The sequence below is a fragment of the Haliotis rufescens genome, unplaced genomic scaffold (genome assembly GCF_023055435.1).
Source record: "Haliotis rufescens isolate VD_foot unplaced genomic scaffold, xgHalRufe1.0.p SCAF_6, whole genome shotgun sequence".
In the NCBI taxonomy this organism is placed as follows: Eukaryota; Metazoa; Mollusca; class Gastropoda; order Lepetellida; family Haliotidae; genus Haliotis; species Haliotis rufescens.
The window spans coordinates 21,349,255-21,469,358 of record NW_025964334.1 but is presented as its reverse complement, the minus strand read 5'-3'; the positions used below and the strand labels follow the sequence as shown (position 1 = coordinate 21,469,358).

The 120,104-nt window shown below is 42.0% G+C and overlaps 6 protein-coding genes and 1 long non-coding RNA gene across 45 annotated transcripts; 4 read left to right on the top strand and 3 right to left on the bottom strand.

Annotated features, from left to right (window-relative positions):
* Positions 1 to 2,994: 2,994 nt before the first annotated feature.
* Positions 2,995 to 28,921, bottom strand: LOC124150770 (troponin T, skeletal muscle-like). 37 transcript variants are annotated; one of them, XM_046522804.2, is made up of 17 exons: positions 28,802 to 28,901; positions 21,270 to 21,325; positions 20,533 to 20,550; positions 20,124 to 20,144; positions 18,507 to 18,545; positions 17,658 to 17,684; positions 14,643 to 14,682; positions 13,712 to 13,828; positions 12,947 to 13,033; positions 11,793 to 11,945; positions 10,253 to 10,267; positions 7,720 to 7,935; positions 6,715 to 6,755; positions 6,224 to 6,265; positions 5,737 to 5,773; positions 4,449 to 4,646; positions 2,995 to 3,720 (listed from the first exon to the last, which is right to left on the bottom strand). In XM_046522804.2, exons 2-16 carry the CDS (start codon positions 21,287 to 21,289, stop codon positions 4,488 to 4,490), a joined length of 1,032 nt encoding a protein of 343 aa, XP_046378760.1. In that variant the 5' UTR covers positions 21,290 to 21,325; positions 28,802 to 28,901; the 3' UTR covers positions 2,995 to 3,720; positions 4,449 to 4,487. The 37 variants fall into 37 exon arrangements, with proteins under 37 accessions (XP_046378760.1, XP_046378763.1, XP_048241563.1 ...); XM_046522807.2 differs by lacking the exon at positions 10,253 to 10,267 and having other exon boundaries at positions 28,802 to 28,902; XM_048385606.1 differs by lacking the exon at positions 2,995 to 3,720 and having other exon boundaries at positions 4,572 to 5,626; positions 5,678 to 5,773; positions 28,802 to 28,921.
* Positions 28,922 to 36,493: 7,572 nt separating this feature from the next.
* On the top strand, positions 36,494 to 63,415 carry LOC124150768 (palmitoyltransferase ZDHHC17-like). 2 transcript variants are annotated; one of them, XM_046522801.2, is made up of 15 exons: positions 36,494 to 36,606; positions 39,719 to 39,948; positions 42,793 to 42,870; positions 44,212 to 44,282; positions 44,603 to 44,741; positions 46,323 to 46,488; positions 48,044 to 48,169; positions 49,072 to 49,211; positions 51,117 to 51,217; positions 53,372 to 53,496; positions 54,623 to 54,779; positions 55,481 to 55,564; positions 56,646 to 56,803; positions 58,099 to 58,307; positions 61,892 to 63,415. In XM_046522801.2, exons 1-15 carry the CDS (start codon positions 36,556 to 36,558, stop codon positions 62,055 to 62,057), a joined length of 2,001 nt encoding a protein of 666 aa, XP_046378757.1. In that variant the 5' UTR covers positions 36,494 to 36,555; the 3' UTR covers positions 62,058 to 63,415. The 2 variants fall into 2 exon arrangements, with proteins under 2 accessions (XP_046378757.1, XP_046378758.1); XM_046522802.2 differs by having other exon boundaries at positions 36,515 to 36,606; positions 46,326 to 46,488.
* A 6,191-nt stretch (positions 63,416 to 69,606) lies between these two features.
* LOC124117988 lies at positions 69,607 to 71,142 on the bottom strand. Its single transcript, XM_048386467.1, has 3 exons — positions 70,802 to 71,142; positions 70,285 to 70,769; positions 69,607 to 69,939 (listed from the first exon to the last, which is right to left on the bottom strand). The coding sequence occupies exons 1-3, from the start codon at positions 71,140 to 71,142 to the stop codon at positions 69,929 to 69,931; spliced, it is 837 nt and encodes a 278-aa protein (XP_048242424.1). The 3' UTR covers positions 69,607 to 69,928.
* An 11,031-nt stretch (positions 71,143 to 82,173) lies between these two features.
* Positions 82,174 to 90,633, top strand: LOC124150769. The gene is made up of 4 exons (XM_046522803.2): positions 82,174 to 82,331; positions 85,933 to 86,109; positions 88,177 to 88,317; positions 88,765 to 90,633. The coding sequence occupies exons 1-4, from the start codon at positions 82,262 to 82,264 to the stop codon at positions 88,983 to 88,985; spliced, it is 609 nt and encodes a 202-aa protein (XP_046378759.1). The 5' UTR covers positions 82,174 to 82,261; the 3' UTR covers positions 88,986 to 90,633.
* A 3,035-nt stretch (positions 90,634 to 93,668) lies between these two features.
* On the top strand, positions 93,669 to 98,681 carry LOC124150760. Of its 2 annotated transcripts, none has more exons than XM_046522791.2 (4): positions 93,669 to 93,780; positions 95,617 to 95,793; positions 97,248 to 97,388; positions 97,892 to 98,681. In XM_046522791.2, the coding sequence occupies exons 1-4, from the start codon at positions 93,714 to 93,716 to the stop codon at positions 98,098 to 98,100; spliced, it is 594 nt and encodes a 197-aa protein (XP_046378747.2). In that variant the 5' UTR covers positions 93,669 to 93,713; the 3' UTR covers positions 98,101 to 98,681. The 2 variants fall into 2 exon arrangements, with proteins under 2 accessions (XP_046378747.2, XP_048242215.1); XM_048386258.1 differs by lacking the exon at positions 93,669 to 93,780 and adding an exon at positions 94,652 to 94,768.
* Positions 98,682 to 101,761: 3,080 nt separating this feature from the next.
* LOC124150759 lies at positions 101,762 to 106,012 on the top strand. Its single transcript, XR_006863279.2, has 2 exons — positions 101,762 to 101,865; positions 105,121 to 106,012. It is a non-coding gene; the product is annotated as an uncharacterized LOC124150759 (long non-coding RNA).
* A 2,339-nt stretch (positions 106,013 to 108,351) lies between these two features.
* LOC124150758 (amine sulfotransferase-like) lies at positions 108,352 to 115,970 on the bottom strand. Its single transcript, XM_048386176.1, has 6 exons — positions 115,760 to 115,970; positions 113,985 to 114,165; positions 111,011 to 111,334; positions 110,600 to 110,703; positions 110,007 to 110,169; positions 108,352 to 109,047 (listed from the first exon to the last, which is right to left on the bottom strand). Exons 1-6 carry the CDS (start codon positions 115,793 to 115,795, stop codon positions 108,920 to 108,922), a joined length of 936 nt encoding a protein of 311 aa, XP_048242133.1. The 5' UTR covers positions 115,796 to 115,970; the 3' UTR covers positions 108,352 to 108,919.
* Between the last annotated feature and the right edge of the window lie 4,134 nt (positions 115,971 to 120,104).

Here is a 120,104-nt window from a genome sequence, read left to right as displayed (position 1 = left end):
TGTGGGTGAGAGAAAGACCATATGCAGCATGCAGACAACTGAAGTCATGACATTTAAGATTGAACATATTTTCATCACCTGCCCTGGTGGCTTAGAGGGAAAACAGGGGTTTACATTACTAAACACGACATGTGAGTTTGCAGATTCGATCATGTCATTTAAGTTTCATGTAAAACAACATTGGATGCATATTAAAAGAATGTTTATGCATCATGATGTAACACTGTCCGAAAGAAAGTTGCAGGCACGCTCTCAGAATACCCTGGACAGCGTGTCAGCTTAATGTGGGAGGAAAGCACGAGGTGATGCAGGTCTCAGACATTTAACACTTTGGTGAAACCCTCGAGCACGGGTATGGTGTTGACAAACCTAGAAACAATCGAGGCGAACCGGGATTTGAACCCACAATCATTGGTTTCTGGCATACCCAAAGGACGCAACTCTGCACAGCGAATCGCGGCAACTTAGACGACTGGGCCACCCGTGCTGCCTTCTACCATTTGAAGAACCCTTAAACAATAGGATGACAACAATATAGATCTCTATATGTGTTCCAATCACGTGGTACAGAGCCCTCAAGTACTGTGAAGCCACAGGCATCTGGAACTAGGATAAACTCATAAAAAAAGAAGATAAAAAGGTAGTTATATATCATAATATACTCATATGTTACCTGATGATATATGCTACTTATACATGTCATATGTACATTTTATAACCAACATACATGCTTAAAGCATCAACCTTGTTAGGTTATTACCACTGTTTCTTTTAGTTAGATGGAGTTTGAGTTGCATTTCATTGTGTATACAAATCTATGTATTGTATATATCATGTATATGCTTGTAATAACTGTGGATAATTTCTGTTATGTGTCCATGTTGGAATCTCAAAATGATCAGTAATATATTGCTCAAATAGGTTTTATCAATAAAGCAACAATGTGAGTAATTATGTAAATTATTCACAACACATGGTTAATTATGTAAATTGTTCACAAGAAATGAGTAATTAGGTAAATTGTTCACAACTAATGATTAATTATGTAAATTGTTCACAACAAATGATTAATTATGTAAATTGTTCACAAGAAAGGAGTAATTATGTCATTTTGTGGTTAAAGTTACAATCCAAAATGATTTTCAAAAAATGCTGAAATATTTTTGTTCTGAAGTTCTGAACTTCTTTACTTTTCTATAAAATGTTGGACCACAGGTATTTTAAAATATGGTTTATATATCTTAGTGATTCTAAATAGAGCCTGTTCAATATAAACCACATGTATACATAGTGTAAATATATTAACATTTTATACATGTAACATAGGGGAATATTCTACGTGTAGAGTGGCTGGACTCTGCCATCTTTCCCTTCCACTTCAGTGCAGTCAGACATGTTGTATATGTGATATATATACTGTATTTATCATCGTTGCCAGGAGATATGTTTCTTCTGACTGCATTATTGGCAAGCCTTGATACATTTGTGTTGTGCCATGCTGTACTTTGCCAAAGTAGAGTAGACACCATTGGTCCTGTCATACAGTCGTGTTTCATATCCAAGACTTTAAGAGTTTCGCTCAAGGCAGGATGGACTTATATTCAGATTACAATGTCAAATTCAAGAAATGCCTTTCAAACCAAACTTTCATCTTTACTGAGGAAAGAAACCAGAATTTTGCAAATTGTTTTATATCACATACAATGTACCTGTTATTTAATCTGGTGAAGTATGAATATTTGCACAAGTCTTTGAGTGCCATGTGGTCCCTAGTGTACATTTGACAAGACAGTCTGATGAATATTAGTATATATTTTAATAACAAATTTATGATTGATGTTATGTATAGTGTCACTTGTAATCAAAGTCCTTATTTCGAATCATTAGTAATTCCTCGTTCCATATGTCTTAAAATACATAAGGATGCAAAGGTAAAAAAATGTTTTTTGGATGAAGTTGGATGTTTAACAACCTTTGACTTCAGTTCAGTTGCAAAATATTGATGTAAAAGAAACGTATTAAAATACCATGATGTTGGTTCTTTTTTTTTAATGGTGAGCTTCAGTACCTCAGCTAATGTTATGAAACATGTGGCGGCCACTCTGTCAATGGACTTTGGGTAAGACCTGGTTCGTCTCTCAACGATCTGCAACACTTTTGTATTTTGTAGTCAGTTTGGTGGCTGCTGTGCTTTCTTTAAGTTGATATTATCAATATCGGTCTTCTGTGTAATCTTTAGTCCATGTCAGAATGTTCAACCCAGTGTATAGTATATTGTATGCATCTGTATATTCTCCCCAAGCTCTGTTAAAATGTTTGTGTGGTCTATATTTTTGTCATGGTTATTTTGTACTGTTAATGTTTCTATTTGACAAATATATTTAATCAAATAAATTATTTCACTATAATTCTTATTTTCCGTATTATTTTTGAATCTCAATTCGATGATCATGACAGTAATACATTGTTTTGAGGGTGGGTTTATAGCACAGTCCTCCATGGGATGGTTGTTCATGATATCAACCACTGGTTTGATTGGCCCTGCTGTATAACGGTTGATGAGATAATACTGCTGAAGTACCATCCACTCACTGATACTAGTAAAGATCCTGGTTGGAATTGGTCTTCAGCAACCCATGCTTGTCCTGAGGGGGGACCAATGGTATGGGGTGGCCAGGCTGGCTGACTTGGTTGATGCAGCTCATCGTATCCCAATTGCGTGGATTGATGATCATGATGCCAGTATCTGGATTGTTTGATCCAGATTACTGTCACATAGCTTGAATATTGCTGAGTGAATCAACCAACCAACCAACCAACCAACCAACCAATCAATCAATGAATCAATCTAGACTTGCCAAATCATTCTAGACTTGAGTTGACTCCTATTTAATTTTCGTCTCTAGGGTCTGCGAGAGAGACTAACACCCGGATTAACGGTGAATGTACTTTTCAGGATTCCATACATTAAAAAACCCAACTGAACACAGAGCATGTGCTAAATCAACCATCAAGTTTATTCAACTGAAGTCTTTTCAGCGTTTAGGGCGTCTATGAGGTCATCACTCAATAAATTAAATATGATTCTTGAACCTTGTCTGGGTGTACGGGTTTCCCTGGCTGTAAGGTCGAGTTGAATAATACAACTACCCATGCCACGCTGTGCAAGACTCAATAGTTTCCATATTCCAGCTGACACACTGGTGTTGGGGGCCATGGATCATACTGCAGTTCCGAGGTGCTTTCACAGCGAGCAGGTTACGGCCAGGGAACCCGTTGCCCATGTTTGACCAAGGAAGACACACAGAAATCATAATAAATACACAAAATTCCAATGTACAGATTGATACCCAAATTTAATCCCTTAGTGAAGTGTTCTATTAACTAGTATTGATCACAGAGTTGTAAAGTCGGCACAAAGCTAAGGGTAAATTATTCAAGTTGAACCAGGAAGACAACTGAAATCCTTTCCAAGAGAGTATTCCGCCAAGGAACATTACACGTGCCCATGGAAACGTATTGCACATGATATTGTCGCGAAAAAAAAGGCATTGAAGTACAGCTTTTTACAAAGTCTAGGGCGAATATTGAATATGTACATGATGCAGTTTTTGGTCTTTCAATTTTATCTGATGTTTTTGAGTCAGCACTAGAAAGATATGACTTGCATCCACAGACAGGCGAAGAGGCAAAGCAGGACTCGCTATTGCGGCTTTTATACTGTAAAAAAAGAAAGAAATTTTTTTTTAAACAAACGAATAAAGCATTGAACTGATAAAATGTAAATCAACTGAGAAACTGACATCAGCGATAATCAAAGGTGAAATGAAACATGAAAGGTTCCTGCAAATTGAAGTGGGAGTAAGTGTACAAATGTACAGAATCAAACTGGATATACTACCAGACAAGGAAACACACTACCCACTTGCCTATCCTTGCGCTGGATGAAAATTGAGTAAGGGTTTTTTTCAATGACGTTAGTCAAGAGAAGGAGGAAATACCAAAGTAACCCTACTTATTTACCACGTTCTTAAAATCTAGTGGTAAGCCGATACCGAACAGGACGGATCTGGAATTCGAACCACAACCAGCGGACCTTAATGGTCGTAGCCGCCGCTGTCGTATGCCTGTTACTTCTGACATCACCCAACGTGCTCGCCAGACGGGGGCCATTATCTGTGGGGTTCCACGTCTTTGCGATTCGACTCACGCGATACAAGTGCTTGTGTTTCATGTATGTGAGATGTTCTCATTGTATAGGCGGGGCGGTCGGGTAGCCCAGTGGTTAAAGGGTTCGCTCGTCACGCTGAAGACCCAGGTTCGATTCCCGACATTGGTACAATATGTGAAGCCCATTTCTGGTGTCCTCCGCCGTGATATTGCTGGAATATTGCTAAAAGCGGCGTAAAACCATACTCGCTCACTCAGTGTATAGGCAGTGTACCTACCAGTACCCTAGACTTGAGGATATTCGCAGACAAGTGGATCTACTCATCACCCTCTCCTTCCTCATCTCCTCCTTTCTGGACATGCTGGATCTCTGGGGGTGGGGGTTCCACGGCCAATTCTTCGAACAGCTTGGCTCTTTCGTTGTATGTTCTGTGGTCGGTGTGGCGTTCATATTTACTGCACAGTTGGATTTTGGGCTGTGGAAAGAAAGGCGAGTTGCAGAATACATTTTACTATCTTTTAAATATTGGTCTCCGAAGCAATTGTTATGATTCTTTAATTTAAAGCAAAGATGTGGCTTTTGGAGCATGCGAGTGTTGTTTAACGCCGCAATATCAGCAATATTTCAGCTATTCCACGGCTACCTGTCATATATCGAGTCAGGGCCGTGCAAACCAGGGTTGTTTAGGCTTGACCAGCATCCTCGCTGGGTAGGATGAAGCACATCATGAAGGTCACATAACGCAACCTCCCAGTCATCTATTGCGTCGGCTCACAAGAAATACATCGGTGTTGGGGACGTAGTCTGTCCCGGAATATCCCCACAGTGAGACAAGCATGGAGTACTGGGGAGCTAGTCTGTCCTGGAATCCCCACAGTGACACAAGCATGGAGTACTGGGGAGCTAGTCTGTTCCGAATCCCCACAGTGAGACAAGCATGGGGTACTGGGGGCCAAGTCTGTCCCGGAATCCCCACAGTGAGAAAAGTATCGGGTATTGGGAACCTTGTCTGTCCCGGAATCCCCACAGTGAGACAAACATCGGGTACTGGGTACCTAGTCTGTTCCGAATCCTCACAGTGAGACAAACATCGGGTACTGGGTACCTAGTCTGTCCCGGAATCCCCACAGTGAGACAAGCATGGAGTACTGTGGATCTAGTCTGTTCCGATGCCCACAGTGAGACAAACATCAGGTAAGGGTACCTAGTCTGTTCCGAATCCTCACAGTGAGACAAACATCGGGTACTGGGTACCTAGTCTGTTCCGAATCCTCACAGTGAGACAAACATCGGGTACTGGGTACCTAGTCTGTTCCGAATCCTCACAGTGAGACAAACATCGGGTACTGGGTACCTAGTCTGTTCCGAATCTCCACAGTGTGACAAGCATAGGGGACTAATGGCCAGGTCTGTCCCGGAATCCCCACAGTGATACAAACATCGGGTACTGGGTACCTAGTCTGTCCCGGAAACCCCACAGTGAGACAAACATCGGGTACTGGGTACCTAGTCTGTCCCGGAATCCCCGGTGAAACAACAGCGTCATTATAGTGAGGAATACTTACGGGAGCACTGGTGAATTTATCAGCAAGACGATCAAACCTGTACAAAGAAACAAACCAACTTCGTTAAATACAGAACAAGGAGTGAGTGAGTGAGTTGATGTAACGTTGCATTGTATTCTGCTTCAGACATTGCACGACATATCTGCTTCATGTGAAAAAGCCTACAATGTGGTCACACAGCGAGCATGAATTTGTTTGTTTGTTTGTTTATTGTGTAACGCCGCATATTCCAATCATATGACTGCGGTCAGTAAATAATAGAGTCTTGACCAGACAATTCAGTGATTGACATCATTAGCATCGATCTACGAAATGGGATACGATGACATGCTTTAACCAAGTCATCGAGACTGACCACCCGATCCCGTTAGTCGCCTTTTACGACAAGCATAGCGTTTCAAGGGTAGTACTTGTCTCTTTATTTGGTTTTGCTTGTTTTCTTTGGATTTCAATTATCATCTAGGAATGTTGTGAAATGTTAACTTACGATTCGTCAACCTGTACTGAGGAAACTCCTCGTTTGCCTTTTCTGAAAAAATACAAACATTGAAGTTAAAATACATATATTTTAAACAATAATCTTTTGGACCCCTTGGAGTTTGATTTGCTCTAATTTGCCTGACAGAGAACATCAAGCGTTTTTTTCTCCACAAATGACACCAACGGACACTCCAACTAACGGTATCCCCATGTGACACTCAAGTGACAAGACATAGATAACGCTGTGTATAAACGGGTAACACCATATTTAAAATCAGTGCTAAAGCAAAGAGTGAATCTACACCAGACCAGCGAGACGTGGGAACAGCACCTGCTCCATATGTAGTTGTTATAGTAACTTGCATCAGTTTTAAACTTCAACCAAAAACTAAAACAGCCAGTCGTTAACATGGTCCCTAAATTATCTGTTGTATCTGCTGATTACTCCAAACCACTAGTACTACCAACTGAACAGTGGAAACAGAGTGTGTCTCTTACCCTTTGTTCATCTGTCTGGCTCTCTCGGCCAACTCGATCATCTGTTGAATAGAACAAAGAAATCGCTATGATAATGCTCTTGTGATTGTTTGATTGATTGTTTGTTTGTTGTTTAACGCCGCACTCAGCAATATTCCAGCTAAATGACGGCAGTCTGTAAAAAATCGAGTCTGAACCAGACAGTCCAGTGATTGACATGATGAGCATCGATCTACGCTATTGGGATACGATGACATGCATCAAGCAAGTCAGTGAGCCTGACCACCCGATCCCGTAAATCGCCTCTTACGACCAGCATAGTCGCCTTTTACGGCAAGCATGGGTTGCTGAAGACCTATTCTACCCCGGATTTTCCCGGGTCGCCACTACCATACAAACTGTTATTTGTATATGGGGCTACATTCATACAGAATATTGATTCATTAAGTGATTGATATGTTCAGCGTTCGTGTTAAATGCTGTTATAAATTGAAATCTCGCCCGAGTGTTTTTTGCTATCAAATATATCAACGCGAGTTGGTAAACTTTTATCGACGGGTCTTGATATATTTGATATCATAAGACACGATGGTGAGTTTCTATTTGTGATCCAACATCATCCTTGGACCAGCTTTTCCTGCTTGTAGACAGTAATAAGAAGTGGCCTGTGTGTAAAACGTACAGCTAAGCAGCTTCAATGGCAGCGAGATCGGCAATGTCATTTGTTTGTGACGTCGCGGTAACCGATGAGGTCACAATAATATGCAAATATGACGTCATTGCAAATCTCGTTATCTCCGGTGAGGCGAAGCTGCAGGCACAGCTACCAATATATACCGGACGTGTTTACAAATCTCGTAAACTCCAACGAGACGAGACTGCGAGCACAGCTACCAATATGCCAGATGTATGTTTACAAATCTCGTTATCTCCATCGAGACGAGACTACAGACACAACTACCAATATGGCGGACGTTGTACACCGTCAGCTACCTACACGGTAAATACGTTTGGATATCCACTCACGTCATATTGTTGTCTCTTGAATCTCTGTTCAAGATCATACTTGTCCCCTTCCAAGCGACGGATAGTCTCCACGAGCTCCTTGGCGCGTCCAAGGAGCTTGTCACTGGTGAATCCTTCGATCGAAAGAGGGTTGATTCTCTGGGCCAAAATAGCGCGTTTCTCTTCTTCCAGCTGTTCCTTCGATTTCTGCATGTCGTCCGCGTTCAGTGGCTCGAGCTGGAAGTAACATCACAAGGCTATTTTATTTTATGTTCAATACTCTTGCATACATGTGTTACTTGTTGATAACAATGGCCATGTTATATTCAGAATGTATTTAGTTGCATTGTAAATATAACGGTATTTGCTTCACCGAGTCTAATATATTTCACACATCTCATCATTCGATTAAAAGCTGAAAATGTTTGGATTGTCATTGATCATAGAGTGCCTACCTTGTCCAGTCCATTTTCTTGTCATTAATCAATGAAACCATTAAAAAGCAGTTAACTTTATTTAACTCATTTCTAAACGTATTTACACTAAAAATAATCTGTCAACTTCCAGTATTAGGTCTCGTTGAGTATGAGACATATGCCTTTGGATGGCAATATTTATTTTGATAAATGACAAAGTTATCTACCATTAAACCTTCCTCTAATAGAATTACTTTACTACTGAAAACTGTTATTCTATCAGGTATTAGTTGTGAAACAACTCAAGTCGAAGTGCCTGTACTAACACATAAAGCACACAAGAACTATCTCTGTAGAAATTTGTAACTATTCATACTAGCATTAATATTTATTTTCACAAATTGAACGTGTTGTATAAACAGATGCTATAGCATCACAAAATAACAATGGTGTGTGACGTCATGAACTACAAAGTACGGCTGAACAAACTTGTGATACCAGGAATAAATGTCGTTGTTTTCATTAAATTATATTCCGAAGACGTTTGGTGAGCGAAGTCTGCATTGCTGGAAGCGGACGTGAAATCTCCAACATGCTCTTTTGATGGGTAGTCTCACACATAAACAGTGATTCAGTTGATTTCGTAATCGTTCCAGGTATCACAGTTTTGAATTACCGACAAGATACTGCAAAATTGTATAATCTGTGACAAATCGTTATATAAAATTTATTGTTAGACAAATTTAAAAAATGTTTCACCAAACTGTGAATATTGAACAAGTGTCACAGTTTACGCGGATTTTGCAATAAAGGGACGAACACGCTTTCAACCCAGTTAGAACAGAGATTTGCTACCAAAAACTGTATGTGAGTAGACGGTAACTGGTGGACAATGGTCACTCATAACACAACAGTGCACATCTGTAATAAATACAATGGACATACACACGAGGGCATTACTAATCGCCCACAGCTGGTCCTGCATCCGCAGCTAGAGGCCCTTGTAAACTACAGGATGGTCGTTAGAACTAGGACAGCCACACACATGGCTTGTGATGGAGTGAGTTAAGTGAATGGACGCTATTCACGTCACAGTGTCCTGCAAAGTGACCGAGCCTGAACCCAAGACAGCCGTGGTTGATAGCGTGAGCAACAATTAACTCTTTCGTGGTACAGTGACACTCAAACCAGACTGGCTGTGAGATGGTCTTGCTTGGTGTTTATGCAACCACATACTAGCCATACACATCACCCATTTTGATCATCCGATTCTCATCCTAGTCGCCCCTTGCGATAATGATGACTACTTACTCGGCTTGTCAATATTACAGAGTCCTGTTCATGACTCAAGTTCTCAATGTTAATTTCGCAAATGTGTATCAAATGACTATGCATTCTAGTTCTTATGATACATGAGGGCGTTATGCAATGAAACTAAAATGAAACTAAAATGAAACTAAAATGAAACTAAAGTGAAACTTTTTTTATCAATAGTTCTCATTCGTTGCAGTCCTACAGTATGTTTAACACTTTCGGGTCGGCTTTATCACTATCACATTATGCGAAACATGACTAAAACAAGACATAAATGGTTAATAACAGTTATTCAATTATCAAGTTCAATTTACCTGTGCAGCAGAAATACGTATACATTCTGTGAGGTTAGATTCGTGAATTAGTAGTCCGTTGATTAGTAACACTGTCGTTAGTACACTTGTTTACGTGTTGTGTCATTAGTTATGCAGTTGTAAATACACGTCAAGACCAGCATTCTTATAGACGCATTCATTAGTCGTCCCTGGTTATACCGAATTCCTGCCCATTGTGTTATGAAACATAAATATTAAAACCGTCAACCAAGGCATTCCACAATGAAAATATCTGAATGTCATGGAGTAAACTGTTTGATAGCCATTACTTAGAAGTTGATGGATGACAAAGTTGATAATTCATGGATACAGAAATTAAAGAAGATGTTATCCATAAATTGTGTCCGCTTTGTCCTGAAGTACAATTATAATATTTATATCTGTCAGTTATAGTTAGACGAAAAATACGATAGCTCTCTGGACAGAATAACCTGGATGACAGTTTGTTAAGATTAATACATTAACAAGAACTTATTCTTAACTACTTACTACACCACGTTCGGGCTGAAAGTTATAAAAGCCAGAAGCTAGACCAGGTCTACTCATTCGTCGTCCAGTTGTATAAATACATTGACATCAACACATGGAAGTCATTGTTAATTTGTAAATATCAACATATGACGAATTGCAAGGATACGTCAGTAATATATTTCTGGTTTTATGTTTAGAAAGATACAAATTTGATAGACAAGAATGACGCTAGTCAATGATCCTGTGGAAACATTCCGTTTCATAGAAAAATCACCGGATATATAAATATTAATATATACCTCGGTTCTTTTTGGTTTGTATTCAGGAAATATAAATCGACATATCCTTGAAAAAAATATATATGGATGTAATTGTTTTACAGATCGATGTTATTCGTAATTAACAAATGATATTGTTGGCAAAGCATGGCGATTGAGCTGTAATACGCGCTGTTACATACAATATGCAGTGTTTGGTGTGAGATGCATAAGGATTGGTATAGACCATTACAAGTTGTCTAAGGGTAAAACAACTCAACAGTCGTTGCAATGCATGAACTATGTCGATTATGGTAAATATGTCTTGAATTTTTCGAAAGAGGAAAAACTAAAATATACTGAAATATATTAGCCCCTTTATTGTTTTAGTGGACTCGACGAACTCCGATTTTCAAATACCAAAATGCAATCTATAACAAGCGTAAAAATATTGTTTCATTTGAATTACGTTCTATAGTTTGTCGGATTTTTTATGCATTTGATGCAACTGACTGATGATTGTTGAGAAAATATGTTGTATTAAGACAAAAATAATTCAGAAAATAAAAATACGATATCAAGAGTAATTAAGTCTAGTAATATTCGGCAGTTTGAGAACAAGCAATGAAGGATGAAAGCACATTATATGCAGTAACAACACGGATTCTCTCACAAATATCATCGCATTGAAGTTTTTTTTTACAGAATTTAAAAATGTGTTCTATTTTCAATCCATATGTGACAACGATGCTCTCTCTTCCTGCCTCGAACACATCACCATGGTGAAACGAGAGATCCTAGTGCCAAAGCTCCACTGAAATCTTTATCTGTTTTAACATTCCGTAATAAACGAGACTTTAAATGATCACGAACACAACTAATTGATAACATTAAAAAAATGTTTCACGAGTTGTTTCTTTTGGTTGCTCATTGTAAAATTTGTGTGTGAACACATATATTTTTCAAAACTAAATTTACCAAAAAACAGAATCCGTGTCATTTTTAATGATGATGCCGTTATATGTTAATGATTGCTTATTACAATCCCCATATTATATGTTTATGTATCCAATATATACAAACTGCACAATTCGCATATATGTCATCCAAGTAAATAATATCAGTCAGATCATTCCGAACATGTATGCATATATCTTAAATCATAAAGTGTTAAAAATAGTCTTCAAATCTACGTCCATATGAAATCCAAACTACATATGCATTGTACATGTGTGTGATGTAAACCTGAAAAAAAATCTCGTTAGAGCAAATGCGCTTGTTATTTCAGTGTTAACACGTACCCCTCCAGAACCCTTCTCAGAGTCGCTACGTTTTGTGATAACAAAGTTGGGCTTCTTGGATTTCTTCAGTCTTTCCTCGGCTTCTCTCTTCTTCCTCTCCTTTTCCTCCTTGATTCTTATCTCTTCCTCGGCCTTCTTCCTCTTTCTCACTTCCTGAGGAGACATTCAGGGTTAATAATGAAAGGTCATGTATAGAGTCAAAGGCGCCATTCTATAGCTATTCAACTAAAATACCGGGCAAAGGAAATATACCCTTGAAAATTGGATTTGATAAAAAATGACAAACGTTATCAGAACATTACTGGGCTGAAACTGTCGCCTAATCACTGCAAACTTGGGGGCACGGGTGGCCCAGTCGTCTAAGGCGCTGCGATTCGCTGTGCAGAGTTGCGTCCCTTGGGCACGCCAGAAACCTATGATTGTGGGTTCGAATCCCGGTTCGCCCCGATTATGTTTCTAGGTTTGTCAGCACCATACCCGTGCTCGTGGGTTTCACCGAAGTGGTAAACGTCTGAGACCTGCATCACTTCGGGCTTTCCTCCCACATTAAGCTGACACGCCGCGATATAACTGGAATATTGTTAAAAGTGGCGTAAAACCCAACTCACTCACTCACTCACTCACTCACTCACTCACTGCAAACTTAAGGTCCAAAACGCATCTATGATACCCGTACCAAATACATAACCATCGAATAACCATTTCGTGTTTATTTCATGTTTAACCACCATAAAACATGGCTGCATACTTCTGCCTGGCATTTTATTTGGGCCCTTTTTATGAATTAAATCACATGAGCAAATATTTTTTAGTTTTAAGTTGGTTACAAGTGAATTCTAACACGTGACCTACCTAGAAATACCGCTTTTGCAAATTGCAAAATATATTTTTCTCCTTTATAATTATCATATTAGTTTGTGGACAATTGTGATACTCTGACAAGGGATAACACCGGTTGATTAAATATCCAACATCAATCACAACATGTGTCTATCATGCTACGGGCATTATTCCCGGGCAACGGATACATACACTTAAATGATCAGCACCTTTGCGAGTATACGTTACATCATCCGTTAAATATGTATATGCCACATACATATTTAAATGTGAACTAAGAATTAGGTCATTGAGTTTAGTTTTACGACACTCACCTCTTCTGCCTTCCTACGTGCTTCCTCCTGAGCTCTCAACTCTGTCAGGCGAACCTCCTCGGCCTCACGCTCAGCCTTGCGTCTCTCCTGTAGCCAAAGGTACATATTATTACAGAATCTTGCAAGGATAGAATGTTAGTCCCCATTTCTATATTGGTATAACATTTCTTACATGTTTGGTCCTTGTTTAACGCCGCAACCTGTAAATGACATGGACCAGACAAACCAGTGACTGAAACCAGGAGCAGGATCCACGCCGTCGGGAACGATGTCACCACTCAGCCAGTCGACAGAGCTTGATCACTGACCCTCTTAAGTCGGCTCTTACGACAAGCATGGGGTACTGGGGAGTTGTCTTCCACAGAATCTTCTTGGGCATTGTGTGGGATAAATTAGGCTTTGTATTAGTCGACCCGTGAAGATCCGGGGTAGAATATGTCTTCGGCAACCCTTGCGTGCCGTGAAAGGCGGCTATGCTTGTCGTAGGAGGTGACTAACGGGATCGGGTGGTCAGGCTCGCCGACTTGGTTGATGCATGTCATCGATTCCAATCATGTGGATCGATGCTCATGATGTCAATCACTGGATTGTCTGGTCCAGTCTCGATTATTTACAGACCGCCATCATATAGCTGGAATATTGCTGAGTGCGGCGTTAAACAAAAAACAACAAACAAACTTTGTATTTATCATATATGGAAAGTGTCCTGCCTGCCCTTGTCGGGGCCGCGGAGAGAGCAATGAGACAACGCAAGTTGACACTAACCCTCCTCTCTCGCAGCTCTTGGATCTCCTGCGCCTCCTTCTCACGAGCTTCGCGCCTCATCTCCTCATATTCCTCCATCTCCTGCTGCTGCTTCTCAATACGCTGCTTCTTGGCGTCCTGGAACACACACATGAGCATACTGAGGTTGACGTGGCAAGTTGGGCATTTTTGACAATTGAGGAAAGATGCACATTGCACAAGTTAACAAAACGCATGTGATAAAGGGACTGCCAAAAGGGGCGGTAAGACTATATGCATTCTTGTTTTTGTTTTGTTGATTTTAAAAAGGAATTAATCCAAATATGCATTCTGTGTACAGGAATAAGGCAGCGAGGTTTTCCAAGCACAACTTGTGGTCCTTGTTTACATTGTTTACAAGATGATAAAATATACCGCCCAATAAGACCCAATAACAGTGAAAATACGTCAAAAAAGTTACATTCACATACACACGGGTCAAAATTGAGAACGCATGATTGTACATTTCGTAATATAAATGTAAAACCGAAAATTTGATTGGTATCTTTATGACGGGATAATATACTATTACGTGTTATCTGTCTGATGTGTAACGCGAATATAATATTACATTTTGCACGTGCAGTGCACTGTCCCTTGAAATGGGGATATGCGGTATATTTTTCCACGTGATCAAATGACGATCTCTGAGTGGGCAAGGGCATTTAGGTGAGCTATAACAATGATCTCGGGTGTTTTGAATACAGTAAACTACGGTTATAACGAACACGCTTATAATGAACTGACGTATATAACGAACTTACTTTTTGGTCCCGACTATTTGCTGTAGTTATGCTGTATATATGCTTATAACGAACTACGGTTATAACGAACTAAAATTAGTAGTCCCTTTGAGTTCGTTATAACCGTAGTTTACTGTATACGAAGACTTGTACACTTCAGAATTACGTACCTCCATGGCCTTTCTTGCCTCGTTGTCATCCCCATGTTGTCTGTAAAGCAGAAAACACATACATGTACATGCAAGTAGATAAAAGTGAATGGTGTGGAACAGTCATCTCTCAACGCGGAGTAGATTCTACCAAGTCCCTATCTCACGTCGATACGTTTAGGAATGATAACTGAAGACGACCCTCAAGGTATAGCATTCAGTGAGAATAGGTCGTATCTACGTCACCCGTGAATACATACGGCTGCTTCGTGGTGTAGTTGCTATTGTAAATATGAAACTCCGCCAGGAAATAATTAGTCTCCCATCCATCGAAACAGATTCCTTTGGGTGTAAAAGGTAAAACTGCGGTGAAAACCATACGAATGGATAACGGGAAGTCGGTGACGACACCAGGCCCCGGGATCATGAAAGTGGTCTTAGCTCAAATTTTGCTAAGCATGAATTTTGTCTTAAGTTTTTAAGATTTTGCTAAGCTAAGATTCGGTCTAAGGTATCGCAGCTGATTTTGAAATATACGTGATGGTATTTGCGTCTCATTACCGGTGTACGTTTAACGTGATTTTGTACACTATCCAACATGGCTGACACAACACAACTGAGCAAATAAAGGTTAAAAGCCCCAGTGGCAACAAACTGAAGGAATATCAAAACTTGAATAATAAGTGGGAGACTGTGGGAACGCTGAGTGGGGTAGAATCTATGCCAGTTCATCACCGGTTAGGACCAACGATGAAAAAAATGGTAGAACGACGAAATCTATATCTCTCAAAGAGCTCTTCGTCCTTGTACAGATCAAGAGGGTTAAACGGTCTCGAAATGTCCGATGAATTGCTATTTTGTCCTTTTTAGCCCTTATGCGACGCATGAGGCGAACAACCTCCGCCATCTTTCTTGTTACAAATTTTGTCTTAAGTCTTCTCAGAGGCAGTCTTAGGACTTAAGAACAAATTTTGTCTCAGACTTAAGATATTCTCATAGATTGAGCTTCGTGATCCCCGATTTCAGACAAAATTTGGTCTTAAGTCTAAATCTTAAGAGTTAAGACAAAATATGGTCTTAAGTTAGTTTCATGATCCCGGGGTTTGCGAACAGGGTAAGACAAAGGAGCCAAACCACAGCCTGGTTCCAGCGAGCTCTCTGGCCAATGAACGCTCAGAATACATCACATAAACGGCAATACTACTCGTCCTCTTTACCTTATTTCAATACCAGGCAATGGTGGGTTCGCACGGAGTTTATACAAGGAGTTAAGTTATTAACGGACTTAACGGATTTGGTTTGTTGACTTTAAAAGCCTGTCGTCAGTCTGTCTGTCAGTCCCTACACCATGTTATTTTCCCTTCCGCCAACTCTTTCTGTAATGAGTGTAAGTGAGTATGGTTTTACGCCGCTTTGAGCAATATTCCAGCAATATCACGGCGCGGGACACCAGAAATGGGCTTCACACATTGTACCCATGTCAGGAATCGAACCCGGGTCTTCGGCGTGACGAGCGAACGCTTTAACCACTAGTCTACCCGACCGCCCCCTTTCTGTAATGCAAAAGCCCTAAATGAAGTCTAGATTTTCCTCTGCCCATCTCACTGGGGCTTCCTTTCAATCTAAATGGAGCTATTTGTTTCTATAAAAATTATATATTTTTAGAGACGAAGCGTTAGTCTGCGCGGCCGTGTGTATTCACGGGTGATGTGGGAACGTAATTGTTAAAAAATGAATAAAGAGCTAGTCTACCATAAAGTTTCCTGATTCAGATTTTCAGGAATGTCATCACCATCGACAATGCAAAGTTGGGCGGATCAAAATTTAAAATCCAAAATTTCAAAATCCCCTCTTAAGATACTTTTACTGCCTACAACATGCCACATTTTGGTTTTCTATGGGAGGGGACCCCCCGATGACAAATGACAGCGTAATGAACGGGTTACTGATGCCATTGACCCAATGTCCGGCACCGAGAGGTTTCTGTACTGTTTTCGTTATAACACGCAAGCATGCCATACTGCTAAACACCGTATTATTACTGTGGATAGTGAACAATTAGAAATGAAGCAATAATGGTGTTAATTGGTTATATTTGTGTTATTAGCATAATTATTGAGGGACAAGCACAGTTATGTTCAATGTTTTGTATAAGTATTCAGAATAGAAGCTATCAGCTTTTGTCCTGTCAACACTTTGTACATCTCAAGGAAAACTTGTTTTCCATTTCAATTGTGTTACTAGTTCCACTGCTATGGGAGTATAACGATAAGAATTAAACTACTACAATGAAGAGTGTTTATAACTTAACACGATAACAACTTGTCCTCGCCGAGAAAAGACGACATTGTTGAGACAGCGTTAAGTAATATTCACTCTCACTCACGAAATGTCAAAGAAGGTGATAGGATTTGATGTATACTTAAGTTGAAATACACTATCATAAATATGAATAAATCGTATTAAAATAGCATTAAATGTTAAAATGTTGATCAAAACTGAACAAAAGATGGTGATATATATAATTATTTTTGGAAAGCATTGCGAGTATGTGGTGTTCCATTGCAAAGTCTAATTTGTGTTACGGTACAGTATTGAAACTCCAATACATTAACATAGGCTTACGACAATAGTGACGCTTTTAATTTTGTTTGTTTGTTGTTTAACGCCGCACTCAGCAATATTCCAGCTATATGACGGCGGTCTATAAATAATCGGATCTGGACCAGACAATCCAGTGATTGACATGATGAGCATCGATCCATGCAATTGGGATACGATGACATACTAACCACTTCAGCGAGCCTGACCACCCGATCCCGTTAGCCACCTCTTACGGCAAGCATACTGGCCTTTTACGGCAAGCATGGGTTGCTGAAGATCTATTCTACCCTGGATCTTCACTGGTCCATAACGCTATAAGGATAGCTTTGTTGAACGAGCCATGATTGACAAACTAGGTGATTGTGTGTGTGTGTGTGTGTGTGTGTGTGTGTGTGTGTGTGTGTGTGTGTGGTGTTGTTCCCGTGGACTTACCTTGCAGGACGCACAACTTCCTCGACTCTGAGTGGGTTAAAAGCAGGAGATGGTTAGATCATTGGTTATGTAAACGAATCACAACATGAGAGATTAGTGGATTATCCCTGGCTACTCAAAACATAAAAGAGATTAAATCAAATCAGACAGAGGTCGGGCTTGCACGATCACAGCAATACAATATAGTTTAAGGTATACACTTGAAAATTAGACACGACCAAAAATTACTCTATCTAAACGTTACAAGGTTGAAAACATTCGCCGAAACACTCCAAACTTAAGGTCCCCAAAACACTTTGATACCAATATCAAATACATTACCACCGAATAACTATTAATGGTTTTTTTCACTTTAAGCCAACATCAAACATGGGTGTATACTTTCTTTTGCCCGGCAGTTTATGTATGATAGAGAAAATATATATATTTTTTAATGAAATTAAACATTTTACCACATATTTTACAGGACTGACATGAGTCGTACAAACCCGCCCTCCTTAGTAAATAACGTTAAATTTGCAAATAAAATACATGTATGTCTTACATGAATAGTATTTAATAATTATTAAGAATTGTTAATGATAGTAAAGACAAGCACGTATATGTGAGTTGTTGACAATTAGTAAAACAGTAGATAACAAAAAAAGTATTCACATTCGAATCTATTTTACGTAAAGTCATATTGCACCATTCTATATAGAAATTGCGAGATAAAACACAGACAATGATTTGTTTCAAGACATAAGCCCAAAACAGACGAGCCATCTGAAAATATCAGTCAAAAAACTCAAGTCGTGATTCACACGTGCGGACAAACGCCCGCAAACACGCACGAACACACGCACTTACTGACTGGCTGGTTCTTCTCGAGCAGAAGTTTCCTCTGGTCTGAGCAGAGCCGAGCAGATTTAAAAGCAAGAGTGAGCACAGAAAAGCGAATGGTAAGCATTAACGAAGGAGCAAAGCAGTGGCACTTTCTGGCTGTGATTGTAACGTCAGAAACAGTCGTAAGACACAACTCTGAAAGCTATTTTCTTTGATCCCATTTGAAATCAAGTAATTGTGCCAAAGGAACAATGAGTTGCACCACTGCTTTGATCAAAGAGCAAACGTCATTATGAACAAAGTTACAGACACGTTGCGAACAAGCATGCTTTACTGAACATTTACAAAATTATCTGAACATACAACTTGCAGATATATTTATTAAATTAATAATAAATACAATAAAGCAGACATTTAATACTGCACCAATTTGCGATTAAACGTGCCATATTCAAGCCAAATATTTATGAATGCCGATACGTATACCAAATGAAAGATCGTGTTTATTGACATCATAACACATGCTTTTACTGACGACCGAGATGGATCGATAACCCAACAACTGATGTGCAGACCCTTAAGTAATTTGCGAATTGATCATCTGTCGATTTCAAAATGAAAATATTTCAAAATTTAACTTTTTCAATTGAGTTTCATCGAATGCCAATATTTAACATTACTAAACATGAATGCGGGAATGACCGTTAAGGTCAACTGCCTTCTCTGTTGAGGAGAGAATGGTGGTTTTTAGATGCCATATAGTATAGAATAAATAATGGAGAAACGTATACACAAGCAGTTACGAATTATGATTTAGTACGTGGTGGTTTTGCATTGTATATGCATACACATATTCTCCACCAAGTCAAAGGATAAAACATTATTTGGTCATATTGAATTACCATCCATAACTCGACCTTGACAGTCGTGAACTATTCGTGAAGAATCTGCACATATTGTTGGATTCTAGAATGAGGGGACTGTACTGGTTAAAGACAATTCTTATGTTCACTACATGGAGCTAAATGACTAAAAGGGAGATTCGTTTAAGTCGTGAACAGCTATAAAAGGGTAGGACTTCAACTGTTATTTTCCTAAAGGACATTGGTTAAACGATGTAAAGGAATATTTCAACCAATGAACGATGAAGGATGTATATTCTGAGGAGAAGGCTATCTGCGGTCTACTCTACAAGCGTGTTGAATCAAGGCAGCGTGAGAGGGTGGAACGCCATTGTGCAGGGCAACCCTTGAACAGACTAGTTCACTTACTGAGGCGGGGCAGACGACCCTCTGTGTGGAAATAAGTAGTTTGTGACAAGAACATTTATAAAATAAAAATACAAGAGAGAGAGAGAGAGAGAGAGACAGAGAGTGAGGGGAGAAAATCAGAGAGAGAAAGAGAGAGAGAGAGAGAGAGAGAGAGAGAGAGAGATAGAGAGTACTGAGGCGGGGCAGACGACCCTCTGTGTGGAAATAAGTAGTTTGTGACAAGAACATTTATAAAATAATAAAAATACAAGAGAGAGAGACAGAGACAGAGAGAGAGGGACACAGAGAGAGGGGGGGGGGGGGGGAGAATCAGAGAGAAAGAGAGAGACAGGATCAGAGAGCGAGAGAAAGAGAGAGAGACAGAGAGTACTGAGGCGGGGCAGACGACCCTCTGTGTGGAAATAAGTAGGTTGTGACAAGAACATTTACAAATTAATGAAAATACAAGAGAGAGAGAGAGAGAGAGAGAGAGACAGAGAGAGAGGGAAGAGAATCAGAGAGAGACAGAATCAGACAGCGAGAGAAAGAGAGAGAGACACAGAGAGAAAATCAGAGAGAGAGAGAGGAGGGGGATCAGACAGACTACATCATTCATAAGGTTAAGTTACATAAACTATTTTCTATTTTAGCTCGAAATGGCTCGGGGTTAGATATTAGTGGACATTACAGTTAATACACTGTCCAGTGTGCGGTCCTTGACCTCTGGTCATGCTGGTGTGAGCTATCCAGTGAAGGTGATATATTGTTACTGTGTTACAGTGTGAATTCTTTGTACTTACTCCTCTTGTCCGGCTTCGCTGGAAAGTGAAACATTCTCATGCAATACACATTGAGAAATGATCAAACTTTGTCCATTTTGATTATGAAAAACTCTAGGGTTCTATCTTCTGAATTTAAAACATGTTTCGACAAGAATCAACAGGCGATCAAAGAATATTTACTTAATTCCCTTAGATTTTGTTGTTTGCTGTTTAACGCCGCACTCAGCAATATTCCAGCTATATGATCTTAAAATAATCGAGTCAGGACCAGACAATCCAGAGATGGACATCAAGAGCATCGATGCACGCAATTGGGATACGATGACATGCATCAACCAAGTCAGCGAGCCTGACCATCCGATTCCGTAAGTCGCCTCTTACAACAAGTAAAGTCGCCTTTTATGGCAAGAATGGGTTGCTGAAGACTTATTCTACCCCGGATCTTCACGGGTCCAATCCCCTGAGACTAGTCTGAGTCCTTTACGTGTAGGAAAACTCATTGATTATGTCATGTTCTGCCATTGTAGCCCAATCAACTGATTGTAATGAGTGTGAGCAAGTTATTGTACGAAGAAGTCAGCAATGTTCCAGCTATGGCACACTCTAATATAATCGAGTCTCGTCGGGTATACCAGTGATTGATAGCATGAACAACCGGCCACTCCATCGGGGCACGATGACATACAATCAGCCAGGTCACCTCCCGAACACCCGGGTAATGGGAATCAAGGGGAATTACTTCCAGTTATACGTACAATGATTCCTCGTCCGCCATTATGAAGGAGGAAACGCTGTTAGGTACTTAGCAGATCTGAAACAGAAGAAAGAGATCTTTATACATGCATCGGGGGCACGGTTGGCCCAGTCGTCTAAGGCGCCGCGATTCGCTGTGCAGAGTTGCGTCCCTTGGGCACGCCAGAAACCTATGTTTGTGGGTTCGAATCCCGGTTCGCCCCGATTATGTTTCTAGGTTTGTCAGCACCATACCCGTGCTCGTGGGTTTTACCGAAGTGGTAAACGTCTGAGACCTGCATCACTTCGGGCTTTCCTCCCACATTAAGCTGACACGCCGCGATATAACTGGAATACTGTTAAAAGCGGCGTTAAACCCAACTCACTCACTCACTAATACACGCATCAGATATCCGTTACTTATACCACAGAAGGATAGCCTAGTGGTTATAGCGTTCTCTCGTCACGCCGATACCTTGGTTCAATTCCCGACGTGGGTACTATTTGTGAAAGCCACTTCTAGTGCCCCCTGCCTTGATACAGCTGGCATACCCATAAAAGCGGCGTAAAGCCATATTCATTCACAATCGATTTAAGATATTACGAAGTCGGATGTAGCGAATATTTGAATGTACCGAATTGAGTGGTTATTTCCCAGAGAGGCCATTTGTAATGTTTTTCAGATTAGAAATTGGATTTATGATAGCTTTGTTATCAATCGTCTTCGGATAGTACGAACTGATTTAAAAGGTCACTAGTAATTAGTCACATCCGGATTAGAAACGTGCATTTGTATTGCGTAATATCTATTGCAAGTTTATATTGACACTTTTTACTTGCCAATCGAAAATCTTTGGAAACGATTTCAAGATTCAACTTGAATAACGTGTGATTATGTAACATTTCGAAAGAGCCGAGTCGGAAATGGTCAACATTAAAACACACTGCACTACACGTTCGGCCAGTCACTAATGATAATTATTTGAAACTAAATTCTTAAAGACATTTAAGAATTATTTTTTAGTGTTTAATTTGTTTCATCGCTATAGCAAATATAGGTATTTTTGGTCACCGACGTTCCCATCACTATATCATATCAATACAAGGCCACTTATTGGAAATTAGCAACTACCCTGCTGTTCATTTGAGGAGGTTGAACAGTTGTATAGTCTGTCTCCCGGCCCCTAGAGAAGAAAAAAAATAAAAAGGAGTCCAACTCAATTCTAGATTGCCTCAACCCTGAAATTAAGGATTGTTCTGGGCGTCATTTGGATTTTTTGTCGATATAATTTTATAGATAAGATAACATTATTTCTGGGATTAAATTTTCAGTCTAGGTCTTGTACTGTAACTGAAGCTGGATCGCTAAGCATGTTTCCGAAAGAAATATATTAGGTAGAATGAATACTATGATGTAAGGTTGCTTTACAATGGCAAAATGATGCTGACAACTCCGAGCAAACGAAATAAAAGAAGTGCCAAACTGTTACTAGTATCCGACTTCTCCCCTTTCGAAATTCCAAGATCGCCTTTGTCAATGTGATCAGAGTAAGGATCTAAATTGCCTCCAATAGACACAGGATGCAGAGCGCTGATGGCGTGTAACTAATCTCTTCTTAAAAACTGTCTTGTCAGCAGAAAATGCAACAAGGTTAATGGACATACCAGGCTTATATTGATACTGATGCCATATTGGTCAACTGCAATTGATTATATTTCCCTTCATCATCAGTCTACAATCTTTGTGTCCAAGGCACATGGTATTATACGGGAACTGGACAGAGAAATGCCAGGTCCGCCATCTGGGAGCAGTACACTGTCTATCCAGGAATTCCATGCCAAGACCAAAATAGGAAGAGAGCTGGTGCAGGGTGTGTGGGTGTTATGTGGGGATATCATTCAGAGATCCTGCGTTATCTCAACTTGTGCGTCCTAAGATTAAGATACATGGCATCACAGTTCAGTGAATGAAACTTATTTTTGGAATATCGTTTAGTTGTTAGCGGACTGAGCAACCTGAAAAAAAAAGCCAAAACGCGGAGGAATTATTTTTTTACCCCAGATATGTGACTGATAAACGGGAACACACTTAATCTGTCTCATTGTACACCTTTTTTTTCATTTTCCAACAACAATGTACTAATGGAATAGAGTTTTGAATACGGTTTTTAAGGTAAAAGTAAAATTTTCAAAAATATGATTAAGTACAAAATGTTTTCTCAAGCTGAAAGTGAAAGTAACCGATAAACAAATGAAGTGATTATAGTTCCAGGAATAGCCAGGGAGTTGTGTTTAAACCACACAAAAAACGCCCGAGATGAAGTGAAGTTATTTTGAGCAAGCCATTTACCTTTGAAATTCCAAACGGTAACGAACAGCCTGTCCGTACGTCCGACTAAATCTCCAAAGAAAGAGATGCGTAAATCCTATGTGAAATGAAAGGAAGCCGGACACAAGGGATGTTGTCTGTACACAAACTGAGGCCTCTAAAATGTCGGCTACATATATCCAAGCCAACAGAAACCCCCTGACGTCTGCCACTGGTGTCGGGTTTCCTCGCCCGTAGCAGACGATAGTGGCTAAATATGCAGCAGACGATCGCGGCACGTGGTGAGTGCACTACATAAGGTCTTTCTGCGCGGAAAGGGGATATCACCAGGTGGGCGCTGTCAGGAGGGGGATGTCTGTTGCGAAGGCAGGGATTAATTAATGGCGTAATCAAGGAATTGATATGTCTGTGGCTTAATTATTTCCTACATGGAAGTTTTGGTCATGAGGAATGTTTCTTTCGCAGAATAAATATATTGACTTGAAACATTAACAGAAAGGTTGAAACACTCCTACTTTGCTTTTTTTTGCTTATGATAAAAATAACATGCGTCATGCGTCTTGCGTCTTGCGTCATGTGGGGACATGTTTACTGTCCCCACTACAGCTAATACTGACCATTACAAGTACTTACACTGGTTTTATGGCTTCTATGCGATTGTATTTTAAGCTATAAAATAATTTTGTCACAATACTTTTAGTGTGTCTAATAAATGTTGACGTCGTATCTTCTCCTTCTAGTTTAATTCATGGTTATGCTCACAGTTAAGTATTTAATGTTTATGCACACATAACTTTTATCAGGCCGTCAACCAACTGCCTGCCAAGGCCATTCATTCAATAAATTGTCATCCGTAGGCCTTTACAGCCTTGAGGAACTATCCGTGAACGTTACTGTAATTTGCACCTTGATAGGAACAGGGGTGTCTTATCCTTAACAACAAAGGTATGTGTTTCCTATTCATGTGTGGTTGCCATAGTGATGCAGAACTCGAGTCGATTCCTCACATGTGATGGCGCCATAACGATATTGCGTTACGAGGCCCTGCCAAACGGAGTATCAATGCAGACTTGAATATCTGCCAACATGTTGAACTACACAACACAGCTCAATTCTGTCTGTATTTTTACTGATTAAATGGTTTCATTGCATTTTGTTTGCCCTGCCTTGTGAACTGCGGTATGTGCTGCAAATGTCGCTACCTTCATCGCGTTCGTCCAAACCAGGGTAAGGCGAAGATAGAGCTAATGTTGTTTATGCTGAATAGGAAGGATATGTAATGGTCTTAATTATGTAGAGGGAGGCTAGAACTAATGTTGTTAATTACGTAAAGGGGGGCTAGAACTAATGTTGTTCATTATGTAAAGGGAGGCTAGAACTAATGTTGTTAGTTATGAAGAGGGAGGCTAGAACTAATGATGTTAATTATGTAGAGGGAGGCTAGAAATAATGTTGTTACTTATGCAGACGAAGGCTAGAACTAATGTAGTTAATTATGTAAAGGGAGGCTAGAACTAATGTTGTTAATTATGTAGAGGGAGGCTAGAACTAATGTTGTTACTTATGCAGACGGAGGCTAGAACTAATGTAGTTAATTATGTAAAGGGAGGCTAGAACTAATGTAGTTAATTATGTAAAGGGAGGCTAGAACTAATGTTGTTCATTATGTAAAGGGAGGCTAGAACTAATGTAGTTAATTATGTAAAGGGAGGCTAGAACTAATGTTGTTAATTATGTAAAGGGAGGCTAGAACTAATGTAGTTAATTATGTAAAGGGAGGCTAGAACTAATGTTGTTAATTATGTAAAGGGAGGCTAGAACTAATGTCGTTTATTATGTAAAGGGGGGCTAGAACTAATGCTGTTACTTATGCAGACGGAGGCTAGAACTAATGTCGTTTATTATGTAAAGGGAGGCAAGAACTAATGTAGTTAATTATGTAAAGGGAGGCTAGAACTAATGTAGTTATTTACGTAAAGGGAGGCTAGAACTAATGTTGTTACTTATGCAGACGGAGGCTAGAACTAATGTTGTTACTTATGTAAAGGAAGGCTAGAACTAATGTTGTTACTTATGCAGACGGAGGCTAGAACTAATGTAGTTATTTACGTAAAGGGAGGCTAGAACTAATGTGGTTAATTATGTAAAGGGAGGCTAGAACTAATGTTGATAATTGCTTTAAAGGGAGGCTAGAACTAATGTGGTTAATTAAGTAGAGGGAGGCTAGAACTACTGTGGTTAATTCTGAATAGAGAAAATAAAATTGATGTTGTTAATTCTGAAGATGGATGAGTGACCTGTCTCCACGTACCTGTATACACAATGTACTGCACCTCCTGTTTATGAAGTTGTAAGTATAGGTGAACTGACTAGGTAGTGCTTGAAAAGCGCCCTGTGATTCAGTTATTGTTGCATCAGGCGAGTATCCAAGTATCGGTGTGAGTGTATGTGAGGTGACCATAGCGTTATGTGAACTATAAACATTACCACCCTTATTCCTAACGATGCCTATATCTATTCACACCCATTCCGATCTAGCGGTTGGGTTGTAGTTGGTGGTTAAAGCTTCGTTCGTCAAGCCTCTGGGTCCATTCTCCAAATGGATAACACTTTTGAAGCTCATATATTTTTTATTCTAACCTCAATTTCATTTTATTTCACCTCAATCCCCGACGCCACTGAACACTTTAGATTTTAACAAAAAGTGTAAATGTCGTCATAACCGCCGGTGTAGAAACAAACGAAACGGTTGATTCCTTGATGCCAGCATTCCAAGTGAGTATGTGTACTACAGATGGAGGCAATCAATTATAATACTCATGTAATTTAATCTAATGTAATTATGCAATGAAATCTTGTAGTTAACCTAGTCCTCAGCCTAAGTTCAAGGTCACCGCGACCTTGAGTCCTAGTTTGTGGTAGCTCTTACAGCAACCAGTAGCTGTTCACATTTCATGTGACAGCCTTGGGATACCTGATACAATTAGATAACCCAGGGTCTCACAGAGCCTGCACCCCCGGGGAGGAATGAGCACCCGTGCGAGGGAGCTACGTATGGGGTCGGGACATTGGAGCAGGTTGGTAAACGATGGATACGTCTGTGATTACACATTACACAAGGTCCGTGCAACTACGTGAACACACTTACATAGTCGTCATGGGGGGTGGAGAGAGTGCGTGTGGGATTGGGCGGGGAGGGGGGCGGTGTATTCGTGAGGGTTCGTCATGTTGCATCGCATATGACAAATGCACCTGTGGCTCATGAGGAAGTAAATGCGTATATGCTTAGTACAGATGGTTAACTCAAAGGGGCAACATCCTCGGGTTAATTAGAAGACCCAACACTCGGCATAGACGGATCCAGGGCGGTGGGGTGGGGGGTGGGGTGGTGGTGGTGGTGGGGGGGGGGGGGGGGGGGGGTGTCCAGGGGGTCCGGACCCCCCACCCTATTTTGAAAACTAAATGTATGATGTAGGCAGTAAAATTATCTGAGAGAGGAAATTGATATTTTGGACCCCTCCCTTTCAAAATTGCTAGATCCACCCTTGTTCGAGTTCAAGTACCTCAAAGAACACTTTGTTTGTCTGCTAGTTCAAACGGCATGATGTATATCAGTTAATGATCCCAAAATCGGACAGACACAATGGTTTCCTATGTGGTATTAATTACAATGTCTAGACCTAGGCAGATAATGGGGGCCATGGATCCTAATGACATAATTTGTTAGTTCTCTTTAATTGGGTTCATGGTGCGAGGTTGATTTGTTATGGAGTGGGAAGTACTTATAAATAACGCCCCACCCTGTATTCCTCTGTAATATACAAGGCGACGTCTCCGAGTGGGTGAGTGAGTTTTACGCCGCTTTTAGCAATATTCCAGCAATATCACGGCGGGGGACACCAGAAATGGGCTTCACACATTGTACCCATGTCGGGGATTAAACCCGGATCTTCGGCGTGACGAGCGAACGCTTTAATCACTAGGCTACCCGACCGCCCCGTGACGTCTCTGAAGTCATGGTACAATATGTAGGTCCATTTCTGGTGCCCCCATTGGTATTGATGTAATATTGCTGAGGCGTAAACGATCGACATATACATGTGTCGAGAAAGACGTATGCATATTCGACTTTTCAGCTTCGCAGTATAAAGTGAACGACAGAGACAAAACACTGTATTACCTCAGTCAGTCAATACAATTACAAAGGCCTGTCAATATTTGTATCTGAGCCAGATTAATAAGTGGCTACGCCAAACAGAATACACAGGGGACCTATTCTGTCCCGGTTTCCCATGGGGTGAATATTGCTTTGTGATAATAATGCTAAATGATGTGCCATTATTATAGATCGGATCCCGCTTCGAGTTTCCAAACAAATTGCACGCACATGCATCCCACTCAGTGAAATTGGGGAATGTTAATATGCATCGCATGAATGTATAATCTCACACATAGATCAACCAATCAACGATTAAACCAAATCTTGCATCTTGACATAACAACACATTATCCTATTCGGGTTGAGATAGAGATCCAAGATGGCGGCCACACTGACGAAACAGGTAAGTCATCAAGGTCATATGATTGTGTTGTGATGGAACAATCTTCTACATATGACTTAAACATGTTGTGTAAAAAGATGCTACTTTTGTGAATTTCAGTCCGAATATGCAACGATCAATAACACCTCTAGCTGATTATGACGTCAATACATATCCATATATTTGAATACTTGTCCCCACATATCAACGCAATCTGCAGGTGAGTGATGTACACCATGGACGAAGCTGATATCACATGAACGCATTTATCTAAAAAAGTCTTCGTTCTTGAAAATAGATTTAACAAACCGGCATGACTCATCAGGAACATACTTCGGGCAAACCCACACGATGATCCAAACGTCAACTTGCGAGAAGACAATATGCACTTTAAATCGTTCTTACAAAAATAAACGTACACATTAATACTTCACATAACGAGATGACAATTCCAGTATTTTACGTTAACGGTACGACTGTGCTTACAAACGGCAATAACGGAACATAGTCACAGGCTGCAACAGGTGAAGATATATAGCTCGCACAATTCATCCCTAAAACGCATAGAAAATTGAAAATGATATTTTTGCATTACGTGCGCAGAAGACTTACGTTTGTACAAAGAACCCGGTGGTTAGTTTTGCAAGAAAAGGTGACCAAACCTCGGAGAGAGAAAATCACCTACCTAAAGGTATCGAAACAAAATGGCGGCCTGAACACTGCTCCTGGAATGTTTCTAAGAGGCCCACTAGATGTGAGGGGAAATACGAAGATAGATGCCAACAGGCAGACGTCGAAGAAATATATTTATATACCTAGTGCATATAGGGAGGTCAGTTCATAATACTCATACATTTTATACAAAGCTCGGGATAATTTCAGCCAGTTTGAAGTAGCAGACGACAATCAAGCACAGGGTGCATGTATACTAAGTAGTTTGTACATTTTTGAATTAGTTACTGAAAACGTGTCTAATTTGTTTGAATTTAGTTCAGTCCCATCCCTTCGGTCTGAAATGGACTCTTCCAAGAATGCAAAGATGATCAACCTGTCCCGCTCACTGCAGAAGCCGGGGATTGCTCTACGAGACCCAATTCCTTTTATAGGCAAGGCGAAACACGATCTTCGGTACCGACGCCGAGTTTGTACCAAGAAGTATATAGCCCCAACTCCCTGCTACACCAAGGCAGGGATTGTGTGTAATAGCTTGCTTTACAAGCCGGGCTTCCCTCTGTTGGTATCTGCAGTGAGGAATTAGCTGATCTGCCGAGGAACTGGACCATGTTGAGACGTACACCTGGTCACAAGCTCTATCGACAATTATCTCCTACTGTGCGTCAGTGATATGAATATTTGCGAGAGAGAAGTATTTATGCACAATTTGCCCGCTTGATTTATGATAACGTTTAAAACCATGGCAAGCCAAAACAAACACATCCATTCAACAGGTACTGAATGAGAGTTTAATCAGATTTGTACTCAAACGGAGCGTTAGTTAAACACACACACGGCAACGTGAAATCATAAAAGCCAAATAAAATAAAAAAAATTATAAAACAACAAAATATGTACAGAATTCGAATGGTCCTTGAATATAAAACGTCACAAGAAGAGGTTAATCGGTCTCGATTTTCCGACGAAGCAGTTTACATTGGGCGTAAAACGCGAAATAGCGCTACAAATTATATGAATGGATCACTGAAAATCAGTGATGACACCGGGTGTTCCTGAAAAGGGTATACATGACCTGCCCTACCTGGTACAAATGTGATGGGTTCTTTTTGCCTCATAACAATTATTATTTATAATATTTAAAAATATACGCATTGTCAACATGAAAACTAGAAGACAGATATTTGTGTGTGTGTCTGAGTGTACTAGTCTGGACGTATGCCGATTTTATAGTGCAAGACCACTGCGATACCATGCCACAGTTTAACATGAATACCCACTCAGTCACAGTATACTGACTCCGAGCCGACCAGTCCTTGTTTTGGCCCCTTAATGCCGAGCGACAGACAGGGTAACAACAAGTACCATCTTTTAACGTTTTGGAATGACGCGGCCGGGGATCGAACCCCGTACCTTCCCTACGCCGGGCGGACGCTCTACCACTAGATCACGGAAGCGGTCAGGCAGTAATTGCTTTAAGGCATAGTCAGTTCTGTGCCATGGCACCAAAGCATATAAGAGCCTATATGGAACCTATCATCAACATCCTCCGGTCACCACGTGAAGAGCAAGCACGGGGTGCTAGATGGCCGTGTTAGTGGTTGGTTTGTTGTTTAAAACCGCACTCAGCAATATTCCAGCTATATGACGATTGTCTGTAAATAATCGAATCTGGACCAGACAATCCAGTGAATGATATCATGAGCAGCGATCCACGCAATTGGGATCGATGACATGCATCAACCAAGTCAGCGAGCCTGACCACCCGATCCCGTTATTCGCCTCTTACGACAAGAGGTCGCTGAAGACCTATTCTACCCCGGATCTTCACGGGTCCCGTGTTAGTGAAAACATATCACCAAATAAGTGAGTTAGGTCGTAATACTTTACATTTTGTTTACCAGAACACCTTTAAAACATATTTGGTGTAATACGGTGCACTTAGTCTACCAAATCACATAAAACATATGCGTTAGTTATGGAGTAATAATACTCCACACTTAATCTACCAGATCACCGATATAACATGCAACCAAATGAGTTCCAAAGACTCCTGGGTCCACTTGCACAAAGCGATCTTAGCGCTAAGACTATTGGAAGCCTATGTTAAAGTATGGGAGTTACGATCATCTTAGCGCTAAGATCGCTTTGTGCAAGTGGGCCCAAAGCTCCAAGGCTCCATAATACCTGAACAAAGAGAGAGATATTGCTGTGTCTAGCAAATGTACCACCAAATCCATGTCTCAAGGATGAACCATAATCCTTAAAGGTCAAGTTCACACGGAAATGAACCTATTTTTCTTGTACTTTTTCCACATTAAAAGTGTTAACCTAGAAGTGTCATAGACAAAAATATAAAAATATCATAATTAATCAACATATTTTTCGCATTAAAGCTATTTATATTTTTCACATTTACCAAGTGTTCTATTTCCATAACAAAAAAAACATGGCTTATGCCCCTTGCAATATGACGTCATTGGTGCCAATTGATAAACATTATGACGTCATCATGCTTTGTTAGAGCCGCTTCACGTGGTGTAGGTACAGGTGTGTGGTTCTTGCGTCTCAGATGCCAGCCAGCATAGTGTTATGCTGAGTCACCATTGCGCCGGAGTGTGTCGTAGGCCATGTTGTTTTACCGCAAACTGGTACTTGATATCTTTTGCGTTGAAAATAGACAGGGACCCAGTTGAATTGGCACCAATTACGTCATAATCTAAGGGGGATAACTCAGGCCTGTTTAGCTCGAAAAACGAAGGCCTCATAACGGCATATCATTTTCACACTATTGTGAGCTTCCTACTTTCATTGTGAAACAATGAGTGCATATTTTCAAACACAGATACTAACTAATTCTAAAATTGCGTTTTGTTTAGAAAAAGAAAGAAAGTAACTTTTGCGTGTACACTTCCCCTTTAATACAATCAAGGAATGTTTCTCTTTATTTTCACAGACAATATTTGACACAAGTGGAATTATAACCATGTGGATTCTCAACGGATCACAGGTCCAATAATGTCAAAACATAAGAAAACACTATGTGAAATGCTGGACTTCCTCGCCGATAACATCGACAACGTATGTGAAACTTGGGGGTAAGACATTTAGTAGATATCTCCATGGCAACAACGCTGTCTTACAGAGAGTTGTTTGCGACTCTCAATCTTTATGCATAGATTTAAATATGGCACAGGTGAGACTGTTTCAGTGGTCTCTTTCATTTCCTGTTCAGGTGGGTAAATCAGTGGAAGGGAATTAGCTTTGGCCTTTATTGAATGATCATCAATATTTCTGAAGCTTAGGTTAAACGCCTTGGCCAAAATTCCTTTAGTTATAGAGTTGTAACACCTTGACAGTCTACCATATAACCAATAAAAGTTCCAAATGTATAAATAATTGTCAAATACATGTATGCTTCAAAATGTGTGTGCGTGCGTGCGTGTGTGCGTGTGTGCGTGTGTGTGTGTGTGTGCGTGTGCGCGCGTGTATGTGTGTGTTCCAACCCTAAACAACCCAGTCCTGGTTAGAAAATCATGCATTCTAAATTAGAATAAATAAGGAGACGGGGAACAAATAATTGATTGGCGAATTATTCAATCAATTTGTCTTGTCCGATTGTGCATTATAGACGTGAATAGGCTTCTACCTTTGTCACAAGGTGGCTCTTATTAAGTAGATAGAATTCTACCACAGACAGAAGGTCGTTGTTATAGAAGTAGATAGAGTTTTTATATATGAGACAGAAGGTCGCTGTTATGAAGTACCTAGAATTCGTCCAGGGACAGAAGGTCGCTGTTATAGAAGTAGATAGAGTTCTTCTATGAGACAGATGGTCGCTGTTACATTAGTAGATAGAGTTCTTCTATGAGACAGATGGTCGCTGTTACAGAAGTGGATAGAGTTCTTCTATGAGACAGATGATCGCTGTTACATTAGTAGATAGAGTTCTTCTATGAGACGGATGGTCGCTGTTACATTAGTAGATAGAGTTCTTCTAGGAGACGGATGGTCGCTGTTACATTAGTAGATAGAGTTCTTCTATGAGACGGATGGTCGCTGTTACAGAAGTGGATAGAATTCGTCCAGGGACAGAAGGTCATAGTTACAGAAGTAGATAGAATTCTTCTATGAGACAGATGGTCGCTGTTACAGAAGTAGATAGAATTCTTCTATGAGACAGATGGTCGCTGTTACAGAAGTGGATAGAGTTCTTCTATGAGACAGATGATCGCTGTTACAGAAGTAGATAGAGTTCTTCTATGAGACAGATGGTCGCTGTTACATAAGTAGATAGAGTTCTTCTATGAGACAGAAGGTCGCTGTTATAGAAGTAAATAGAATTCTTCCAGAGATAGAAAGTCGCTGTTACAGAAGTAGATAGAATTCTTCTATGAGGCAGAAGGTCGCTGTTAAAAAAAAGTACATAGAATTTTTCCAGGGACAGAAAGTCGCTGTTACAAAAGTAGATATAATTCTTCTATGAGACAGAAGGTCGCTGCTATAGAAGTAGATAGAGTTCTTACAGGGACAGAAGGTCGCTGTTACAGAAGTGGATAGAGTTCTTCTATGAGACAGATGGTCGCTGTTACATAAGTAGATAGAGTTCTTCTATGAGACAGATGGTCGCTGTTACATAAGTAGATAGAGTTCTTCTATGAGACAGATGGTCGCTGTTACATAAGTAGATAGAGTTCTTCTATGAGACAGATGGTCGCTGTTACATAAGTAGATAGAGTTCTTCTATGAGACAGATGGTCGCTGTTACATAAGTAGATAGAGTTCTTCTATGAGACAGATGGTCGCTGTTACAGAAGTAGATAGAATTCGTCCAGAGACAGAAGGTCGCTGTTTCAGAAGTAGATAGAGTTCGTCCAGGGACAGAAGGTCGCTGTTACAGAAGTAGATAGAGTTCTTCCAGGGACAGAAGGTCGCTGTTACAGAAGTAGATAGAGTTCTTCCAGAGACAGAAGGTCGCTGTTACAGAAGTAGATAGAGTTCTTACAGGGACAGAAGGTCGCTGTTACAGAAGTAGATATAGTTCTTCTATGAGACAAAAGGTCGCTGTTACAGAAGTAGATAGAATTCTACCACAGACAGAAGGTCGTTTTTATAGAAGTAGATAGAGTTCTTCCAGTGACAGAAGTTCGCTGTTACAGAAGTAGACAGAAATATACCACAGACAGAATTGTGTTTACACTGACGCGAACACATGCGTCTTGTCTGCTGTATAGGCTGGTACATACGGCTGAAAGCGTAATGCGAGACGTAACGGTTCCTGACAGCTGCTGCCATGTATACCTCGAAAATGTCCTCTCGCAATGATTCTGCATATTATATTCAGCTGACTACCACTGTCTGATACGTTATCTGTTTTGTTAACATATTGTTACGATATCATGAGTCAAGCGATTTATAGCTAATAGTATGTGAATATCAAGACCCATAAAGTATGTTGTTGCTAGATAGCAAAATGATATTTATGACTGATAGTTTCATATAATATGACCATGATTAAACAATGATTAAAAAATAATATACGATTTGACCACCTAGGTGGCTTATTAATACGGCTTATGGGGGGCGGTCGGGTAGCCTAGTGGTAAAGCGTTCACTCATCACGCTGAAGACCCGGGTTCGATTCCCGACATGGGTACAATGTGTGAAGCCCATTTCTGGTGTCCCCCGCCGTGATATTGCTGGAATATTGCTAAAAGCGGCGTAAAACCATACACACTCACTACACCAAACCGGTTGAATGTATTATTTTTCACTCAGTTTGTTCGATCCCCGGCCGCGTCATACCAAAAGACGTTAAAAGATGGTACTTGTTGTAACCTTGTATGGCGCTCGGCATTAAGGGGCTAAAACAAGGACTGGTCGGCTCGGAGTCAGAATACTGGGTCTGACTGGGGTATCCATGTTTCAACTGCGGCATGGAATACCGGTGGGCTAGCACTATAAACCGGCATTAGCCCGGACTAGTACAAGCACGCACGCACGCAGGCACGCAGGCACGCAGGCACGCCAGTTCTTGATTTTAGATCCTCAATGCCGAGCGCCAGGCAGGATAACAACAAGTACCATCTTTTAACGGTATGACGCGGCCGGGGATCGAACTACTGACCTTCCGTTCTTCAAACAGTAACCCTTCAATAATGGCGGCTTAGAATCGCAGTATTGGTCGACAGAGATGCCTGGATGCCTAGAAGTGAGTTTCTAATCAATTTGCTCATCAATTTTGGCAATGAAATCATCGTTTATCTAATTTTTATAATATGGGTTTGTATTATTATTTGGTATACGATATGTCACTATTCTCGTGTGTTTACACATGATATCCCAATAAGTGATAGTGTTTACGGTGGATTCGTCATGCATAATTTAAATCTGAAAAGTCCCTTGTCATGTTGCACTGACATAAAATAAACAGATGGTATTTTAGTAAGCGTTTTTAACGCCGCTGTTTAACAATATTGTACATATGTGACGGCGGCGTTAGATTAATAGAATTTGAGTCGCACAAACTAGGGTCTTGGGGCAGGATGACATGCAGTCAGACAGGTCACGGAGCCTGCCTAGTCTATCTATTTTATCCTACGTTTACGACAAGCTTAGGGCTACTTATAGAATAGGTCTTCAGCAACCAATGTTTGCCGTAAAAGGTGACTTTGCATGTCGTAAAAGGCGACTAACGGGATCGGCTGGTCAGGCCCGCTGACTTGGTTGATGCATGTCATCGTTCCCAATTGCGTGGATCGATGCCCATGATGTCAATCACTGGATTGTCTGGTCCAGACTCGATTATTTACAGACCGCCGTCATATAGCTGGAATATTGTTGAGTGCGGCGTTAAACAACAAACCAAACCAAACCAAAACTCCTGGAGCTAGTTCTACCACGGAATTACCAGGTAAAATACTATAATTACATACTATGATTTATTGCAGTAATGTTGAAATGATATTCTGAGTATTCTGGTCGGCTTGTCTATACGGATATCATATAGATCTATTCATAGCGTAAAAGTGGTTGAAGTGGCGGTCAAAATATGGAACTAATTTCCACACACACATATATTTCTCTGTAACTAGTGAACTTGTAATTATAGATTTTACGTACGTACAACTTTGGGGTCAACTTTGTACAAGTTTATTCAGCTCGTAAAATTCCGCAAAGAACACTGTGTAACTCGTATTATCATTACACCCTGGAAGTTCAGGGTTGGAACAGGCCTACAGCAACCCATGCTTGCTGTAAGGGGTGGGGGGGGGGGGGGGGGGGGGGGGGGGGGGGGGGGGTACAAGTCTTAGAATGACATTTAGAAGTGATAGACATACGAGAAAGAATATCAATTTCTTTTTTGTGCGGAACACAATGTTTCGGTGTATATGCTTATCCTGAAACGTTGTGTACCTCATAATAAAGAAGTCGACATCCATATTATATTCTCTGGATAACGATTTACGCATACACAGTTTAGGATGTCATGTTTTTTCGATAGTATCTTTGTTTTAGTTTATTTAAAAATAGATGTCAGCCCATCTTCAAAATAAATATAGATTTAGAGTCTGATATCATGCATTGGTCTGATAATTTTTCACACGTATCAAACTTTTTAAAGTAGAAATATGCTGCATACAAGCGAAGATCTACGCCCATCTGTGCATTCATGTGATAAAGTTCTCCGAGTTGCCAAGACCAGTTTTCAACCAATCAAAAGTGCCGGAAGTCAAGCAGTGCGTACCTGCCGGTAACAAATGCAAAATGGCGGAGAAAGATCCTACTTGTAATCCTATACAGCCTTTGCTGGAGAAGGTTAGCAAATTATAGTGATGATAACATGTATCGTTTCTGGAGCTTGAAATATCAAACACACGTATTATACAGTTAGCATGACAAGCATAAATATGTCGTTAGTTAAAAGAACGAACAGAATGTAGATTTTGAAACTGGTTTCGGAGAGTGACAGTCGCTCGTACAGATCATCATTTCGCACTGCGCTATCAGATATTCTTATAACTGTTTTAAAGACTATTATTATTTAAGGATTATTTCCATATTTCTTTCCATGTTATTGGACGTAACTTCAACCCGCCACTCCCGTATTCCACAAATCAATATTTAATCATTCTGCAGTGGATGTGTCCAGTGTGATGTGGGTTAGAGAGGATTGCGAAATCAGTTTTAATTCATGTTACGGCGAGGAGAGTTTCGCAATTAACCCTGTGTGACAGCAGACTTATTGTCAATTTTGTATGATTTCCTGATGAAAGTAGTACAGTTGTAGAGGCAACCATGATTGAAAATGCACTATTCTTTTCATTACAATTAATTTTCACATAAGAAAACCCATTCTTGTACATGTGGTGCATTGAGAGAGAGACATGATAAATATACAGGAGTCTGTTTCAATACATTACTTAATCCTTTGTTGGTCATGCAATACTACAATATGGCAAAATGTCAGACTTGTATTTTACATTGAAATATAATCATGATAATTTGTAATGGCTAGCAACCAGATGATCCTGAGAACCAGTTATCATCAACACCTTGTTATAACATGCAGTGATGCACATTGTCGCAAATCATTGAATTTTTACTAGACCTCTAGATTAAATCCCACAACAAGCCATTAAGTGGAGTCTGTACTTATTCTGTCTGTCATATTATCTTCTAAATAAAGAGTTAACAACCAACTATTGTGCTTATTTTCAGTCAATAGTGTTATGGATGAGCATGTGATAATTATTTTGAGGGAATCTTGGTTTGTGACCGTGGCAGTCGACAAATTGCAAAACATTGCGATACTTTTCGTTATGACATGTTTTTATCAACAATAAATATGTATGAATGAAATACCATAATATTTTTAGAATGTAATTTGTATTATCATGATTATGGAAGAAGTATGCTCGATCACATGGCATATGTTTGGTCATGTTGGTTATTTGGATGTTAAAATCGTATCTCTACAGTTTTGCTTCCTTCTCATCCATATATCATGATATATTACAGAAACTGACAGAAACCTTTTTCCCCAAGCTCACAATTTCGGAATAACCATGATAACTAAAGTTAATACTGCAGTAAATTTTTTAATATGTCAGAAATGTGAAATAATGGTTGTAACTTGCAGGGGGCCAATACCAATCAATACACAATGTAATACAGCATCTGAGTTTGAAATTTGAAACATTCATGAACAATGCATAAATGAAAACATGTGATTTGAATCTTCATTCTGTACACCTCATGTTTGTTAATCTTTAGGCTTTGAAACAAACTCCACTTCCATTGCAGCTATAGACCTACCCAAAAATGGTTATGTTATGAGGGAAAACAGCTGTTGGTGCCGCCCCTTCATAACTAGCCTTGGTATCTGGCATTATGATACACTTCCTACACCAGTAAACAAAGCTCCTGTACAACATCTTCATTAAGTAATTAGTTCATTAATCATGTTAATTGCAAAATATTCATCCTTCCATCTTCAAAGCATGCTGTATCCTTATATCGGTAGCATTGGCATAATTAGGGAGCTTTATCCATGTACAATGTATGTGATCAGCATAGTGAGTGTGAGTTGGGTGAAACGCCATTTTTAACAGTATTCAAGTTATATCACGGCGTGTCAGCTTAATTTTGGAGGGGGGAGCACTAAGTGATGCAGGTCTCAGACGTTTCCCCCTTAAGTGAAACCCGCGAGCATGGGTATGGTACTGACAAACCTAGAAACATAATCGGGGCAAACCCTGAATAGAACCCACAATCATAGGTTTCTGGTGTGCCCAAAACGCAACTCTGCACAGCTAATTGTGGCGCCCAAGACGACTGGGCCACCCGTCCCCCCTGATCAGCATAGGGATCAATGACTAAGTACTGTGAGATGAGTTTATACCATGTCTACTAACCCTGATATTTGTAAGGACTGCAGTGTTATGCTGAGGCAGCGGTTTCGCAGCATTCTCGCAATATTTTATCCACTGGCGAATGATATATACTCTCATTGGGACAAGGGACGTATTCATGTAAATGGGTTTATTTCATGATTTTGGGAGTCACTTACCATGCTTACTGTCTCAAATACAGTTTACGTCACAGGACAGCGGCTTCTATTATTGAAAGTAAATGTTATGTTTTTCATTGCCTTATGCATCTCAATTTACTATCAGTGCCTTTCATTGGCTGAAAGTCACAGATGGTCCAATCCAAATCAAGTTTACACATTTTTGCAAATATAGTAGTCTGGTAATGCCAAAAATGTTTCTGCTTCAAATGACCTTGGTATCGCGGAATCGCCGACCACAAGTTATGTTTTACGGCAGTGATCACAAACAAACTATTGAGGCTGATTATATATGACTCGGACGTGTTTGTTGCAATACGTAATAGTTGTGAAAGATGCCATGTTAAAATTTTGTATATCGCTACTGTTACTTTTGGACGACGATTTTGCATCAATAACCTGCATACCATGGGGTTTTCAGTTTTACATCTTCTCTCAGAGTGTGTCCCCAGAAGTTTTTAAAATGACCCCATGTATTTATGCTGAAGTGGTCCCTGTCCCCACTTGTTCAGTTTCTTGGCAGAATAGGGGGCACGGGTGGCCCAGTCGTCTAAGGCGCCACGATTCACTGTGCAGAGTTGCGTCCCTTGGGCACGCCAGAAACCTATGATTTTGGGTTTGAATCGCGGTTCGCCCCGATTATGTTTCTAGGTTTGTCAGCACCATACCCATGCTCGTGGGTTTCACCGAAGTGGTAAACATCTGAGACCTGCATCACTTCGGGCTTTCCTACCACATTAAGCTGACACGCCGTGATATACCGGTAACTGGAATACTGTTAAAAATGGCGTTAAACCCAACTCACTCACTCACTCACTCACTCTTGGCAGAATATTGGGACTAATTAATTTGTTGCAGACTGAGCATGGAGCAGATCTTCCCAGTGATGCAGAAGTCGCATCAGCCCCACAGGCTGTGCCAGGTCCAGAGGACTTTAAAAACTTTGACATCGTCAGGGCGACGCAGTATGGTGCTTTTGACCGTGTCAGGGAGCTGATAGAGGCCGGGTATGATGTCAACCAGATGGATAAAGAGAACGTCAGCCTCCTCCACTGGGCAGCTATAAACAACAGGGCCCAGATAGTCAAGTAAGTGTGTGATGGTTCAGGTTAGGGGTGTTGCTATGTAGTAATACAATGTACTAGTAATACTGGTAATACTGGTGGACTATCAGCAATGATAAATGCCGAGTTCTGCCAAGACAGTGGCCTTTTAGGATTCATGCTATAATTTATTGATCGGCACATCAGAGCTCCAGATAACTTTTTGAGCAATTGAGTTTTTACTCAAGGGTTTCTATTTTAATTGGGTTATTACATTTTTCATTGGGTAACCAATATTTTTTCACTCATCTATTCATCACTCTATCAGGTTTTTCCCCAAAAGAGTGAACAGATTAAGTTTTAAAAAAAATGAAATAATGTTTCTGATGTATATAACCATATAACTGTTCTAAATGTATGGGTTTGACTCGGAAAGTAAATTAGTTCGTAATTGGGCTTCGGAAATTAGCTCCTTTTAGCATGCTGAAAAATCTTCATTCAGAGTTTTTCATTTAAAGCATGTGTTTCTGTACGCAAGTTAATTGAAAGTAATTGGGTTTTGAATATTCTTTGGGGGGTACTTTACGCAAATCCGCTGCTGTCTGTATCTCTGGCGCATGATATTTACGCTCAGTGGGACATTGTGCTCATTCATATAGGAGGGTTTATGTTATATGATTATTGGAGTCACTAACTGCCTCAAAAACACTTTACATCACTCGGACAACTGATTCTATGATTGAATGTAAGCGTCTGACCACAACAGAATCGAGTTTACCCAATTTTACAAATACAGTTGTCATAGTTCTGATAATGCCATAGATGTCTCTGCTTCCAATGACCCTGGTATTGCAGAATCGCCGGCCACAAGTTATGTAATAATGTTAGTGATACACAGAATGTTTTGAATGGCTCACCTGACATCGACCATGGTGTCGGACTGTGGATAGGTAGAAAAACTGAAAAAGGTAGAAATATTTTAGCGAACATGGCTTCGTTATTTCACATAGTTGCAGCATAAGAAATACAACAATGAAGAAATCTAATTCAATGACAAGGCTACATTCTAATTTTAGAACGAGTACCTTGAAGAGACATGCTGATGGCAGTGATCACAAACAGACTGTTGGAGATAAATACATGATATTGAACATTGTTCATGCAATACGTAACATCTGAGAAAGATGCCATGTGGGAACATTCTGTGTATTGCTAATGTTACTTGTGGACAGCGATTCTGCATCATTAACCTCTAACCGTGGGGTTTATGTTATCCCCAACCCTACCCGGGTACCCGCTGTTGGTGTCAAGAGATAGGTACAAAATATCCGATTGGGAATAGTTTGACAGTAGCCCTGGCAAAATGTATTTATATACAGGTATTAAACGATGTGGCCATGCAGTCACTGAAGTTGACTGAAGTTTAAGCTTTGTTTAAACAAATAAAAGTCAGAAGGAACGTGTGTTGTGCCCTTAAACCTACAATTGTCTTAAGTCTACAATATTCATGAGTGGGTGTGACTTATGTATGCACATGTTCATAGTCATAAAGAAATGCGAACAGTAGAGACTCAAAATTGCTATGTAACCATGTAGTTATATAGTGAATTTTTGTCATGAAACAATATATCACGTGACTAACCATGGGTCTGGGTAGTCCTGTGGGTACCCGGGGCCTACGCAGGACCCACCCGACCCGAGTACCCGAGCTACCCATTCCAGCTCTAGTAGGGTCCCTGACCCGACTTGTTCAGTTTCTTGGCAGAACACTTATTAATGACTACAGAATTATGGCTTGTTCTCAATACTGTGAAAACATTGAGAAAAACAAAGTTTAAGGCGTCCATAGATTAAAGTTCTGTATCATTACTCTCCAACATGCTCAACAAGCTCAAGGATTTATCTGTTGTGTAGTGTCTGACACACAAACATTGACTATGATAAAGAGGTTATTACTCCCGCATGTTTCCATAGTGTAAATATCATATATTATTGATAGACATTGAATTATGCAAGATCTATGCAGAAACACACTCTGCTAATAATCTCCTGGGGCGGTCCTAGTGGTTAAAGCGTTCGCTCGTCACGCCGAAGACCCGGGTTCAATTCCCGACATGGGTACAATGTGTGAAGCCCATTTCTGGTGCCCCCCCCCCCCCCCCCCCTGCCGTGATATTGCTGGAATATTGCTAAAAGCGGCGTAAAACCATACTCACTCACTAATAATCTCCTATTATTAAAGTTATAAACTTATTAAAAATCATGGAATCAGAATTATATTATGTTTACCAGTGGACTAATTTGGTGTCAATTTGTTAGGCCTGGCTAAAAAGATCGATTATCGAAATTATTGTCGATTGGAAGGAAACTTAATGATTATCAGTATGAAATTGTTGTCATCGATAATAACTTACAATAGTAACTAAACTATTGTGATGAAATAAGAGTTTAGATTTACCAAAACAGGTGTATTATTGGCAGTAATGTTGGAAAACAACTGTTTTGTTACATCTCAAATGTCCACAGGGGCGGTCGGGTAGCCTAGTGGTTAAAGCGTTCGCTCGTCACGCCGAAGACCCGGGTTCGAATCCCGACATGGGCATAATGTGTGAAGCCCATTTCTGGTGTGATATTGCTGGAATATTGCTAAATGTCAAATGTCCACAAACTAATCCATGTATAAATGTGTCACTGCTCACCGGTGGCTTGAAATACAAGTATCTATGATCTATGTCGATAGCTAACCCTAAGATTTGTCCTTTTGTCATTTGAAGAGTGAATATTTACCATATTTACGATTTGTTTTTTATCATGTTTACTTGTGGGTCACTTTGTGACCACTTGTATTTGGAATTGTAAGCTGACATGTTTGTATGTTTGTTTTATCAGGTATTTCACATCCAAGGGTGCAGTTGTGGACAAGTTTGGCGGGGACCTCAATTCCACCCCTCTGCACTGGGCAACAAGGTAACAGTGAGGATGTACTAATGATAATAATCATTGTTTGAATATACAGTCAAGCCTCGTAAATCCGACACTCATTAATCCGACAATCAGCTTTATCTAACACTAATGATGGGAACTGATTAAATCAGTGCTATTTAGACCCGTTAATCCGACAGTCTCACACTGCGACTCTGACGCACCTTAATTGCAACGAATTGCAGAAATCACTCATTAGTCTCATTAATCCGAGACAGTGATCAGTGTACTCCCTTGTCATCTTCCTGTGAGTACACAGCCTGTGTTTCAGTGCGAGGCGAGTTGGCTGGGAGCTGCATATTACAACGGCTGCAAAGAAAAACTTGCTGGACAATAAACAATTTATGCTTTAAATGAACAAAACAGAATTAATTACATGCTTACATTACTCTAATCTCATTAAAATCAGATGCAAGTTCTGGCCACCGCTGAGGACATCCCTTTACAGGTCACGCCAGAACGACCTTTCGCGAACTATGACCGACCAATGAAATGGCTAATAGGTAGTCGACATTAGCCACTAAGAAGAGCAACTTTCTTGAGCTTTGCGGTACCAGTTTCAAACTGGCGACTTTCATCATGTTCATTCAAGACTATGCTTTTTCAAGTATTTTGAATCAGCCATACAGTCTGTTACAGTTGTTTTGTGTTATGCTTTAGAGGTTGCATGACTAGAAAACATATTCCGCTAACAATGTAACATGACAGTATAAATATTTCATTTTTCATTTTTATTTATTACAACGTGTTTGTATTGTTATTTGTCGTGTAGTTGTCTGATTTTTGGTTTACGAACGTTGATACTACTTAATTTCGTTTATCCGACACACTTGTTAATCCGACATGGTCATATGCAACCAACCATGTCGGATTAACAGAACTTGACTGTGCTTCTTAATGAAGACCTCTTTATCATCATGGTAGTACTATTAGCATGATTAGTAGGTGACTATGTTTTGATCAATGTTTTTGTGTTTTACACAAGAGTAATGACTATGTGTTGCAATAGATGACAAAAATTGGAAATGATAGGCTAACATATGTCCGTCCCCAGAGGGATTTTCGACCTACATGTTTGCAGCAATAGCTGACTAAAATGGGATACTATAGGCTAACGTGGTCATACGCCTGGGGACTTTTGTGGAGATGCATGAAGTGTGTGAGTGTCATCTCAAGTCAATGTGCTTCATGTACATGTTCAAATTCGTCTGGCTCAGTCGAGTATGTCCCGATCGTGATGTTATAGCTGCAATATTGCTGACTTTGCATGAAAAAACATTCACTCTCTCTCACTGCAGATGCTATGATGGTTGATGACTATTTCAGACAAGGCCACCTGTCTATGGTTGTACAGCTGATGGCGTATGGTGCTGATCCCTCACTGAGAGACGGAGAAGGTGGGATGTTGCCGCTTATGGTGCTTAGGCACCCTCAAAGAAATCAGATTTTTTAGTTAGTTAAAATAGATTTAGAGCTCCACAAGTCTACAAGTGCTGGCGCTAGAAGATGGTAAAGCATTCGACTGTGTATTTTGTTTTTAAAAATGGTTGATTGTAATTGTGAGTGTAAGAATTATTAAATGGCAGCATCCATTCCTAAACAGGCATAATTGCTTTCTGCATCACAGTGGATGCAGTTTTAATTTTAATGTCAACAGGTTGCTGAATTTTGTGTCTGGTAAATCTCTGTGTGGCTTATTCCTGAACTCTGCTTACAGGCTGCAGCTGTGTCCATCTTGCCGCCCAGTTCGGTCACACAGCCATTGTGGCCTACTTTATTGCTAAGGGTCAAGATGTGGACATGGTGGACAGAAACGGCATGACAGCTCTAATGTGGGCCTCGTACAGGGTGTTTGGGTCAGTATTTGCTTGCAGCAGCCTTTCAGTAATTTCCCTGTTTGGATGCTGGGTTAGAAATGGTCCCTAGCAGCCGATACTGGTCATAGGAGGTGACATAATGGATCAGGGATTTAGGCTCTTTGACTTGGTTAATTGCGTGATTGTTGCTCATAATATCAATCTCTGGATTGTCTGGCTGAAACTTGTTTATTCACTGTCATATAGCTGGGATATTTTTGGGTTTGATGTTTAACAACAAACAAACTTTCTGTAGGTCCAGTTTGTCCTGTTTGAGAGTTCTGATTGGTCCTAATGCTTTTAAAACAATTAATATCTGAGAACAGGCCAGTCTATCATGATAAAAAAATTGAATTACCCTCTACTTATCCCAGAAGTCTGTATGTAGTAGGGAAACTCATGCATCTTGTTTTGGAGGATGGGGGTAAAATGTAAAACAAGTTGGCCCTGGGATATATAGCAGTACTATTTGATAGCTATTTTAAACATGCCAGGATGTTATCTTTTGAATCTTAGTATAAAGTAAGTAAGTGAAATGAGCGAGTGAGGAGTCTCCTGGCTGGGAAATGGGGATGAGACAAGCAATTAGTCAGGTTAAGTAAAAGTGATATTTTTTACTTTAAAACATACATTTTTGTTCTCTTTTTTTTAAAATTCAGAGGTATATTTACATTGTATATTGAGATTGAATTCAATGCAATAATATAAACCTCATCTTCCCGAGGTCAAGGGATTTAACCTACTAATAAAGTTCATTTTCCACCTAGCCCAACTAGGCTGGAATTTCGTGGCTCAATCGTAGTGCCACTAGTGGCTATTAGGAGTTAACTGACTATAAGAGTCCAGTTTCCACCCTTGCCGAACTTGGCTGGAATTTCGTGGCTAGATTGTAGTGCCGCCAGTGACCTTTACCAGTTTTGTCCCTTCTATGTCCCTCCTTTTGACCAATCAGATTCCACCTATCCTTTCACTTGCATTTTCTTCAAACAAAATGATAGTAAATCAAGATCTTAATTGTACTAAAATGTGTCTTACCTCGCAAAGTACATCAAATCACTTGAGCTCTTAGGTTAAAACCATGAAAACTTTTGAAACACATCTGTCAACGCCCAGCTGACAGTACATATGCTCTGCAAATCCTGATATCGATCGAAATCTGCACGGCAGTTGCCATGTTGCCAATGTCTATTTCGATTTTGATTGGACTATGCATAGACTTGTTAGTCCAGCCAAAATGTAACTCCATAATTTCTGCCTAGTTTGGCAAGAGTGGAAACTGGACTTGTAAAGTCAGTTAACTCCCTTGTCTTGGGAAGATGCTATTAGGAGTTCTGTCCCTTCTATGTCCCTCCTGTTGACCAATCATATTCAACCTCTCATGTTGAGTCAGGAAGATCTGGTTGATAATCAGGAGCTATATTGTAATAAAACAGGTCCTTTTGATTCAATTTGGGAAAAAATAATAATATTTGCTGCAGACTTGGGGTCGAATATTGGCCTGGTCTAGATAATCCCTGCTTTTGTGATGATGTGTCTGAAATACTGTTCAAAACAGTGTTAATCTTCATCTGGGTATGTCAGTAGGTATGATCCTGTGCGACTGCTGCTGACATTCGGAGCATCTGTGAACAAGGCTGACAAATACCAGGGCAACACCCCCATACACTGGGCATCACAGACAGGCAACCACCTCGTCATCAAGATGCTGCTCAATGCAGGAGCTGATCTCAATATTGAAAACGCCAAGGTATTTGCATGTTTAGGAACAGTGTATTGCTACTCATTACTACAATAGTGTGATGCATGACACTGGCATTTGTTACACTCGGTGGGGCCATGGGTTGTCCAGCTTAAGGCTTCGCAATTCGCTGTGCAGAGTTGCATCCCTTGGGCACGCCAGAGATCTGTGATTGTGGGTTTGAATCCTGGTTGGTCACGAATAAGGGGGCACGGGTGGCCCAGTCGTCTAAGGTGCTGCGATTCGCTGTGCAGAGTTGCGTCCCTTGGGCACGCCAGAAACCTATCATTGTGGGTTCGAATCCCGGTTCACCCCGATTATGTTTCTAGGTTTGTCAGCACCATCCCCTTTGCTCAAAGTGGTAAACGTCTCAGACCTGCATCACTTCAGGCTTTGCTCCCATATTAAGCAGACATGCCGCGATATAACTGGAATACTGTTAAAAGCGGCATTAAACCCAACTCGCTCGCTCGCTCGCTCACTCACTCACTCACTCACTCACTCACTCACTCACTCACTAACCCACCCACCCACCCACCCACTCACTCACTCACTCACTCACTCACTCACTCACTCACTCACTCACTCACTCACTCACTCACCCACCCACCCACCCACCCACCCACCCACCTCAAGTGGTCTTGTACACCCAATGGCATACACACACAGACACAAAGAGACACACACAGACACAAAGAGACACACGCAGACACAAAGAGACACACACAGACAGACACACACAGACACAGAGACACACACAGACAGACACACACAGACACACACATACAGACACAGACACGCATACAGACACACACAGACAAACACATACACACACATAGACACACACAGACACACATACAGACACACATACAGACACAGACACACATTCAGACACACACAGACAAACACATACACACATAGACACACACAGACACACATACAGACACACACATACAGACACACATACAGACACACACATACAGACACACATACAGACACACACAGACAATCAAAAACATACAGACACACACATACAGACACATTCAGAGACATTTCACCTCACATTCAAGAATTTGGAAGAACAGATGACATTTCAGCATAGATCCTTATACCACTCTCAAGCTAGGCTGCCAGCTTGACAACGGTATAAGGATCTATGCTGAAACATCGCCTATACAGTAAATAAGGAAGTTGTTATCCATAAATTGTGTCTTCTCTATTATTTTATCATGTTAATAGATGAGGATTTTCATGAAAATCAACCGCAGATTGTTGTGTTTGAATGTATTTTTTACCCGAAAAGAAATATCATTTACGTGCAAACAACAATTTTGATGCTGTTTATCTATTCAAACCACCAAAATATTTTTACGCTCCCCAGGATTTGCAATGTAATATATTTGCATCCAGTCACGATTGGTCAGTAAATAGAAATCAATATCTTGCATCTGGCAACCCTCGGTTATTTGTTCCATGTTGGAAAACACACCCCTGTTCTTTAGCCATGTTGATGAGGATGTGTGATACGGCGGTGGTGTCTACATACTGGCTCATGGTGTTCTAGGCCCAGACGCCCGCTGAGGTTGCTGTGGCAACCAAGAACATAGGTCTGGTAAAAAGGCTGCGTCAAGCTAGGTATGAGAAGGGCCTGGATCGGTCCCACGTTTTCCAGTCCTACACCACGGACAAGGTAAATACAAATTAGCGTCAGACAAGGAATTATCGTTGATTTTAACCCCCTGGTATACAAATTAGGAAAAAGCTGAATGTTATGTGCAAAATTTACGTCCATATTTGTATGTAAATTTCAGAGGTTAATAATATGTTTCACATTGCATTTTTGCATTAATGTAATGCTAATTATTAAATATTTTTCTCTTTATTTGTTGTGTTTCAGTGAAATACATGCATCCTTTGTCATTGGTAATGCTAAAATATTAGCAAAACGGAATTGGATGTTATAATTTTAATTCAGGAATTTTTGTAGACATATTGCTGTAGTCCTACGGTCAAATAATCCTGAGAACGTTGTGATAAATCCTTCTGGCACAGCAGGGAGCAGACCCGTGAAGATCTAGGGTAGAATAGGTCTTCAGCTACCCATGCTTGCCGTAAAAAGCTCACTGACTTGGTTGATGCATGTCATTGTATCCCAATTGTGTTGATTGATGCTCATGATGTCAACCACTGGGTAGTGTGGTCCAGACGCGAATATTTACATGATCTTCTATGCTTGTCGTAAGAGGCGACTAACAGGATCAGGTGGTCAGGCTCGCTGACTTGGTTGATGCATGACATCGATCCCAATTGGCTGGATCGATGCTCATGATGTCAATCACTGGATTGTCTGGTCTAGACTCGATTATTTACAGACCGCCGTCATATAGCTGGAATATTGCTGAGTGCGGCGTTAAACAACAAACAAACAAACATGATCTGAAACTGTATTATTAACTCTATATTTGCCAGTTACTGTTGTGTCCTTGTCATTGTGACCTTGGTTACCATGGTTAAGTGACTTAGCCAAAATATGGTCACACACTGACTTGTTTATGTGATCATTACAAAGTGTATGTTTGGTTTTGTTTTCAGACAGTACGGAAGTATTTTGCGTATTGCTTCCCCTTCATTGCCCTGTTTGTGATTGGCTACATCCCGGAAACGCCCTTGACCTGGGTCGAGAAACTGGGTTTCTACCTCATCACGTTCGGAGTGTGGAAACTGTCAACAATGTAAGAAAGCAGTCTGATTGATCATCCCACGTGATTGACTTGACAAGTGAAGATCCAGGGTAGAATAGGTCTTCAGCAACCCATGCTTGCCGTAAACGGCGACTATGCTTATCGTAACAGGCGACAAACAGGATCAGGTGGTCAGGCTTGCTGACTTGTCATCATATCCCAATTGTGTGGATCGATTCTCATAATTTCAATCACTGGATTGTCTGGTCCAGACTCGATTATTTACAGAACGCCATCATATAGCTGGAATATTGCTGAGTGCGGCGTTAAACAACAAACAACAAACAAACATACATGATTGACTTGAGGTTTGATTGATATTTTCCAGATGTTCAATCATGCACCTTTCAATGAATTCTCTTCTAAACTGCCAAAACACTCAGCTTGGTCACTAATTGGTCTAACAATGGTCTTAATCATGTTTGAGGGTCCTCAATTCGCTATGTAGAGGTGCATTCATTAGCTGCCAGGATCTGCTGGTTCTGGCTTATGTTCCATAGCTCACCTGATAATGATGCATGGACTATCAGCACCATACTCTCCACTGTATGTTTTACCTAAGTGGTAAGACCGCCTCCGTGGTCTAGTGGTAGAGCGTCCTCCCGGAGAGCGGAAGGTCCAGGGTTGGATCCCCGACCGCGTCATACCAAAAGACGTTAAAAGATGGTACTTGTTGTTACCCTGTCTTGCGCTCGGCATTAAGGGGCTAAAACAAGAACTGGTCGGCTCGGAGTCAGTATACAGTGTCTGAGTGGGGTATTCATGTTAAACTGCGGCATGGTATCTCAGTGAGCTAGCACTATAAATCGGCATCAGTCCGGACTAGTACAAGCAGCCACACACACACACACACACACACACACACACACACACACACACACACACACACACACACACACACACACACACACACACACACACACACACACACACACACACACACACACACACACACACTCGCGTGCATGCACGTCGCTATATAAGTGAAATAATCTTGGACGCGACGTTAAACCCCGTTTCACCTCACCTAAGTGGTAAACATCTACAACCTACGTAACTTTGTGTTTTCCTTCCACATTGAAGCGACTACGCTTGTCGTAAGAGGCGACAAACTTGATCAGGTGGTCTGGCTCGCTGACTTGGTTGATACATGTCATCGTATCCCAATTGTGAAGATCGATGCTCATGATGTCAATCACTGGATTGTCTGGTCCTTGCCCGATTTATTCTCAGACCGCCATCATATAGCTGGAATATTGCTGAGTGCGGCATTAAATAAACACAAAAAAAACAAAACAAAACTGATATGGCACGATATGAATGAAACACTTTTAAAAGCAGTGTTTAAAGTCAATTAAAATAGACTCTCATCCATTTGCTGGACATATCATTAACATGATTACCGTCTTTGATGTAATAAGCCCCCCGCTCTAATAAGCGCCCACGACGATATTTGTTAACATATTGGCTAGTGAACAATCGCTATTAGCACCCCTTTCGATTGATCAATGTACACAAGACTTATCTATTTGTGTATAATACGTGTGTTATATGCATTCTTAATTATGGGAAATTAAATTCTGGAAAAATATATCTGTCGTATATAAACATTTCAGGCTGTCAGCACAAACCACGAAATTTACGATCTTTCAACTCTGTTGTTTTTCACCAAAATAATATTCTGATAAGAGCCCCCTATTTCTAATTTTGAGAGCGCACTGGGCGCTTATTATGTCAAATACAGTAAACCTAAGTTAAACTACTCTGAATACATTTGTTTTGACCCGATGTAATTAATACAAATAATAGCGTTGGAACATGATAGAAGTGTTGTGTTAAATGAAATTAGCTGTATTGCATGAAACTGTTTCTGAAACAGATTCTTTTCTTATGCAGATTCTTTTTTGATGAAAATGTGACCCAGCTGATGCCAGTGTCGATCTACCTGGCAACCAAGTTCTGGATGTACTATACTTGGTTCGCCTACCTCTACCCCTGTATCCTTGACACTGTGCTGTCTGTGCTACCTGTGCAGGGGAGGCCTAGCGGGGAATGGGTTGGCCGGAGATTTAACTTTGGCCAAAAAAATATGAATGTTTGTTTTTAGTTACCCGACCGAGCCCATTTTTGGTCATTACCTCAACATTATTATTCTTTGATATATTTTGTAAAGCTGCTATAACGTGATTTTGGAGTATATTCTACCTGGTGAAATAATGGTTTCTGATACAAAGTCTTCCAATCATTACATCAAAATTCTGTTTGGTTACATTTTATTGGATATTTTATACCTAAATCATTAAAAAATCGGGAGAAAGTGTGTGTACAGCTGATTGCTATTTCTGGCTTAGTTTACGAGACAAATACACATGGTTATCTTAATCTCTGAATAGAAAAAATGCTTAATAGAATTAGGAGATAAACATACTGTGTTTTCAATGTAGAGCTAGGTTACCTGTAGATTTAACCCCTCTAAATTGAATTTGGAACCGAACGCGCAGCGTGAGGTTTCAAATGTTAAATTTAGCGCGGTTAAATCTACAGGTAACCTAGCTCTACATTGAAAACATAGTATGTTTATCTCCATTCTACCATGACTAAATAAAACGCGAACTCTTTGGTGTTAGCAAATATACTGAGTGAAGCGGCATGGGTTGAGTTCAGTGTTTTAAGTGGGTTATCGATCTGAATTACGGAATCACCGAACAAAATATGGTGCTGTATATACTCAAGCAGTTTGTTTACTCCGTAATACTTCACTCGAACATATGACAGGCATTGAAAGCATATAAGCACGGCAACTTGGTAAGCTAACATGAGGTGGGCATCCGTAAAGAAAACTACATCTCACGTCACCATTATGACGTCATATCGCTCATTGTGACGCAAAATATATGACGCCACAGTCGTATATAGAAAAGCGCCAAAATTTCAAGCTCTCTGTTGTCTCCAAAACGTAAATACATTCCCTTTGTTGATTTCTGTCGTGTTTTTCTACACGAAATGTATTGCCACACATCCTTTGAATGTTGTAGTAACAGCATCTGTGCATTTTGTAACCTGTAATTGTAGATATAGTTATTTAAATATGCCTACCGACAATGACTGAAAATAGTACTATTCTATGAATATTAGCTTCCGCGGTGATGCAGCCGTCAAACCAGCTGTTTCAATCAGAGGGGGTTTATTGTGATTTAATAGCCTCTGATTGACCAATCAGAATCGAGTAAATTCGAAATTCATGGTAGAATAGAAAATGCAATTTATTTAAATGGTAAATCATCATGTCCAGTGATGTTTTTTCATCGCAAATTTGACATTCAGCATCCAAAGTTCCATGATCAGATACAATTCTTCTCAAAAACAAAGGAGAAAAAAAGCCTACCAAGCTACCCCTGTTGTAAAATTGATGTGATAGGAAACAGACATAATGTTGTTTTTGGGCCAAACAGCTGCACTATATCCAACTCACTCCCTCATATGGCCATCTTCCTGAGGCAAGGGAATTAACTGACTATAACAGTACAATTTCCACCCTTGCTGAACTAGGTTGGAATTCTAGACGTACATTTTGGTTGGACTAATGAGCATATGCATAGTCCAATCAAAATCGTGTAACGAACTAGACTTCCGGTTTGTAGAAAACATGAATTTCAACGTGCAGATTTTGGTCGACTGCAGGATTTGCAAACATATGTACTGCCAGCTGGGTGTCAACAGATATTTTGCAAATTGTTTCATGTTTTTAATCAAGGTGCTCAAGTGATTTGATGCACTTTGCTGGGTAAGACCCGTTTTATTTCAAAAGAGATCGTGATTATCAATCAGACCGGGTGCCACCATTGTGTTTGAAGCAAATGCATGACAAGGGACATTACTTGTAATAGCCACTGGTGTCGCTATGATTGATCCTGGAAATTCCAGCCTAGTATATCAAGGGTGGAAACTAGACTTTGAAAGTCAGTTAAGGCCAGTGCCTCGGAAAGATGTGATGCAGTGAGTGGTGTAAGTGTTGGGCATCATGCTGTTTAGTTAGGCAAGTTCAGGCGTGATTATACAGCCCTCACTGAGAAACACAAACTGAGAAACTGAAGGCTTTGGAATAGCTTAGCCATTTCTGTGGAACAGATGAAAGTCCTTATCGGTCTAAGATGTGGGTGAGACTTGGAAGACTGTTGCATTTACTGCCAACACATTACTGCTGACTTACAATTTCTGGAAAGCATGGCGGACTGACCCTGGCTACCTCAAGAGTACAAGGGAAGAGAAGATTAAGGTGTGCATAATGTAATTTGTATAGCAAGACTGTAAAGGGGAAGTCTACAATCTCGAACCAATCTGATCAAATAAACAAAATGTAAATTAAGTCGAAAATTTTCGCTTTGATGGCATTATCAACAACATACACAAAAATATATATGTGTCACTACATTTGGGGCTAGAGGGCAAATTTCAAGATTCTTTGTACTGTCCGTGTCCAAACTGGTGGCAGCGATGGTACGGGGAGTGTAACGAAGGTGTCTGCGGTGGTAAGGAGCTTGGATCTTGTACACTGATTTGGATTTCGATACCAGATAAGAAGATTGATGTGCTCAGAGGCTTTTGGGAGTGGTAAACCTCTATGTCCTGCATAGCTTCAGACTCTCTGCTAATGTTGTCAGGACTATGAGTTGAGGTGAAACGGGGTTTAACATTGAATCCATGATTATTACACTTATATAGCAACGAGCATGCAAGTGTGTGTGTGAGGCTGCTTGAACTAGTGCAGACAGATGTCGATTTATAGTGCTAGCCAACTGAGATACCATGCCGCAGTTTAACATGAATACCCCACTCAGACACTGTATACTGACTCCAAGCTGACCAGTCCTTGTTTTAGCCTCTGAATGCCTAGAGCCAGACAGGGTAACAACAAGTACCATCTTTTAACGTCTTTTGGTATGATGTAGCCGGGGATCAAACCCTGGACCTTCCGGCGGATCTGTTCCACTAGACCACGGAGGCGGTCATCAGAACGAGGACTCTGATCTGCTTATGTTGCTGAAATACTGCAAAGGCAACATCGAAGCCCAAACTGCTCACTCACAGAACTCTGATATCATCCAAGATCCCCACCCTTGTAATACTACCAAAATGGTTTTAGCACCACGGTTACCATAGTTACATAAGTCAACATGAAGAAGCGTCAGTTGTAGTTATATGACAATGGAATTGAACCATTACTACTGACCAAATACAATCACAAAATACAATCTTTTTAATGCTTTGCAAACTCGGCTGTATGTTACCATGGGTACCAGTCATTGCCATAGTGACAATGAGATAACTGTCCGGAATATTATTGATTAAAGCCTTGTTATGCATCTGCTTCTTTGATGAGCTAATGATGTCCTTGTTTCCAGACTATACTTGACCTAGCTGAAACACAGACCTTGACCTTGGCCCAGTTCTGCAGCACATGCTTGATACGTCGACCAATCAGATCGAAGCATTGCTCCATCTGCGATCGCTGTGTAGCCAAGTTTGATCATCACTGTCCCTGGGTTGACAATTGTGTTGGTATGACAACTAAAATATTTGCCAGTCTAAAGGAGTGTGATGAAATATCGAACTATCAAATTATTGCAATTGTTTGCCCTACGATAGTATGATATTGATAGGAATTTAGAAATACCAGTTGTATCGCTGATAGTATGCATAATAATTGATAGTTTTATTAGTTGCAATAAGTTGTAAACAATACTTATATTATACGAATTTTGAACCTGCCTGTGTGGCTGGTTATCAGGGATTAGAGTTACTGTCCTTTGGTTTGAGTAGTGACAGGGAGGAAAATGGCCGTCTTTGAGCAGACCAAGTGGATTGTGTGGTCAGGCTCAGTGAGTGAATGCAGATAAGTGTTCACCGACTTCATAGATTAAAGCTCACAATATCCATTACTGCATTGTCTGGTCCAGACTCGATTATTTACAGACCATCGTCATATAGCTGGAATATTGCTGAGTGCGGTGTGAAACAACAAACAAACAAACAAAAAACCTTTATTCACGATATACCATGTGACTAATTAAAGACGTGCTATGTCATCAGTGGAGATGACAAGAAAACAACAAAAAGATATAAGTAAAGTTGAGTCCATTAAAACAGATAGGAGTGAAAACTCTTGCACATACTGACCTTGAAATGACCTTGAAATGACCTTCATTTGTGACCATATTACATGTGCTTCCTTCGTATATATCAGATGTGTTCTTCTCCAGGTGCGTACAACCACAAGTACTTCCTGGGCTTCCTCTTCTTCCTGATGGGCATGCTGGTCTGGTGCCTCCATGGCATCTTCCTCTGTGAGTAGTACGTTACAGCCTCCTAGAAATACAACTACTGCTCTCATATATACTTTTTGAACTTTTATGTTTCAATTTGGCCCCCATTTAGTTTGATGCTCTTTGACAGCTTCCACATTGCTTTACAACATGTACAATACTCAAGTTTTGTTATTGATAGTTGATAAGCCTAAAAAACATATTTTTGCTAGTCCTCATAAGGAAGCCTGTTTGTGGAGATTGTGGTTTGTAAAATTTGTAAAATTGGACTTTTAATGTTTTGCCCCCACATCTGTATATATGTGATATTGCAGTAGTTTGTTTAAATTATGAAAGTGTTCAAAAGTCAGATGTGCTACTTGTCTGTAAATTCAACATTCAACCGAGTCAATCACGCTGAAGACCCGGGTTCAATTCCTGACATGGGTACAATGTGTGAAGCCCATTAATGGTGTCCCCTGCCGTGATATTGCTGGAATATTGCTAAAAGCGGCGTAAAACCATACTCACTCACTCACTCAACCGAGTCAATAAACTGTGTCTGAGTAGGGTATCCCATATTAAACTGTGGCATGGTATCTTAGGCTATGGGCCAGGGTCCTAAAATCATGACTTTTTCGTTTGACAATTCATGGAACCACAAACTTTCTGCATGAAACTTTTGTTGAAATAATGTTGAACCAAAGACGAATTGTTCCCTACTCAACATTTGCAGATTAACTTGCAGTTTTTGAGCTGACAAAGTTATATAGATTCCACTTGAATTTACCCTTTTGAAATTCCAACCTCTTCCAATGAAATTCCTTGAAACAAATGCTGACCTATCACAGCGCTTGTTTCATTCCATGAGATTCCAATATGTCTGCCTCCATGGACAGATGGAGTTCTCGAGAAAGATTCTCTTGAAATACAGTGGAATACCATACCATACCACTTGGGCCCACAGCCTATCTCAGTGGGCTAGCACTATGACACCAGCATAAGTCCAGACCAGTACAAGCAGCCACACACAGATGTGAATAACTTTGCACTATGATCTTGTCGCAACTTTAAACCCCATTTCACCTCTCCTTCATGCTGTGAGAAATGTTATTTGTTACAGACTGGAGAAATGAGTGCCCATTTGATATCTATGAAGATGGTATCACTGGCATCGTTTACAAGATCTTCAAGAAGTCTCCGTGGGTGGGCTGGATTGCCATCAATGCATTTGGTCATATATTCTGGGTCACCTGTCTGTTCGTGTGTCAGCTGTATCAGGTTGGTCACATGAAAAATCTTCTGATGCTAGAATTTTGATACGTCTCAACAAGAAAGTAGCCCATGGAGATTTCTGATCGGAGTAGTTTTATAGCAACTGATGCTGGTCGATAACAGTGACTTTGTGTATGGTGGTGGGTGACTTGGTTGCTGGTGTCATTGTTCACCGACAACGTGGATTGTTTCTTATATCAATCACTGAATTGACCAGACTTTATTTACAGGCCGCCATCATATGGCTTGAATATTGCTGTGAGATGCATTAAACAAATGAAAGTTTTATGAACTTTGAAGACACTCTGAACCAACATTTTTACATCCTGTTATACAACTATGTTACCTTAATTCCTCATAATGTTAGGGGAGGGTCATTTATTGTAGGGTGGACTGGGTCAGTGGGTATCATGGGAGGGCCACCCAAAAATATGATAGTCCCTACTGGAGGGTCATAAAAATACTACATATGCTTGGGGAGGGTCATGAATAAATGTTCATTTTATAAGAAAATATACATTTTTTTTTACATTTTGTCTTTTTGGGGAGGGTCATGCTTAAAATGTACAAGGACATGGGGAGGGTCATCCAAAAATATGACGAACATCAGTGGAGGGTCTTTATTTTCAGTACATTGGTGCATGAAAAACCTCTGACCCACCCGCTGCCTGTAATAATGAGCGGTCCCTTACTAAAATCTTAGATATTGTGACCTGAATATATCGAAAAGGAAATGCCAGTGTCCTGACCATGTGACCCGTGAAGATCCGGGGTAGAATAGGTCTTCAGCAACCCATGCTTGCTGTAAAAGGCGACTGTGCTTGTCGTAAAAGGCGACTAACGGAATCAGGTGGTCAGGCTCGCTGACTTGGTTGATGCATGTCATCGATCCCAATTATGGTGATACATATATTTTATGTGAAGGTCATAGTGCAGTTGTCTCCCTTTGCTTAGTGTCATTTCAATTATCCTTGGATAAATTTCCAAACTATTTATTGTTTTTGAAGACAAATGATGATGTTCATGATAGTGTACTCTAGAATAGGTCTTCAGCAACCCATACTTGCTGTAAAAGGCGACTAACGGGATCGGGTGGTCAGGCTTGCTGACTTGGTTGATGCATGTCATCGATCCCAATTGCGTGGATCGATGCTCATGATATTAATCACTGGATTGTCTGGTCCAGACTCGATTATTTACAGACCGCCGTCATATAGCTGGAATATTGCTGAGTGCGGCGTTTAACAACCAACCAACCAACCAACCAACCAACCAAACCTGACCATGTTTGCTGCTTTCAGATCATGTGGCTCGGCATGACATCAAATGAACGTCTCAACCAGGGACGTTATACCCACTTTCATAAATATGCGAATGAACGACATGGTCACAGTCATGGTCAAGATCAAGGTCATGGTCACAGTCATGGTGCAGGTCAAGGTCATGGTCACAGTCATGGAGGGCCAGGGCCAGAAGACACTCAACCCCCAAAGATTGTTAGTCCATTCCAGTAAGTACTCCTGAGAAGGTCCCCATTCCACAAAGCAATCTTAGCGCTGAGACGATGATAATTCCCATACTCTAACATATACTTACAGCAGTCGTAGCGCTAAGATCGCTTTGTGGACTGGGCTATTTGGACTAATTGACATGCAGTAATGCTACGAGAACAGTTGCTTGTCATGTCACAGTGCTGGGTTCGATAACACTTTGGGTGAAGCTGATTTTTGGTGTCCCACACTAGATATTGCTGGAATAATTTGAAAGTGGCATAAAATCCAACTTATTCACTGTTAGGCCGTATCACATACAGGGTACTCATTTTACCTCTGGCCTTTTTCTTTAACAAAAATATGGAAAATGCTGACAATGAAATCAAACAGTGAGAATTGACCAAACTGAATCACTTGTTTCTGTGGGGCAGTCGGTCAATCCTCGTTTCATCACTGTCCTGAGTTGATGCCGTACGGTGACAAAGCTACAATCACAGGACTGCGATTTAAACAAGGCTCTGTGAGGCTTGAGACTAGTGTCAAAACCTCACACAAGGACAATGTGTGAAGCCATTGCCCCTGCTATTGTATGCATTGTTAGTGCCCCCACTGTTACATGCATTGTTAGTGCCCCCGCTGTTTCATGCATTGTTAGTGCCCCCACTGATACATGCATTGTTTCTGCCCCCTCTGTTACATGCATTGTTAGTGCCCCCACTGTTACATGCATTGTTAGTGCCCCTACTATTACATGCATTGTTAGTGCCCCAACTGTTACATGCATTGTTAGTGCGCCTACTATTACATGCATTGTTTGTGCCCCCACTGTTACATGCATTGTTAGTGCCCCAACTGTTACATGCATTGTTAGTGCCCCCACTGATACATGAATTGTTTCTGAACCCTCTGTTACATGCATTGTTAGTGCCCCCACTGATACATGCATTGTTTCTGCCCCCTCTGTTACATGCATTGTTAGTGCCCCCACTGTTACATGCATGGATAGTGCCCCCACTGTTACATGCATTGTTAGTGCCCCCACTGTTACATGCATTGTTAGTGCCCCCACTGTTACATGCATTGTTAGTGCCCCCACTGATACATGCATTGTTTCTGCCCCCTCTGTTACATGCATTGTTAGTGCCCCCACTGTTACATGCATTGTTAGTGCCCCCACTGTTACATGCATTGTTAGTGCCCCCTCTGTTACATGCATTGTTAGTGCCCCCACTGTTACATGCATTGTAAGTGCCCCCACTGATACATGAATTGTTTCTGAACCCTCTGTTACATGCATGGATAGTGCCCCCACTGTTACATGCATTGTTAGTGCCCCCGCTGTTACATGCATTGTTAGTGCCCCCACTGATACATGCATTGTTTCTGAACCCTCTGTTACATGCATGGATAGTGTCCCCTCTGTTACATGCATGGATAGTGCCCCCACTGTTACATGCATTGTTAGTGCCCCCGGCTGTTTCATGCATTGTTAGTGCCCCCACTGATACATGCATTGTTTCTGCCCCCTCTGTTACATGCATTGTTAGTGCGCCTACTATTACATGCATTGTTAGTGCCCCCACTGTTACATGCATTGTTAGTGCCCCCACTGTTACATGCATTGTTAGTGCCCCCACTGTTACATGCATTGTTAGTGCCCCCACTGTTACATGCATTGTTAGTGCCCCTACTATTACATGCATTGTTTCTGCCCCCTCTGTTACATGCATTGTTAGTGCCCCTACTATTACATGCATTGTTTCTGCCCCCACTGTTACATGCATTGTTAGTGCCCCTACTATTACATGCATTGTTAGTGCCCCCACTGTTACATGCATTGTTAGTGCCCCCACTGTTACATGCATTGTTAGTGCCCCCACTGTTACATGCATTGTTTCTGCCCCCACTGTTACATGCATTGTTAGTGCCCCCACTGTTACATGCATTGTTAGTGCCCCCACTGTTACATGCATTGTTAGTGCCCCCACTGTTACATGCATTGTTAGTGCCCCCACTGTTACATGCATTGTTAGTGCCCCCACTGTTACATGCATTGTTAGTGCCCCCACTGTTACATGCATTGTTAGTGCCCCCACTGTTACATGCATTGTTAGTGCCCCCACTGTTACATGCATTGTTAGTGCCCCCACTGTTACATGCATTGTTAGTGCCCCTACTATTACATGCATTGTTAGTGCCCCCACTGGTACATGCATTGTTAGTGCCCCCACTGTTACATGCATTGTTAGTTAGTGCCCCCACTGTTACATGCATTGTTAGTGCCCCCACTGGTACATGCATTGTTAGTGCCCCTACTATTACATGCATTGTTAGTTAGTGCCCCCACTGTTACATGCATTGTTAGTGCCCCCACTGTTACATGCATTTTTAGTGCCCCCACTGTTGTATGCTGATCTGTGATCATGCCCCGAGGGCATGGATCATTGGTTGTGCTTTCCAACACTGGTTTGCCTTGTCCCGAATTAATCATTTACAGGCCGACATTATGTTGCTAGATTACCGGTATTTACTTACTGTGACGTTAACTAACATTCACTCACCTGATCACAAGCTCATCTTCATGTTGCTTTAAGTACATGGTCATACATATAGAGGGTCATAGTGCAGTTATCTCCCTTTGCCTAGTTTCATTTCAATTATCCTTGGATAATTTTCCAAACTATTTATTGTTTTTGAAGACAAATGATGATGTTCATGTTAGTGTACTCTTGATTTTTGTTGAGTTTCATTTAAACCAAATGGATTTTGTATAAAAGGTCACAATTGAGTTAAGAAAAGTAGTTAAGACAAGCATGTTTGACTGCAATTAAGTATATTGTGATAGTTTACTTGTCAGGGTGTCAATGATTCCGCAAGGTCTTCAAGTCATTGAAAAGTGAATGAAATTAGTTTTAAAGATTTGTCACTGACATTGCCATCTTGTATAGCACACTTGGACACTTAACATGTATAAAGGATTTGTAGTTACATTTGTGTGATCAGAGCAGTAACATGCATAAAGGATTTGTAGTTACATTTGTGTGATCAGAGCAGTAACATGCATAAAGGATTTGTAGTTACATTTGTGTGATCAGAGCAGTAACATGCATAAAGGATTTGTAGTTACATTTGTGTGATCAGAGCAGTAACATGCATAAAGGATTTGTAGTTACATTTGTGTGATCAGAGCAGTAACATGCATAAAGGATTTGTAGTTACATTTGTGTGATCAGAGCAGTAACATGCATAAAGGATTTGTAGTAACATTTGTGTGATCAGAGCAGTAACATGCATAAAGGATTTGTAGTAACATTTGTGTGATCAGAGCAGTAACATGCATAAAGGATTTGTAGTAACATTTGTGTGATCAGAGCAGTAACATGCATAAAGGATTTGTAGTTACATTTGTGTGATCAGAGCAGTAACATGCATAAAGGATTTGTAGTTACATTTGTGTGATCAGAGCAGTAACATGCATAAAGGATTTGTAGTAACATTTGTGTGATCAGAGCAGTAACATGCATAAAGGATTTGTAGTAACATTTGTGTCAAAATGATCTAAGCCACAATGAATCTTTGTAACCTATGCTCATTGTTTCAGCCGTGGCATTGTCAGGAACTTGACCGATGTGCTGGACGTACGTTGCTGTGGGTTACTGCGACCTAGTAGGATTGACTGGACCAAGAAGTTCGACACTGGCGATGCAGCGGACTTCTCCAGCCGCATGCCCCTCCATGTCCCCCGAGAAAACTACCAGTTTGTGTGACGAGTACATCATTCATCCATCATTCATTATCGTGATCAGCTGATTGGGTGATTGACACTTGTGTGGTAGATTTCATACTGTTCGACTGTGAGCTATGCTTGTATATTTATGTACCAAAAATTCTCTCCATAATTTGTATATACTGGACATGATTTCTGTTGTCTGTAGTGGTACGTCAGTGCCAATTACTAAAATGTAAACGATCAAATGTCTAATTCCTGGTTGCCTTTTAGAAAATATTGCACAACGCAACTGTTAATATATAACATATACTCTGATAAATTCAGATAGCACATGTTTGTACATTTCTTTTCTTAAAGACATTTCTGCATTTTTTGTGAGTTGTCAGGGAGTCACAACGTGTGTATAATTATTGTGGATAAATCATCTGACATTAATACATGCAAACCTAACAGTAGCTAGATATAAGAAGATGAAATTTATGAGTTTGAGCGTTATTTTTATTTAATTGGTTATGAATCCACTAATTAAAAATTTCACATATGTGGAATAAAATGAATCATTTTGAGTAATTTTGTTTCCTCCCCCTGAATCTGCTTAATTATTTTAGTATTGAAATAGAAATATTGAAACAACTACCTGTAATCATAAGACAAGTAGAAAGGAAATAATCATTTGACGTTTCATGACTATTGTCAGACCTCGTCTGTCCTGGTGCCATCTCTACCTAGCATCTTCAGGAATACACAACGTGGTCTTGCTAGTGTTGTAGCCCAGGACCATTTCAGAGTCAAACGTTTATCTCATCAGACTGAGTGAGGAGGGAGGTGAAATGGGGTTTGACTTTGTGCGTGTGTGGCTATTTGTATTAGTCTGGACTTATAGTGATAGTCCACTGAGGTATCATGCCTCAGTTTAGCATGAATACTCGACTCAGACACAGTATACTGATTCCGAGCTATCAGTCCTGGTTTTAGCCCCTAAATGCTGAATGCCAGGCAGGTAACAACAAGTACTATCTTTTGATGTCTTTTGGTATGACGAGGCTTAGGGATGCAACCGCTGACCTGCTCTCCCCAAATCCCAGCCTCACCATCATTGTGGACATTCTGGATGAAATGGCAGTGAAAGTATCAAAGATAATTTATGTGGACTGTTATTGTTTGTCATGACAAACAGTGTGGTGTAATGGTCTTCTGTTAAGTGTCCAACATGAGACTTGATAATATAGACTTGGCGATTATCCAATTTGTCAATTAATCACTCGATTTGCTGTGCAAAGTTGCATCCCTTGGGCACGCCAGAAACCTATGATTGTGGGTTTGAATCCCGGTTCGCCCTGATTATGTTTCTAGGTTTGTCAGCACCATACCTGTGCTCGTGGGTTTCACCGAAGTGGTAAACGTCTGAGACCTGCATCACTTCAGGCTTTCCTCCCACATTAAGCTGACATGTGATATAACTGGAACAATGTTAAAAGCCGCGTTAAACCCAACTCACTCACTCACTCACTCAATTAATCACCCTTTTTTTGTTAACAAAAAATATCCACCTTAGCTTAGAAAAAAGTATATATCCTGCTTAGAAATGTTTTATCTCAGGACAAGTGTGATAGTATCTGCATTGCCTGGAAAATATGTTTATTGTGCAAGTATTGTGATAACATGACAACAATGCAATTCATTGTAACTTTTAAGAGAGTATTTTAGTATGATGTAGGTGACACTTTGTTATTTTTCTTGATTTTCAGGTTGATAGACCAAAGTCAGAAGCTAAGTTAATAATAAATAAGGATGATAAAAATAAATCGATTTGTATTCGCCATGATGCTCTTGATGAATTAAAATTAAAAACAAACGTTCTCATACAGAAGTGAATACATTTGACTTTTTTAACATCATGTACACATAATGCACATTTTAACCTTACTTGTTCCCACTAAATCAACCAACCCAAGCAATTTTATCAGAATGTAAATTTGAAATAAATTGTTTTTAGATACAAACTAAGAATACATGTATATTTGTCTGTCTATGTTTATTTGTTGGTCATTTGGTATTAAATCTGTAAACAATGAAATAAGGAGAGTGTGTCCGTTGCTTCAACCTGTTTATTGTAAGTCTTCTGTGTAATTAGCCTTTCGTTGTTTTGTTGCTGTATCCGATCTTATGTTCCCTTCCAGAAAGTTCATCAGAGATTACTTAACTAGGGGAAGTAACTCTAGAATTACAGAACTAAATGAAATAACTCCAGAAGATTCAACAGAGATTGCTTAACTAGGGGAAGTAACTCCATAGATTGTTTAACTAGGGGAAGTAACTCCATAGATTATTTAACTGAGGAAAGTGATTCCAAATAGTTCAACTTAATTGCACGAAACATTATCTATAGTTCAGGTAAAATTGCATACATTTGAAAAAACAGAAAAACATTTTATAGCTGATTTAACAAATGTTTATGTTATTTAAAACAACACCAATACATGCTGAGACCGAGTGATGGACAGCACTATAGTCTAGGGACTGCATCACTATAGGCTTTCATCCCTAAATAACCAAGGAGATATTCAATTACTGTTCAAAGCTGCACCAAACCCCTCTCCCTCACACAATAAAGCCAAAATGTGGATCAGTAGAAATATATTCTTCAGCTGGTGCGTGCAATGATGGGTTTAGAATAAAGAGTAATCTGTATTGTGTCTTGATGTTATAAGAGAATGTTTCATACCTGATATGTCCTGTGTATTGGGCTTGACTATTACCCAGCGAGTCTGGTCTGTGAGGTGTCTAGTGTCCATACCTTTGCCTGTCTGAATAATTGTTTGATCTGCACCATGATGCTCTAGACTGTAAGGCTGGGAAGTGTCCAAATTTACCCGACCCTACCCGGGTACCCACTGTTGGTCTCAAGAGTTGGTAACTAAATGTCAAATGTGGAATTGCTTAACTGAAGCCCTGGCAAAACTATTCAGATACTTATATCAAACGATCAGATCATGCTTACACTGAAGTTGACTGAAGCTTTATGTTTACTCAAACATTTACAAGTCAAAAGGAATGTGTGCAACACCAGAAAGAAATGTGAACATTAGCGACTTGTAGTGTAATCACAGAGCTATTGTGAATTTTTGCCGTTAAACAATATATCATGTGACTAACCAGGGGTCCAGGTAGTCCTGTGGGTACCCGGGCCCTACTCAGGACCCACCCGAGTACCCGAATTACCCATCCCAGCCCTACTAGACTGTAAATCCCAATGGTATGATATAGTGTTTCCAGCTGTGATATTGCATTCATGCATTCTTCGGGATGGTATGAGGTACATGTGTCAGTAGCAGCGTGTGCAGGCTTTAACAAGTTGATTGGGCTTGTCCACCACCAGAAGAAGGTCGATGGGTGAACACAAACTTTCAGCTCGCAAGACCCTTACATCCTGCTAGTGGAACAGATTTATCATTATACGTTCACAATTTACATGTTGTTTTACGCAAATATCTGTGTGATAATGAAATTATCCTGTGACTGCCATCAGACTGTGAGTGGTAACTTGAAATGCGAACAGGATCACTGATGACGAGACTAGTAAGCACATCAAACATGACTAGTTGAGTAGTAAAGATGGTCACTGGCCAATCAGATATAGATTCTTAGTGTAATCATAATCTGTACTGGCTTGTGAGGATGAGCACCTTTAATGTAAAACTTTTCTATTCCCATTCATGATCCATCATCAATTGCTTGTTCAAAGGTAGGATCAATTTTGAATGTTCAACAAGTTCCATGTCGTTCTCAGACAGCCACTCTTCAGAATGTTCAGTTGATGACAAAGTTCACACCTGTTGATGTCTTTGACATGTAGCACTTCACACAAATGACGACACAGCAGATGAACCAATTTGTTCTTGTGAGCCTTGTTACCAATTCAGCTTTGGAAATTCACACTAGTCCGCTTGAGACGACTAAGCTGGGCTGAGGACAAGTAAATATCCAAAAATCGTAGTCCTTATTGACTTGTAGCATTTGAAGACTATGATCCTGAACTAGTTCTCAGTGTTTTAATCTTGCTACAATTTGGAACTGAATAAAGCTGACAGAAAGTTTTGTCTTGTTCAAGCCGGGCTAGCTTCAAACTCTAGGACAAGTGTAGGGAGGTGTTCACAAGTCCTCTGGTATCATCTTACCAAAAATATTTTCCAAGGCTGGGGAGTGAGCAGCTGGTGCTGAAGAGGCATGGTGTGGCTTCCATGCTTACTTAGTTCAGTCTAACAAGATTTCTTTATTGCATTTGTTTGTTTATTTCTTTGTTTGTTTCTACTGAGGTCAATGTCATTAAATTCAATGTAGAACTATTTGCACACAATTCCTACCAGCTATTTTGTAGCATAATGAACAATTTTCAAGTATTATTTGTGCTTGTTGATTTTGTATTTCTTTTGTATATTAAAAATTAAAGTCTTTTAGTTGCGTTGATGTTGTCTTTACAGAAAGTAGTGCTGTGTTAGGAACATCATCTACAGCAGTGTGTGTTATTCAAACAAAGTGACCTGGGTAATATAGACTGTTAGTTTTTATGGTGTCACTTAATTGAATCACTTGACTCTGCTAATGCCAATTTTTTGCTAAATTAATCTAGCAAAACAATATTGCCTTAAAATATTATTTCGAGACGTCAAGTGAAATGTGCACTTGGTTGTGGAGCAGAATTAACTTTGATGTGTTTGTTGGTCATGCTGAATACCAAAGTTTCATTCCCATCTTTTATAAACAGTGTGAAGCTCCTGATATCCTGGCTTGGTACAGATAAAATACCGCCAAACAGCCCGGGGTAGAATAGGTCTTCAGCAACCCATGCTTGCCGTAAAAGGCGACTATGCTTGTCGTAAGAGGCAACTAAAGGGGTCAGGTGGTCAGGCTCGCTGACATGATTGATGCATGTCGTTTCCCAATTTCGTGGATCGATGCTCATGATGTCAATCACTGGATTGGCTGGTCCAGACTCGATTATTTACAGACCGCCGTCATATGGCTGGAATACTGCTTAGTATGGCGTTAAAAATCAAACCAAGAAACACACTACCAAACAGGGATAGACACCATTTGTCCTATCCAACTAGTCCACAGCTCATTTCGGAGTAGTGGTTGTGTGAAATAACAACGTTTTGGGAGAAAACAACTGGTCGGTCTAAATTTTCACAAGTCTCGGAGTAATGGCCGTGTCTATCCCTGCAAGAGACGTGTTAACCATATCCCACTTGACCACCAATGTCGGCATTCCATGTTCCCAATACCTAGTAATGGGAAAACCAGGTTATAAGGAGGAGGGGTGGGTTCACGTTGTGGTGGGGCTGGGTTGTAGGGTCGTCAAAGCAAAGGAGGAAAAGCTGTCTTTCGGGAGAGATGGGTGGCCCTGAAAAGGGCCGTTGGAAAACAAACTGGAAACTGGAAACGACAGGAAACGGCAGGAACACTGGAACACTGGAAAAACTGCAAACGATGGGAAACGGGTAAAAACAGTGGGGCAGCATGGCCCATGCGTTAGCCACTTTGTTCAGATGATCTCTCTTCTTCATCCTCTACTTCCATCTCATCCTCGGACGGAAGGTGTCGTCGGCGCTTTGAAGCGTGTTTTCGTGAGGGGCTTCTGTCCCGTTTTCTTTTCTCTACACGAGGTCTGATGCCTACACGGAGTTGTGCGAGGCATTCTTTTAGGTCGAGGACATCGGCATGCATGTCTTCGATGAGATGAAGGACGTGTGTCACGGGTGTCACGGGTGTCACGGGTGCCACGGGTGTCACGGTTGCCACGGATGCCACGGGTGTCGACGTGGACGGTGTTGCTAACGTTTTCTTTCGACTGGGTTCTGGGCAATCAGCAGCGAAATGACCCACGACTTGACAGTTGTAACAGCGGTCCAGGCGTTGGGGTGTCTTCTTTCGACGGGGTTCTGGGCAATCTGCAGCGAAATGACCCATAGCTCCACAGATGTAACAGGGGCCCAGGTTCTGTTTCTCTTGACTGCTCATCTTCGGACAGACATAGTGACGGTGACCTTGATCGTGACACTCGAGGCATGTCACTTCAGGGCAGTACAGGTAACTGTGACTGTCGGTCTGGCACTTCATACAACTGTATCGAGCTGGCATGATGGGTTTCATAGAATGCAGTGTGTGTGAGTGGCTACGCTCTTGTTTTGTTTTTATAGGAGAGGCACTGACACCCTGCTTCCCGATTGGTTCCCCAGGCAGCGCCCCCGATTGGTTCGTTCCGGGGCCTGGCCCGCACCTCGGTTTTCCAAAACGGACCGACCCCTGTGTTTCTTTTCCATAGGAAATGGATTTTAACATGGGAGAGAAAGCACAACCCCGGTTCGGCCAATCAGAGCCCCGCCTGGTCCGAGCACGGTCTCTGATTGGTCGGCAACCCAGGCTTCCGATTGGTCCGATTTCGATCCGGTTTTTATCGGGGTGTGCATTTCGATCCTGTTTTGTTTTTTCTTCATCCTACAGACAACATAACACGACTATGAGTTTTTAAAACAAATTTAATCCCCCTGATCACATGAACCAACACAACAAAACAAAAGTCACAGGATGAGGGGGGACATCCCTGTGATTTTTGTGAACACGAGGGGTGACCACGATGGTAGGAACGTCTGACCACTTTGAAAAAAAAAAAAAGAAACGTTGTCACTTGGGGTGTACAAGACACTCCACTCTTCTCTTCCGTGCTTCTTGGGACACCAAACGTCTGTATTTTTCGTTCACTTCTCCATCAGGACAAAACACGCACAAGTATTCGCAGGGGACTTTGGCGTGCTTCAGATGTTCTTTCCAGGGTTGGTCTGTGACTTCCCATTGGCGGAGTGTCACACCGCAGCAATAACAGATCACACGATCACCTCGTCCTGGATAGAAATAGCCAGCCATGGCCATGTCATAAGGGGTCTGGGTCATCTGTTTAGGCCACGTTTGAAAAGACCTCAGACGTTCTTGAAATGAATCATAGTGGGGATGAGAAGGATGACACAAGAAGGAAAAGGTCTCTCCAGAATGTCACTGAGTCGCCATGTGTCGTCCATCAAGAGTGTGTCGTCCATCAAGAGTGGACGTTTTCTCGCTTCTTGTTCTACCGCCTTATCAGACACCCACTCGGAATCGGTGACGACATCTCAGGAGGATGACATGGCATTCATAGAACGTCTTTGCTCCATGATGACTGTGACTTCACTGAAAGAAGGTCTGAGGGTTCGCCTGCTTTTATGAAACTCTCCACCCTACTCCCTTCAACGGAAGGTCATGACCTTAGCTTCCACCTCCTCCACCTCATGACGTGACGTCATCCTGTGTTTGGGTTGACGGACACACGGCGTGAGGCATGACATGATCCATGACATGACATGTCACACGGTGGGTGTGGGGATGATCGATGCGTACTGGAATGACTGACACCAGGCAGCTGATCTTTCAAGAATAGCCTTTCTCTTTTATCTATTTTTTATTCTTTACTTTTATCTTTCTCTTTTACAACGAGCATGTGCACGGACATGACAGACGCACAGGCAGACAGACAGACAGACAGACAGACAGACGGACAGACGACGTAAACGACATCTCAACTCAACCTCTACCCTCGGTTCGGCACTCTATTGGAGTTGAGATCAATCAAGACACAAAGAGTCAGTTCAATCAATCACTGTTTAATAATGAAAAAAACAATCACAACCAGATACAATGGAAATACGAAAAGTCAATGGAGGAGGGAGTGCTTTGCATGTCCCTACAACAACAACAACAACAACAATAACGCGACAACGTTTTCCTCTTCCATCTTCAAGCTCTTCTGTCTTCAATCCCATAAGAGGTGGTCCTCCCTCAACCATGTGAGAGGTCCATCCGTTCAACACGTACAGTCTATGGCCTCCCTGAAACAGACATGACACATCACTTGATCACGGTTGCAGCTTACGTGTTGTAAAGTTCTTCGAGCGAAGAGGAGGATCACCATAAGATGTGATCCTCAGATGCGATAGGTCTGTCATCATGTGTCACTATGCTGTCATAGGTCAACATACTACAAGTACAGTCTATGAGCTCCAGACCACAGGCATGACACATCACTTGCCCGCTGTTGCAACTGATCTATCTTAACATGTTGTTGTGTCGGCAAACTAGACATTCGCGTTGTAGGGGAGTGAGTTGAGCTTCTCCATAAGGATCCAGGTCAACGTTGTTGTCACCATCATCATCGTCGCAAACCATGGGCATACCTGAGGAGTAGACATGAACATCTTCCGGTGATGCTGGTGACCAAGAAGCCTCAAGCAGGGGGAGCGTGTCCAGATCCATGGAAGGGAGAGTGGCCAGCTTGAGCGCTTCATGATCATCGAGGTCATCCGTCGCAATCGTCACAGGGGCATTCGGTGAATAGGTGGGTTCCCGAGGGGTTTGTTCCCACCACTGTTCTAGCACGGTCTGGGCTGAACTGACATCAGGGGTCCTGTCAATCAAAGGACAGAGTCCATTCATCATAGGCATAGGTATAGTCATCATCAACATCGCCATCATCATCATCATCATCATCAACATCACATCAAGAATGACTGAGACAAAGAAGAGCAGGGTACTTACAGTTGTTCTTGAGGAGAGATCTTCAGAGATAATTTCTTCCGTGATCGTCTTTTTGCAGGTTTCAAAAAGGATGTCCCCCTCGTTTGGGTGTCTGTTGTCGCTGTTGCAGTGGTTGCTGTGACTGCTGTGGTGGTGGTGGTGGTGGGGGTGACTGGCGCTGTGGTGATGGTGGTGATGGGTGTTGTTGCTGCTGCTGCGGTGGGGACAACAACGGCTGTGGGTTTGCTCGTCTTTTTCTTCTGGATCTTCTTTATCGTCTTCTTCGATGTTCCTTTCTGGGGTTCAGTCAGCTTCCTCATCTTTGAACGTATCTGGTCGCACATCAGGTTGTCGCCCTTCGCACGTAACTTGGCGTACGCGTCGTCGGTCTTCATCTTTAAACACAACAAGTCGTACACTTCACCCCACAGTTCAGCAGTCATTTCACCGCTCCCATTTCCAGTGCTTCCTTGGCCACTCATGTCGCTTCGTGTCTTGTCATTCAACCGTTTCGACATGTTGTCCGGATGTTCTGTTCGTTGTTGTTGTTGTTTCTTTCCAAGTCTTCACGGAGATGCGTCAACACTTGATGGTACTCTCTCCAAACACGTGTATCTTCCAGATAAAACGCCAACAACCAACACAACGTGAGGAACATCAATCAGAGGGACGATGTTGTTGCTCGGTCCGTTTAGTGAAAAGTGATGACCGGAGAGCGTCGGTCGTATTAAAAGCCACGGAGGTCCTGCTTTCTGATTGGTCCGTTCCGGTGTCGGGTCTGAGTCTCAATTTTTTTCCAAACTGGACCGACCCTTGTGTTTCTTTTCCATAGGGTTAGGCTTGTAGCGTGAGAGAGAAAGCACAACCTCGGTTCGACCAATCAGAGCCCACCCTGGTCCGAGCGCGGCCTCTGATTGGTCGACAACCCAGGCTTCGGATTGGTCCGATTTCGATCCGTTTTTTTCTGTAGGGGTCCATGTCGATTCGGTTTCGATCCGCTGTCATGAATTTTTTTTAGTGAAAGTCGTCTCTGTACCCAAAGGGGAGCGTATCTACAGGCAGCCCTGTGGTGTCGTCGTAGACGAGACGTCGCTTGTCGTACACGGTACGATAGTCTTTTCGGGAGGGTCGGGTCACAATTGCGTTTTCGTACCGAGGTCCTTCTCGAATGATCTGATGAGGGTAATCCAAACTGATTTTCTCCCCCTCTTTCCCAGGCCGTTGTCCCAGTATCAGTCCTTTCATGGTGTCAAAGTTGAGATGGTGTTGGTTTCGGTAATTCAAAGTGAACCCTCGCACTTTGCAGGTCGTGCGCGTTCCATCGGGTCTGGGGTTCATTAACTCGTAGCCATAGTTTTTGGGACCTCCCGACACAAACGTCTTGATGGTGTTTCCGTCCAGTTCATCCGTAAACTCACCCAACGAATGGCCCAGCTCTGGATTCGCGTCGTGGGGTCGATGAATGTAAATGACGCTGTCCGTGTCAAAATACAAGACCCTGCGACCCACCAGGGCAAGGGTCTCGTACAGCTTGAGACGTGCTTGGGCGGTGACCCAAGCGGCGATGGCGACGTTGAAATGAGAATGAGGGGTTTGGTATTCTTTCCGATGAGTATAGGTCACTTCCACCATGTGTTCGTTGACCACGGTCACATCCTCGATGGTATTGTGTTCATCCCTCCACAAGGCAAAGTACTGTAAAGGATCGCTGATATAGACGTTCTGACTGTAGTCTACCCGTTGTCCAAACTTGCCCCAGAGCGAATTCAGTTGCATCTTGGCAATCGTGCGACGTCCTGGATTTTTTTCGATGCGATCCTTGTCCAAGACAATGCCTTCTTTGTCGTAGATTTCCTGGATGTAAGCGTCGTGATCTGTACATCCCTCGGGGTATCCGCTGGCTTCGAGCTTCTCCTTGAAATGCCGATCGATGTAAGTGTCAAAGAGTCCCACTTGCTGGGTGCCGGGGTCATGCTGTGCAAAAGTGTCAAAATGCCAAACGTCGTAGATCTGAAGCACCCGGTAGTCATACTTCTTCACGGCTTCCTGGAGTTCTACGGTGGCGTACATCCCCACCAATGACCTCTCTTCGTCCGTGTGCTGGCAGGGGGTATCTGACCGGGCATCGGCACACGTATGACACAAAGGACAGAGCAGTTTGCCACCCGATCTGTAAGGCAGTAGCGGATGGTAGAGTCGTTTCGGGGGTAGGACACGGCATTGGATCAGGCCTTTCAGTTCAAACAACGTGTCCACAGGGGGTTGATGGAGAAGGGTCGGGTGTCCCGTGAGAAACGCTCCGGTCTTACAAATGTAGGGGTAAAGGGAACAAATATCAATGTACTTGATGGTTTCACCTTCTTGGGCTTCGTAGCATAATCGCGTCGCATTGGTGCGTCCTCCATAGAAGGCGTCGCGAGGGTTGAGCGGCCCGGGGACATGGATACAGCGGGGTCCCTGCAAGAAAGCACGCAGAGCGGAGTCCTCCTGTTGCATTGTCGTAAACTCGTGCTCCCACAGGGTGACGATCCGTTTCACCTCAGGGTGTTGACTCAGCAGACTCAAGCGGTAGCGGGTGTCGGTGTAAAGGGCTCCCAACGACGTGCCCAGGACGGGATGCGGTTCTCCACGTTGGGTCTTGTGACAGGTCTGGCACCCATGCCAGAAACAGCCCAGGAATTCGTAGACGGTGCCTGTCGCTGGATCGTAGCCATCCACGCTGTACCGATGGTGGCCCTCTCCACACGTGAACTCTTGTTCACCTCCATTCCTGGCGTGCTGGAGGTGCAGATGGGGGTCCGTTTCCATCAGATAGTGGAGCCAGTGCATACAGGCCTGGGAATAGTTTCTCTTGGGTTGGTAGCCTTGAGGTGGAAGAATGGCGATGGTTTTGGGTTTCAGGTCGTGTTTTCGAAAGGATTTCATGGTGAAGGCAGCAGCTGTCATCACTTCCACAAAGGGATCCATGCCAACCGAGTGGATGGCGTTCTGTCGGAAGTCGGCGCATCCCCGTCTCAAAATGTCCACATCGCTCTGGAAGTAAGCTAAAAGTTCTCCTTGTAAGTCGAACAAAGCTCCTTCTTGCACTTTTTGAGTATGCCACTGGAGGAAGGCGGTGCGTTCCGCGGGAGACATGCCATCGGGATCGTACGTGACGGCTGGTGGATAGGGACCTCTGTAGGTCTGGTTGACTCCCGTATTGAAAAAGTGCGGAAAGTACCCTTTCTTCATTTCTTTCAGCCCAAAGCTCTTGGGAAAGGCTTTCAGGGGGTAAGGGATGAAATTTAAGCTGTCTTCGAAACACAACCGTCCCAGGGTCATCTGCAAAATGTGTTGGCCATGTCGGATCTTGGTGGGCAGTGTCACCAGGAGGGGGGACAGACCCTTCAGGATTAAGTGTAAATCATACGATCGTGCATTGTGGGCCATCACATAAATGCGATCCTCCTTCGGGACTGTATGGCAAGTGGTGTTCTTGTTCTTTGGCTTCTTTGTTTTCTCCACTTCCATGGCCTCTTCCCCCTCCCCCTCCTCCTCCGCCTCCTGTTGGGGTGATGCATGTCGTGGACGTTTGGAAGCGTGCTTTCTTGAGGGGGTGTCATCCCGTTTTCTTTTTTTCCCCAGGCGGTCTGTTGTCCCCTTGCGTGTGCTGCCCTCCTCTTCCTCTGGGTGGGGCTTCTTTTTGGGTTTTTCAGCCAACGTGGTCAACCACACACACACATCATGTCGCGTGGTGGGGCCTCGAAACACGATCTCACGGCTGGGACCATATCCTTCTTCTCTCCATGGACAGTGTTCGCACAAGTCCTTGCTGACGTCACTGATGCACCGTCCACATCCCAGTTGCACCACGCACAAATTTGGAATGTGTTCCCCCGTGTCTTGCATGCATTCGAAATCGTAGAAGGCGTATTGGACATTGTCTCGTACGTGATGTTGTTCCTCTTCCCCCTCCTTCTCCGCTTCCTCTCCCTCCCCCTCCTCCCCCTCCCCCTCCTCCTCGTTTTCTTCACGGAGAGGCGTCATGTAACAGCGATGGCCTGGGGTCATGGGTTCTCGGCACACCAAGCAGGGATGGTCTTCGTCGAAGCACTCATGGTGAACCATGGGGGTCTCCAAGACGCGGACCAGATGAAAACAGGTCGGGCACCTGTGAATCGATTGGCAGGCGCTGGGTTTTCCCTCTGACGGTGACTGGAGGTGTCGAGTGTAACACGATGGATTGGGGAACCAACGTTGACATGTCAAGCAAGGGATCCCGTGCTCTACCTGGGGCTTGCAATAGGTAGAGTGGAGGCAGCGGTGACAGCGGTATTCCTTGGTGCAGGGGTGTTTTTCGGGACGGTCGTAACGTTGGTCGCAGCGTTCGCAGAAATGGTTAGAGCCATAAAAAGCGGGCATGGACGTGATGACATCGTAGTGCTGATCATGATGATAGACATGCAACACGGTGGCGTGGGGTGGAGCCTCATCACACTTGTACAACAGTCTCTGGTCCACCTCTTGACTGTAGACTTTCAGTTGATAATTCAGGGGGACCAAGGCGCGTCCCACGCGTGCGAGGTCGTCCAGGCCCTGACAGGGGCCTTCAGGCAGGCCAAGACGTCGAAACAAGTCCCGTGCCCGTATGCCTTGAACGTCGACGCGATCCGTTCTCGTCAGTCTCACTCGCTCGGTTTTCCATTCTTGGGTCAGAGGGTGAGGCTTCTGGGCATAATGCTGTGCCACCACCAGGGCCCGTGCCAAACAGGATTGATCTTGGTTGTTGATCCGTACAATGCACTGTTTGCGTGTTAAAAAGGCTTCGAGTCCAATCACGTGTTTCAGATGATGACCGCCACTGCCCGATCCTAGCCTGTCGGGATCTGCGACGTGTACTAAAGTCACCACCATGGTGGCATCGATGTTCAGGGCTTTGTTGGACTTTTGGACTTTTTCCACGGCATGCAAAATATCGAGCCCATGGAGATCTTCAAAGCGACGAAAGGGGATCCGTATGGGAGTGTTCAAAGCGGGATGATCGATACCTAGACCAATACGGTCTCCCTTCTGGCCTGACATCTGTTCATAAAAGTCATCGATGACCCTGTCAAATAAAACTGGCAGTTCCATGGGAACGCGTTCCGGTGGTACGGTGTCCAAGTAGTCTGGGTTGAAAGTCAAACGATAGGTATGGTTAGCGGTTCTTAATCGTCTGGAGCGGGTGATGTCTTGCCTCTCCAAACGATAGGGCGTACTTGGGTTGCTCGTCATGATAGCGATGCGTATCTGATGAACGTCTGTACTCTGTGAGGGACTGAACGTCTGATGGATGGATAACCCTTCCCCAAAACAGGATCGAAATCGGACCAATCCGAAGCCTGGGTTGTCGACCCTGGGTCAGAAGACAGCACCGACCAATCAGAAGACAGCACCCGAGCCGAGTTGTGCTTTCTCTCCCATGGTAAAATCCATTTCCTATGGAAAAGAAACACAGGGGTCGGGTCGTTTTGGAAAACCGAGGTGCGGACCAGGCCCCGGAATGAACCAATCCGTGCGTTGCGTTTTGGACCAACCAGGAAGCACCCATTTTCGATCCGGTTCTGCTCCTATAAAACAAGAGTGGATTCGAGTGGGTCAGTGTATTTGACATAAAATGATCAAGAATGGCTGAAACAAAGAAGAGTGGTACGGCGACGCGTAGCGAAGATGGGGTGATGGATAGTACAGATACTCGTGGATGTTGGGGTAAGAGTCATGCCGAGGATGCGGTGTCACTGCTCAGTCAAACGCCATCGCACTATTATCTACGCTTTGAAAGAAGGCTCGCATCGTTTGAGGCGTGGCCAACGCAAATGCATCAGACTGCTGAAGAGATGGCCCATGCGGGCTTTGTCTACACTCAGATGGCCGATGGTGTGTGCTGTTTCCAATGTGGGTTGCGGCTGAGACAATGGGCACCCCACGACGATCCTTGGGGGGCACATCACAAGTGGTCCCCAGACTGCGATTACCTCAAGCTCACCGGCCTGTTGAAACACCAGAAACAGAGGTACACGAATGACGTAGCGCAGCCGGCTGCCTAGGAGGACGTGTCCCGTGTCCTGCGTTCCTGTTCAAGTTCCCGTTCAAGTTCCCGTTCAAGTTCCCGTTTGTCTACTGCTGTTGTTGTTGTGGTTGGTTCAGTCTGTTTCCGCTTCCTGATTCCAACAAGCTTTTCTTTGTTGGACCCACAAGTGGTGCCACGGTGGGCACCCCGATGACCTACCCAGATGACTACAAGTACCGCTTCGACGATCCTTGTCTTGTCATGAAGCTTGGACATGATCCTTCTTCTTGGGCAGCAGCAGCAGAAAAGTTTTTCTTCCCCAAAACGGCCCTTTTCAGGGCCACCCATCTCACCCAAAAGACAACTTTCCTCCTTTGCTTTGCCAACCCAAACAACAACAACAATCCAAAACAAAGAACCCACACCCTCCCCTAGACCTCTTGGAGGCACACGTCTAAAAATACAATCCATAGATATAGATCAATAGATTAATAGAGACACGTAGTACACCACGTCAAACATCACGTGTGCATGAAAACACGTGTCACAGTACGTCTGTCGACTTACACGGGTGTCAACACCTCGGTATCCTTCAATAATAATAATAATAATAATAATTTGAAAACACACACACACATGACACAACGTTTGCATGGCAACACACAAAGTACATGACGTTCACATCGCGACACGAAGTGCATGACGTGTGCAAACGTCACGCAGGTGTATCGATCTTTCTCTATTCATCTCCATACGACACCCATGGTTGTAGTCACACACACACACACACACACACACACACACACAGAACACCACGTTTTGCCTGACAACACGCTATTCTATGCATCAACGTCAACGTCTGTTTGAAGACACACACACTCACACACACATGACATGACATTCCGATTGGCATGGGGGTGACACAACGTACATCGCGTAGGCATTCCCACGTTCATGTCTACCTATGAAGGTCCACCTTTCCTTTAGCATTCAGACGACCGTCTACCTAAAACAATACCAAGGCTACCCAAGGAAAAAAAAACTCGGATCGAAATCGGACCAATCGGAAGCCTGGGTTGTCGACCAATCAGAGGCGGCGCTCGGACCAGGCGGGGCTCTGATTGGCCGAACCGGGGTTGTGCTTTCTCTCCCATGTTAAAATCCATTTCCTATGGAAAAGAAACACAGGGGTCGGTCCGTTTTGGAAAACCGAGGTGCGGGCCAGGCCCCGGAACGAACCAATCGGAGCTGCGGCCTGGCGAACCAACCGGGAGGCAGGGTGTCAGTGCCTCTCCTATAAAACAAGAGTGGATTCGAGTGGGTCAGTGTCACTTGTAAAATTGATTGAAAAGAAAGTATCATGATGAGTAGCAGCAACAGCAACAGCAACAGCACCAGCAACAACCTCAAAGAAAACTGGGATTTAGAGATTGCTACAGTGGCACAACCTTTGCCCGGGTGGAAAAAAGCATCACCATCACCACCACCACCATGGTCTCCAGCGTGGCAATGTGCCCGGTGCCATGGGGGCCTGCCCGTCTATGCCCTTGGTACAAGGGTACGGGATGGGACTTTCGAGTGCGTCTACTGTAAGACTGTACTGAAGGACACCTACGTGCGTCGGTTAACGCACACCAGTAGGTGTCCTGTCAGACGCGAAATGAAAGCCCACCCGTGCCTTTGTACCGTGGGATGCACAACCATGTGAGCATCAAAACGGCCCTTTTCAGGGCCACCCATCTCTCCCTCCTTTGCTTTGACGACCCTCCAACCCACCTCCACCACACCGTGAACCCACCCCTCCTCCTGCTCCTCCTCCCCTCCCTCCCCTCCCACCCCTTCCCTCCCCTCCCTTCACCACCACCACCACCGCCTTTTCTATTTCTATTTTTAGAACCACACCACAACAACAACCCTGTCGATCTTGTTCACCTTGTACGTGCGCTTCTCCGGGTTTTTCCCCTATCCCTCCTCCTCCCCGGAACCGGACACGGATGCGTCGCCATCTTGGATGCGCACGCCACCGGAAACGGATGCGACGCCATCTTGGATGCGCACGCAGGTCACGTGACCGGATGTGACGTCACAGAGGTCACGTGATCCTCTCGACCAATCAGAAGCCAGGAGCGGTACCAGGGTCCTGTCCTCAACTACTGACACCTGTTGAATAGGGGCAAGACCCACAAAAAATTTGCGGTCCTGGCAGTCGTTCAACATGAGCATATTTTCTGCTGACTCAGTTTGTCCAACGTTTGTTTGTTGTTTAACGCCGCACTCAGCAATATTCCATCTATATGACGGCGGTCTGAACCAGACATTTCAGTGATTGACATCAAGACCATCGATCTACGCAATTGGGATACGATGATATGCATCAACCAAGTAGAGGCCTGACAACCCAATCCCGTTAGCGCCTCTTACAACAAGCATGGGTCGCTGAAGACGAAATTCTGTCCCAGATCTTCATGGTCTACACAGAACAATGTTTCAATTCACACCCAACACAACACGTGTAGACCTTGACTGGGAGTGACCACACGTGACCTTCTAACCACGGGGTCACGGATGGCCCACAAAGCGATTTCAGTCCGAATGTTGCTGTAACACACGATGCCGATAATAAATGACTTTAAGGCAATAACTATGATTGTATCCTTTCACTTTCTATGACAATTTTGTATTGTGATGTGATTTATTCCTCGAAAATATGGGGCGGTCGGATAGCCTAGTGGTTAAAGCGTTTGTCGTCACGCCGAATACCCGGGTTCGATTCCTGACATGGGTACAATGCGTGAAGCCCATTTCTGGTATCCCCGCCGTGATATTGCTAGAATATGGCTAAAAGCGGTGTAAAACCATACTCGCTCACTCCTGGCAAATATACCAAGTTCAGAACAAACTTACTCAAGTCATTGCCTTAATTCCAGACACTACTGCCTGTGGAAACTAGGGAAGCCCATGAGGTGAATATGACTTTATTTCTTCCATGAAAATTCAAAATAACGTGTGAAACTTCAAGATACTAATTTCGAAATTATAAGATACTTTGTTGAAATTCAAGAAACCATATTAATAATCAAAAATACCATTTTGAAATGTTAAATGCAATAACAATGTTCAAGCGTTTATTGTATTATGAACAGGTTATGAATTTTCAACATAGTGAACAAAGTTTATTGAAATTTCAAATTAGTATATTGAATTTTCAACACGCTATCTTGAATTTTTAAATTGATATATAACAGGCTGTAACTTCCACATAGTATACACACATTCGGGGCACGGGGAGCCCAGTCGTCTTAAGGCGCCGCAATTCGTTGTCCCCTTGGCACGCCAGAAACTTACGATCGTGGGTTCGAATCTCGGTTCGCCCCGTTATGTTTCTAGGCTTGTCAGCACCGTACCCGTTCTCTTAGGTTTCACCAAAGTGGTAAACGTCTGCATCACTTTGAGTTGTCCTCCCACATAAAGCTGACACGCCGTGATGTAACTGGAATACTGCTCACTCACTCACCTATACAATTTCAACATGTTATCTTGAATTTCCAAAGACCGCCTCCGTGGTCTAGTGGTAGAGCGTCCGCCCGGAGAGCGGAAGGTCCGGGGTTCGATCCCCGGCCGTGTCATACCAAAAGACTTTAAAAGATGGTACTTGTTGTTACCCTGTCTGGCATTAAGGGGCTAAAACAAGGACTGGTCGGCTCGGAGTCAGTATACTGTGTCTGAGTGGGGTATTCATGTTAAACTGCGGCATGGTATCTGAGTGGGCTGCACCTATAAATCGGCATCAGTCCGGACTAGTACAAGCAGCCACACACACACACACACACACACACGTGCATGCACGTCGCTATATAAGTGCAATAATCTTGGACGCGACGTTAAACCCAATTTCAGCTCACCTTGAATTTTCAAAAAGCGAAAAATACGATACGGCCCAAATGGGTTTGCGTATACCCGTATTTTATTTACCCGAAAATATGTAAACTAACCTAGTAACATGTAACCAAGCCACAACAAAGTGACAAACTGCGGGAATCCCTCGTTCGTTTACTCGTAGGATAAAGCGATGTCTCACCCATGGCCAACGTCAATACATTCAAGGGGCGCGCCTCATCACCAACACTACAGTCTGTCGCAGGCGGGAAGGCCGCCTCTCGCTTGACGTGGACAGTGGAGCGGGGATCCTCGCGATGCAGTGCCAGTGTGTTTGAGCAATGATGCGTCGGATTCCAATAGGACAAAACACGTGATGTACCAAATCGTGTATGCAAGTTGATTATGTCGAGCTCTCTACTTCTTAAAGGGGAAGTGTACACGCAAAAATCACTTTCTTTCTTTTTCTATACAAAACGCAATTTTAGAATTAATTAGTATCTGTGTTTGAAAATATACACTCATTTTTTTCACAGTGAAAGTAGGAAGCTCACAATAGTGTGAAAATGATATGCCGTTATGAGGCCTTCGTTTTTCGAGCTAAACAGGCCTGAGTTATCCCCCTTAGATTATGACGTAATTGGTGCCAATTCAACTGGGTCCCTGTCTATTCTCAACGCAAAAGATATCAAGTACCAGTTTGCGGTAAAACAACATGGCCTACGACACACTCCGGCGCAGTGGTGACTCAGCATAACACTATGCTGGCTGGCATCTGAGACGCTAGAATCACACACCTAGACCTACACCACGTGAAGCGGCTCTAACAAAGCATGATGACGTCATAATGTTTATCAATTGGCACCAATGACGTCATATTGCAAGGGGCATAAGCCATGGTGTTTTTGTTGTGGAAATAGAACACTTGGTAAATGTGAAAAATATAAATCGTTTTAATGCGAAAAATATGTTAATTAATTGTGATATTTTTATATTTTTGTCTATGACACTTCTAGGTTAACACTTTTAATGTGGAAAAAGTACAAGAAAAAAAGGTTAATTTCCGTGTGAACTTGCCCTTTAAGGACGGATTCTGCATGTTGAACGACTGCAGTAAAACGCACTTAATCAGGACCCCGTCATTTAGGGAACATCTATTATATACCAGTATACAGTTGAAAAAATCATAACCACCGGTTACATTTTGACATTAAACACAAACTTTTTTATGCACATATATTTAATGCATTGGCATCGACTAACACAAATTGCGGAGATCGCTTTAGTTTTAATTTTATAAGAAAGTGTTCGTTATTGACAAGTAACATTATTATGAGATTATTTCATAATCTAATAGTAGGACAATTAGTTTCAATGTTCCATTTTAAAACACAAATATTGGGCTTGTGCCAGCAGTGTGATCAATATCTGTCCTAAACTGAAAATAAAATAGTTGCTGTCGCAATTATCAGTTTAAAAATTAATTTTTGTATGGTTTGCCGCAAAAGAGATGATGATGATGATGACGATGATGACGATGATTATTATTATAAAATGATTAAACTCCAATCCTTTTTCAAATAAAATTCCTACATCAACCGCAATTGCGAAAACACAACACGCATCTCCCAGAGGTGGGTTCCACCCTTAAGGAAATAAATAATTCACAGCGTTCAGTGGCTGACGGATGCCTACTGAAGCATATCCCGTTTGAACACTCGGAACTAGCGACTATGGCGTGGGATACATATCACTGCTGGCTCCTACCCGTGTGCATCCTGCACATATTATTCTGTGAACCAGGTGGGTGTTTATTTCCGTCAATTACCAGTAAACACAGATAACGAAGCATCCCATCCCTATTTCCGTGGTTTCTTGTGTATTTACGCAGTTGTAATGGGTGACAATCCTCGTTCGGGAAGATGATGAAGATTCGTTTGTTATCTTCGCTTGTGATTCGTTAAACAATTTCATGCTAACATGTCGAAATCATACGTTCATTTTTCACATACAAATTTCCATTGAAATGTACATCTCTCGTTGCTAATGACACTGTGTCAAACAAGTGCAATATACATGGTTAGTTCTGTAATCGACAACAATACGATCGATATTGGGTTGTCGCACAAAGAAATGAAAATACCTGTTTCAGTAGGTATGGATAATTATTGGTTGATATGTACATGACGCTTCAGTTATGGGTTCTGGTATATTGAGGGTAGGGCTACAATGAACCCTGTCGATGAGGTCCCCTGAGTTAGTTTGACCTGGGAGGAGGCTGAGTTAAAGTCACAGCAAAAGCGCTTGTTATCACTGACAATGGGAGCAATGTGTGAGTTATACACGACTTATGTTAAACATGGTTTATTCACATGGAAAGGATTGAATACACGTTGCCCTCTCAATTAAACCATCATGACGACGTCACATGTTGTGGATGTAGCTGCCTGAGACCTCTGTCGGTTCGTGTATGCTTAACATGGATTAAAGTGGAGAAATGTTTCAATATTCCCTTGTTGATTGGGTATCCTTTTCAAAGGTTATATAAACGACGATTTAGATTTTTTGCACGTAATAAAGCTATGGTCCTATTGTGAGAAGTTCTGGGGTAAATACTACCGAACAAAGCTTCAAGGCAGAACGATTAATATATTTTGTTTGTTTGTTTGTTTGTTGTTTAACGCCGCACTCAGCAATATTCCAGCTTTATGACGGCGGTCTGTAAATATTCGAGTCTGGGCCAGACAATCCAGTGATTGGCACCATGAGCATCATGCTGTCACCTCTAGGCCGGTTTCTCCTCCGACCAGACAGACTGTAATGGACCATACGCCTGGTGACTGTCATTCGGCTGCAGCCAAAACTCCTTGTGACGTGGTCATGCATTTCTGCTTGCCTTACCACACTCACGGCTTGTTCGCTCTGCTGTCGCGCTACAGTTTGTGTGTGAAGGAACAGGATATTGTTATTTTATCCATATCTTTGTTGATTGGCATGCAGCAAGTGGAGCTTGCCACAACGTGTGTTTATTCATGTATGGGAGGCCATAGGCCCATGTACATTTCAGTTATATATATTAATATACAATTGAGACAATTTACATTGCAAACAATCTTAAGGGTATAATATTAGGACTTGGTACGTACTAATAGGGCTTCCTTCACATACTTAGCTACATTTCTGAGTATACAGTCATTTTTGCTATTTAAGAGATTACTAAAAGTCTTAATACATGGATTGTTATAGAATCTTACAGGAATATACTTTTGTCTTATTGTTGCGTAAAACGGGCAGACAAACACAAAATGGACTTCGTCCTCAATACAACCATTGTTACATAGCCGACAAAAGCGTTGTGAAGAATCAATATCCTCTCTTCTACCCAGATTACTCCATATAGGCAATTCACTTAATCGCAACAGGCACATCATACGTCTATGGTCTCTATTTCTGAAAGCTGTAACATAATATTCCATATCCAATAATATCTTGACGTGTGAATAATACCTTAATTTACGAGACTCATAAATTTTCATCTGTATACTCTGTTTGTTGCAATCCAACAAACGTTGTCTAAATAGCTGCAAGAAACACTTAACATCACCAATATTCTGTTCGTACCACACATTACCAAATCCATATATGTCGAGTAAATATTTAACATGAGTTGCCCAAGTAATTCTACCACATTCATCCAGCTTCTTCATTAACAAATAACACTGTCGGGGATATCTTTCATCATTCATTCTAATCAGTTTACACCAGTATTTAACACACTTCATATGATAATCCACATGCAAACCGCTTCTTCCACATTCAGCTAATATTGCCGTACTTGATACATATTAACCAACTCCTAAAACAAATTTACAAAACTTAGTATGAAAAGTTTCGACAATTTGACTACCTTTGCAGCCCCAGATCTCAGCACCATAAAGAAGAATGGGCTTTATCTTAATATCAAACAATTTAAATAAAATGTTAACTGGCATATTTACAAAGTGAAATTGCAATTGTTTAATGGCAAACAAAGCCTTATTGGCTTTTATCTTGAGAGTATCAATGCATTTAGTCCAAGACAATCTATTTGAAAACAGAACACCCAGATAACTATAGTAAGTACTTACATTTATACGTTTATCATTCAAAAACCATCGTTCATCATACCTTAAAGTACCACCTCTTCTGAAAACCAAAATTCTGGTTTTAGACATGTTAATTTCAAGTCCCCACTTTTTACAAAAATTTGATAAAATATCAATTTTTCTTTGCAGACCTATTACTGTGTCATCAAAAATACACAAATCATCTGCATATAGTAAAAGTAATATGTCCATAAACTCCTCTCCAATAAAAATCCCTCGCATATCACTACTTTCTATCATTGACTGTAATTCATGGATAAACATCGTGAACAGAAAAGGACTCAACACGCAGCCCTGTCTTACACCACTCAGTGATTCGAAATAATCTAAAAGAGAGTTATTTGATGTCCTGACAGCACACTGAATCTTAGAGTATAGATCCTTCAAAACCAAGTGGAGCACTTCAGTCGGTTGGGCGGTTTGGCAATTAAACTACCGGGCAAAAGAAAGTATACACCCATGTTTGGTTGTGGCTAAAAATGAAACAAACAAGAAATGGTCATTCGATGGTGATGTATTTGATACGGGTGTCATAGTTGTGTTTTTGGACCTCCAGTTTGCAGTGTTTCGGCGACTGTTCAGCCTTATCATTCTTTGATAACGTTTGTAATGTTCTGGTAAAAAACAATTTCCAAGAGTGAGTGAGTGAGTTGGGTTTAACGCCGCTTTTAACAGCATTCCAGTCATATCGCGGCGTGTCAGCTTAATGTGGGAGGAAAGCCCGAAGTGATGCAGGTCTCAGACTTTTACCACTTCGGTGAAACCCACGAGCACGGGTATGGTGCTGACAAACCTAGAAACATAATTGGGGCGAACCGGGATTCGAACCCACAATCATAGGTTTCTGGCGTAGCCAAGGGACACAACTCTGCACAGCGAATCGCGCCACCCGTGCCCCCCAATTTCCAAGAGTAAAAACAGGGGTGCAAACTTTTTTAAATACACGACGAAGTAAAAAGTATGCACACCGTTTTTTTACGTTTATATCTGCATAAACGCAAAAAAATATAGAAGACAATTCTTATAATACGAACAATCATTCACCGCAATGATTTAACACAAGCCCCGCCCATTCTATTATTAGCCAATCAGGAATAGTAGTCTGTTGTGGAGACGTAAACGAAAATGGATCCGTCAAATGTCACGGAATGACTTGCAATATATCTATATCGTTTTTAACAATATCGCGAGCTATTGGAGTTCGAGTTGATGATTTGTCGCTAGATCTGTGTGTAATTATTTGTGTCTTGTGTGTACAGTGTCAAGCAACTGGAGTGACTGGGCGCAATGGTCCGAGGGACCGTGTTCTGTCACGTGTGGCCCGGGCAAGGGCGAGGTGACCAGAGCAAGGTTCTGTCAAGATGCTGCAAATAACTGCGTAGGTCCAAGAGTAGACAAGAGGATGACAGATTGCTGGTCCGATGTTCCATGTGGCGGTAAGAGGTTTTAGGGATCTGTAATTGTTTGTTTGTTTGTTTAACGCCGCACTCAGCAATATTCCAGCTATATGACAGCGGTCTGTAAATAATCAAGTCTGGACCAGACAATCCAGTGATTGACATGAGCATCGATCTACGCAACTGGAATGCGATGAGTGATAGAGTGAGTTGTGTTTAACGCCGCTTTTAACAGTAGCCCAGTTATATCACGGCGTGTCAGCTTAATGTGGGAGGAAAGCACGAAGTGTTGCAGGTCTTAGACGTTTACCACTTCGGTGAAACCCACGAGCACGGGTATGGTGCTAACACACCTAAAAGCATAATCGGGGCGAACCGGGATAGGTTTCTGCCTTGCCCAAGGGACGCAACTCTTCATAACGAATTGCGGCGCCTTAGACGACTGGGCCATCCGTGTCCCCTCGAATACGATGACGAGCATCAACCAAGTCAGTAAAGCCTGACTATCCCATTCCGTCAGTCGCCTCTTGAGGTAGGCCGATTCTAACATGTAGGCCGAGTCTTCATGGGTGATCTGGAATTGAAAAAAACAAGTAAGGTAGTGAGTAGATACCGGTTACAACAATGTCACGTCACGGGACAGCAAGTTTGGACATACGTCTATCCATACGGGGTGAGTTAATATTGTTTTTAGTCCGCAGTCATGACCCTGACAAACCAGTGGTTAATGGTGTCGGGAACGATTCAGGCCGTCGTCGTCACATGTAGTAACCGACCCATTCCCATTTTTGTCGGCACTAGCAAGAAACACGGGATTCAGGTATCCTTACTCAGAACCTCAGCGGGATGATGGTTGAGACGAGTAGAGTGAGTGAGTTGGGGTTTAACGCCGCTTTGAATAATGTTTCATTCATAAGAAGGATTAATGATCATAGGGCTGTTTTTTTCACTTGGCCTTTTCAGTCTACCAATTATGGGCCGTTTTGGCCATTTTAGTCAGATCCAAAATCACGATGTGCTCAGAGCTCGTGGCAGGAATTAGATCGTACACATCAGCTACTTCAGTGATCTCAGGAACATTGATGAAAATAGAGGGAAGCAAAAGATTACTTTATGTGAAAATAGAGTACAATATAACAAGATTACAATACTACCATCAACACTGCCTCCTGGCATACCGCTCAGGCCACAATGTATTATATATTCTCATTCAAATGTTTCAAAAAAGGCGATGTGGGAGGCATTATGTTTTTTAATATTATGTTACCTTATAAACAAATTGTTGTATACGCCTGTGTCCATTACCTGTCGACGAATGTGATTCACATAACACATGGCTATTTCACTGGTCAAGGTATTTGATGCATTTCATCAAGTACAGAGAGTGATGAGGTGAAATGGGGTTTAACGTCGCGTTCAATATAATTGCACTTTTAGAGCGATTTGCATGCGCGTGTGTGTGTGGCTGCTTGTACTATCCGGTAGATGCCGATTTTATAGTTATAGCCTACTGATACCATGCCGTAGTTTAACATAAATACCCCACTCAGACACAGTATACTGACCCCGAGCCGACCAGTTCTTGTTTTTGCCCCTTAATGCCGACCACCAGGCAGGGTAACAACAAGTACCATTTTTAACGTCTTTTGGTATGACGCGACCGGGGCCGAACCCGACGCCCAGAAAGTACAGAAAGAAGGGAACGGATTTTAAGATTTCATTTGCAGGAGACAATAATATGATGTGATGCCGGTCGTTTCGTAGTGGACCCGTGAAGATCCCGGGTAGAATAGGTAATCAGCAACCCATGCTTGCCCTAAAAGGCGACTATGGTTGTCGTAAGAGGCGACTACGGGGACCGATGTTCAGGCTCGCTGACTTGGCTGATGCATGTCATAATATCCCAATTGCGTGGATCGATGTTCGTGTCAATCACTGAATTGTCTGATCCAGACTCGATTATTTACAGACCGCCGTCATATAGATGGAATATTGCTGAGAGCGAACATCAAACAGCCAAACAAACGTTTCGTAGTGAGGCGGACGTGGATAAAATCTAAAAACAAATTTATTATGGCGTAACCATTCTATAATATTGTGCTTCAGAACTGGATTGCTACGAGTGTAATGTCTTCAGAAACGGCAAGATCACTCCCTGCTCGGAAGCGAAGGTGGTGAAGGGGTGCAAGGCGTGTATGAAGTCCTTCACAATGATACGACTACACGACAGGGTGGGTTACACTCAAGGTAAGAGGCAAACCGTGTTAGTTCGGACACCGATATAGCGGAAACCTGTCATTCCGGACATTGAATACCCTTGATAACAAACAAACAATCAGTACACAGAACAGAACATTTGTATCGTACGGACACATAATAAAATATAACGTTAAAGGTCGTATCCATAATATTATATGAATGATCAAAGACATATTTCTCTCGGGATAACAAAATACTAGCTTTTCACATATGTTATCTCATAAAAAAACAATATTAAAACGAATTCTCATTTAGTTACCCATTTTTACATGAAAAGATGTCAATAACATCAAATAAAAGATAACCGAGTATTTTATAACATATATGATGAAATCAATGTTCGCCATTTACCCATCTGGAACCAGGCAGATGAAACGCTGAAATGCCACCCGTTTATATAAAAGTAGATTCATATACATACTGTTTCTCTTACAGACTCCATTGTTGAATCTCGACTGTGCGTACGAATGACCGACGCCAAGAAGGTATCAGATGAGGGATGTCACTATCGCACTAGTAACGGTGGATTCGGCGCTCTGTGTTACTGCCTCTCAGATAAATGTAACAGTGGAGAGCGGCAGGGTGCATCTCTCGGTCTTATTGTTTTGTTGGGGTGTGCTTGGACTTTGTGCAAAACGTTTATGTTTGATCATTAGCTGCAGATTTATTTTCGGTCACGGGCGATAAACAAGCACTTCACGTACTGCAGATGTGAAAATCGTTTAATGACACATATTTATGAAGTTAAAACGTGTTTACTTTTGTTTTATGTTACATTAAAATGTTAATATTTAGTGTTCTGACAGGGAAATAGTACTTATTCTGTCATAATCTGTAACAGGACTTTAATATGGGTTTATAATTGGATTTGAATTTTAATCTTATATTTTTCAGTATTGTTTTAAGAATAAAATGCTCTTATTACAACAAAGGAGAAATGGTGTACATATATTTTTACGATCAGTTTTGTACTCAAGTACTTGTATCATATGGCAGACGTGAGACTATACCCGGTCGTCATGTGTCGTCTAGGTTTGTTTGTTCATGTATACATGCACCAAGGTCAACACTAACCAGCGTTAACCAGTCGGTACCGTGTGTTGTATGGTACTCAAAATATTCACTTGACGTCGCATCACTGAGTGTTGATGAAAGGTATAGAGACATCGCATGTATTTGCAAACTAACGTTACTTGCAGGAACACACCGTGTGCATGATGCCCTAGTCTGTCTTACAGACCCTGATACAAATATATATCAAATACAGCCCATGTAAGTCTATAATGTTTGGCAAGTCTAGATTACTGCAGTATCAGTCTGAAAATGAAGATAGTCACTGGGCTCCCTTTTATTATATTTTTATTAAGATAACTGAACAACTGTTTTTTTCTGTACGATATGTTCATTTCAGAGACTAGATGTTAGTCTAATGATGCCCTTATCAAGCACATAACCATCGTATACCCATTTCATTTTTATTATATTTTAGCTACCATCAATCATGGGTGTATGCTTTCTTTTACCCGACAGGTTACTTGCCCAAACTCGACAATAAATACGCGATGAGGTCATCTGCATGTCTTCATTATGTATCTGCAGTTTAGGTGATTTGAGCTTTATATGCATATTCTACAAACTATTACTGGTCGTCAATCTGGCTTTGATCTACAACCCTATCATTGATATAATCAACGATTGTGTGTAACGTACCTCCCGTTTCAGTGTTCTCCTTTGCAACGAATAAATCAAATTATGCATGCTAAACTATGGAATACTGTAAGGGACATTCTCGCGATCTCGACCTTTGGAAACGAGGTAAATATGCCCAAAACACGATTATGACCAAATCTCGCCTTCTCGCGATCTCGCATTCTCGTGTTTTGGGCATATTTAGCTCGTTTCCATAGGTCGAGATCGCGAGAATGCGAGATCGCGAGAATGTCCTTTACAATATTCCATACTAAACACTTTGTTTTGAAGAAAAAAGATCTTGCCGCGTATTGTAATTAACACCAACGTGTTCGCCTTTGTACATTTCAATACACGAACAATACACACATGCATCAACACGTCTTACATTAGCTTATATTGTATATTGACATGCTATCATTAGCGTTCTAAGTGATTTTTAGAAAACGGTGCTATTTTTGCTAAAATATTGTATTGGACCTGACACGGTTTCACTAATTTTTTTTTATTAAATGTCCTCGAAAGTAGGGGGTGGACAATTAAACACATACAATTATTGTACTTGTGATTTGTCAACCGTAATTGATATAGTGAATAAAAAAATCTCTTTTTGGATGACCTATCTTTGAATTATTTGTTTCATTTTGATTATAGTCATTGTTTGGTCTGTGTCCGATATGGACATGTATTTGGATGCCCTTGTCATCCCTTGGGGGTTGGTTACGATGTGTAGCCACGGTATGGTGGTCGTTGATCGATATATCACTAGTGTTACTTCCTCGTGGTTAAAGCGTTCGCTCGTCACGCCAAAGACCCGGGTTCGATTCCCCACATGGGTACGATGGGCGGATACAGCTTTTTTGAAGGTGTGTGTGTGTGTGTGTGTGTGTGTGTGTGTGTGTGTGTGCACAATTAAGATCTATTTATTGTCTTTGGTGGTAATTTATACAGAAATAAAGATTTTTTTCGAAATAAAAAGGGGTGTGTGCGCATCCCCCCCCCCTCCCCTCTGTATCCGCCCATGGGTACTATGTGTGAAGCCCATTTCTGGTGTCCCCAGCTGAAATATTGCTGGGATATTGCTAAAAGCGGCGTAAAACCATACTCAGTCAGTCAGTCTGTGTGTCGGTCACCCCCGGACATGTCAGCTTATTGACTAAATTGATAAAGGGCGTAGATATTTACCACGTCGATGAAACCAACAAGCAGTGATAAAAGCTGACAAACCAAGAATCATAAACAGGAAGAATCTGGGATTCGAAACCACGATCGTTGGATTCTGGCGCACCTAAGGGGTGCAACTCTGGACTATGAATAAAGGCGGCAAAGACCGCTGATGACATTGTATAAGTTAGTATGTGGTCGTTTTAATAATTTCTTCAGTTGCCTGACTGAGCTGGATCCAAGAATCGAGAAGATCGTCGTATTAATTTTAAAAACCCGGAAACAGAATTTATACCATTTCAACTTGGCTTGATTTGATAAAAATAGACTTCTTTGTGTAGTACTTTTTTTTACCAATCTGTATTATCAATTCAAACCATTGTGTATGTCTAACAGAAAAGCAGGCGACGGGTACAGGTTCGTGGACATGCTCCTACAGTACAATTACCATGTTTACTTCCAACAAAAGCGTCTTTTCACCTGTGCGAATGTTGAAATGAACGAGAGGTTTGACTACACATTTGCCTACAGTCTGTCCTATTTGAGAAGGCGTGTAAGGACACTGTCAGTGAAGCGAAGATCTGCTTGTGCTTGTGCTCCCCAGTAGTAACAATGAGTCAATGGTTGCTGTCGACATGGCAGTAACGGGTAGTTCGAAAACATGTGGACTGCGCAGTGTGGGTGTGTAACATGCATCGTTCTTCTTAAGGACGGAATCTACCTCTAACGCTTGAAAGAGAAATCTGTGTTTTTGGATATTGCTCGTATGACTTCAATTTCAGGTTAGTACCAAAATGAAAATACTAATTGTAACCAGTTGAAATATTGATATATGTACGGATAATAGAATCCAAACAATACAACAAACAATGCAATACAAAATAACGCCTTCAACGAAAAAAAAACAAAAACAAACACAAGCGCCCGGAAACAACACACACACACGCACGCACGCACGCACGCACGCACGCACACACACACACACAGAGTAACTCACTCCATAACACCCCCAAAACATCAATAAACAAACAAAACAACTCAATTAGAAAAATAATGAAATAATTCTTCGCAGGGATGATTAAGTACGTAGTCGAGTTGTCGCAGTAAACCGGGGTTCGAATCCTCACATGGTACAATGTGTGAAGGCTATGTGGTGCCCCAGCCAGTACATTGTTGAGACATGACATCGATCCCAAATGCGTGGATCGATGCTCATGATGTCAATCACTGGATTGTCTGGTATAGACTCGATTATTTAAAGAATATAGCTGGAATATTGCTGAGTGCGGCGTTAAACAACAAACAAACAAACAAACAACATGACTGAGATAGTGCCTGTTATGCATCCTCCTCCCTCACGTCGTGTGGTGTTCTGTTGCGACCACAGGGAAGAGCTTCACATATAATCGGCAATATGAGTAAGTACTTCACCCATTTTAAAACTTTTTAACAGACTTCAATATTTTTATGTGGGTATATGGTTTATGGCGGTACAAACGTAAAAACCGGCGTGGTGTACACACTGTGAAAACCCGCGTAATGTAATTCTTGTAAATAAATACGTTAACAATAATTACTTCACAGACTGCTTGGTTAATGTTTAACACAAATAACATCAGTGACATATAATGCAACACAATCCCCGCCCATTCTATTTTCCGCCAACCAGAAACCAGTATGTCCGTTAGTGGGCGTGTACCAGTTGTTCGGTTTATGCAAAGATGAACGTAAAATCAATTTCTTGGTTAGCCAATCAAATGCCACGGAATAACTCACAATTCATTTATTTAGCGGAACCATATTTGGTGAAAGCGTCGTTTCAGAAATAACATATGGTCTGTGTAAGTAAATAGTGAACTAGTAAGAAGAACATTAAGCATTAGTCATAAAGTGGTTCAAAATAGTTTTCTTGAAAAGTGATGAACTGAGATACTTAATGTTTATTATTTGTAAACAAACAAAGCTATTTAATTTTCATCATCATGACCATTATACAACATTATTTTGATACGTTTTAATTTGGATACGAATAGCATATTTCATCTACGTTGAAGTCATGGACACAACGACCGCCTCCGTGGTCTAGTGGTAGAGCGTCCGCCCGGAGAGCGGAAGGTCCGGGGTTCGATCCCCGGCCGCGTCATACCAAAAGACGTTAAAAGATGGTACTTGTTGTTACCCTGCCTGGCGCTCGGCATTAAGGGGCTAAAACAAGGGCTGGTCGGCTCGGAGTCAGTATACTGTGTCTCAGTGGGGTATTCACTTTAAACTGCGGCATGGTATCTCAGTGAGCTAGCACTATAAATCGGCATCAGTCCGGACTAGTACAAGCAGCCACACAAACACACACACGTACATGCACGTCGCTATATAAGTGCAATAATCTTGGACGCGACGTTAAACCCCATTTCACCTCACCTTTCATGGACACAAGGGGGTGCAGTCCGCCCTTAAGTAATGCATTCCGTTTATGCGACTGTCCAATCGCGTCTAGCGAAGCGTGTTGGGTTTGACTTTCGGAACTAGTCAATATGGCGTGGTGGAAAAATGCTTGCCGTCTTCTTGTCGTGTTAGTTCTTTACATCTGCTGTAAACCAGGTAGGCGTTTTTAAATGAAGGCACACATTAATTATTGATAGAAATGACTTAGATTGACATGTATGAGTACCCCTTTAAAGACCCATGAAGATCCGGTCTAGAAAACACACACACACACACACACACACACACACACACACACACACACACACACACACACACACACACACACACACACACAGACAGACACACACAGACAGACACACAGAGACACACAGACACACACACACACACACACACGCCACATACAGACACGCCACATACAGACACGCCACACACACACACACACACACACAGACAGACAGACAGACAGACAGACACAGACACACACACACACACACACACGCCACATACAGACACGCCACACACACACACACACACACACACGCCACATACAGACACGCCACATACAGACACGCCACATACAGACACGCCACACACACACACACACACACACACACACACACACACACACACACACACACACACACACACGCCACATACAGACATGCCACATACAGACACGCCACATACAGACACGCCACACACACACACACACACACACACACACACACACACACACACACACACACACACACACACACACACACACACACACACGCCACATACAGACACGCCACATACAGACACGCCACATACAGACACGCCACACACACGCGCGCTCGCGCCACACACACACACACACACACACACACACACACACACACACACACACACACACGTACATGCACGTCGCTATATAAGTGCAATAATCTTGGACGCGACGTTAAACCCCATTTCACCTCACCTTTCATGGACACAAGGGGGTGCAGTCCGCCCTTAAGTAATGCATTCCGTTTATGCGACTGTCCAATCGCGTCTAGCGAAGCGTGTTGGGTTTGACTTTCGGAACTAGTCAATATGGCGTGGTGGAAAAATGCTTGCCGTCTTCTTGTCGTGTTAGTTCTTTACATCTGCTGTAAACCAGGTAGGCGTTTTTAAATGAAGGCACACATTAATTATTGATAGAAATGACTTAGATTGACATGTATGAGTACCCCTTTAAAGACCCATGAAGATCCGGTCTAGAAAACACACACACACACACACACACACACACACACACACACACACACACACACACACACACACACACACACACACACACACACAGACAGACACACACAGACAGACACACAGAGACACACAGACACACACACACACACACACACGCCACATACAGACACGCCACATACAGACACGCCACACACACACACACACACACACAGACAGACAGACAGACAGACAGACACAGACACACACACACACACACACACGCCACATACAGACACGCCACACACACACACACACACACACACGCCACATACAGACACGCCACATACAGACACGCCACATACAGACACGCCACACACACACACACACACACACACACACACACACACACACACACACACACACACACACACACACACACACGCCACATACAGACATGCCACATACAGACACGCCACATACAGACACGCCACACACACACACACACACACACACACACACACACACACACACACACACACACACACACACACACACACACACACACACACACGCCACATACAGACACGCCACATACAGACACGCCACATACAGACACGCCACACACACGCGCGCTCGCGCCACACACACACACACACACACACACACACACACACACACACACACACACACACACACACACACACACACACACACACACACACACACACAGAGTTTTGACAAACTGCTACATGCTTAGCTTTGTTTTTTTTTTGTGTCCAGTGTCCAGCAACTGGAGCCAGTGGAGACAGTGGTCAGACGAGCCGTGTCCCGTCACGTGCGGCAGTGGCCAGAAGACGCTGACCAGATCAAGGTTCTGCCTAAACCCAGAAAATGACTGTCCTGGACCAAGAGACGAGAAGCGCGTGGACCTTTGTGAGACTAGTTTAGCATGTGGAAGTAGGTGAACGAGTGAATTAATGTTTGAGCAAGCCGATATTTCAGCGGAGGTTTCACACATAATACCAAGCGGTCTTCGAACCCGGTTATTTGGAGTATCAGGAGTCTACATAAGACTTATATACCCTCCCCTGGTGTATCCTGCCAACAGTTTAACTGCTAGGAATGAAAATGAATTACTGGGGAGAGATGTTGAATATTCCAGCTATACGGCGTCGGCCTGTAAATAACCGAGTCTGGACCAGACAATCCAGTCATTGACATCATGAGCATCGATCCACCCAAATGGGATACCATGGCATGCATCAACCAAGTCAGCGAGCTTGACCACCTGATCCCGTTAGTCGCCTTTTACGACTAGCATGGCTTGCTGTGAACCTATTTTAACCCGGATCTTCACGGGTAGGGGATAGGTGTATTTGTGTGAGCTGAGAGTGTGTGAGACGGTGATGCAGTCTTTGGATATCCGAACCGTTACGGCTTTGTGGATTTAAGCTTGCATTCGAAACCATAATTATCTCTTGCCCCCCCCATGGGCATTCGGGGGTAGCATAGGTCATCGCTACAAATACTTATCGCAGAAGGGGCACGGGCGTCTGAGACCCGCATCACTTCGGAATTTCCCCCCACATTTACACTAAAGTACTCACGGAAATGAAAAAAAACTTTCTTTTCGACCTCAGATCTTAAATAAATGCAGTTAATATACAAAATATGTAAATATTCAAACAACTAAATTAGTACTAATTGGGCCGTGGCACAAATACAGCGTATCAAATGTTTTTATGCCTTTTTACACGTAAAAGTGTGTAAAAATGTGAATAAAACAGACTATTGTGAAACAGGGCATAACCAGGTGTAAGTAGATCAACGTGACCTATGACACCTTGGTGACAGGTGAGTACAGGTGCATAATGCCTATAGTCTGTTTCTGCTACATGTATGTCAATTTGGACTTAGTTTTATTTTTGAATGTTGAAAGTGCCGACAAATTACCTCCTGTACATTTTGTATTGTTCACTGAGATCAAACTAGCAAATCCAGACTAGTTCTTTTCGAGTTGTTTTGTTATTTTGTATTTACAGCTACGTAACACTTTGTGTCGATTTTTAAATTGAGAAAAACAGTTTTTTTTCATTTCCGTGAGTACTTTAAAACACGCCGTGATGTAACTGTAATACTGTTCAAAGCGGCGTTAAACTCGCTCACTCACAATACCAGACTGCAATGGGAATCGGTTTGACAAGATGTGTGACGTGGCTGAGGTGTGTTAGCTGCCATTACGACGTCAATCGTTACTCCCGTTGTCAACCGCTCATTCGAGACTTGATTATACTTATAAAAAACGAAAATGATTATTTACAGTTGTAACTTTTCTTGAATGCGGCGTAAAACCAAATTCAATCACTTCAACAATAGAACAGTTTCAACCTATTTGTTCTTCATTGCTTCAGTGTTGGCGTGCTACGAGTGCAATATCTTAAACGATGGTCAGATCAGAACCTGTGCTGAACCCAAGGTAGCGACCGGCTGCTTAACATGTATGAAGTCCTTCACAGTGATTCGTTTAAACGACAGACCGGGTGAAACCAAAGGTATGAGATATACACACCTCGTTATACCAGACAGTGTTAATACAAAAACATCTCTTTGTGGACGTTTATAGCTAAAAACAAACATTGTTATAAACTGTTTACCGATTATTTCTAATGGTATCATGAACGTTGAAAACAAAACGAAATTGCTTGGCACAAAGCTACATTGCGGCATGTCTTTTAAAAAGAAATTAAGATTAACAGGTTTAATTAAAACAATATCTGGTTTTGCAGCTGCAGCTAAACATATCCAGGCTCCATACAAAACCCCAGATTTAATATCATTTAGATGAGGAGCACAAAAATAACATCATAACCTGTGATCGATACAAACATAAATTAATTAGATACATGACAGACCTGAACAAAGAACAATATGGTCACAATCAACCACATGCTATGTTGATTTTAACCCGTATGACTAAGGGGTGGGGTGGGGTGGGGTGACATCGAGACGTGTGGTTCATTGATGGTGTCTTTATTGTATCTTGTATTTGTTTCAGATATGACTGTGGAATCTCGACTGTGCATGAGGCAGTCTCATCACAAGAAAGTTTCTGAGGAGGGCTGTCACTACAAAAAGAATGACGGCGGAACAAGCGCCATGTGCTACTGCAAGTCGGATAAATGCAACAGCGGTGTGCGGCAAGGTGCATCACTCGCCCTTATTGTTTTCTTGGGCTGTGCATGGACTTTTATGATTCATCATTAGCTTCTCGTCCTTGCCGTTTAGAAACTAGATGTTTCATAAATATATTCTTGAACATGTAAATGTTCCATAATGTGAATACACGGCTCATTATTGCATTAGATACGCAATATGCGACATGGTACAATTCAGCTTCGGCGGTCACGCAATTGGGTTCCCACAACTAAGTCTGTTAAAATGCTCAGTCGTCTCTGACTTTTGTGTGTACAGCTCTTCTCACGTGCTCTTTCTTCAGTAGTTTGTTTGTACCCATGTACCCATGTTGTGAATTTCAAAGTGTTCGTCCTGAAGGGACTATATACAACAGAGACTGGTCACAATCTGTGACACCCGCCCACCCCATCCCCAACGCCCCGTGAAATCACGTCAGCGACATATATTGACGTTAGATATGGTATGGATATACCATAAGGGACTAGAATCACCAACACATATACTTATAATGTTAAAATCTTAGCCTAAACTGGTATTCATAAAAAAGAATACCAATATTGAAGGAAGTGATGACTTTTATCGTGAATGTACATATGGATGTGTTTTCCTGTGAATGTGCATATTAAATGAAAATATATTACATTAATAAACACACGATGTATAAATGTATGATTTTTTGTTAACTGTTTTGGAAACTAAGAGCTAGTTGTTTGCTTCCTCGTCTGTCCCGTAACACAGATTAATGCTGAGGAAGAAGGTATTGATACTAGCATGTGTTATGTACGTCCTGATTGACGGACGTAATGTCACACGTACGTCGCGTAGCGAGGAGGGTGAGGTGGGGTGAAATGTGATTTTACGACCACATTTTGATTATATAACAAGTCAAATTTTCAATGCAAATTGTAGTACCGTGTGTGAAACTGGGCTGATGTATTAATAACAAGGGTAACTAGTAGTATTATTATTATTATTATTATTATTACTATTATTATATACTAACCGAAAAAAGAAACGCGAATACCATACATGTTGGTTAATATATGTAACATTACTTATATTCAAGAGATATTAGATTGGTTCGAAGCACAAACAAACTGGTGTGTTGTGTAAACCGACGACGCCCATGAACACATCACACGTGGCGTCTTAGATCCATGACTCGAGAAGCACCATTTGCCTCGTGCAGGAATAGCTTGTAAAGTTCGGAAATCACTCGCAGCATATCGTTACACACTGTGGTAACACTTGACTGATTGTTTTGTCATTAAGTGGTACACATTGGAAGCACATCTTCTTAACGTACATACTTATCTATATGTTTATATGGTTCGCATTTCTTTTGGCGGAGAGTATATTATATAATTTGAGTAAACTATTTTACAAATGTTGTTTGACCTACCTGAACGAAGTTTGCGGGATTGCTTATTGGCACGAACCTAGTGCCTATTTAACTTCTTCAGCAAGAATATTTGTTTTTGCTGGGTTACGTTTGAGGTCCAATAGTATTGTGTATTGCCTGACTATCTATGTACAGATCGCCAGACATCACCAGCCTCGTCAGCTGTTCGAGTCTATCAACCCCTTGCATCAGACATCTTGTCACATTGACATGACATTCGATAAGTTGATAGAGTGACAACACAAATTGGTTCTCTTTGATCAAAGGGAGTGTGTCACTTATGTGAGAACCCGGATGGTGTCCATGGTGGACATACCATGTGTGTGTGTGTGTGTGTGTGTGTGTGTGTGTGTGTGTGTGTGTCTTACGGCGCGTTCAAGATTATTGCACTCGTACATCGATGTTTGTGTACGTGAGATGTGTGACGCCCATTTTTGGTGTCCCCCGCCGTGTGTGTGTGTGTGTGTGTGTGTGTGTGTGTGTGTGTGTGTGTGTGTGTGTGTGTGTGTGTGTGTGTGTGTGTGTGTGTGTGTGTGTGTGTGTGTGTGTGTGTGTGTGTGTGTTATTGTAACGTCTTTTGGAATGACCCGACCCGGGAATCGAACCTCCGACCTTCCGGACACTCTGTCCACTAGACCTCGGAGGCGACGTGTAGCAATCAGGGGATCATAGTTCTGATGATTCCTAATAAGAATATTATGAAAACACGTCTTGTTAAAAGTTGGTGTGAAATGACTATAGATGAAGTGTGAGCAAGTGAGTTAGTGACTGAGTCGGGTTTAACGCCGCTGTGACCAGTATGAAGTTATCATGGCGTGTCAGCTTAATGTAGGAAGAAGGCCCACCTTATGCAGGTCTCAGAAGTTTACTTGTTTGGTGAAACCCACGAACACGGGTATGGTGCTGACAAACCTAGAAACACAATAAGAGAGAACTGGGAATCGAACCCACGATCATAGGTTTTGGAACGCCTATGGGGCGCACGAATTGCGACGCCTCAAACGACTTGATTGGTTGATTGATTTGTCTACTGAATATAAAGTATCTATTTTCATCCTATTAACAGGGTTTTAGGCTAGCCTAGTGGTTAAAGAGTTCGCTCGTCACGCCAAAGACCCGGCTTTGATTCCTGACATGGGTACAATGTAAGGAGTCCATTTCTGGTGTCCCCCGCCGTAATATTGCTGGAATATTGCAAAAAGCGGCGTAAGACCATACTCACTCACTCACTCACTCATTGAAAAGATTATCATAAATTATTACCGAATCATACACTGGAGAATTCTTACTTGTATCTCTATCACAAAAGACAGGACAGGATCAAATCAAAATAGAAGCATGAGATTGTAAAGACACATACATCACTATGATGTCACAGCGTCGACACCGGGTGTTCACGAGACAGGAGAGCATGTCCTGCCCGGCTGAGAAACACTGTTCTATGTGTTCCATTCGAAGCGAATATCATTGCCGGGGTAAACACCCGGAAATTTAGATCGCATTTCATACCATAAAATATCTGCTGCCATTACGGTTAGTTGCCAGGATGTTTTGGAGTTGGCTGGAATATGGCGTAAAACAATACTCACTCAGTCTAATGAGAGACCCGTGAAGATTCCGGGGTAGAATAGGTCTTCCGCAACCCATGCTTGCCATAGAAGCGACTATTCTTGTCGTAAAAGGCGACTAACGGGATCTGGTGGTCACCCTCGCTGACTTGGTTTATACATGTCATCGATCCCAATTGCATAGATCGATGCTCATGATGTCAATCACTGGATTGTCTGGTCCAGACTCGATTATTTACACAGACCGCCGTCATATAGCTCGAATATTGCTGAGTGCGTCGTTAAACAACAAACAAACAAACATTCTAATGAGATCAACGTTTGGTGCTGACATGACGCTGGGGTATCTCACACAAGCATGGCCAAGTTGTGTAATTGTGGCGATAAAAGGTGGGGATGGCACCAGGACCATTAACACACCACTTTTATCACTGATTTATCGCCAGCACTGAAATCCCATGCATGCTTGTCGTACAAGCCGATTTATATGACGCCTTCGGTGGATATAGGGTAAGTCATGTCTGATTTTGTGTCTTTGTACTCCACAGTGTTGTTATCGGTCACTAGTTTTCCTGGACTCGATTATCTGAATATTATTATTAAATCTCTCACTTATCACATCAACCTATTACATATCCTGTCAATCTATCACTGATGTTAACAATCTAAATTGAACACCAGCAACAGCTGCGCGTGTCACTGGTTGGGAAGCATGGTTGTGATAGATAGGGATAGGCCTCATCACTTCCCTCTTGTATAAAGGACGTGGACCACCAGGAGCATCAGACCGTTTTACCGTCGCCATGAAGTTTGTTTGCGTCTTCATCGCCCTAATGGGAGTATGTACCGCCAACTCAATAGGAGGTGAGTCAAGGCTTGTGTTCCGTTAGATCCCTGTATCATCACCTGTGTCAAGACATGTTACTGCATCTTTGGGTTTACGGGTTAGAATTGGCTCCGAGCAACGCTAGGGATAGGTCTTCGGGTGCCATGCTTGTCGTATGTATGGTCATGACTTCATGATTACACAACCCGTGAAGATCCGGGCTAGAGATGGTCTTCAGCAACCCATGCTTGTCGCGAGAGGCGACTAACGGGATCGGGTGGTCAGGCTCGCTGATTGGTTGATACATATCATGGTATCCCAATTACGTAGGTAGAAGCGCATTATATCAATCATTAGATTGTCTGGTCCAGATTCGGTTATTTACAGACCGCCGTCCTATAGCTGGAATAGTAGTGAGCGCGGCGTTAAACAACGACCAATCAATCAATCAATCAATCATGATTACACACCGCCGTAATGTAACAGGGATATTGCTGACTGCGGTATTAAAGAACGTTCACTCGTCTTGTCATCCCAATTGCGCAGATTGATGCTAATGGGTTAAATCACTGGATTGTCTGACCCAGACTTACATACCGCTTGCAAAAAGCTGGAATATTGCTAAGTGCGGCGTTAAACAACAAACACACTTGTCTGGTCGTATATACGTATTAATCATGGAAGTATAGTGACTTTTAATTCTCATGTGGATGTAGACATCCAAACACTGTCCCAGTGGGTGTTCACCATCACCATAAAGACACGCCCACCTCACCCAACTCCTACTTGCGGAATCTGGGTTCGAATCCCGGTTCGCCCCGGTTATGTGTTTAGGTTTGTCAGCACCATACCCGTGCTCGTGGGTTTCACCGAAGTGGTAAACGTCTGAGACCTGCATCACTTCGGGCTTTCCTCCCACATTAAGCTGACACGCCGAGATATAACTGTAATACTGTTAAAAGCGGCGTTAAACCCAACTCACTCACTCACAACTTGCTGAATCCCAGCATAACCCTTCTTATCATATATGAACGTTACAGAAAATATTCCATGGCTTTTCCCGCGAGATAATCCATGTCATCACCACTAGTGTAACAACATGTTGTACGTCTTCACTCCTTCACCCAACATTGTACTTTCATGGTGACATTGTATGCAGTAACAACAGACAATGATATATGCAAAACACCCGTTATTATGCGACCCTAACTACAGGTTATAGATCATGAAATAATACCGTTTATAACATAGATGAAGATAGACGTCTCGCAAGCAACAATAGACGACTTGGTGTGGGGATATGACAGTATCAGCACAGTTGTCCTAGCTTCTGTGGTTTGATCAATGTAATACTTAAGTTTCTTAAGTGTTATATCGAGTTTCTATGCAACCTGGGAAAATATTTCGAATTATGGCATTTTTGTGTGTGAGAGAATAGGGGCGTAATACACAATAGACAAACAACATGATCCGTAAACACTGACTCCTCCTGACAATAGAAAATGGCAAGAATTCCTTTCCCGTGACGTAACCAGTAAAACCTTTCTCGCAAAATTGGAATCAGTTACGCTTAGCGCTCGAAAATGTCATTACGTCAATTGCCTACGTGGCGTTATATTGCTGTTCGGAAATAGGGGACAATATGTCATTCAAAACATTGGCGTTTCGATCATTGCTGCACGGCAAATGTATGTAGCGTTGAACTGGATACTTTGCGGTCGCGAACTTAAAATGTTAATATGAAATGAGTTCTTTGAAAGGCATTTAGCAGTGAAGAGAATTTATTGATGTCAACTTCTTTATTATGGGGAACACACCGTTTCGGAGTATATGGTTACTCCTTCATCAGGTGGCCCATTCGTCTAAGGCGCCGCAATTCGCTGTGCAGAGTTGCGTCCCTCGGACATGCGAGAAACCTATGAATCCCGGTTCGCCCCGATTATGTTTCTAGGTTTGTCAGCACCATACCCGTGCTCGTGGGTTTCACTGAAGTGGTAAAGGTCTGAGATCTGCATCACTTCGGGCTTTCCTCCCACATGGAGCAGACACGCCGTGATATAACTGGAATACTGTTAAAAGCGGCGTCACCCAACTCACTCACTCACTCACTATGACTATTGAAGGAGAGCTACATTCCCGGCTCAGACAAACTGGTAGTCCTGTACACAGAGCTCCAGATAAGCTTTTCGTGTTGTGGGTATTTTACCCATGCATTTTAAAATCATTGGGTATCAGTATTTCTATCTCGGTATTCAAATTTCTGTTACCCACTAGTTTTTACACATGTGGGTATTTAAGTTAAATATTTAAAAACACTATTCATCTAGTCGCTGCAAACTGGTGTCGTGTGGGTTCGAGAGCTTTATAGGACTCAAAAATATCACGATACTTCCATAAGAAAGTGTGATGGCAAATGATCATGATGTAACTGTCATCGTGGAGTTTGGCAAGGTTGACGGAATATTTTTGTAGCGAATCTGTAATGTTCATTGCGTATTTGATACGCTTGGATTTTATTTTACCGCGTATTTCTGCATTTTTGATGCGTATTTTACGCAGATACGCAGCTCATCTGGAGCTCTGTGTACATGAGACTCAAGTCTTTCACACACTTTCTTTGTTAATTCAAATTATATCAACACAACTATTAATGATTCCCCAACTTACATAAAACCGTGTATCAGTTTCACACAAGAGTATCCACTTCAATTTCTAGATCTAGACTGAAAACAGATAACGACCTGTTCAGCAAAATCCCTTTTTAACTGCTCCCTGATCGAGACAAAGAAATAGCGTCAAGTCTAACACCAAAGGCGAAATAAGAGGAGACATCTGATTTGTTCCCGTGCTTACCACGCGATTCACATATGATTCGTTAACTATATGCCTGCCGATTTGACAATGAAATAAAAAGAATGGCGTTGAAATATATGTACACAAGAAAAGGCAACGTGATTTGTAACACATACTCATATCTAACCAGACCCGTGAAGATACGGGATGGAATAGGTTTTCAACAACCCATGCTTGCCGTAAAAGGCGACTATGCTTGTCGTAAGAGGCGACTAACGGGATCGGTCGGTCATCCTCGCTGACTTGGTTGATGAAAGTCATCGTATCTCAATTGGGTCGATCGATGCTCAAGTTGTCAATCACTGGATTGTCTGGTCCAGACTCGATTATTTACAGACCGCCGTCATATAGCTGGAATATTGCTGAGTGCAGCGTTAAACAACAACCAACCAAACAAACAAATAAATCATATCTAACCAACATCTATATTTCTTCGTCAGCCAATCGTCCGAAAAGGGATGACTGTAACTATGCCTTGGTACAAAGGTGCGCCGACAGCATGGGTTCAGGCGGCAGTTACCCTGGCAACGGTTACCCCGGTTACCCAGGAGGGGGTTATCCCGGAAGACCTGATTACAACAACAGGAGGTGGATGGAATGCTGTTACAGGATGTGTGGGTCTGACTGTCTTGACGACTGAGCGACACCTAGCGGCAACACACATCTACATAGGGTCTTCAACACATGAGCGTCGTACAAGAGAAGGACTGTATGCTAACTTATAAACATCTGATGCCATCACACTACAGTAACAGAAGGTTCTTCAAAATGCTGGTAAACTTCCAAGGCAATTTCAACAACCCCCGGGTTCTGATGAATCCATTTCAGTTGTAATACTAGGTTTTACAATTTACGTTTGATAACCTTGCCTCTTGATGTGAACACAATTGTGTTTGATGATTGTTTAAAAGTCACAATTGTTTTTTTAAAAGGAAATTCGATGACGTAAATCGAGCCTGCAACCTTATATATCGTGTATAGTTTTGTTACCCACTGATTTCCAAGTGAGCTACCGGGGCAGGTGATGAAAAGTTGTTCAGTTTATCATGTCATGACTCCAGCTAGTCCATGCTGCACGTAGTACGTCTCTCGCATACTCTTTGAACGAATTCCTTTTATTCCGCGATACGCTTAATTGTTTCACTATGAGGTAGTTTTGGTTGAAAATGTAAAACCTTGAACTCGGGCTTTTCCCTCGCTCGCGGTTTTACATTTTCAACCAAAACCTCGGAGTTGTGATTTATCCTATACATATTACCTTCACTGGGCAAGAAATACAGATGGACGTACTGTTGATGATGTGTTACGTGTCAAAATAAATTCTTATTTCAATACATGTGTTCAAGTTTGAATTCTTCGAGTTTACAGAATATCCAAGGGGTAAAACTACCGTTCAGTGTTTGTTTGTTGTTTTCATGCCTCCCTCAGCAATATGTCAGATATATTAAGGCGGTCTGTAAATAATCGAATCTGGACAAGACAACCCAGTGACTGACATCATGAGCATCGATCTACGCAACTGGGATAGGATAGTATGCGTCAGCCAAGTCAGCGAGCTTGACCACCCGATCCCAGTTGTCAGGAAGTTGAAAATCACATGACCAATGAAGTTTGCAAATAACAAGTCTCCTGGCCCTGATGGCATGGCTTCAGAGAACTTAAAAAAATACTAAACATCTCATAACTCCTATTCCTTCTTTACTTTTTAATCCATTATCTGAAAGCGGTGTGTTTCACCAGCTATGGGGCAGAAGTATCATTTGTCCACTATTTAAATCTGGTGACAAGAATGAGGTTAACACGTTTTCAGACTTTAACAGACCTCAATAGTATTGTGAAGAAAATAAGGTAATTGATGAAATACAGGCTGGATTTAGACCAAACCAAACGGCCGACAATATTTTTCCACTACACGCAATGATACAGAAATAAGCATGGAAAAAGAAGGGGAGATTATACTGCCTCTTTGTTGACTTTTCGAGGGCTTTTGACACATGTGAGACAAGCCATGTGAAACATGGAACATAAAGTTTATAACATATTTCCATCAATGTTCTCAAACCTATGTGCTCGTGTGAGGAGTTCAGATGGACTGACAAGCCACCGTCAGTGATAGGTTATGATCTTTCAAATATTTATTGGATTTATAAACAAGCTTATTCAACTACAAGGATTTTGGAGGTAAAGGAGTTTTTTTTATTTCAAAGTATTGTAAATATATGTGCCATAACGTTTGCTGATGGTATTTCTTTTGTGGCAGATTCCCCATAAACTACAAAAGAAAATAAGTGCTTTAGAAATGGTTTGTTCCAGAACTGGCATGAAGGTTAATCTGTAAGAAAAAAGACTCAAGTTATGGTAGTTAGAAATAGAGGTCCTATGAGAAGTTATGAAACGTGGACATAGTGTGGTGAAAATCTTGAAGCTGTTTCATTTTACATATATCTGGGAATAATGTTTACACCTTAATTGATTTGGACACAAACTCAGACCTGCTTAGCCGCTCAGAGTACTGTGCTGGTTATAAACAGATATCAGAGGAAAGTCGGTGATATGCCATGCAAGGAATTATTCAAATCTTTTAATGCTATGATAACCCTGTGTTATTGGGCTGAAGGTTTGGGAACCACATACTGTAAAATAATTGAAGATGTTTAAGTGAAAATATGTAAATCATTACTAAAGTTTAGGGAAACACTTGTACAGACAACTACGGTTATAACGAACTCAAAGGGACTACTAATTTTAGTTCGTTATAACCGTAGTTCGTTATAAGCATATATACAGCATAACTACAGCAAATAGTCGGGACCAAAAAAGTAAGTTCGTTATATCCGTCAGTTCGTTATAAGCGTGTTCGTTATAACCGTAGTTAATTGTAATATGATGGCCCTTGGCGAATGTGGTAGAGCACCCCAGCAATGCACATATATGACAAGAGCTGGTTGAGGCTTTTACATCTCAGCCTAGACAGACCACCCTACGAGTGCTACAAGATGTTAACTGCGTTGCATGATATTGACAGGACTACTTGGACCACCCATATTAAGAATATTAAATATATATTTGGATTCGGGTTTGCATTGATATCCCAGGCTGTAGGCAATAATGATATGTTTATACATTTATTCAAACAGAGACTCTTTGACAATTTACAGGAAACCTAGTGCGATAAAGTCAAGAACCTATCAGACTCATAGTCTTATCAACATATTAAATCACTTATAAACATTGAAAGTTACTTAAATATTCCTCTGCCACCTCATCTTAGAAGGATTTTATCACGCTTCAGAGGCAGCAACTTTAACATTGCAGTAAACACAGGAATACCCCATTCTACACCAAAGGATTGGCTGGTTTATTGTTTTACGCCGCATTCAGCAATATTCCAGCTATATGACGGCGGTCTATAAATAATCGAGTCTGGACCAGACAATCTAGTGATTGACATCATGAGCATCGATCCACGCAATTGGGATACGACAAAGTCTGTGAGCCTGACCATCCGTTCCTGTTGGTCACCTCTGACGACAAGCATAGTCACCTTTTACTGCAAGCATGGGTTGCTGAAGACCTATTCTACCCCGGAATCTTCATTGGTCACATCAAATGAAGAAAGACTCATATTGTCTCAGTGAAGGAAAATATTTTATTGAAGATGAATTGCATATTTTGTTCGTGTGTGAACTTTATAATCACCCAAGAAATAACTTAATGGGTAAATGTATAACCACCCCATCGATACACTCTTTTATGGACTTGATTGCATGACAAGACTATGAAATACTGCATAACATCCGTGTATTCCTCCTGAAGGTAAACCAAATTAGAAACACTGTTCCTTAATTTATGCTTGATATAAATACATATCCACTTCTGTATGTGTTATGTATAACTATATTGTGCAGATGGTTATATCTCTGCTAGTCCAACCAGTCACCAAATGTAGCTGTCTGGAGTCCCACCAGTCACCAACTGTAGCTGTCTAGAGTCCCATCAGTCACCAACTGCAGCTGTACATAGGGACAGCTTCACCCTTATGGATTCTGATTGACATACCTAGCTTAAATCTGGACCTTGCCATCTTCTTCTCATACACACGGTAGTTTCCCTTCAACATCTCCTCCACGAACCAGTTCCTCCAGTCTCCAACGATAACTGAATATTCGCCTCAGAGGAACATCTATGTGAAGCAGTTCCTCCGGTCACCAATTGTATCAGGAGGCAGAAGGCATTGCTTCATCCTTCCAGCTTCTGTTTAGCATATCTGTCGTAAAACATGGACCCGGACATTTTCTCCTCATACACGCTGTAGTACTTCTCCAACATCTCCTCCGTGAACCAGTTCCTCCAGTCTCCAACGATACCTGAAATATAACATATATAGTGAAATCACGTTGATCCATTCACCCCGGCCCCGATAAGTACAAAGGCACATGACTCAACAATTGAAGAATGGATAATGACTTTTTTTAATCTCAAAGAGAGTACAGGGAGTGCGAAATGGCGTCCGTTTTGTGTTGTGTAACATTGGCAGAAGTTAAGGAATGAAGTGTATTTAGAATATCCAGATCAGTGTGTGTGTTTGGCGGAGACTCATCGCAACCTAACGAAGATCCGGGGTAGAATAGGTCTTCAGCAACACATGCTTGCCGTAAAAGGCGACTATGCTTGTCGTCAGAGGCGACCAACAGGACCGGGTGGTCAGGCTTGCTGACTTACTCGTATCGAAATTACATAGTGCGATGCTCATGATGTCAATCACTGGATTGTCTGGTCCAGACTCGATTATTTACAGACCGCCTTTATGTAGAGTGAATATTGCTGAATGTGGCGTTAAAAAACAAACAAACAAATAAACCTAACCCTAACCCTAACCCAAGACACATGCACGACACTGTCACGACACAGACATAATCCCGACACAAATACTCTCAGGACGTATACACAATCAGGACACATGCATGACACTGTCACGACACAGACATAATCCCGACACAAATACTCTCAGGACGTATACACAATCAGGACACATGCATGACACTGTCACGACACAGACATAATCCCGACACAAATACTCTCAGGACGTATACACAATCAGGACACATGCGTGACACTGTCACGACACAGACATAATCCCGACACAAATACTCTCAGGACGTATACACAATCAGGACACATGCGTGACACTGTCACGACACAGACATAATCCCGACACAAATACTATCACGACGTATACACAATCAAGACACAGACACGGGAACAATTAATACGTAATTAAGAAGTATGCACAACCAAGACACTTATGGAATCAAGACTGTCTCACCTTTCCTGTACAGGACGTTTTTACCATCAACCTTGCGAGAATAAGGCTCCTTGTCAACGACCATCCGGGAGAACTTGCATTTGTCTGCAATCGCTCGGCACAGATCGTCATTTCTGGATAGCTCGAGGAAATCCGAGAGATTTCGGACCGCTTGCAGCGTGTCCTGTGACATGTTCAGATGTGACAACATATTTCACTTCATTAATGTTTTCAAACTAAAAGAGAGAGAGTGAGAGAGAGATAGATAGATAGATAGAGAGAGAGAGACAGAGAGAGAGAGAGAGAGAGAGAGAGAGAGAGAGAGAGAGAGAGAGAGAGAGAGAGTGGTGGTTGATGAGGCAAAGGACAAACAGAGAGACAGACAAACAGACTGGCTTAACGTTTTATCAACTTATGTTAATAACATCTCAATGTTACCTACAAAATATAAGTTGTTTGAACGTACCGACTTTCTGGACTCTTTTCGTGGTACAAAAACAACTAGTTTAATGAGAAATACAAATCTTTCAACCGCATAGCAACACAAACTTTAATTGCATTACCTCCACAGAGAGGGAAACACACATGACTTCATTTAGTATCAAAATTGTTACCTTGGCTGTTTCTTCATAGATCATAAAGTGTACTGGGATATCTGGGTTTTCAGCAACAAACTTTTCAGCATCACGAATATGGCCAAAAAAGCCATTCATATCAACTGTAGAACAATAGAAAAAAATGCGATTAATGTTGATACACAACATAGAAGTTTTATTTGGTTCTTGCATTTGGTTCTATAAACTAATTAAATAACAGAGGAATAAACCGGTTATGTACCAAGATTTATATATTGATACGAAATCTAAGATGGCCGCTATGTTTTAAGATGGCGGTCAATTAATGATTGTAACAAACAGGATGCATTCGTGACAAAGATAATTAATATAACAGCCTGCTTTAAGTGGGAAGGGTGTGACGCTGCAAAGGATGCAGGATTACTCAGGGCAGCAATGAGGATAACTCACCCTTTCCTTCAAGAAATAAAGTGAGAAAGTCTTCAAAAACACCCTTTTTGTTCACATAAAACTTGCAGTCTACATATGCGCTGTATAAAGACACAGCGACATCTCTGGGATCACGGAGCGGATAGATGACCTTGCATTTCAACTTTTTCAAATCAGTTGGTGCGTTGGAAAGCCATTGGTGGGCGGTGATGACACGTGGTGAAGGGAGACAACTCAAGTCTTCATTTGTTGCAAATTCCAACTGATTATGTCCCTTGTATTTCGGAATTGTCTCGGCTCTACCATTCAACAGCATTGAGGCCATTTCAAATGTCCAGTGAGTACCTAGTTCAATTAAGGACAGGCCTACAAATACGTTCAACATATATCATCACTTCTATACCCTGTAATGTAACGCATTATACGATATAAAAAGAAACTTCAAAGCAACGTGATAATTTTATTGTTAATAATCCTCGAAAAGGTAAATTGTACATTTTTATTTCCAAACTGAAAAAAACTGAACTAAATACTGAAGGTTTGATGTTTATTTTACCCTGAAATGAGGCTGCAATTGCGTCAGTTCCAAGGTAGCATCTCAATTTATCTTATAAATATCAAAGCAAACAGTCACATTCAATGGAAAGTCTTCATCAATATATATATATATATATATATATATATATATATATATATATATATATATATATATATACCCTGTAAGAAGCCAAAATGAAAACTGGTGAATTTGGACCATATAGTTAATATGTATAATATAATAGTAGCGTAGATATTAACTATATGTACGTATTAATTGGTCTTATGTTACCCTTGCAAATATATAACAAGGGGAGGTAAATGCTCTGGGGTCAGGTATTTCAAGCCATGTGGTCTGAGAACGTGCATGTCCAAGTCACCAAATCAAAATGTATGGTCTTAAACAATGTCAAGCTGTTTACACATGTTGTATCTGTATCTGTTTCCTCGTCAAAAGATAGTAATGTCATGCCATTGTAATATTTAAGAGAATATTTGGATAATTGTTACATAAAGGAAGGTGTTGATCGAAGGGGGTTTCTTCTTTTTCAGATCGTCAGCATCCGTATCAATTCCAAAGTCGTGAATCAGATTTACTTATTTGTTGTTTGGCATCGCAGTTGGCACCATTCCAACTCTATTACGGCGGTCTGTAAATAATTGCAAATGAGCCAGGCAAACCAGTGGGGTGATATTATGAAGAACGTCCCTGCCGTCAAAGTTCGATGACACGCAATAAACGAATATGACCAACCGATCCACTCTAAACGCCTCTGATAACATGCTTTGGTCAGGGGATCAACTCTAACCGGGACTCACTGTGATGAATTGGGTTATTTTAAAGGATGGTTACTGTCTGTTTATTCATGTTGAACAAGTAAATAGCAATATCCTCTGCTAAACAGAGACATTTGTCTGATTCCGACTGTATACATCAGCATGCGTTTGTGAATCACTTTCAATTAGTGATGATTCCAGGTAAGTGAGTGAGTTTGGTTTAACGCCGCTTTTAACAGTATTCCAGTTATATCGCGGCGTGTCAGCTTAATGTGGGCAAACCGGGATTCGAACCCACAATCATAGGTTTCTGGCGTGCCCATGGGACGCAACTCTGCACAGCGAATCGCGGCGCCTTAGACGACTGGGCCACCCGTGCCCCCGATTCCAGGTAAGGTAACCCCAGGCAATGGTTTGGCATGTCACGAGTTCTGCTGCAAGGAATACATAGCAATCTGTATTTCACCCTACTGTACTCTAGAACAATGTGTGTACTTACATTGTGCTTGCCTCCATTCACTCGGCGCATGCTCAAAGCGCACTTGATTTTCATTCTCAACTCTTTGGGGAGTATACAACCCAATCTACATTGTCATGCGCAAAAAGGTAACAGTCACGTGACCATTTCATACTACCGGGTACCCATTCACTGCTGGGTAAACAGAAGCATATTTCGAACAAAGCCACTTGTCTAAGGAGACACCACATGTGCTACAAGTGCTACATGTGCTTCAGTGTGGGGCAGGACCGAAGCCCTAGAAACTCTCAGTCGTCAAGCAACACCATCATTGTAAGTGCGTCACCGAGCGTGGTCACCCATCCAACTACCCTCCGCGACCGATGTTGCGTAACTTCACCTGATTTGTGACCTGTGCGCTGTGCACAGCACCAAGTGCCACCGTCATCATGTTATGCCTTGCAATTATATTTTCAATTTCACTGTGACAACCTATCGTGAAAGATAACTAAATAATACCAAATACTGAAAGTGAGTGAGTGAGTATTGTTTTACGCCGCAATTGTTTTAGAAATATTCCAGCAATATCACGGCGGGGGACACAAGAAATGGGCTTTACACATTGTACCCAAGTGGGGAATTGAACCCGGGTCTTCGGCGTGACGAGCGAACGCTTTACCCATTAGGCTACCCCAACGCCCCGAAAATACTAAAAGAGTGACCAAATCTAAATGTACATAATCACCGTGCTCCATCTCCCCCCCCCCCCCTCCCCCCTGAGTTATTACATGCAAACACTACGGCATCAACGTTCTAAACGCATTCATAACAAAACATCATCATCGACTTCATCTACAACGTGGTATAATATGGTGATCTTTTATTCCTTTCAACACCATGTTTAAGTGTGCGATCTTTCTTGTCTAATTAAAATAGAGCAGTGAAGATCCGGGGTAGAATAGGTCTTCAACAACCCATGCTTGCCGTAAAAGGCGACTTTGCTTGTCGTAAGAGGTGACTAACGGGATCGGGTGGTCAGGCTCGCTGACTTGGTTGATGCATGTCATCGATCCCATATTGCGTGGATCGATGCTCATGATATCAATCACTGGTTTGTCTGGTCAAGACTCGATTATTTACAGACCGCCGTCCTATAGCTGGAATATTGCTGAGTGCGGCTTTAAACAACAAACCAGCCACATCTAATTTAATAAATAACTTTACCTGTTCGTGGATACGCAGGGAAGTACACATCATCCGGCCTCAGCCTCACGGACCTGATCTGTCTCAGAATGGTAGGCCTGTAGAAACAGTGGCAGTACATCCCCTGGAATATCTGCAGCCTGAGAGAGTTGCCTCCCTTATCATCCAGGTAGACAACGTTTTGTGGTTCGTTTTCATCCACCTTTGTAAACGATACATTGCACAATACTTGAGAACAAACGATAATCATTTGTACATTTACATAAGATCGTGGTCGTTACTGAGAAACAGTATGAAGCCAAACTGATATATTAGGAAAATCATCATATATCGGGGGCACGGGTGGCCCAGTCGTCTAAGGCGCCGCGATTCGCTGTGCAGAGTTGCGTCCCTTGGGCACGCCAGAAACCTATGATTGTGGGTTCGAATCCCGGTTCGCCCCGATTATGTTTCTAGGTTTGTCAGCACCATACCCGTGCTCGTGGGTTTCACCGAAGTGGTAAACGTCAGAGACCTGCATCACTTCGGGCTTTCCTCCCACATAAAGCCGACACGCCGCGATATAACTGGAATACTGTTAAAAGCGGCGTAAAACCAAACTCACTCACTCACTCATCATATATCAGAAAACTTTGTTGCTTAAGGCCTCACTCAGCAATATTACAGCCATATGATGGCGGTCTGTAAATAATCGAGTCTGGATCTATTAGGTTTAGAGATATGGTCCCGCACAAACACACCAGTGTGAACAGAGTCAAAGTCAAACTTGTTGCCATGGAAACGGAATCTAAAAACTCCAAGGTAGCAAAAGGCACCATTTGAAAACCTTGTCTCTGTGTGTGCAAAATGTCATGAAAGAATACCTATTAGTTTTAGAGATATGGTCCGGAGAAACACAATACTATGAACTGAGTCAAAGTCAAACTGGTTGCCTTGGAAACAAGAAAAAAACTTAATTTACATTAAACAGCAAAAGGCACCACTTCAGCCCTTGAAAAAATACATCTTCCAAGTTTGGATGAAAAATGTTGAACAGTGTATAAGTACTGCTCCGGAAGCGACACCCGCCACTGTTTCAGCTAAGTCTAACTTGTTACCACGAAAACAGGGAAAAATCAAATTTTGAAAAAGAAAAGGAAAAGGCACCAATTCAGCCCTTGGTGTGTGTTTGTGTGTGTGTGTTTTTTTGTGTGTGTGTTTTTGTGTGTGTGTTTTTTTGTGTGTGTGTGTGTGTGTGTGTGTGTGTGTGTGTGTGTGTGTTTGTGTGTGCGTGTGCGTGTGCGTGTGCGTGCGCGCGTGTGTATGTGAGCAGAGTTGCGTCCCTTGGGCACGCTAGAAACCTATGATGGCGGGTTTGAATCAAGGTTTGCCCCGATTATGTTTGTGTACATTTGTCAGCACCGAAGTGGGAACCATTTAAGACCTGCATCACTACGGTCTTTCCTCCCACATTTAAGCTGACACGCCGTGATATAACTGGAATACTGTTCAAAGCGGCTTTTAACATGTCGTTAACTTAAGGGATTACGGAAGACGGACCACGTAACTAATAACAATAACAACCTCCTCGACGACCTCGTCTTGCGTGTTTGTTTGTTATTATTCTCAGCTACATGGGCCTGTGCTTGAACGGTTCAGGCGAGCTATAAATGCGCAACAAAAATATAGACTGTAAACATTCGTTTGGTTTCAATATCGCAAACGCAACACTGTCGGATGCTTGACCTGTATTTCAAAACATTGTTGTGTTGATGAATAATGTACTCATTTATAAGGACGATTTCTTGAATACGTACCTCCTCTATGGGTGCATCGACAAATGTAAGCGCCATTCTGCGATGCTGCTGTCTGTATGACCCTCAATGCTTGTCAACATCTGCCAACGCCGAGCCGTGTGCCAAGCATAACGCATAAATTCGTTCTATGGTAAGCGAGGCGTAGTTTTGCGCTTGGTTAATGATTCAGTTGTGAACACATGTTCCATACATACTCAATCACAGTGTCGGACTATTGTGGTATTTATGCATAAATTGCAGCCGTACAATAATACTAACACTTGCAGAGTATACTATTAAACTTATCATGGGATATCATTATTATTTAAATAATGAAATGTTTGAAATTAAAATGATCTATTCGAAAAATCAGTTGGCCATAGATGACCAGGGGGAACAAGAATGCTGACGTGTGGCACGCGTCACGTGATTTCCAAGAAGTTTACTGATGTCATATCATTGCACATGCCACGAAACCTTCCCGGGGCAAGTGTGTCCACTAGCCTATATCAAAGCCTAGTTCCTGACCTTGCCACATCAAGGCCACTGTTCGTGGCTCGACCGTGGCGCCATCTCGCGTAGATCACGAGTTGTGCCCCTTGTAATGAAAACGCGACATCCAATCAGATCGCTGTTATCTCGAATAGCTTCACAATGATGGCGACTTCCATAGGCGACGACCTAGTCGATCAGATAACGAAATCATTCGCGATTTCATCCCTGAGCAAACACATAGGCAATCGTTTTTCAATGAAAAAGAGGTGTCAACAAAGAAGGCAGCGGTAAATCACTTTCATGCGATGGTGTATCAGTCGTGGATGTTGATTTTGTGAAACGTTCTCTGATTAAACTATCAAACTTAGCACAAAAAAGTGAGCTTGATGTGGCAAGGTTGGAAACAAGACTTTGATAAAAAGGCTATTGGACGCTCTTAGGGTAGGGAGGGAGGGAGGGAGGGAGGTAGGTAGGGAGGTAGGTAGGTAGGGAGGGAGGGAGGGAGGGAGGGAGGTAGGTAGGTAGGTAGGTAGGGAGGGAGGGGGAGGGAAGGGGGAGGGAGGTAGGTAGGTAGGTAGATAGGGAGGGAGGGAGGGAGGGAGGGAGGAAGGTAGGGAGGGAGATAGGGAGGGAGGGAGGGAGGGAGGGAGGTAGGTAGGTAGGTAGGTAGGGAGGTAGATAGCACAAAAAAGTGAGCTTGATGTGGCAAGGGTGGAAACAAGACTTTGATAAAAAGGCTATCGGACGCTCTTAGGGTAGGGATGGGGGTAGGTAGGGAGGTAGGTAGGTAGGTAGGTAGGGAGGTAGGTAGGTTGGTAGGTAGGTAGGTAGGTAGGGAAGGAGGTAGATAGGTAGGAAGGGAGGGAGGGAGGAAGGTAGGGAGGTAGGTAGGTAGGTAGGTAGGTAGGTAGGGAGGTAAGGAGGTAGATAGGTAGGTAGGTAGGGAGGGAGGGAGGGGGGTAGGTAGGTAGGTAGGTAGGTAGGTAGATAGGGAGGGAGGGAGGGGGGTAGGTAGGTAGGTAGGTAGGTAGGTAGGGAGGTAGATAGGTAGGGAGGGAGGGAGGAAGGGAGGGAGGGAGGGAGGGAGGGAGGTAGGTAGGGAGGTAGATAGGTAGGTAGGTAGGGAGGGAGGGAGGTAGGTAGGGAGGAAGGGAGGGAGGGTGGGAGGGAGGTAGGCATGTAGGTAGGTAGGTAGATAGGTAGGTAGGTAGGGAGGGAGGGAGGTAGATAGGTAGGTAGGGAGGGAGGGCGGGAGGTAGATATGTAGGGAGGGAGGGAGGTAGGTAGGTAGGTAGGTAGGTAGGTAGGTAGGTAGGTAAGGAGGTAGATAGGTAGGTAGGGAGGGAGGGAGGGAGGGAGGGGGGTAGGGAGGTAGGTAGGTAGGTAGGGAGGGAGGGAGGTAGGGAGGTAGATAGGTAGGTAGGGATGGAGGTAGGTAGGTAGGTAGGTAAGTAGAGTTGGGAGGATGTGCGAGGGGTGATGTTGAACTGTCTTGTGCATTATGCAAAATGCTTGTTTCTCTACCAGTGATGTGTAACATTGCCTGTATTGTTGCCGCGCGCAATACGTGTTTGGTTGCGTGAGGGTTGGGACACGTGTTTGTGTATAGGAAGTGGTCTGGTTGTGAAGGTAGAGTGTGATTGGCGTTTAGTGAAAGACGAATCTCTGCAAGTGGGTATATTTACTATATTTTGAAGTTTGTAAATAAACATTTTTTGCATGTACTCAACCTGTGATCCTTACTTCTGTATTGTGATATAAACATCCGGGCAAAATAAGGTACCTATGCATGGTGGCTGGAAATGAAACAAACAAGAAATGGGATTCGATGGCGATGTTGGTTGGTTGGTTGGTTTGTTGTTTAACGCCGCACTCAGCAATATTCCAGCTATATGACGGCGGTCTGCAAATAATCGAGTCTGGACCAGACAATCCAGTGATTGATATGCGCATCGATCCACGCAATTGGATCAACCAAGTCAGCGAGCCTGACCACCCGATCCCGTTAGTCGCCTTTTACGACAAGCATAGTCGCCTTTTACGGCAAGCATGGGTTACTGAAGACCTATTCTACCCCGGATCTTCACGGGTATCGATGGCGATGTATTTGATACGGGTATATGTAGGGTCATCAATAGCTGTAGCAGACCATGGCGGCAAACAAAACTTTGTTCATCACCCCAATGCCACAATGGACACGTTAGACATAATTCTTGTGAATCAAATGCACACTGAGGAAACACGTATTTAATATTTTTCAACAATGAATCACGTAATATGGCTTTAACTGCACAATCAGCATTGAGAATCACCAATAGGCACATGTGCACATATCGGAAGGTGTTCTGCTTCCCATCTGGGTAATATGGCATTATAGTTTATGTGTAATATGTCTTTATATTTCTTGGGTAATATGTCTGTATATCTTGTAACAAATGCTATATTTGGGATGATGCTTTATCCGTAAAGTACAAATTCTAGTACATTTTTGGGTGGAGTCCCGTCTCTCGGAGTGAGGCACCTAATCGCCAGCACACAAAGTCAGCGATCTAACCCACTCAGCCACCGAGGCTTCTACAAAAATGAAAGTCCAACAACAGGTAGTCACATTGATCAGAAGATCAGTACTTTATGTCCCCCTCTGTGTATTGATGTCATTATGTTGTATGATACTATTAGAATTGTAGTGTCACGGTCCTTTTCCCTTGTCAACGGAGAGATGTGATTAACACAATGTGAGTGAATATGGTTTTACATCACTCGTAGCAATTCATGGTCATGAATGGGCCTGATAAAGTATACAATGTGGGGGATCAAATCGGCGCGACGAGCGAACACTTTAACCACCAGCAGTCCCTAATTCCCCGTAACAATAACAGGTTCATATGATGAGCAGTGGTAAGAATAATTATAATATCTTCAGTATGACACTTGAGTTTTGAGTTTCAGTTTAACTACAGTTATATCACGGTGTCTCAAGTTGATGTGGTAGCGAAGCCTGGCGAAATGCAGGTCATAGTCGTCAACCACTTTGATGAATCCCACGAGCTCAGATATAGCGCTGACAAGGCTGAAACTTTATTACGTTGAACCGGGATTCGAACCTAAGGGACGTAACCCAGAACAGGGCGCCCTAGATAGCTGGCCATCCGTACCCATTACCTGTGTGTAAGGCGGTTGCGTCTTCAATCAATCAATGGAACTGTAATATCCATCACCTTGACATATATCTGGTTGACGTATATCAGTTACGTATAGTTCATTGTACCTCGGTGTAGAGAGTTGCACATGACATCAGTCACTGACTTGTAACGTAACGTATGGTAACGTATAGTTCATTGTACCTCGGTGTAGGGAGTTGCACATGACATCAGTCACTGACTTGTCGTAACGTAACGTATGGTAACGTATGGTTCATTGTACCTCTGTGTAGAGAGTTGCACATGACATCAATCACTGACTTGTCGTAACGTAACGTATGGTTCATCGTACCTCGGTGTAGAGAGTTGCACATGACATCAGTCACTGACTTGTCGTGACGTAACGTATGGTAACGTATGGTTCATCGTACCTCTGTGTAGATAGTTGCACATGACATCAGTCACTGACTTGTCGTAACGTAACGTTTGGTAACGTATGGTTCATCGTACCTCGGTGTAGAGAGTTGCACATGACATCAGTCACTGACTTGTCGTAACGTAACGTAACGTATGGTAACGTATGGTTCATCGTACCTCTGTGTAGAGAGTTGCACATGACATCAGTCACTGACTTGTCGTAACGTAACGTTTGGTAACGTATGGTTCATCGTACCTAGGTGTAGGGAGTTGCGCATGAAATCCGTCACTGACTTGTCGTAACGTAACGTATG

Bases quoted from the DNA above. Each gene is read 5' to 3' on its own strand.
- LOC124150770 (XM_048385606.1), bottom strand. From the start codon at position 21,289: ATGGCGGACGAGGAATCATT. The intron at 18,546-20,123 runs GTACTCTCTGTC...GGCTCTGCTCAG, and splicing joins GGGTCGTCTGCCCCGCCTCA to ACCAGAGGAAACTTCTGCTC. The intron at 13,829-14,642 runs GTACGTAATTCT...TGTGTGTTCCAG, and splicing joins AGGCAAGAAAGGCCATGGAG to GACGCCAAGAAGCAGCGTAT.
- LOC124150769 (XM_046522803.2), top strand. From the start codon at position 82,262: ATGGCGTGGGATACATATCACTGCTGGCTCCTACCCGTGTGCATCCTG. The intron at 82,332-85,932 runs GTGGGTGTTTAT...TTGTGTGTACAG, and splicing joins CATATTATTCTGTGAACCAG to TGTCAAGCAACTGGAGTGAC. The intron at 86,110-88,176 runs GTAAGAGGTTTT...ATTGTGCTTCAG, and splicing joins GTCCGATGTTCCATGTGGCG to AACTGGATTGCTACGAGTGT.
- LOC124150760 (XM_046522791.2), top strand. From the start codon at position 93,714: ATGGCGTGGTGGAAAAATGCTTGCCGTCTTCTTGTCGTGTTAGTTCTT. The intron at 93,781-95,616 runs GTAGGCGTTTTT...TTTTGTGTCCAG, and splicing joins TTACATCTGCTGTAAACCAG to TGTCCAGCAACTGGAGCCAG. The intron at 95,794-97,247 runs GTAGGTGAACGA...TCATTGCTTCAG, and splicing joins GACTAGTTTAGCATGTGGAA to TGTTGGCGTGCTACGAGTGC.
- LOC124150768 (XM_046522801.2), top strand. From the start codon at position 36,556: ATGGCGGAGAAAGATCCTACTTGTAATCCTATACAGCCTTTGCTGGAG. The intron at 42,871-44,211 runs GTAACAGTGAGG...TGACTATTTCAG, and splicing joins CCTCTGCACTGGGCAACAAG to ACAAGGCCACCTGTCTATGG. The intron at 53,497-54,622 runs GTGTGCATAATG...CCTTGTTTCCAG, and splicing joins CAAGGGAAGAGAAGATTAAG to ACTATACTTGACCTAGCTGA.
- LOC124150758 (XM_048386176.1), bottom strand. From the start codon at position 115,795: ATGGCGCTTACATTTGTCGATGCACCCATAGAGGAG. The intron at 114,166-115,759 runs GTACGTATTCAA...TCGTTTACAAAG, and splicing joins TCGATGCACCCATAGAGGAG to GTGGATGAAAACGAACCACA. The intron at 111,335-113,984 runs GTAAAGTTATTT...TAATTGAACTAG, and splicing joins CCCTGCGTATCCACGAACAG to GTACTCACTGGACATTTGAA.
- LOC124117988 (XM_048386467.1), bottom strand. From the start codon at position 71,142: ATGTCGAAACGGTTGAATGACAAGACACGAAGCGACATGAGTGGCCAA. The intron at 70,770-70,801 runs GCCAGTCACCCC...CCACCACCACAG, and splicing joins ATCACCACCATCACCACAGC to CAGTCACAGCAACCACTGCA.